This window comes from Elgaria multicarinata, chromosome 3, assembly GCF_023053635.1.
Source record: "Elgaria multicarinata webbii isolate HBS135686 ecotype San Diego chromosome 3, rElgMul1.1.pri, whole genome shotgun sequence".
Taxonomy (NCBI): Eukaryota; Metazoa; Chordata; class Lepidosauria; order Squamata; family Anguidae; genus Elgaria; species Elgaria multicarinata.
Window position 1 is genome coordinate 131,562,673 of NC_086173.1, and position 144,179 is coordinate 131,706,851.

The 144,179-nt window shown below is 42.6% G+C and overlaps 1 protein-coding gene across 1 annotated transcript; it reads left to right on the top strand.

The window, feature by feature from the left end:
* Nucleotides 1-16,149: 16,149 nt before the first annotated feature.
* On the top strand, nucleotides 16,150-83,783 carry RYBP (RING1 and YY1 binding protein). The gene is made up of 5 exons (XM_063121919.1): nucleotides 16,150-16,298; nucleotides 17,496-17,621; nucleotides 69,503-69,679; nucleotides 70,243-70,341; nucleotides 79,548-83,783. Exons 1-5 carry the CDS (start codon nucleotides 16,267-16,269, stop codon nucleotides 79,798-79,800), a joined length of 687 nt encoding a protein of 228 aa, XP_062977989.1. The 5' UTR covers nucleotides 16,150-16,266; the 3' UTR covers nucleotides 79,801-83,783.
* Nucleotides 83,784-144,179: the final 60,396 nt, after the last annotated feature.

Sequence of the window (144,179 nt, forward strand, 5' to 3'; positions counted from 1 at the left end):
TGGCAAATTTACATTGCCTCTCCCATCTGCAGACTGCCGTAATCCAAATAGCATGCTTAGCTTTGTCTTGTATGCTTGGGGGAGTCTGGAAGATTCATAATTTTAAGACAAGGGAGTATACCGTAGGGGTACATGTTAGGCCAAGCCTAAAAGCAAGTAATAAAAAGGCAAGAATTGCCTTCCTCAATCAGACCAAGGGCCACCTAGTCCAATATTCTGCTTCCAACAAGTTCCCCAGAGGTGGGAAACGTGTGACTTTCTAGATGTCATTGGACTATGACTCCTATCAGTCCTAGCCAGCATTGCCAAGTGTGACGGAGGATCAGAATTGCAGTCCAACACAATCTGGAAGGCCACCCATTATCCAGGCATGGGTTGGCCAGAAGTCAATGGAAGCTCACAAGCACATCTGTTGGTGGTGACTTTCCTCTTGCTGGTCTTCAATAGCTGATGCTGCCTTTTAACATAGCATTCTTGTACCTAACTTATCTAATCATTTCTTACAACAGCAGGACGGGTGGATTGTACACATGGGTTGCAAAGGAAGAGGGTGGAACAAAGGGGTTATTGGTCTGTGCAGTGCTCCACCTGGACAATTATGCCTGGGTGTGTGGTAGGTCTGGAAGTGTGTGTGTGTGTGTGTGTGTACGGCAGGTCAGGTATGCCTGGGTGGGTGCTATTTCCATTTTTCTCAATATGGGGTGTTCCCTGGATTTGATCTTGGGACCTCCTTCATGTAAAACATGAATTCCTGCATCTCTTGTACTCCTGGCATTTACGATTGATGGGGGGGAGAGAGAATGGCCCATGATGTGTTTGATTCCTGTCTGCTGCTGTTGCTCTGGGTAGGAAATGGCTCTGTCTGGGATGGCAAAAGCTCTCCTGCTGCCTGAGGCTGGAATGCACACATGCGGTTCTTCCGTGCCAACCCCCACATGCCTCCCCCCCCACTGTCTATTTCCGGTAGTGGGGTCGTCAGGGCTTTCTGAAACATCTGCTGTTGTGCTCCCAGGATGGACAGCAGCTTCAGAAACCTCTGTTCTTCTATTGTGTCAAATGCCACAGTGGGAGAGTGGCCGGCAGGTCTGGAGAACCTGCCTACTCAGCAGCACTTGTCCACTGCCACTCACAGGGGGGAGCTGCTGGCAGTGGGGGGTGGAGTGCATAATTTGCTCCTCCTCCTGCTTTGCTGCCTGAGGCGGAAGCGTAATCCCTGTTCATGGGAGGGCTGTCCGTCTGCTCTCTGGAGTTTTGGGAACTCCCTCTCTTTTATCCTTGCCATGACATATGAAAGGGGTTATGTCCCCATTCTCCCCCCATGTTGGGGCTCAAACTTCCATCTCTTGTTTCCCTGTACCTGTTTGGTGGGCCAGTGGAAGTTGTTGTCTGTGCTTGTATGTGTGTCTGTGGCCCTGGGCTTTGGCTGCTTGGGAAAAGGGTCTTTCCCTCCCACGAGGGTATGTGTACCCTCTGCAGGCCTCTTGCTTATGGAGCTATGTAGGTGCCATGATGTGAAGGCTTTCCTTCCTTCTCATTGTGTGTCATCCATAAGGGGATCCATGAGCCACATAAGGGGATTCAAACCACTGCCTGTAGGGATGCCTTGGGACTTCCAATAGTGGGGTCGTTTCTGTCTCTGCCCCTGGGGTTGCTGGACTGAGGGTAACATGGTGCCATTGTACATGTTGTGATGCAGGGGTGTTTGCAGCAAGATGGAGATACAGGTACAGCCACTTAGGCTGAGAAGAGGTGTAGCATAGTATCTAAGAACCAGAAATTTCCTGATTCAGTTCTCTCCTCAGCCATGAAATCATGAGATGGCTTTTTTAGGTAAGCTACCACTGCTGTAGTGGTTACCGACAATAGCATATAAAGTAAGCCTGTGTGCACCAGTTGCTGGGGAACATGGGTGGGAGGGTGCCGTTGCACCATCTCCTGCTTGTTCATCCCTGGCTGATGGCTGGTTGGCCACTGTGTGAACAGAGTGCTGGACTAGGTGGACCCTTGGTCTGATCCAGCATGGCACTTATGTTCTTATGTGCTTTGACTACTCAAAAAGCATCAATATAAATGCTATTTATTTATATCCCACCCTTCCTCCAAGGAGCTTTGGGTGACTTGTCTGGGTCCTCCCCTTTTTGTCATTTTAACAAGCCTGGGAGTACATTACTATGAAAGAGTGTGACTGATCTGGGATCATCCAGTGAACTTCAGAACTGAGTGGAGATTTGAACCCAGGTCTTCCCAGCTGAAGTCCAACAAACTAACCACTACACCACACCCTCATCATTATTTCACCTTTCTAAAATATTCAGAAGTGGCTAACTAATAAAGAGTACAATTAAAAAAATACAATCATGATCTAGTAGTAGTAGAGAAGCAGCAGTAGCAGCAAGAGCAGTAAACAGTAATTCCACAAAAATCAAAAGCTAACTTTATCACTCACCGAATGGTTGTTTGCTATCTTCCCACTCAGCTTCATGTTATTGTTTACTTAAAGTACTTTTATACTGCCTTTCAGCTTAACAAACTCCCAGGGGGCCTCACATTATTAAAACAGTCAAATAGCAAGTAGAATAAAAACAAAACTTGAAGAAAACAATAGAAGCAGAACAGTGATATTATTATTATTATTATTATTATTATTATTATTATTATTATTATTATTATTATCTCCCCATTCTCAGGCTTTGGGCAAAGGAGAAACAAGTGTGGGAGACAATTGGATAGATCCACTGAAGTTCCCAGGAAGGACACAAAGCTCCATCACACCGGGGGTTAACATGCTCCCTACCTTCGTGTTTTCAAAAGAGGAAGTACCCAAACGAGCACGAGGCCCATTGAGTCCACTGTTATAATGGCGCTGCTTCTCCCGCACACAGCAGGGGAGAACAGCAATTCCGAGTTTTAAAAAAATCAGACTTAATAAGCTCCATCCCACGAGCGTTTTATAGCACGCTCGTTACTGGGCACTCACGGAGTTTGCTCAGGTCCCTGACATGATGTCGTCTGCCTTCTGCGCCCCTTCCTCCCCTTCTGGCCTTCCAGAATGTAAAATGTGGAGTTTTACTGCTGGTCAGCATTTATTTATTATTGTGCAGTTTTATTGTTACGTTGTATTATTCTTTTAATAGTAATACATTGTATGTTCACCGCTTTGATAACCCTGTGGAAAATGGTATATAAATCTGATTAATAAAATAAAATAACAAAATAGAAGATGTGCCTGGCAACTTTGCCACTTACCATTAAAGAACATATGCAGTGATTGTGACCCCGTTGACACACTCTTCTCCAACCCTCCTCACACTCACAACAATAAGGTTTGAATGCTTACCAGATGTAGTGTAGTGGGTTGTGTGTGCTGGCCTTGCACTGGGGAGACTGGGGATCAAATTGCCTGCTATGTCACGCCATGCACGATCTCTCAGCTGAATCTACTTTGCAAGGTTGTTGTGAAGATGAAAATGGGATAACTCGATGTTCAGCTATTCTGAGCTCTTTGGTGAAAAGGGTGGCTGAGGTGGTAAATATGTTAAAAAAATTTTTTTTACTAATTCTTAAATTATAATCCCTCTTCTCTAAAATAAATAGAGGTTAGGTTTAAAAATAAAACGCTGTGATTCCAATCCAGCTAAATGTAAGGCTTATAGGAAGTCTCATAGAAATTATGGAAAAATTTAGTTGTGAAAAGCAAGCAGTGCAATCCTATGCATATTTACTCAGAAGTAAGTCCCACTGTGTTTGATGGAACTTACTTTCAGGCAAGTGTGTATAGGATTATAATCTTAAATTCTGTTGCTGCTATGAGACATACACCCATCCATGTTTACTCTAATGTAAATCCCATTGAATTCAATGATATTTATTTCCTCTCTGGTAAGCATGGGTAGGATTGTGGCTTAGGCTGTAATCCTCTGTGCACTTACTTGACAGTATATCCATCGAACACAGTGGGATTTCTGAATACACATTTATAAAATTGCACTGTTAGTTACAGGTGTTTTTTTTCTGGATTGGGTCTTATAATATAAAAAGCAAATTGGTACCGATCATCTCCTTCCCTCTGTAATTCATATAGTTGGTTACATCCTTTCTATGGCATTTTTATAACTGCATTGTTCATTCATTGTATTCCCATTTTATACCTGGGAAACAGGCTAGGATATACTAGTTGCCCAAGGCCAGCCTGTGAGGCCAGGCTATGAAGGAATTAGCAAGCCAGACCTTTCCTTGCCTGAACTCCCAGTTTCCAGAGCCTGGATTGCTTAAGCAGCATGCTGGTCCAGATTCTGAAGAAAGGATCATGCTAACCCTGAATTCCTAAAAGGAAAGTAAGAACATGAGAAGTGCTATGCTGGATCAGACCGAGGGTCCATCTAGTCCAGCACTCTGTTCACACAGTGGCCAATCAGCTGTCGACCAAGGACTAACAAAGCAGGACATGGTGCAACAGCACCATCCCACCCATGTTCCCCAGCAACTGGTGTACGTAGGCTTACTAACTCGGATACTGGAGGGAGCACACAACCATCAGGGCTAGTAGCCATTGATAGCCAATCTCCTCCAGGAATTTATTTGACTCCCTTTTAAAGCCATCCAAATTGGTGGCCATCACTACATTGTGTGGTAGTGAATTCCATAATTTAACTATGCGCTGTGTGAAGAGTAAGGTTCCTTAATGTAAAATTCACATGCTCCAGAAGGAGAAGCAGAATGATTTTTGTGATTCCTCCCTGCAGGTGAGTATTATTATTAAACTACATTTCTATCCCACTTTCCTGCAATGAGATCAAGACAGTATTCATGATTCTACACTTGTTTCATAGAATCATAGAATAGTAGAATTGGAAGGGGCCTATTAGGCCCCTTCCAACCCCCTGCTCAGTGCAGGAATCCACTCTAAAGCATACCTGACAGATGGTTGTCCAGCTGCCTCTTGAATGCCTCCAGTGTGGGAGAGCCCACAACCTCCCTAGGTAACTGGTTCCATTGTCGTACTGCTCTAACAGGCAGGAAGTTTTTCCTGATGTCCAGCCAGAATCTGGCTTCCTGTAACGTGAGCACATTATTCCGTGTCCTGCACTCTGGGAGGATCGAGAAGAGATCCTGGCCCTCCTCTGTGTAACAACCTTTCAAGTATTTGAAGAGTGCTATCACATCTCCCCTCAATCTCCTCTTCTCCAGGCTAAACATGCCCAGTTGTTTCAGCGTTTCTTCATAGGGCTTTGTTTCCAGACCCCTGATCATCCTGGTTGCCCTCCTCTGAACAGGCTCCAGCTTGTCTGCATCCTTCTTGAAGCGTGGTGCCCAGAGCTGAACGCAACACTCAAGTTGAGGCCTAACCAGGGCAGAATAGAGAGGAACCAGTACCTCACACGATTTGGAAGCTATACTTCTATTAATGCAGTCCAAAATAGCATTTGCTTTTTTTGCAGCCACATCACGCTGTTGGCTCATATTCAGCTTGTGATCTACAACAATTCCAAGATCCTTCTCGTTTGTAGTATTGCTGAGCCAAGTATCCCCCATCTTGTAACTGTGCATATGGTTTCTTTTTCTAGATGTAGAACTTGGCATTGATCCCTATTAAATTTCATTCTATTGTTTTCAGCCCAGCACTCCAGCCTATCAAGATCACTTTGAAGTTTGTTTCTGTCTTCCATGGTATTAGCTATCCTTCCCAATTTTTTGTCATCTGCAAATTTGATAAGCGTTCCCTGCACCTCCTCGTCCAAATCATTAATAAAAATGTTTCTACACAGCCCTGTGGGGTAGGTTAGGCCGAGGGATTGTGATTGACACAAGGTCACGAGCGAACTCGTGGGGATTTGAATCCAGGTCTCCCTGGGTCAAGCCCAGGACACTAACCACAGCACAAGCTGTCCAGTCATAAGGAAAACCCAGTTCCTGGATATATCCTCAAATTTCATTTAAACATTTAGTGTGAATAATCATCTGCCAAATCCCTCATTAGCCAGTTAGAAAGACAATGTTTCTAAGAATGCATACCAGTCTGAGGCAAAGTTGGGGGCAGGGGGAGCACATTACCCACATTCAGCTGATCAAGCAAAGAGGCTCAGGTTAACATTTACAGTTGGCATCAAGCTCTGGGCACAAATACTGGCATTGATTCCTTATATTTCACAGGAGTTAAAATCATCTGTGCAGGCAACCCAGGTGCAGGTAAATAATCCTGGGATCTCAGTTCAGCCCTGTGCTGGTGAGACTCCAGACACAACACAGAAGCAATTAGCTTGGTGTTTGCTTTAAGGAAAGCATGTTTTGAAGGCAAAGGGAAGCCCCCGGCCAGCTGCATTTCCAGAAACATTAGACCTGAGTTGTATCCCACCTATTTAGCAAAAGGAGAAAAGCCGTAGCAACTGTGGTTGTTAGATGAGGGAACATGAAAACTATGTCCATGTATGGCATTGCAAGGGGCTGTGGGGAATCTTAGTGCTCCTTATTCCCACAAGCTGTAAGGGACACCTGAATAGCACGGCCCACATGGATCATGCGCCTGTTCACATGGCAACATTGCTACCTGTAAATGAATTGCAAATGTGTCCAATTTTGCTTTCTTAGTTTGGAAGATTGCTAGAATATAAGTAAGAAAAGCTCTCTCTCTCATGCACGCGCGCGCGCACACACACGCACACACACACACACGGAGATCCAATTTTTCAAAGAGAACTTGGATTCATTGCAAACTATTAAACTCAGAAGGTTAAGAACCTAGCAAATATGCTCTTGCCAAAAGAAATCTGACCAATAAATATATCACCTGCTGTCTCATTTTCTGGGACCAATATGGCAACAACACTCCTAAACTGCTAAAATATGTAAATTATGGTGTGCGTGTGTGTGTGTGTTATATAATATTCCTGTATTTTCTTTGCACCCGACATGCAGACTTCTTCTAAGTAGGAATGCATTCACTAATTCATTTATTTTATTGTATCGATAACCCACCTCATTCCAAGAGGTTAATTGTTGTAATTAACAATATGTTAATGATAAAACCTTCAATTACATTGATTAAATTATTTATTTAAAATTAATTTTAGATTGCCTATCCAGATTAGCCAGTTCCCATGCCCACGGTATATCTGTCTTGTCTGGATTAAGTCTCGGCTTGTTTGCTCTCATTCATCTGAACTTTTCCTATCCCACCATATCCCTGGCTGCCAAATGTCTATGTAAATAAAAAAGATCTCACACTGTTTCCAGAATAAGAGTCTTGTGGCACCTTAAAGATTAACAAATTTATTCTGGCGTAGATTTTGGGGGACTGTAGTCCACTTCATCAGATACATGGAGTGTTACGGAGAGTTTGAGGTTTATTTACAGTACATGTGGTGGTGGGGGTGTAGGGTGGCAGGAAGAAATGTAAATTTATTTATTTATTACATTTATATACCCCCCCCCACAGCCGAAGCTTTCTGGGCGGTTTACAACAGTGAGATGGGAAATTAAATTCAGAAAGCACTTGACAGTAACAATCACACTATTAGCAGCTGTCATTCATAGGCAGTTGTAGCTGATAACAACAAAATCCTAGTACTAGATAAACTTATTAACACATGTAGTGGATAAGAATCTTTTATTCTGATTCAAGCCTTTGGCAGCAGAATTAAACCTATTGGTGAATTCAAACTCAGCAGTCTCTCACTCTAATCGCCCTTTGGCATTTCTTTGCTCCACAATGGCCACTTTAAGGTCAGTGACAGAATGTCCTGGGAGGGCATCTGATGAAGTGGACTATAGTCTACAAAAGTTTATGACAGAATAAATTAGTTAGTCTTTAAGGTGCCACAGGACTCTTTGTTGGTTTTACTGCAAAAGCCCAACACAGCTATCCTCTGGAAATAATTCCAGAATTAGAATTGATGGGCAGCCACTAAGAAAGCCATTCTGAATGCCCTTGCTTGCCTGATTTTGTACAAAAGTGTTAAACGTAAAGAGAGTGTTTTACATTAATCTTATGGACATGATAGAACATAAAGAGGATTGAGGTGGTGTGTTAGATATGGCCCAAGGTGCCATTTAGAGTTTTGTAAGTCATCACCACTGCTCTGGATTGAGCAATAGAGCAATAGATGTTGAAAGCTTTGGCTATTGGATGGTATAGAAATCAAATAAATAAATAAATATTCCTTGTATATAAAAAGAAGCAATTACATAGTACACTGAGACCAACTGTTCTTTGTTTGTTTTTTGTTTGTTTCTTTAAAGCTATGAAAAGTTGAGCAGGGTGATTATTTTAAAAGAAAAAAAGTTAACAAAAGTGTTTATATCAAAACCTGTACACCAATGAGGATTGGACTCAATAACTCCTGTATCAAGTCAATGACATTGGAATGGCACTTTGAGCTGACCAAACAGAACAGCTGCCTGGTCAGCACTGATCATGAGCATCAGTCACCATTTCCAAAAGTAAGATTATAGAAAGCTCTTGCACAGCTTAGAATGAAGTAGACCCCAAAATGCAGATCCTGTGGAAGTGTGATGAAGCAGGACTAGAGATGGTTCACTTCTATGGCATTTTGAAAGCATTTGGTTGCTACTAAGAATTTAATAAGATGCAACAATCCATGTCCCTAATATTGCAACGTCTGTCATCATCATAGGAGAATGAACTTGATCTACATGCCAAGCGTAGTATCGATGTCAGCACATGTTTATTCCATTTGCTAAATATGCATATCTGTTGGAGTGACATGTTAAACAAGATCTTGCCAATGCCCACACCTATCTTCACACACTGACCTTGTTCACAAAAGCACCATTGGCCTACTTACCCAGCTGGGTGTGACTTGTGTCCAAACCTGGGCAGCATGGCTTATTTGAGGGGAAAATAACAGGGCAGTGTGTGAAGATAGGTATGGGCACGGATAACATTGGCAAGATCTTGATTTGGCATCTTAATTAGATCACGGTTTATGTCAGGGTTGTTTAACCCTGAAATAACCCCCACTATCCAAGTTCTGACAACACTACAAGCCACAGCAACCCCCAGCTGGAGCTTGCACGTGCCCTGAGAGTTAATTAACCCATGGTGGGCTGTTGCGCTGTCCGGGTCAATGCAATTACCCTCAGTAGGTAAGGAAAAGCACTTGCATGAACTTTGGCAAAATAGGGAGAAGGGTTTAAAAGGTCAACATAAATCAACAAGAATGGCAGCACTTTAGAGTATTCTGTAGTAACTGAAAACCACTGATGCAGAAGTGTGACCTTTGATAATAATGACATACAATCGCACAGCCATTCCCACCTTATACCAGTCTAAGAGTTGTTCAGTGATCATTGGAGTCAAAGTCAAAATACTTGGTGGATCCTAAGATGCATGTCCAAGCTTCAAGTTAAAAACAACAATACTCATACAGAGTCTGCTAATTCCATATTAAAACAGCATTTCATAAAAGGAATTGCCTTGTGTCGTGTCTGTTCTAACAGCGCATGAAATCCCAATGTGGTGGGCTGGGCTGGCAAGTGTTCAGTGTTTGACATTACATTTACTAAGAAACAAAGAAATCCAAGGAAACTACATAATTCATCTTGTAGGTTCGGGGGAGGAAAGAGAAAACTGTGAATTCTGCTGAAGAAAACATCAACTTTTTGAGGGAATAAATTGTTCTTCTCATAGTCTGCCTGGAATCCAAGTGCTTCTTAGGGATGCTGTATTTGTACAGACTGTCATTTAATATAAAGGAGTCCGTGAATTACATTTTTAGCTAACTTCCACATCAAATGAATAAACAACTTGCCATTTTTATTCATATTCTGCCTAAATCAATTACTGGATGCAAGGTCTCATGAGTGTTTCCTCTATAGGGGGTTGCTTTTCTTCACTGGGTGGTGGGAAAGTCAGGAGACACCCAGTTCGCATGGAACGACAAACCAAGGTTCCTAGTTCATACTGTCTGATCGCTTCCACTGCAAATGGGTTTAACTGTGGGATCCAACTCTGACTTGTCTCTCCCGCAACAAACCAGAGTTCTTGGTTTGCATGCCACGCTAAACAACCCAAAACAACCCAGGCATGTTTAGCTACTCCCACTTACAGCAGGAGCGATTGGGCAGCTTTCCTTGGGTTGTTGTGATATGTGAACTGGGCCCTTACCAGGGTCAGTATTCCCCAAATGACAGAGCTGTGATATCTTTTTATTTACACCTTTTATTTTCACCTCTGCTGAAAATAACGATTAGAATAGCAGCCAAACCAAGACTATCTATTTCTAAAGCAGAATTGGGAATGTGCCTTGAAATCCTAAATGGTAAGCATTGCCTGAGTTTAGTTCAGTATTCAGTTTCCCACAGTGGCTAGTTGGCCACCCAGAAGTCTCTGGAAAAACTCACAAGCACATGGCCATGATCAACAATCCTGTTGAAAGATTGGTTGCAAGTATCTATTGGTCAAAGTGCACTTGTGCTTCTGAATATAGCTTGAATAATTTAGTTCAAATCCTGCACATTTAGCTAACTCGCTATTCATCCTGACTCCAGAATTCATATGAATAAATTTAGAAAAACGTAGATCCTTGGAGGACTCAGCTGTTCCTGCAATTGTCAAAATTGCCCATTAATTCCTAAGTTTCCTGTTTTTTAATCAGTTACTGATCTATAAGGAGACCTCTCCCATTGATTTACTTCTTTGGTGTCTATGGTGAGGGACTCTGTTGAAAGCTGTTTGAAACTCCTATATATACAATGTCCATCAAATCCTCCTTATCTGTTGTTACTGAAGCCTTCCATTTGATCCTTTACTGCAGGGGTGAGGGAAGTTGGCCTTCCAGATGTTGTTGGACTGCAACTCCCATCAGCCCCAGCTAGCATAGCCAGTGGTGAGGGATGATGGGAGTTGCAGTCCAACTTCTGGAGGGCTGCACATTCCTAATTTCTGCTTTAAGGCAAATACTGCATTTATACTTTCCAGGTGTCGCCATTCTCCAAAATTCGACATCTTCAATCTCACCCGCTTCTATTTTGTGTCTATCACCGTCTCCGCCTCTTTTGTGTTTATTTATTTTATATACTGCCCCATAGCCGAAGCTCTCTGGGCGGTTTACAAAAGTTTTTCCCTTCTGCTTCTTCCTCCCACCTCTCTTTGACCTCTCCTGCCCCTGTCTTCTACTCTCCTGCCCCCTCAGCCTGTTTCCCCCTCTGCATGACCTCCACCTCAATATATTGTTTCCTTTTACTCCTTGCTTACCTCCATGATGTCTGTATACATAGGCTCTGGTGGGCCATGTGGTCTACAAGACTTTAACTTGCCTGCAGTACAAGTAAGCAGCTAGGGCAAAGACTGGCTGTAGAGTTTTCTTGAGCAGGTGCAGCAGTGAGGGAAGTACCAGGTGCTGACACTCCTCATTTCTTTTCTACCCATCTTCCTCTGCCTCTCTTCCTCTTTCTGTACTCACTACTATGGAGAAGATAGTATGGTTATGACACACAAGGACTCTGGCAGGCTAGGCAGCTACCAGGATTTTGCTACGAACCAAAGAACATCTTCTTATGTGAGGCTCAGAGGATGGTTTTTGCTTCATGCTCCAAGTCTGATTCTCCTATTTGTGGGTAGAAATAAAAATTTCCACAGATCAGATAGATTAGTATGTGGTTTGGCTCACTTGTTCGAGTCATCTGGCATAGTCTTACTCAGCTTGAATCAAGAAGGTGCTTCTAACATGGGGTAAAAATGTTTACTCTTATTTTGTCCAAGGATAGTGTGTTCTGCTTTTGAGAAACATATTAGATCAAACTGAGTCATTTCAGATTCAGATACAAAACTACAAACCTGCTTTTGAGACAGGTATTGAGCTTGTTAGGCAGCTACTGTCCCATACTTGCTTAATAAATTTATGAGACACGTTTTCCAAAACTGTTCCAAGAGTAGTCAAAGCAATCTAATAGCAGTCCTGGGCATCTTTGTATGGAAAGGAGGGCTATAAATACAATATTTATTTATTTATTTATTTATTTAATTACATTTATATACCGCCCCACAGCCGAAGCTCTCTGGGCGGTTTACAACAATAAAGTGAGCTATATTATTTCTTCCATGCTTTCCTTGTAATAAGGAGGGCAGAGGGAGGTGGGTAGAAGAACAAGACAGTAGGGTTGTCAAATTTGACTTTGGGTCCACCCCTTCTTCTTGATTGGTTTCATTAACTACTGCAAGGGCTTTAGGTGGGAGAGGAAAGGGTTCAAGCTTCTTAAAGAAATCCTTGAAACATAACTTCCTTTATTCCAGCCTTGTAAAGTGGCTCTTAGCTTAGGCTTCTTATGTTTCAACTCTATGCACAACTTTTTGGGAGTAAGCCCCATTGAACTCAGTGATTTACTTCTGAGTAAACACAGAAGTAGGATTGGGCAGCATCACTGTCTTCTTTGAACTCTGTTGCATTTTTGTTTTTGTTTTGCTTTGGGGGAAGTATGGGTTTATAAAAATAATCAAATGATTATCTCTTTCTTGGTGAGCCAAGTAGCAAATTTTCTTTTTCTTTCATAAACATGGGAGGGAGGGAGACACATTTGCCTGCATATGTCTGCTACTGAAATCCACTTAAAGTTTGGCTGTGTATTTGCGGTCCCAGCCACAGCAGAAGCAGACTGAAACCTGGATTAACTACTGGAACCAGAGGCTTAACAAACAAACCATAACCAGAGCCCTGAGGCTTCCACAATGTAGGCCACAACCAATATGCACAGTAGCCATCTCTACTCGCATTATATAATATAATTGAGTCTCACTGGCACAGGAGGCAACAGAAGTGGCTATAGTGTCTAGAACTATCCAGAACCTCTTGAACATGGAATCTGCTAGTTTCTGTTCAGTTTGCTGATGCAGATAAGATATCCTTTCCCAATCTGGTGCTCTCTGGATGTGTTAGACTACAATCCCCATCATCCCAAGACAGCATGACCATGATGGGGACAGAGCACAACCTATCCGGAGGCTGACAGATAGGAGAAGGCTGAGCTTAGAAGTTTGGTGGATCTCTGGATAGCAGGTTTTGATCAATCAAACACTTTTGATTTGACACGTGGGATTACTCCCACTGCCTGCCTCTCCAATTTGTGGTGGAGAGTATTTTCTTATTCACAGAAGATTGTTCATATGTCCTCAGAGTGCTTCATTTGTTTACAGAGGGCCTGTGCAGTTCTTCTAGAGGGGATTTAATAAGACTCATTTTGACATTTGGGAGGGGAAGCATATTTTTCAGTCACTGTGTCTGAGGATTAACTCATATGACTGTCTGCTTGTGGTGGCCATTTTCCCCCTCTGTTTGTGATGACTCCATTTTTGTGGCGAGCGACAGCTCTGAATAGTTTGTTTTCAAAATGTGGATTGAGCAGTGATGTGGCTTCTGCTTGTGGTGATTGATTCAATTTACATATCTGTCATGGACATGTTGAAAAAGAAACCTTCACTAGTAGAGCAATCAGGTGCGACAGCCCTCACTGGTTCTTTTGCTAAAGGGAAAAACAAAGCTAGTTAGTGGGTTAATTTATTTTTATTTTAGGATGTAAAGAGGAAGGGGAGACTTGCGGATTGGGTGAGAGAGTGTAGACATTCCTAATTTGGTGCAAGGCTGTCTGGGAGAGCACTCTCTTCTTCTGGGGATGTGTAGCCCACTAAGAGGACAGGAGACTTGCTGGCGATGCCTCTCTTCCATTGGATAAATCCAGTGGGTATATCACATTCCCCACTTGAATGCACAGGCAGAAAGACAGTATATAATTGCAGTAAAAAATGCATATGAGTGGCCCAGTTGTTGTGGGAAACTGAGTGGAAGCATGCTGTTCCTCTGTGATGCTAGGTTGATGGCACACTTTTTCTTTTGTATGGGTTTCTGTGGGTTAATCAAGAATTTATTTATTTATGTACTTTATTAGCTAAATTTGTGTCATCTTTTTAACAAATGGCTAACATATCCCCCATCTGTAGGTGACAGATGGAAAGGACCCATTCTTTACTGGATGTAGCTATGTTAGCCTTTTGCTACAATACCAACAAAGAGTCTTGTGGCACCTTAAAGATTAATTCATTTATTCTGGCATAAGCTTTTGTACACTATAGTCCATTTCATCAGATGTATGAAGTATTATGGAGAGTTTTACATAAAGTACGTATGGTGGTGGTTGGAGACGGGCAGGGAAGAATGCTAAAAAGTGAGGTCAAAAGGAAAGGAAATGCAAAAAATAATAATACTGACAGTGACAATCACATTATTAACAGTGGTTATACATAGTGCAGTTGTTTCTGATAATACAAACATCCTGGCACTAGGTAAGCCAAATAACACAAGTAGTGTGATAAAAATCCTTTATCCCACTTCAAGCCTCTGGCAATAGAATTAAACCTGTTGATGAATACTAACTCAGCAGTCTCTCACTCTAACCTACTTTTGACATTTCTTTGTTCTACAATGGCCAATTTAAGGACAGTGACAGTGTGTTATTTGGTGTGAAACAACCAAGTGTTCCATGACTATCTTATTGTTTAACTAATCCAGAATAGTTACCTGCTACCATATTCCCAATCATTAATCAAGATAAGAATCCATTTTGCATCCATAAGGATGGACTGAGTATGCACATGTGCTCTTTTTGCTGGAAGTTGAGACAATCATATTTTGAGGCATCCAAAGTGTCTCCCTGATCTCAGCAACAAGGTTTTCTGACCTGTTTGGCCTGAGTAGGATTTATAATTTTGAATGCCGCCACACAACCTTCAGTTTGCATTGTGGTGTAAAGTTGCAGGTTCTGTTCTGGATATGGGAGGTCCTCAAGCATTGCAGTTAGACAGAAAGAATAACTGACACCCATACGCAGGGTGGGCATGTACACTGGAGCTCTGAAAGGGTGGAAATCCAAACGTTTCACTACTTGTAACTGCTTTGATTGTGAGTGTGACAAGAAGTTTAATTACTTCACATGTAGTAATTATTTCACATGTGTGGCGCAATCCTGGGTATGTTTACTTAGAACTGAGTCCCACTGTATTCAATGGGGCTTACTCCTTGAGTGTATTAGTAATGCAACCCAAGTAACCTTGAGTATGTAGCCTCCTGGGGAGGTAACAGGGCAAATGTTGACTCATTTCTCAATTCACTTGATAACTGAATAGACATGCATAGGCTGTTCTTGTGGGTGGTTATTAGGGTCATACATCTCTGAGTGTTGGGACACCCTCCCTGCTTCTTTGTGGGCGGTTGTCTGAGGGACCACGGTCCTCACAAGGCAAGATGGCAGCTAGCTGAGGTGTCACACGCTGGCCCCATTAGGGTAGCCTTTGTTTCCCCACCCCCTCTCCCGCAGTGTTCGAGTAGGGCTGAAGGGGGGCGGCGGCGAGAGGTGGGCCAGTCTATTTCAGTTTGGGTGACTGTCTTCTGACTGAGCCCCATCGCCCGCTTGGTGTTTAAGTGGGCGACTCGAAACATGTCTCTATGTGCGTATAAGAAATCAGCCAGCTGACTGTTCACTGTTCACGAGGGGCAACCTCCACAGGAGTGACAGGTTGATACATCTTCTCCACTTCACGCGAGTGGGTGAACAACTTAGGCGGCACGTCATGTTCCTCCGCGCGCCTCCTCCGTGTGACTAACACACTTCATTCTGCTTTTGTGTTCTCGCACTCAACGCGGAGAGCAGGGAAGGGCGAGGTGCAGGCCCCCGCCCCCGCCTCTCGCGTAGGTGACTGTCGGAGGAGGGCCACATTCTCCACTCGACGCGCGGAAGCAGCGGGCGAGTACGCCGAAGCGGGGTCACATGCTGGCCTTGTGGGTGGCCAGGCGCCGCCCAACGACGACGACGACGACGACACGCTTCTCTCGGCCCTTCGGCAGAGTCTGAGGGGGCCAACGTCCCGCTCGCCTTGCCGTCTGCCCTCGTCGTCGAGGGAGCCATTCCTCCTCCCCGCGCCCCGGTCCGCGCCTGACGGGACTGAGTGTGTTCGTGTGTGGGGGTGCACGTTCCCCTTCCCTCGCCCCAACGGAGCCCAAGGCCGGGCTGCCCGGATTGGCCGGGGAGGGCCGCGAGCTCCGCCCGCTGTAGCCGTGCTTGCCTGGCTGGGAGGGAGGGGAGAGGAGCGGGGCTGCGCTCCCTGCGCTGCCTAGTCTGGAGCGGGAGCCTGGCAGCGGCAGGAGCGGCGGCGGCGGCGGCTGAGGAGCAGCCGGAGCCTGCTGGTCTGAGGAGGAGTCAGCCCCGTAGCCCTTCGCTCCTTGTGCGCAAGGCAAGGGGGGGCCTCCCCGCCTCGAACGATCCATGACCATGGGCGACAAGAAGAGCCCGACCAGGTAAGAGGGCTGACGGAAGGCAAGGAGGAAGGGAAGTAGTGGCGCTTCGTGGAGCAGGCGAGAGAGAGAGAGAGAGAGAGAGCTGTTCCTAAGATGGAGGGAGTGCAGAAAGGGGGAGCAGAAAGGAGTGTGCGCGGGTGCCAGCCAGAGCACCCACCTCGCTTTATGCTCTGGGGAGGCGCTGCGTGTGGGGACTAGGCCCCAGTGGGGGTGATAGTTGTAGTAGTGGTGGTAGAGGAGGGGGCGTTTAAGATGGAGGAAGTGGGTAAGGAGGAGAGCTTGTTTGTCTGCCTGCCTCCCAGCCAGGTACAGAAAACTCCTTGTTTTCAATTGTGTTGGGAGGAACTGTAGTGTCGAGGGGCAGAAAAGCTAGAGCTCCTTGTGTGGTAGGATGTAGGGGGTGGGGGCGGCGGCTCTATTTTGTGCCCAGGGTAGCTCTTAAGATGGAGGGAGTGTATAAAAGCAAAGAGGAAGGCGAAGTGTTTGTGTTTCTCTGGTGCCAGGGCTAATCTGGTGCTAGAACAGCTATGGCGGCTTTTCTCTCTCTCTCTCTCTCTCTCTCTCTCTCACACACACACACACACACACACACACACACTCACACTCTCCTCGTCTTCTCACACTGACTTCTTCCAGACAAAGGGAGATTTAACAAGGTAAAGGAGACAGACAGACAGATGGAGGGGGCGCATGGAGGGACACGCCTACAATCCTTTAAAGTACAATCAAGCACCCCCACCCCCCACGCACAACCAAAAAAGAGGGAGGGTAGCAAGCCCTCTCAGATACCTTCCGCTGTCCTTCTTTTCCCTACCCTTACAGATTTAATGGGTAGTCGTTGTTCTGTGAAAATCGATTGTCTTGGGATTTAACATTGAAGGGAAACGTTCCTCTTTCCTGTCTTACGAACGAAAATGGTGATGGGGAAGGTTGGGCACAAGATAGGATATCTGTGTTGTGAGGATAAAACAAAGTAAAATTTTAGCTATATAGATGTTTTGCCTCCCCTTCCTGCTACCCCATTCCAAAATGTGATTACTTTTTAGGCAGAGCGCAGAAAATAGGCAGGCAAAGCAAAGGGGTGTATAGCGTGAAACAATCTCCCTTCATGATTTTGTTTCTAATGCATGTTTTATTTCTCCTGTTCTTACCTCCTTCTCTTCCTCCCCCCATCCCTTCCTCTATGCACTTTTCAAGGCCAAAAAGGCAAGCCAAACCTGCAGCCGATGAAGGTTTTTGGGACTGTAGTGTCTGCACCTTTAGGAACAGTGCTGAAGCCTTTAAATGCAGCATATGTGATGTCAGGAAAGGCACCTCTACAAGGTACATTGGCACATTAAAATACGAATATTTCTCATCTCCTTTAACTGTACTGATGCTGACTTGTTGATTTGCCATGGTGTTAGGAGCAAGAAATAACTCCCTTTGAAAGAATACTTAAACCTGTGTTTTGACCTTCCAAGTACATATTAAAAGCAAATGTTTTGCAGGTATCTAATAATTACTTGATGCTATTTGCAGTATGCCATCTTTGTAGATAAAAAGAAGTTATTGGGCCTCTCAATGCATTCAGATATGATTAGAAGTTGGATAATTTTCTGTGATATTTTGGTATAGTTTTTTTAAGCTTGGATTTTCTTTTTTATTCTGAAGGTTGATAAACAGAGAACCACAAAACAACAATAGTTTCAAAAATCCTGTTTTCTTGTACTTGTACTTCTAAGAATGCTTCTAAGGATGTTTTGTCTAAAATGAGAGAGCTGTGTAGAAAACCAGTATTTTCCAGAACAATGTGAAGTGTAGACATACTTACAAATACATGCATGTTATGTACAGGCGTGCTGTTACCTAATGAATCCACTAATCTCACAGAAATATAACAGTAATGCAGATATCTGAGGACTTGAGATGTCATACTTTTTTGATTAACATGCAGATTAGTGATGGAAATTCTTTCAAAATGTTGAAACTGGCATGAATGGGTAGATATTTCTTTCAAAGTAGTTAAGTTGGCCCGTTGTTTTAACTATGAATTGGGTGCTTTTATTTTGTATTTCTCCACAGTACTTTTGGAATGTTACAAGGTTTGTTGTGTGCTTTTGTGATATTGGTGAAATACTGGGATTGCTTATGTGAAGACTGCAGAGTGGCAGACAGTACGTTGTTTTATGTGATTGGGAGTAGATGAGAATGTATTCTTTAGTAATTTGGGCAAGAGGGTGAGAGCAAAATATATATACTTTCAACCAGGAAAATCCTTTTGGATCACTAAAACTTTCTGTGACATGAGTGCATTTGTTAGTTTTGAAATGACAGTAGTCCCTTACATAACTTGTGTATCTGTGCAAGTATGTCTATACTTTATGTGATTTTAACTGGGAGGTTTAATCTATGTCATACGCTTTAGTAGCATCACTAAATCCACCTGTGGCTCTTGCTTACAAACCTGTTGATTTTCTTTAGGGACTGTGTGTATTTTTGGAGATACACTTGCAGGATCAGCATTTTGCAGATGCTTTTTAACAGAGATAGGCAGCTTGTGGGCTGGGTGCACTCCCTGTGTCAATTTTAAGTGTCCCTGCTAAGTTTTAATTTACGTTTCACTCATAAGACCCCCCACCAACATTTTCAGGCTGTAAGAAATAGATTCTAAACTTCAATAGTGCATTTCAATTTTGTATGTAACATATATTTAGTATGCAATTGTACATATCTGTAATGTAATACCTGAGATATATAATTGGGACGCTCTTATTGTTAGGCTGGGAAAACTTTATTGTGGGTCTTTTGTGCTCATGGGTGACTGAGCTTCTGAGGCAAAGCATGCTTTTAGCAACTATACTACAACCTGAGAACAGTCTTTTCAAAAGATACAGAAGTTGGGTATGTCCTGTGCATAACTTGGTTGGGATCTCTTCTTGTTACATACCATCTTTCTTTTCTCTTAAGAAAAAAAACCCAACCTGTTCTATATCATTGGGGGGTGAGGAGGGGAAAAAAAAGAACCTCATCCCACTTGATTATGTATTTATCATAAATTGGTACATTACAATTGAAAATGTTCAACTGGGCATAGTTCTACTTTTTTCAAGTGATAGGACTAAAAATTGTTTGGTTACTTTTTCATTATAATTTGGCTACAACAAATTAGGCAGTGCTGGGCTACCAGTCCCATACCTTCCTGTATGAGTGTAGTTTAACCAAAGGCGATATGACATGTACTTAATTCATGCTTTCAATATAAGATGTAACTTTATGCTTCTTTAAGTGCTTTTCAATAATATTTGACCTTTCATAGTAATGATGTATATTATCATATATAAACTGAAAGTTCTAAACCACTGAAATGGCAGTAACTGAACACTGTGAACTTTATGTTGAGTTCTTGGTTGTAGCTTGGGACAGAGTTACTGTATATGATGTATGTTGGTGTCTGAGGGAAACTTTTCGCATTTTTTTCATAAATACTTAATATATGAAAATGCTATGCCTTGTTGCTGGCTATTACTTGGAATATCTGCATCTGATAATGCAATCTATTTGCATATTTATATTACAGAATATACATACATATTGCTAATATCTATTAGGATCCTCTAACTCAGGTGGGCAGAATGTAGTTTGGGATCTAGTGGTAGATCTTCAGGTGATCTGGAATAGATCAGCAAGAGTTTCTGACTCTCAGTTGTTTTCAAGATAGCGACAACAAAAAGCTTTATTTCCCTTCTAATTAGGCTCCTGAAATCCACAAGATTTGTGTGTATATTGGGGGTGGGGAGGGCAAGGGAAGATGTGTGTATGAGAAAGGATCTGTGTGCATGCTGTAGTTCTTGTACTGAAAATTCCTAGGCTGGCCCATTTTGGGGTGACACTTCTGACGTTAGGAGTCACTGCCTTGGCCTCATTTTTTTAGGGATCCTACCTTCTTGTCACTCTACCCCCTACCCCATGCAGCTGTGTCTCCTGACCCTTTGTTTAACACAATGGTGTAAAACGGTAGGGACTGTCATGTGGAAGAGGGAACAAGAATATCTGTTTCCAACAGTCCAGCGGCATGGGCCCAAATCTGGATCCAATCAGGTTTCAATATTTGAACAGGGCAGGGAAGGTAAGTTGTGTGTGTAATGTTACCTACTCTAGAAAATAAGTGATTAGCTTCAGCTTGTTCAGGACATCCAAGTATTTTGTAAGTTCACTGTAAGAAGTGAAAGCATTTCTCATTCTGCATTTTGTTCTGTAGTGTTTTTAACTCTCCTACACCAATTATGAGAATTTGGTGGCGGGAAGGCAGCAGTAGTACTTGTGGTCCTGGTCGTCAGCTCTGTATTGGTTTGCTAGTTTATGATCAGGGATTTGTGCACTTGCTAGTGGGTTTAGGATTGAGTTATGAGGGTTACTATGGACTGGGAATTAGATTGGGCTGCAACTAATTAACCTTTGAGGTGTTTGTGTGCTTTAGAGAAGGGGTGTGTGACTGAAACTGAAAGACTCACTTGGTTTTCTCACTCAAGAAATTCTCTTGTAGTTTCTAAATAAACTTACAATAAAATAGTGATTTATAATTATGATACGATAAAGGAATATAATTCATATGAAGCTGCATCTGGGTATAGGTTATTGAGTGTACCTGATGTACTTAAAGTATATTCACATTTAAGCTGTAAAGGGTGCAATCCAATGCATGTTTTGACAGAAAAAAAGCCCTACAATACCCAGTATGCCCCAGCCAGCATGGCTGGCTGAAGGGATGCTAAGAGTTGTAGGACTTTTTCTTGTCTAAACATGTGTAGCGTTGTGCCCTAAGTGTAGTAGTTTCTGTCTCTAACCTCAAAAGGATCCCTAACTTGTTCTGTGCAGATTGCTGCTGTCCATTGCACACTTTGCACTACAGTGTATTTGGCTTCCTTTATCAAAAATGTAAAGAAAGAAAAGAAAAAGCGAAACAGAAATTTACCAGAGAGAAAAAGATTTTAGCAGGATAGAGGATTGGAAAGCAGTGATATGCTTATCACTTTAGACTTTCACCTTGTTTTCAGGAGTAATAAAGCTTTCAGGGCCTGTAAAAATATTTGAAATTTCTAAGAGCTGCATAAATGTTTGAGGAGCCAATCCTGCAGAGAACTGAGGAAACACTTTGGATTCTGAAACTTCCAGCATGAGTTTTCAAGGCTCTTTAGATTTGTCTTGGTTGCTATTTAATACTGAATAGTTCGTTAAAGAGGAAATTATTTAAAATGCTTTTTAAAAGCAACATTAATGGCATGGCTTACATATAACAATACAGTTTTAACAGTAATTTGTATTGTTCAAATATATGTTTGGCCTTGGGTAGGGGTTATTTTATTCATTTTTCTTTTTCATTTGATGTGTTGCTATGCAATTTGGAAATGTTAGGCTGCAATCCTTTAGCCTCTCAATGAGGCCTACTTCTAAGCAGACATGAGTAAAACTTTTTCTATTATGTGTTCACCATCCAGTAAATTTTATGTTTATTTGGGCAACACTTCTGTTGTTTTTTCTTATTAGTTTTAAAAGTTTTTTGGAAAAATATTTTGGAATTCAGCTCGGTGGTGCTCTTCTGACACCATCAGTGTGAAACTGAATAAGATTCTTACGTTCATAATTAGTTTCATATTGCTGTAAGTACTACTGGAAAAAGACTCTATAATTGTGTTTAACTGAAATTTTTCTTCTCTGAGAAGCAAACTATATGTAACAGCAGTAAATATTTGTTAAATCCAAGTCTGCCCTAAATGCATAAAAAGTAAGGGGTAAGCACCCTGATTCTGTTTGAAAACAAAGGATGGATGAGAGGGAAGGTACAAAACCCTTTTCATGTCTGCAGTTTACTTTTCCATAATTTGTCAGGGATGCTTTAAGGTGGATTCTTACTATTCTATGATTCTATGTTACCCCCAGAACTTTTCTTTTCCAATACCAAGTATGAACCAGGGTGGGATATAGTAATTGGGAAGGGGGAGCTACAGATAAGTGTGCAGAAGGCACAGGGAAGGTTCATTTCCCTTCCTCATGTGCCTCTTCTGCTCTAAAAGTCTGTTTCCCCTTGAGAAACTAAAGAGTATACTGCTGTCACTTAGTTTTCCCCTTGACTAGGGAGCATGTGGGAGGGGAGGGGAGAAAATGCAGAATACGTGGGAGCTTTCCTGGTTTTCACCTTTATTTTATTTATTTATTTATTACTTTTCTATACTGCCCAATAGCCGGAGCTCGTGTCTTTCGGAAAACATAAAGATCCTTTCTCTTCTATCATGTTACATGACTAGAAACATTTTTGCTAGTACTCTTTTGTTTATTTATATATAGGTGTTCATAACTGAAATGAACTTTTGTGTTAGCCACTTAGCAGAAGTTTGTTTGATCTTGGCTAAGCTGATTTAGCTATTTAAAAGTTTGGATGCACATACACTATATATGCTCTGACTATTGCAGTCCTGTGCATATGCAATGATCTGGTTTGCCTGACACAACAAGCAACAGTGGGTTGTCACCCTTATTTGTTTCAGAGTGGCTCGTCCTGATGTCTGAATCTGACATGGTAGCTTAGGTGTGGGTTGTTAACCATGCACAAGCCACCCTGAGAAACCGTAGCTGGGTTCGCATGATCCAAGATTGTTTCCCTGCCTTTGTGTCTATCGCTTGCATGCCTGGCATTTATTTAATTATCTGCATCCAGACTTGCTGTGCTGCGTGGTGGGAGTGGCTTCTAAGTCATCCCGCAAACCCCACTAGAAGCCATCTCTGTTGCGCGATGCACCGAATTCAGACAAAACAGCAACACATGATGCAGTGCAGGTAATGAGGGTAGGGGAGAGGGAAAATAATGCATACTGCATTATTTTCTCCCGCTGATCTTACAAACCCAGCCCATGGCTTGTTCTGGGTGGCTTGTTTTCAGTGTAGCTTGTCATGAAGTGCAAACCTGGCATGATGGCTTGTGGATGGCTTATTTGAGAGATGTCTAACTAAAATGGCTCACGGTACCCTCCACTCCTCACGGTATCCTCACGGTACCCTCCACTCCTCCTCTTCCTCCTCCAGCTTGGTGCTGCATTTGACAGCAACTGCCTTTTTCCTTTGTAAGCTGAGTTAGGATAACTATGCATGTATGCATGGTTGACTTACCTCTGGGTAAGGGCATGTGGCCCAAATTGGGGAACATAGTGATTTGGGAGGAGGGATTTAAGATTTATCACATCTTGTTTCATGCTGCAGTTCTCCCCCCCCCCCCCCCGGGCCAAGTGGGGTTAAAAAGAGAATATTGGCATGAAAATAGGAAGGGAGAATCCCCTTCCTGAATTGCCTTGGCCCCAAATTGGGACTTTGCGTTCTTACTTAAAGTTAAGTCAATCACATCTACATGCATAGCTGTGCTAAGAATGTTGCTGGTCCCCAGATGCAAAGAGCAGCCACGGTGAATTTTTTTTAAGTGTTAAAGAAAGAAAATAAATAAAACCCTTAGCTACTTTGTCCTCAAAAGTAAGGTAGCCCTTGCGTTGACATATATATGCCCACCCCCCCCGGAAGATATGGCATATATAATATGTCAACGCTGCAATACGTATACTCCTGCTGGGAGCAGGTGGGAGAACGAAGGGGAAACAAACCATGGCAAGCTATTGAGTGCCTGATTGTCTGTTGGCAGCAGTGTAGCTTCGCAAGTGATTAACCAAACCACTATGGCTTGTTTTCAGCATGGCTCATTGTGATGTGTGAACTGGCTTAAATATAAGTTATAAGAATGTAGTCTTATTTTGTTGCAGTATGTATATTACTCGATGTGATGTTTTACTGCTTATGCCTATGTTGTTAAGTATAGAGTATAAGAATTTATTAAGGTTTGGAGAGTTTAAGTACTCACTGTATGGTTGTTGCAGATTGGTAAGTATGAACCATAGAGAGGAGAATGAGTGCTGGATGGAAGGAGAGTGCTGATTGGATGTTTGTGTAGAGCGTCTGGATTGGCTGTGAGAAAGGGAGGAGTTGGAGGACTGTGGAGAATGTATAAGCTGCTTCTGAGGAGAGAAGGTATGGAATGCTTTGGGATAGAGATAGGAAGGGTCTGCGTGTTTGTTGTTTTGGTGGATTGGAGTGTGGGAATGAGAACAGTGTAGTTTAGAAAGGGGTAGAATACGTAGGAGTACTTGAAGTTGTATATTGTGAAATATTAAAGTGAAATAACCTATGAAACCATTACACTTTGTGCTCTGAAATCATACGCTTGTCACTGAGAGAAACAAATAAGCTTTGAACCTGCATAATCATCTTGTTAAATAAATAACATTCATTTAAACCTGGTGTGGACATTGGAGTACCTGGGGAAGGGTACAGGTAATCATATGGTGGCAGCGGAAGGGAGAAGGTTGGATCAAGGGTGCTGATCTGTGCTGCTGTGGGGGCCTAAGCAGAAGTAGGTGTGCCACAGGGACAGAGTTGGCATCTCTAGCCCTGATGAGCACCTGAGCTGTGTCCTTTGGAGTCATAAAATAAAGTGATCCAGAAGTAAACCCAGTGGAGGGTGGGTGTCACTCTCACACCCTCACAGAGCTTACGATTTAAATTTCAGTAGTTATGATAGGTCTGACAACAAATAGAGAAGAGGAATGGATGGAATTTTACATCTAAATAGTTTTTAAACTGACTTTTAGCACAGTTTAGCCATCACTGTGCTTAAAGCACAAAGCTCAAGGTATCCAAAAGTGTGACCCATATCTTTCATTTTGTTGTCTAAATAGAGTCAACGTGTTTGGACTCTAAATAGAGTCAACATGTTTGGAGTCATGAATATACAGCTATCTTGTAAACAAAAATCAAGGGGTTATTACTCGCATGGAAAGCAGTTAATTGGACTATAAAACCCATGTGGATTTTTGAAGGAATGATCCTTAAGTAGGCAAGAAATTAATCTTCCAATTGCTGTCATTCCCTGCAAAACACAAGTAATTTTTAAAATTCAGATTAAAAATTAAATGCATTCCCTTGTGGAAGAAATACTTATCAGAATTAACCTCACAACTGAATTTAGATATAAAGAGCATCCCCCTCTACTTTTCTCTTCTGGAATATCTGTATTCAGAACCCTAGGACTCGTCTTTATGTATCTGAGGGCTGTTTTTTCTCTATTCAAATTCCTTAGAAGTGCCAGTATTGGAAGTAGGAGATGTGTGTGCGGGGGGACGGAACCTAATCCTCACAGACCTTGGTAACATCCGAAGTAGTTGCATTGCTGTGCACATTTGGCAAGATATATGTATTCAGACCTGCATAGCCCTTCTGGATATTCTGAAGGGATATTTCTTCCTTTCAGATAGCATTGGAAGCAACCGCAAAATATTTCTAAGACTGTGCCATCTGGTGAGAGAAATGGTAATTTTCTTCCACATTGTCCTTTTCCATGTCTGTGCCTGGTCTGAAATTTGTAGCAAATAAAATTAAGAATTTCAAAGTTGAACAGTCTTTAATGGTGCTTTAAACTATGGACAAGTTCATGCCTTTCCCTGGGGCTTGCTGCTAGGCCCTAAATTAAAACAAATTAAAATCTATTTATCCTTTAAGCAGGCATTCCATCAACTGGCTCTCTACTCTTCTGTATTGTGGTAAAACGGCTTGGAGACAGAAAGTTAGAACCTTTCTTGTGTGTGCCTTCCTTTCACTGATCTGAGTCTCACCCAAGCAGTCTTTCACTTGGGTCCTTTAAAAGAAGTAGAAGCCAGTTATGTGACTTGAAAGAAAATAGTTCTGTGCTATGCATTTTGGCTAGAAAACAGCTAGATCGCTGCATGTGGAGATCTTCTGTAAAGTGCTTTTGTCTTTAGACTAGTCATCGTGTGTCTCTTCCAGAGTGTAATGCTTAAAAACAGTGAAACCCAGTGACCTACTTTTTAAGCTTTCAAATGGTTCTGTAGGTCAGTGGGTCTCTGTTATGGAATGTAGGTCATTTGGAAAGGTGTGTGTGTGTTTCTTCCATAACAAGTAGCTTTTGACCTGCAGAACAATTTCCGCAAGTTACATAGGCAGCTTCTGGGTCTCTCCTCCCCCCTCTCTTACCCTAGATATAGTATAATTTTATCTGCCTGTTCCTGGTATTCCACTTTAATGTACAAAAATAATTTGGATATCAGCTAATTAATTTTTAAAAGGAAGCATATTCTAGAAAAAAGAAGCTTGTATGTCTTTATTTTGCTGGAAGATAGAGAAATATCAATTTGGTGTTTGTTATGCAATATCCTAAGCCAATTTCCATTATATGACCAGGGTGGGTGGATGCATTTTTTGAAGCTATGGACTTAAAACATTCGCAGAAGCCCTCTTCCATAACAACCAAAACAGAAAAATAACAAAACATCAGAGCAGGGCTTAAGAATTGGCCTCACTGGAAAGGACATCCTGAATGGACATCCTTTACACCAGTCTTAAAATCTCTTCACTGGCTGCCAATTAGTTTCTGGGTGAAGTATAAAGTGTTGGTTATCACCTTTAAAGCCCTACATGGTTTGGGTCCAGGCTACCTGCGGGATCGCCTTCTCCCATACAGTCTGCCCCACACATTCAGGTCCTCTGGGAAGAATTTACTCCAGCCAACAAAAACAAGGCTGACAACTATTACCCAGAGGACCTTTTCTTCTGCTGCTCCCAGTTTGTGGAATGGCTTGCTGGGAGAGATTATCCAACTTAACAGTCTTCAAGAATTTAAAAAAGCCATAAAGACTGATCTCTTCCAGCAGGCTTACCCAGTTGAATTTTAAGATGCCTTTTTTTAATGGTGTGCTGCTTTTAATGATGCACTGGTTTTAAACGTTTGAATTAGTTGTATGTATTTTATGGTGTTTTTATTTGTGTTGTACCCCGCCTCGATCCAGAGGGAGAGGCGAGTAACAAATAAATATTATTATTATTATTATTATTATTATTATTATTATTATTATTGCAAGATGCCACAATCAAAAGGTCCTCTCCATGGAATTCATGCATTTGACTTCCAAAGGCAGGCTCCTGGATCATAGTGTACAGGTGGGCACAATCCACGTGTCTACTCAAAAGTAAATCCCAATTAGTTCAGTGGGCCTTACTCCTAGGAAACTGGGTATAAGATTCCAGCTGCAGTTTTAACCATATTTTAACCATATACGCACTTTTCAGATGATGATGATGATTATATTTGTATACCGACCCATAGCTGAAGTTCTCTGGGTGGTTTACATAAGATTAACACACTTAAAAACAATATACATGAAATTTAAAACTACAGGAACATACAACATGCACAGAAACATATATTTAAAACAACTATAAATAGCTTTAAAAACAAATCCAAGATCAGTAAAGCTCATCACGTATTGCTAAATGCTTGTGAAAAGAGAAAAGTTAACCTGGTGCCAAAAAGATATCAATGTTGGTGCCAGGCGGGCCTTGTTGGGGAGATCATTCCAGAATTGGGGGGCCACCACAGAAAAGTCCCTCTCCCTTGTTGCCATCCTCTGAGCTTCCCTTTGAGTAGGCACCAGGAGAAGGACCTTAGATGTTGAACGTAGTGTACAGGTGGGTTCATGTCAGGAAAGGTGTTGCGTCAGTATTGTGGTCACGAGCTGTGTAAGGCTTTATAGGTTAAAACCAGCACCTTGAATCGGGCTTGGAAATGAACAGGCAGCCAATGTTAGCAGGCCAGAGTTGTTCTTATATGTTCGAACCTTCTGGTCCCTGTTATCTATCTGGACGCCACATTTTGCACAAACTGCAGTTTCTGAACTGTCTTCAAAGGCAGCCCCACGTAGAGTGCATTGCAGTAATCTAACTTGGAGGTTACCAGAGCATAGATAACAGAAGCCAGGTTATTCCTGTCCAGTTAGGGGCGTAGCTGGGCCTCCAACTGAAGTTGGTAGAAGGTACTCCATGCCACCGACGCCACCTGAGCCTCAAGTGACAGAGATGGTTCTAGGAGAACCCCAAAGCTATGAACCTGCTCCTTCAGAGGGATTTCAACCCTGTCTGGTCAGCAAAAACACCCACTAACAGCATCTCAGTCTTGTCTGGATTGAGTTTCAGTTTATTAGCCCTCATACAGTCCATTGTCGCAGCCAGGCACTGGTTCAACTCATCCACAGTTTAGTTTCCTGAACAATGGCTATACCTTTCATTCTGAGTTAATGATATCTACATGAGGATAATCTTACTTTGCATTGGAGGCATTACAACAATGTCATTCTTTCTAGTGGCTTAAAAAAGTAAAGAATACATGATCTTACTCCTTTTGGTTGGCTTTGGTGCTTTACTCCGTTTTGAACCTGAAATTATACCCATTTAATCAGTTCAAGAAACACGAGACAAGGAAACAGCATTGGTTAGTCATCATCAAGGAGGAACCCCGTTGAATTTTTGCGATTTCTGTTTGTTTAGTGTGTCTATTTCCAGTGACATTTGCATTTTATGTTCATGGACTAAGCATTTGTTTTCATGTGTTTCTGGACAATATTTAATAAGATTTGTGAAGTCTGCCATTTAACCTATGACTGTAAGAGACACCAGGGCTTGAATGGAAAGACTTGCCCCTGGGAAGCTATTGTGGATTCCCATTCCTCCTCTAAGCTTGGTCTAGCAAGAGGCTCTAGTGTAGTGACATCTGCAGTTTGCATGGCTCTGCCATTAGATCAGGTAACTGGCCCTTGCTGGATATAATCGTGAGGACAGTTTGGAATTCTTATGTGAGCTTGGCTGCTTCTTCGATGTTACTGATTCTATGCTTGAATCAGTTACCTTTAACTGCTTATTGTTGCTACTTCTTGTCTACCTACATTCATCTGTCTACTAATTGTATTTTTCTCAACTGTGCCTATCTCCAGTTCCTTGGTTCAATCAGTTCCCAATTTCTGATAGATCTCTGGATAATGCTTGCTCTGTATCCCAGTTAAACCATGGCCACTGGCTTTGGTTCTCCAGAACATTGACTTAGTCTCTTGTCAGTGGAACCAGGCCTCTTGGCTTCTGATTCCCAACTGAAGGGACCACATATTGCTCCCCTCTCCAGGTGTTTTAATATAATTCTGTTCTCAGATTTTATTTACAAACATGTAAGATGTTTTATTTGTGTTCAGTGTCATGGATTCCCTAAAGATTTATTATCTCTTTTTCTTTTCTTTTTTAAAAAAATATATTTCGCCATACCTGGGGTAAAAATATATATTGAATTTCTACTTGCTGTACTCAAACAATTCATAGCAGCCCTGTCAATCAGATGCTTCAAGCCTGATGTAACTCTTGTTGGCATTCTCCTTTATAGAAGGATAAGTGTTGTTGTATCATTAGCCTGGTGTTGCTTTTTAAATATATACCTAAATTACCTTCTCTATCCACCCCCAGTATTTTAGATTTAGTGTAGAATTGCTTGTAGCAAGCAAAATTGCTGGATTTGGTGAATTAGCTTACTCCATGACAAAAACAACTTTCTCAGATTTCAAAACTTGTAAAGATTAGAAGAACTTGAATAGTCTTTTCAGGGATTGACTGAGACCGAAGTTGACATATCAAAATAAATTTGAACTAGCTGTTTCTATAACATTTGTACTACTATCTTTCTCTCATTTTGGGTAGGACAGGAAGATGATAGTACCTGCAATAGAATTCTTAGATTTTAAATAGTTTTGGAACACCTCTGCAGGCTTTACAATCATGCTAGCTACATGCTAACTGTTGAATACACCTGTTCCTCCTAGTATCTGAGAAAATTCCCATCAACTTTCAGTGTAATTTCAAATGTTGGGTTTGCTAGAGTAAAAGATGTGCAGTGCAATCTATCTAGAAGCATGGGGACTTACGTGAACATAAGTGTGCATAGGATTTGCAGATTAGGCAGAAGTGGAATCATGTAAAAAGATTTTTAGAAATGTCAAAGGACCAACTTCCTTTATCATTTTTTCCGAAACTGCTGTTACCCGATTTTAAGCTTTTGGAGATGCTGCATAGACAGAGTAGTTTGTGTTGCTTCTAAATAGTGCTTACAGTTTGATAAAAAGCATATACCTAATTGCTAAGACTTCGTTTTTAGTATGAACGTGTGTGACTTCTGCACATGGCTATCAAAGGCATGTTTTCTGCTTATGCTTATTTTGGTTGTTTATATTATTGAATAGCAAGTTGTATTGTAGAACTCTTAATTCTGAAAGTGCTTTTAGTGTTGAGCACTTTCTCTCCCTGAGATTTCAATAGAAGAGGCAATACATTGGTGGAAGATGGCCATGTGATGGAGTCAATCAGCCAGCACAGTCATTTGTCTCCTGGGGATACTCAGAGCACATCATTAGCAGAAGAAGGGGGAGGCTTTCCTCTGTAATGTTAATGTAGTATATTCACTTTCTTGCCATTGTAACTCCGTTGGAGGTGGGGAGAGAAACAAGTAAATCTGGTGTTATATTTATTATTTTGAATGTATTGCTGAATTGTACATCAATGGATCTTATATAAGTTGCTGTTATATTCTGTATGTAGAATGAAAGGAAACAAAAAAAAAGTTAACAAGAAAAAAAAGTTATATTTGAAGAAGTTGCTGTGTGGTAGGTAGGTAGCTTATGCACATCTTTTGTTCATTTAGTGATATTCTAGAGATCATATTTGTTGAAATCTTACAGGTTAATAATAATAACAAAACCTTTGAACCAAGAAAAGCATTGCTAGAACACCTTATGAGTTTTGGAGGTTGTCTTGAGAGATGAGACTGGCAAGCTATTTGCCTGGAAGGACTTGTTATACACTGCACAAGTTGGCAAGGTGTTAGCTACAAGACTGGGCTTGACTGTTTTTCAAGTGTATCCACTGTCTTTGAATTTTTGTTACTCAAAATATCTATGTTGAGATACTTGTGTTTTAAAAATCAACTAATTTAGGAGCAAGACAATAAATGTCCGTATTACTTGGAATCAGCTGTCAGCCCTAGAATAATACAGCTAATTATTATATGAAATTCTTTTTTTTTTTTGCATAAGATATAGATTGTTCTTTGATAGCTAACTTATTGAAATGATCATAGACTGAGGATTCAAATTGACCTTGTATTCTGTATTAAATTATCTGCCAAGTGGGATAACTCCTGTCAACTCCCCGAATTTCAAGGAAGAACTGTGAGATACAGTGTGACTGGGTTTGGATGACACAATAGTCAACAGTTGATTAAATAGTCCATGGTAGACTAAATAGTCCACCATTGATTATTGTGTCTTCTGTCAGTAAAAACCATGCCACAGTTGGTTATTTTCAAGAAATAACCAACGCAAATAATCAACGGTGTGCAGAGTTGATTATCTGTGTTGTGTGGTTGATTATTTCCCATGCCTACAGAGTTGAGAGGCAAGAGTGGCCAACAACCCTGCTGTTCTTGCCCAGTGGGGCTCTATAGGCATGGGAAATAATCCCATCCCAAGAAGCACTTGGGGAACTGTTGATCATGCCGTCTCTTGGCGGGGTGCTGAGATCAACGGCTCCCTACGCACTTCTTGGGACGGGCACATGTCCCTGGGTGGGGTGCTGCCAATTGCGACACCCCTTATGTTCCCAGGGATGTGCACGTCCCTTGCTGTACCCCCCCCATGTGATCCATCTGGATATCTGCTCGAGGAGATGGAAGGAGCTCCTTCCATCCCCTTGAGCCAGTATCCAAATGGATAGTGGCGTGGGGGCAGGAAAGTACTGGGGTCAGGGGGACATTAGGAACTCCTGCTGCTGCTTGAGAGCAGCAGGAACGCCTAGCGTCGCCAGTACTCTGCAGCAAATGGAGGGTGGGGTGCAGGAGGACTGTATCCTCTTGCGTCCTGCCCTCCATTTGCGATTTGTTCTTTTTTGGGGGGGGGGCGTTGCTGACCTGATGTTGTTAAGGACAGCCTCAGGGGAGTGTCTCCCTCCGCTGTGCCGGGCTATCCATTTGGAAATGGGGTAGGGGGATCCCCGTTTCCAAATGGATAGCCCGGCACGGCGGTGGGAGATATCTCAAATGGCTAAAGGAACTGGTAGGGTGGCCATAGCAACAAGGAGGTGGTGGGGTGGAGTCAGATCTGTCTGACCTGCTCCTTGTTGCTATGGCCGCCCCGCTGAAAGTAGACGGCAGCGTGGAGTGATCCCATGCCTTGATAGGGGATATTATCACTCTGCCATGCTGCCAAGAAGTCCTTCTCTGCACTCTGTATCTCCCCCCCCCCCCAATTGAATAGTGGTGCTGGTTCCCGCTTTCCATACCAGGATGCCGCAGAGAAAGATGTCTTTCCCCGTGGCATCCAGACATGGAAAGTGGGAACCAGCGCTACTATTCCTTGGCGAAGCTGTGTGTGTGTGAGAACCTGTGTTTATAGCCTACTCCTCTGATTACTATTAGCATGTTGCCCCATCACGGCATGCTAATAGTCATCCGTGGAGTGGACTATGCACATAGGGTTGGCTATTGTGTTGCGCGAATGTGGCCTATATTTAACAATATTATTTATGTAAAGCTTATTTACTCTACTCTACAGTTGAAAAGTTTCCCAGAGCAGTTTATAAATCGATAAAAGAATGTGAGAATCCGTGGCCTCAGGATTACCATATAAAAGACATGACATAAACGCAAACAGGGATGGAGAGGGAGGAGGAAAAAAGCAAACCCAGACACCAGTTCTTATAAGAACCAGCTTGGATGGAAACAGTCCAGGGGCTGATCTACACCAAGCCGGATATAACACTTCTAAAATGGTATGAAAATGGTATATGTAATGTGTCCTGGGCCTGAACAGTTGTCATAACCCTTATAAACCATTATAAGCAGTAGTGTAGATCCTGCCCAGGCAATCTGATGGAATGGCTACTACTAGTTGATAATTGAAGAAGAGCTAAAGGCAGCTGATCTCTCAGCAGAGCCAATGGAATAGCCCTCCTTCTCTCCCTCTGCTCTTACATTCTAAGTGGACAGAATTTTATCTATGAAAAATGTAATTTTTCTAGACTAAGAACTGCATCATCGCTAAGTGTTTGTAGCCTATGTCTCTGTGATACATCGATACATTTTCCTTACCTACTGAATTTATAGTATAAAAACTGTAAACATCTTTACCAGGAGACAGTCATGTTTCCACAAGCTTTTTATTATGTTACGAAGTAATTATTTGCTGCAGAATTTTGTTAGCATATGATCAGTTGTTTCTTATTGGAGCAAAGCATAAACATGTTCATGTTAAACAAACTTGAAATTCTGATCTCCTTAGTGAATAGTGAGAAGTCTATGAAAGATCTCCCTTATTAACTAGCTATTTGTTTAGTATTATAGTTTAAATATAAATGAAATGTTGCTACAATGTCTATCAAAATTGAGATTTTATAGTAAAAACCTAGAAGTGTTTTTTTTGTTTACTTACTATATGTTTACCTTGTCCTTTGATCAAGTTCTCAAGGCAGCTTATAAAACAAAAATATAATATAATAACTTAGAAACTACATCAAAATGAGCAAATGTTTTTAAGAAAATAAAAAATGATTTAAATTTTAAAAATTCTGTTTTAATAATAATGATGATGATGATGTCCATCCTGGTATGCAGATCATGTAAAAGATTTTGATTACCCTTAGATATTCCAACTTGGGGAGATAAGAGGTGGGAGTGCAAAGTTTTACAGAATACTAGTTTATCTTCCAGGTGGAATAAGTATTTAAAAGAGGTGAGTAGATTCAGGCTTATGGGATCTAATTTGTTAATTTACTAGAGCTCAAGATCTACCAACTGGAGCCAGGTCCTGGATATCCCCAAGTTTCTTCAATTTAGCAAAATAATTTAGGGCTGCGGAGGTGTGTGTTGCTATTGTTCAACAGTTGGGTGCTGGAAATCCTTGTTGATCTACTGCAAATCACTGCGAGATCTACTTATAGATTGCAATCAACCTTCTGCTGGCTCTAGACAAATGCACAATAAATGAGCATAGTTTGATGATGACTAATAACAGCAAGAAAATCTTAGTTGACAGGTATTCAGTCATACTCTTGCCTTCCTCCATAAGTAATAGACTAGCGACTCAGTCTTATCTGATGAGAAAATAGCTGCTTGGGAGCAAATGCTGCTTAACCTTTAGCTATTTTGTTGTGAGATGAACTTGCCTGACAGGGGTGTCAATAAGTTTAGCTGTTCTTCTGAGGAATAGCTAGTTTCAGTTATGTCATTTAATAAATAACAGTTTTTCATAATTTTTCTAGGAGTTTTTTAATAAGTTAAACCATGCTCATTTTGGTGCCTCTAAAACTCTTTATTGTTTTATGTAGAAATACATTCAAATAAAGAATGCTAGTTCAGTTCTGGAAATACTCATTTCAAACTGATAAACTTTGTATCCCTACTACGTCATAACTAGCATTCTATTGCAGTAGATTGTATTGTCCTTTGGACCTGGAGTGACAAAGTACATTGCTTTGTGTGTGCTTAATGCTTCAAGATTAGTGCTTTGTAGTGTTTGATTTGGCTTTTGTAAGAAAAAATGGAGAGTCCTACTTAACTCAAAATAATAAAAAATGATGAACCCAAATAGTGCAGACATTTTAAAGTTATTTATTGTGTAAGTTCATATATGGTAATATTTATGGTAATTGCCCTCACAGCTCTGTAAAGTAGCTCACTATTATTTCTGCCTTGCAAATATAAGTTCAGAAGTTGGTCATTCACTTCTTTTATTTGCCTGACTTATCACCATGCTGCTCACACTCTGTACACTCCCTGGAGACACAACTCAGTGCTAATAGTATCTCTCTTTTTCATGGAGTCTCCAGAATGTAGGCTTGTGCTATGGAGGCTATGGACAGAACCCTTGAATGCTGGAGACAGACATGCTCACCTGCAGCATGCATGATCCCTGCTCACCAGTGAAGCTCAATTGGGTCAATTGTGCTCTTTCAAGATCACACTGATCTTTTAAGAATTTTCAGTGTTGTTGTGAGGAAAAAGGCAAAACTATGATAGAACTCTGTATGTCGTGTGGAAGGGAGGGTCAGCCACATCATAGACTCAATGAGCATCACCATTTGACTTATGGATTAGAGGTGTGCACCCCGCCCTGGAATTATCTGGTAACCATGAACATCCGTGGATCATTCAATCTTCCAGAGTGGAGATTGGCCGCTTCCAAACCCACTGAATAATCTCAGAGTGGAGTTGCACCCAATTGGTCCTTCTAAAGTCTCCGTAATTATTCGACTGGTGTGCGTGTGAGTGTGTGGCATGTCTAATTGAAAACCTCACAATAAGGAACATGGGGTGATGGTGTGGGGCAGTTTTGATAATTGATATATTATTGACATCTGTGGCTAACCAATTAGGAATTGCCACAGCACTGTTCATCACTGTGTTCTGTCCTTCTTCGTGGTCTCTGTGCAGTCACACATATGGGCTTCTCACTTGCACGGAGTCTTGTTCGGGAAGTTTCTATAGCTGATAGAGATTTTTGGCGGGAACCCTCCCCCAACGTGTTCTGTTCTCCAATCGTAGTGTTTGGGGGAGGGAACTTTCTCACGGTCCTTGATTCCATGCATTCATTTCTATTCTTGCTCTTGTGGCGTTCATTAGGGTCGGGGAGAGAGAGAGAGAGATTCTTTTATCTTTGCCCACACAGTGCAGAGTGAGATGGTGGGAGTTTGTTTGCAAAGTGAGATTTAGAGGAGGAGAGGGAGTGGGGCGGGGAGGGAGATCTATGAGATCATCAGACGACTCTGTTTCTTTGCAGAGAGAGGGGGGGGGAACTGTTCTACCTGTTCCACCCGCAGTATGTGCCACCCTGTTCTGTTAAAGCTTTGTCCCCCAATGTGCCTGCCCGTCCTGCCTTGCAGGGCTGGGTTGCAGGATTATTATTATTTGCCCTTAACGGTTTGACATACTGTAGCTCTCCTTCGTCAAAGTTGAGCTTTCCCAGCAGCACTTGGCTTCAAAGTTACAAGTGTCTCTTTGTACTTGTATGTTTGTGTGTTTTAGGGTTGCACCGTGCACACAAGCAGTACACAATAAAGCACACTTTGATAACATTCCGCCATGAGGTGTGGGAAACACTGCTGGTTCTGGTTGTGGGGGGGAGAGGGAGTGCAGGGCTGGTTGGTTGGTTGCGCCTTTCTGCTTGGACTCATAGACGTCAGCCGCAGTGTAAAAGTGCTGCTGGGCTGGCATTATCAGTGAGTAAGCTTCAGACCTGAGTCAGGCAGGCTGTTTATTTCTCAGTTAAAATCTTACTCCTCTTGGCTGGCTGGGCTTCCAGTGCAGGGGGAGGGTTGTCATTCATATCCTCCTCTGTGTAGGGAAGCTGTGTTGTTGCCTTCACTCTACTCACTCCAATGTTCCTGACCGACAGTGGGGGAGGGGTGCTTCTTCCTCCTCATCCTGCAAGCCTCCTGTCCTCTCTGAGGTTGGGCAAGCTGTGTGCTGCTGTTGTGGCATTTATTAATATGTTTATTTATTTATTATTGCACTAAGCGCTTTCCTGGTTCTTTGTTTCCCTCTCCCCTCGCAAAAGGTTCCTGAGAGAGGACATTTGAGTTCAGTCTTTTAAAAAATTACCTATGAATCTGCTTTAAAACTGGCATGCCTAAAGCCCTCTTTAAAAGCTGGTATGGTGCCAATTGTCATGTGTTTATCTTTAAAGCTGAGGGAGCTGTAAGCATTTCTGTTACTTCCCATTGACGAGAATGTACCAGTTACCCGAAAACGGAACGGTTCTTCGATAGGTAATTCGAGGAGGCGGAGAGAGGTACCCGCCCCAGAAATCAAGTCGGAGAAACACCTCTATGGAGTTCCGGCTCGAATTTCAAGGCAGAGAAGACCCACTTTGCACACCCCTATTATGGATGCACTACAGAGGTTGTCTGTGGTGCTCGGCCTCCCAAATAAACTTAAAAAGTCCATAGGTTAGAAGGTTGATTATGTTTATTTTCCTGCCATTCTTATCATGTGACTTGCCCAAAGTATGTATTTAACGTGAGTAGCCAATATCACCGTTATTTTTACAGGTGCAGGAATTTGGACTGAGAAAGTGACTTGTTCAGGCTCATGAAGTTGAGACCTTGGAAGAGGACTCGAGGTCATGCAATATGTCCTTGGCTTGAACATGGGTTTCCCTCTTTGTCACGCTAGCTGTCATTTGTATTACTTGATTATCACACATGTTTTTTTAATTTTCTGAAAGAAGTCAAGGTTTTAAATTAGAAACCATCCTTTTAAAAAACATTCTAGCCCTGGGTATCATGGCCAAATAGGGTACAAACTATTAGGTTGCATCCAATTGGTATCACTCTGCTGACAGAATGTTCTTCGATAGAACAGGGAAGGATGCAATTTTTTATTTCCTCTTCCCCTCATGCCACCTCCCACACTGTTTCAAAGGGTCTCTCAACACCCCTGAACAGATTTGGAGGGGTGCGAGACGCTGTGCGGGGAGAGAGGGAGAATAGCTGAAAATCACCTCGTTGTGCTGACAGAAGCCTTTACTGATCAAAGAGCATTCTGTTAGCAGAGTGACACCAATTGGATACAACCCATGAAGTTTATTACCAAGGACCGATCTTAGTGTGAAGGAGCCATAAAATGACCATGAACTATGTAGTACAAAAAGTATAAGAAACGATTATTTGGGAAACAGAGCATCACACACATGCACACTCCAGAATGTAGCCCGAAGTCAAATGGCTGCATCTAGATTTGCTGGGTTTTTATGGCTTTGTCTGATAAGCATATAAGAATTACAGTCTTATGGAGAATAAGGGGGTGTTGGTATGTCAAATGTAGAATACATTAAAGTGATTTTTTTTATTCCAACAAATGTAAAAGTTTAGCAAGAGAAGACACATTTCTTGTTTGGACACTGGAATTTTTCCAAAGTAAATGTGCAAAATAAGCTTTATTATTTTTTTTAATTTCTAAAATACATACTCTGCACCTTCAGTGCTAGTTGCCATTTCTAGATTGGTGTACAAACAAAATAAAAATAAGTATTACAAAAACCAGCAAGTATTTTGCATAGTAAGCTAATCGTTGCTGTAGACTTTTTGTTCTTAATTTAACCACTGGTAGGTTTATTTATTTTGGAATTAACCCTCAGCACTTCTGACTGTCTAGTCTATGCAGACTTCTCAAATCCTTAGAACAATTGTGCTGTGAGATTATGGAATCAGCTGCTGTTGATGTATGATATAACATGATTGTCCAAATTATAGTTTCTTGAACTTTTAAAAGTTGAGTCATAGAACAACTTCCATAAGCAAATAAATATATGCGGGATATCTTCTCAAATATACTGTGTATCAGAAGGGAGGGATGAGCGACTGGAGGATAATGACTATGCTCCTCCCTAAGAGCTGCAAGATTACGGCCCTGTTCAGATAACACTCTAAGCCATGGTTAGGCTGCTAACCCTTTTGCAGTAAATGGTTAGTGAGCATGGTTATGTACCCACCATGGTTAGGAATGGTCCACACAACATGCTTAGTCATGGTCCACATGACATGTTAAGCCATAATGTTTAGGTCAGAATGCATAAACACCATTGGTTAGTGTGTCATCTGAAAAGGGTGTATATTGTAGTGTCATAGAGGTTTAGTTCCTTTTTAAAAAAAGTATATCTGAGACCTTTAAGGTATATATAAATATCACAAGGTTGTAGGTACTTTAGGTAAGGTGGCTGAGGCATAGTGTAGTTCATATTTTTGTGTCTGACTGCTGATGGAGAAAACCATGCACATTTCGCAGCATTACTCTGTTCTTTATTGTTGGGCTGAGAGAGGCTCCTGACAGGTGTGTAATACCTGCCCCTTAAGGGATTGAGATGTGAGCCTTGTAAAGGGGGAGGGGCATAGAAAGGAGAGAGATTGAAGAATGGAATGAAAGTTTGAAATTACTGTTGGTGCAAGAAGGAAAATAGAGGAGAAGCATAGCTAAAAAGTTCAGGAAAAACAGATAGAGCTGCCCTCATCCAGAAAGGTAGAGTGAACCTCCACAAGAGAAGCTGACAGCAACAGACAGAAGGAACTGGGGCAAGCAACTGTTGCTGATCTAACACTATGTAAAACTGTAGTTTAAAATTAGAGTTGTTCTTATTTGGTTTATATAGTTCTTTTCATTATTTCATTAATATTGTCATTTACCAAAAATCCTAGAGCAAATACTTTAAAATATTTAGTTGTTTGCCTCCAGAGTGATTGTAGTCTGCCCCTCCTCATCCTAATTACAGAAATCTGAAACATTATAGTTGCTGCCCAGTCAGCTTATCTTTGTCCCTATTATTCTTGTGAGTCCCTTCTGTTAAGAGAATTGTTAAGAATCAATTCATATAGCATTTTCTGGAAACATAACTTGCCAGTATGAAAAGTTCTGCAATTAGACTGCTATGGTACAGCCTCAGCTAAAGCTATTGGCAGCCCACACTGACAGTAATTCCCTCCTTGTGGCACTTCAGAACCAGTGGCAAGGAAGTCCCACTTGGCACAACATATGAAACCCTCTTTCTACTTTGGACAGGGCAGAAGAGTGTCATGTTATACTGAGCTTTGGGCAGGCAATGGCAGCTCATGCTGCTTTAGTTTGTTCCATAGTTAGATATTATATAAGACTTCCTTCTCTTCCCTCTAAGTTTGAAAAGGAGAGGAGGGGTATTGTGTATTGTACTGGGTTTTGGGAAATACAGGTTACTCCTCCAAAGCCAAACATAATAGGAGAGGACCCACCCACCCCCGCAATTGTCAGTAAACACAAAAAGCTTTGGGAAGAAAAGAGTCTGTGGCAACCACAAACTGTTGCTAGCTAGAAACCCGTGCCAAAATTTCCTCTAAGAAAGTTGGATTTCTTAAAAAGCAAAATAGCTCCCAATAATAAGCCATTAGGTATGAACAGATTTTCTACTTGGTTAAACAAATCATAAAAGTCCACCTGTAGTTTATTTGCAATTCTACAATTTTAATTTGAAAGCTCCATTTATATTGCTTTTTTTTTTTTAGCTTTTGAGCTTTCATGGATATAGTATTCTTTATTCTTTATTTATTACATTTATATCCCACCTTTTTTCCTCCTTAAGGAACCCAAGGCAGCATACATAATCCTCCTCTCCGTTTTCTCTCACAACAACCCTGTGAGGTAAGTTGGGCTGAGAGTCTGCAACTAGCCCAAAGTCACCAGTGAGCGGCGATGGCTGGGTGGGGACTAGAACCCAGATCTCCTGATTCCGAATCCAACACTCTAGCCACTACACCACACTAGTAAGCAACAACTGCAAATCAAAAAGTTTAGTCCAAGTAAATTTTATTTAAGGTAGTCAACATGGCAAATAGTCAGAGCTAGGGCTTTAGCTAGTTGCATGAATAGAATGCTTAATTTCTTTTCAGATATTTATTTATTTTTATTTATTTTATTTATTTATTTATTTATTACATTTCTATACCGCCCAATAGCCAGAGCTCTCTGGATGGTTCACAAAGCAGAGTTATTTAGCAGTTTTCTGTAGGAATATTAATTAATTAATTTATATCCCACTTTTTCCCAAAAATGGTAGCTAACAATAATAAAATAGTGAAAAACAAAATCTTAAAAACGTATAAAGAAGGCATAAAAACAAAACAAACACACAGATAGTAGTCATTAATTAACTCCCCCTTCAGCAACAGACCAGTTTACATGCCTAAGGCCTGCCTGAATAAAAATGTCTTTTCCTGTTGCCAAAAGGACAGCAGAATTGGGGCCAATCTACCCTCCCTTGGCAGAGCATTTAGAGCTTGGGAACAGCCATCAAGAAGACTCTCTCTTGTATCCCCATCAGACATGCCTCTGATTATAGTGGGACTGAGAGAAGGAAGGGCCTTCCCTGAAGATCTTCAAACCTGGGCAGGCTCGTATTGATGAACAAGGTCTTTCAAATAGACTGGTTCCAAGCCATATAGAGCTTTATAGGTCATAACCAGACATCTGAATTGTTCCCAGAAACAGACCAGTAAGCAGTGGAGCTCTTGTAACACAGGAACAGCAAGCTGCTTTTAACCAATTCTGATAGTGTGGCCGCAACATTCTGAACCAGCTGAAGTTTTTGAGCACTTTTCAAAGAGTGTATTACAGTAGCCCAAAAGGAATGTAATGAAGGCATACATCTATAGGAATGGTGCAGTTGGCACACTTGCATTAGCGATGCAAACAAGCAAACTCCTGGCCACTGCTATTCACTCCTGAATCCAGGCATATACCCACAATGTGAGTCTTCAAGGGAAGTGTAATCTCTTCCAGTACAGGTCGAATCCCTACTCCCTGTTCTGTCTTTCAACTCACCAGGAGCACATCTGTCTTCACTGAATTAAGCTTCAATTTGTTCGTCCTCATCCATCCATTAGCAACATCAGACACATATTTAGCACTAGAAAAGCTTCCTTAGACTTAGATGGAAATGAGAGATAGAGTGTCATTAGCATACTGGTGCCAACAAACCCCAAAACTTGAAACAACTTCTACTGGAGTTTCATGTATATGTTAAATAGTATGAGGGAGCAAGGTGGACCCTTGAATGATAAGGCCAGTATGCCAAACAGGAATCGCCCAGCACCACCTTCTGCAATTGCCCCTCCAAGAACTATCGGAGCTATTGTAAAACAGTGCCTCCCAGTTCCATCCCAGACAGACAACTCAGAAGGATACCATGGTTGATTGTATTAAAAGTTGTTGATAGGTCTAGCAGAACCAACAGAGAAACACTCTCCTGGTCCAGTTCCCTGTATAGATTGTCCACCAAGCAGTCTCTGTCCCATAGCCAGGCCTGAAGCCAGATTGAAATAGATCTAAAGAATCCTCATCCAGAAACCCCTGGAGTTGAGAAGACACTACATGCTCCAACACCTTGCTCAAGAATATTTTATTTATTATTTATTAATTACATTTCTATACCGCCCGGTAGCCTGAGCTCTCTGGGCAGTTCACAAAAATTAAAAACATTCAAAGTATAAAACAACAGTATAAAACCATAATATAAAATACAATATAAAAGCTCAACCAGATAAAAACAGCAGCAATGCAAAATTACAAATTTAAAACACCAAGTTAAAATTTACTTATAGACTATTAAAATGCTGGGAGAATAAAAAGGTCCACCTGGCATCTAAAAGCATATAACGTAGGTGTCAAGCGAACCTCCTTAGGGAGCTCATTCCACAGCCGGGGTGCCACAGCAGAGAAGGCCCTCCTCCTGGTAGCCACCTGCCTCACTTCCTTTGGCAGGGGCTCGCGGAGAAGGACCCCTGAAGATGACCTTAGGTTCCGGCAGGTACATACGGGAGGAGGCGTTTCTTCAGATAGCCTGGCCCCAAGCCGTTTAGGGCTTTAAATGTTAATACCAGCACTTTGAATCGGGCCCGGACCTGGACTGGCAGCCATTGAAGCTGGAAAAGGATTGGCGTGATGTGATCTCATCGGCCAGTCCCTGTTAGTAACCGTGCTGCCCTGTTTTATACCAGTTGAAGTTTCCAGACTATTTTCATGATGATTAGAGACTGGACAGAATTATCCAATATAGTGGGATTCAGGGTAGGTTTTTTGAGTAGCAGTCCTGCCACTTTCTCCTTTAGGCAAGATGGAATCATACCTTTCCTCTATCCTTACCGACTCGTATTCGTTCCCCTGCCCAGGTACTTGTATAACCCAGGAAGGACAAGGATCCTGTCCACGTCCTTGGGAATGAAAAAGTATCCATTATAATTAGGCAAGCAGAGCCAAAACTATTACCTAGTGGACCTGTATCATTTGTGGCATCCAAGTTAGCACAGATAAATTGATTTTATCTGAAGAGTGTTACACCGGTTAGTCACAATGGGCTATTAAATGGTTCACATTTTCTTTTCATGGGCTTCCCAGGAAGTTTATAGGTTTACAGCCTTAATTATTCAAAAATCTGAAAGGTTTAAAGACAGTCAATAGAAATGAATAAAATTACTTGAATCTTCCACTTCTCTTGAACTATCAATTATTGCATTGCACCAACACTTAGCTTAATTCCAAAGAAACATTGCTATTTTTAGTCTGCTTAAGTCTGAACCGCCCAGAGATCTTCAGGTGAACTGCCCAGAGAGCTTCGGCTATTGGGCCCGGTATAAAAATGTAATAAATAAATAAATAAATACCTGCTTACTCTTCTTTCTCCCAATATTTCTGGACATGAAATAAATTGACTATTTTTTTCTTGAATAACTTCAAGCTCCACAGTAGAAAATAAACAATATGATATATTTATTTAATGATAATTACAAATTAAATCAAAGAAATGAATGTATAAAAACAAGTCTTCATACAGAGGACAAGATAACCTTCAAGGGAATTCCTGCTGAAAAATATGTTTTTAGTAAGTGCAGTAAATTCAGAAGGGTTGATGCCTGCCTAATTTATAGTGGTTTGGACTTATATAGAGTGGGCTTAAACAGTACTAAATAGTACTAATGGTCTTATTCCAAGCAGTGATGGGTCAATTGTCTGAAATCTTGGCTACTACCAGGAGAGTATCTCCTAATGAGCACAGCAATGGAGTTGGGTGGTAGGGAATCAGCCACTCTTAATTATCATGATTCTGGGTTGTTTAGGGCTTTGTAAACAAGTGCCACAACCTTAAACCTGGCACTGTAGTATATAGGCAGCAGTGTAGTTCCCTTAGCATAGATGTAATGTGCTGGCAGATAAGCCATTCCCTTTACCAACCTAGCTGTGGCGTTCTGTACCAATTGCAGCTTCTGGAACAGTCCTAAGGGCAGCCCCACATAAAACACATTGCAGTAATCAAATTTTCGGGTAACCAGTGCATGGACCACAGTGGTCAAGCTGTCCCTGTCCTATCACCAGTGCTGGTGAACGTCAATCCCAGCTATCGAAGACACTTCTACCTCTACAGTGACAATGCTGGATCAATAAGCACCATTCAGCATACCGATGGCACCTCACTCCAAATCCCTAATGATTATTCCCAATGGCTTCATACAGATATTAAATAGTAGGGATGTGCAAAGTGGGACTATCCTCCAAGGATGTCATCATGAGTCTCTGAAGAACCTTTTCCTAAAGGGGGTTATTTGTGACCAGGCGATAATTGTCAGAACTACCAAGGTCAAGGGTGGACTTTCAGAGGAGTCTTCATATCACTGCTTCTAGCAGGTACAAGGATATCCATACAAGGATATGATTCATACCCAGAATCCACCTGGTAAAACCTTGGCTAGGTTTAATTAGCCAAGATGGGCAAAGGTCAAGAGTGGTTGGGCATGTAAGTATAAATACTTTGCCTACATCTTTATAGTGCAACAACTGAAATGGAACCCATAACATCTGGCTGGCCATAGCATTGGACACTTCATTTGGAACAGCAGTAAGGGCAGTGTCAAGATTGCTATGAAGATGGGCAATTTTGTCCTCAAAATGTCTAGCAAAAGTATTTGAGCAGGCTTCCAAAGGAACTAGGATCTCCGTTAACTGAATTTTTATGTGAACAAGAACTTGAATATACTAATTACGAGGTCCCTCAAACAAACTACTTTAAAATGAGTCAGAATTGTTTTTCCTGTAAGATATACCAACAGATTTAATGCTAAATAATTCATTTTTTTTTTAAAAAAAACTTACTATGGTAATGGAGGTATGAGAAGACAATGTTTACACATTTACTGCCTCTGATACCTCCAGTATCAGAGGCAGTAAACCAATATACACCAGTTGCTGGGGAACATGAGGGGGAGGGTGCCGTTGCACCATGTCCTGTTTGGGGGTCCCTGGCCAACAGTTGGTTGGCCACTGTGTGAACAGAGTCCTGGACTAGATGGAGTCTTGTTCTGATCCAGCATGGCTCTTCTTACGTTCTTATTTTAAATTGGTACAAAAGTTATAGAGGCTTTCGGTTCAAGAAATTCCTCCTTTGTAAATACGTTTTGGCTGAATAAACTTGTTTAATGGTTTCCACAGTAATTACAAAAAATGTTATGTAAATATATGAGATGGACATACATAGTGTTATTTTCCAGCTGATCTGTGAAGAGTAACACTTACTCTAGATGAAGAATCCTGCTTGGCATTCTAACTAACAAAAAAAAAGATATGCTAGTTTGGCTGTTATCCAAGAAAGAGAAAAACTGAATGAATAGAAAACGTGAAATAAATGGGAGCAAAATTTTAAGGTTTCACATGTTTATTACACATGAGCATTGCTATAACAGTGCAATTTTTTGCAAGTATTCATAAGTAAACACAAATTGTCACATTGTGAAGTCATAAAACGTAAAGTGAACTTGGAGATAAACGAGATGTGTAAAATGTATTAAACTGGTTATAAGGAATTGTAAGGGTGGTATAAATACACACGCACGTGTTCTGTAGTTCTTTTCTGAAAATAGACATATGTTCACGTTTTTCATTCGAAGCTGCTGACCTCGTAGCAAGTGGTATATAAAACAAAGTTTTGACCTTTTGATTTCAAATGGGATGAAACAGCTTTCATTCATGTATTTAGCCTCCTTGGGGCCCAGTATTGGGTAAAAGGTGGGAAATAATAATAATAATGCTTAACAAGATTATGTAAGAGACTGAAAAATATTTTAATTATTCATAAGTATTTCTGTGTACTAAACAGCTCAAAGTATTTTGTGCTGAAGCTATTATGTAAAGAAAAACTAATCTGACCAAAAAAGTTCAGTTTCTATGCAACATTAAGATTCAACAGCATTTTAAAATGGCCTTAGAAAACAATTGGGTTGAAAAATGTTCTAGTCTGTCTTCTATAACCAAGGCTAGACAACTCATTGGAGGGAGATCCAAAGTTGTGGCATCATCACTGAACTCAGTTTACATCTGAGTATACATGTTTAGGATTATTCAATACTAACCTTTCTGAAAAACGCCTAGATGCAACCAGTCAGTCAGAGCTGCCTAGTTTTTTGTTTGTTTTTATCAGTCCAGGTGTTGTGTTTTAAAAGTGTTGCTTCTCCAACCCCCCTCCCATCTCTCCTGTGTGTACATGAATATGTGCACATGGTCCTTCTTGTATTTTACCTACCTTTTTCCTCTGTATGCCTGTTCACTTGCTATTTGCATTTCTCTCTGCCCTGTATCTCCACTCAGAAAACAACAACACGGAAGGGATATTTTCATCCAAGTATTTGAAAGCTCGTTGCCTAGAGATGGTGGAGCAAGTTTGTTGTCTCTTGCTCCAGAGGGTAGGACCTGAACTGGGTTTCAACAAGGAGAAAAAGAATTTCAGCTTCCTAAGATTAGGAAGGCCTGTTTGATGGTGGAACAGACTGCCTGGAAGATGATAGAGATTTTAAAGTAGAGCCTGGATGGCCGTCTATCTGGGATTTTATGCACCAGCAGTGGGCTGGACTTTGTGGTACTTCAAATTCTGTGGTTTGTCCAACTGCAGTATGGGCCATACGGAAGGTGCAAGGTTCAATACCTTTCATCTCACAAAGTGGCTCATTTCCATAATGAAAGATGTAAGCACATATAGTACAATTTAAAAAAGAAATCATGCAAAAATTATATAAGAGCAGTTATATAAAATGAACATGTAGAAGGTGATGGGAAAGACCCTGCCTGAGATTTTTGAAACCCATTGCCATTGAGAGTAAAAAACAAAACAAAACAATGCTGTGCTAGTTGGATGAACTTATTTTATTTTAGTCATTATAAATATTTATACCCTGCCTTACTAATTTGTATAGTTTGACTTAGTATAAGACAATTTCCTATGTAAATAATGAGTTGAGCTCTTCTGGGAATATTTGGTAATTTTTGCCATTGCAAAAGGTTATATTAAAGACCCTGTAAGCAGATGGAATATAAGAGGACTTTATTCAGAAACAGCTATTTTAACTTCTTTTCAGCTTGTGAGAAAATAGTGCAACAAATACAGAAAAATGTATACCTGCTTATTGCAAACTTTCAGCTTCAGTAATCACATTCTTTATATTGTATTCATCTATCATGTAACACATAGGAGGGAAAATCTGTGTTTGTTCACATTTTTACTAGAGTTAATGAAACTTAAAAGAGCTGAAAGTTTTGAAAGCCCGAAGCAGTTTCTAAGAAAGCAGCATTTAGTTATGCTCCACTCTGAGGGTCTCCAGATGCCATATTGTATTAGGCTGACAATTCCACACGTGTTGAGAGTCAGGCACACTGCCAAGCACTTAACATTTTTGCCAGCAGGAGAGAAAAAAAATAGGAATCCCAATAATCCATACACCAGCCTCTGTTATACTCCTTGGTCAGTGGAGATGCGGAGCAAGTGAGCTGTGGACAGATTGTGGGTATTAAGTGGGCTGGATAATGAAAGGCTATACTGGCATTGATGTGAGATTCTTTAAATGGAAAATAACTATAACTGATGGTGCCAAGAATGGTTGGCATGACTTACAGTTGGCTCAGTTTCATAGTAGAACTGCGAGTTCTTAGCTAGAACTCCTCAACTTGGTTTCAGACCTCTAGACTGCTGTTGAACTGAAGCTTGCCTTAGTCTTCCCATTAGGTTAATACATGTACTGGGATGAATAAGATCAAAATGTGTTAATATAACTGGAATATGCTGGTAGGTTAATAGCATCTATGAATAAATGTGTAAAGCTCTACTGAAGCTTCCTAATTAGAAAGGGGAGGGGCAGGAAGAGAAAGGGAGAGGTTCCATGTAGCAATAGTCACAGAGCCCACTATTCATCTTTCTAGGAGAGGGGATCCATCCGCTGCTTCTTGTTATGATGGCGACCGTGGGAGAGGCTACCACTCCCCTGCCACCTTCTTGCTGAGGTGACACCGGCAGTGGAAGACGCGACGCGGCCAACAGCGCAGCAACAGGCAGCATCTCTGCCCCCCTTGCCCCTCCCCATGGAATGGCGGTGCCCCGATACAGCAAGCGGGAACCAGTTCCACCATTCAGTGGGGAGGGTGGAGGGGTAGAAAGATGGAGAGTGGGCTCCGTGTTCACCACGGTTGAGTATTAGCATGTCTCATTCAACACAACATGGTAATATTCAAACGTAGAGTGGACCAAGCCCACAGGATTGCCTATTGTGTCGTCCGAACTCGGCCAATATTTCCAAACACAAATATAATGCAGTGCAAAGAGTTCTAGCCTTAACTTTACTTGTAAAATTCCCAGGAGTATGCCCTTGTGGTTCATTTTTAAGAGAGCTATTTAAGATTTCCCCTAAATTATAAACTATAAAGAGCCTAGTGATTAAAAAAAGGAGGCGGCGGCGGCATGGAGTTCATTTACAAGGGGATCATCTAATGAGAACAAACCAGCACAGGAAGACATATCTAAATTAAATTTAGTATCAGCAAAACATGTTTTGAATCTGAAACACCAGGAGAGAACTTCCTCTCCAATGAAACTGAAGTTAATAATTTCTGAACTACTTTTGGCTTCTGAAAAAACGGGTTATTTATTTATTTACAAGATTTAAGTTCCACACTGCATTCAGCAGGATTCCTGATCACTATACATCATTCAGGACTGCCAAATTTGTACAAATTTGTTCCATACGCTGGAGGTATGGAAGCGTCTGTTTGCCATATAGGATCAAATTTTATATTTTGTTTGCGATTGGCCTATTTGGCTAACAAGCAATAAAGATGAACAATAAAAGAAGAAAACAATCAGAATACAAAATTAAAATATTTAAAATCAGATTAGAACAAAACAACGGCTGGTCAATAAAGGGAGGCTTAGGGTGATAATATAGAGATGTATGTAACTCAAATTACAGTGTAAATTAAAACCAATGTAATCTCTCCATTTCAATATAAATGTCTTTGCATTCTAATTCCAAATGAAACATTTCTACCTTCTCTAGTGCCAAATTTCGACATTAAAATTACTTACAATTAAGTAGATTTACCATGCAGCCCTTTTCCAAAGACATCTTCCCCAACAAGGTTCCTAAGTGTGACACTTAAGGGCATGCTTAGCATTGTACTTTTGGGTCACTAAAGTGCAACCAATGGTTGCTTGCTGGAATCAATAAAACAGCTTGGGATTTTTCCTGCAGGTGAGGTGTTTCCCAGAGTTCTGTCCTCCCAGCTGAGGTTTGGTCAAGGGGCAAATGTGCACATTGTCAAAAATGTTCAAGTTATAGTCATGGTGCCAGTCTTAGTTGCAAGAAAATTATAATTAACTACACTGGTAGTGGTGGTGGGAATATATTCTCAGAATGTGTGTGAACGAATTGCCTTTAATTTTGTTTAATTTTGTTGCTCAATAACATTTTAGACTATAGTATAGTCAGTAACTAGAGGCTGCTGGGCCAAATCTGGCCTCTGAAAGATGCCATATTCTCTCCCTCAGATTCCACCCATTGCCAACCTTCATCTGAAACAGAACTTTCCTGACAGGTCAGTTTAGGACAGGCTGTCCTTCAGATATTTTGGAGTATAACTCCCATAAGACGCACCAAGTATGATCAATGGTCAGGGATTAGGAGAATCCAAAACATCTGGAGGGCACCAGGTTGCCAATTCTTTCTTTAGGAGGTGTAGAATGAGGCTCTTAACTCACCATTCCTCACTTCCTTCTCTATATGGCTCTTCAAGTAAGCAGGTTGCTGAGCCGGGTTCTGGTTCTGGTTCTAAATGTGTGCTATTCCATTAAGCACTTGTAGTTGACTGTTATTGTATTTGTTGACTATAAACTCGTTGTACAATGCACAGTAATTAAATAAAGTTTAAAAAAAGAAAAAAAGAATTGCACCTGTGATACTGTCCTTCAAAATGACACACATACTGACCCAGAGTGATGTGGAGAATAAAGCTTCTCCCTCCCCTCAAAATAAAAATAAAAAAAAAAGAGGAAAAGAAAAAGAGGCCAAGATGTGGGATTTCTTTTAAAAATATATATCTTAAGGTTCCCTCTTCACATGTCCTGTTTTAGTTGTCATTACTCTGCTTCTCCTTTTCTTTCCTGTCACTCCTCTTGTGCTGCCACCAGTAGTTAGGCAGCCTCTTACTGCTCAGTTGTGGAGAGCTGGCAGTGTTTATTGGTGGTAGTTTGGGCAGAGCTGCATGTGTTGTAATGACTGTGATGAATGCTGTGGGAGCAAAGAAGAGAAGCTTGGCAGGCCGCTGTCAGAGCCTGTGGTGCACATGTGAAATCCTCCAGCAGCCGCCTGTATTGGAGCAGCTGTGAATTCATGGAGAGAGGCCAGACAGCTTGGAAACAGCCATTCACCACTTAACCTTCAGCAATGGGAGCCCATTTACAGAGGGGATAAATAAGGCAACATGTTCCTCCCTCTCCTCCCGCCCCAACTTTTCCTTCCTGTTTTAAGCCTTTCTTTTTTCCATATCAGTCTGGGATTCTTGAATCCTCTTAAGAAGATCCTGTCATAAGGCTAGAAGAACCTAAGCCAAAGTTTTCTAATTAACAAAAGGGACTTATTTTTCTAGTAGAAATGGCTGGAAGTTTGTGACACATCTTCAGAAGGTGATAAATATATGACAGTTCTGATAACTGTTCCCTTTTAACTTGAAAATTCAAAGCTTGGAAATGAGCTGTCATAGAAAATATTATCTTAGTTGTGGACAGAACTAATTCTTGCTTTGGCATTCCTGTGGTTGAGCCAATGCTCTATTTTGAAATTTAAATAATCAAGTTAGATGTACTCTATGCTCTAGGTGTGGAAGTAGTAGGATTTGGGTATTGAAGGAATCATCATTACAGAAGGTGTTGTATCATTTCCTGATTTTTAGATCATAATGGCACAAATATGGAGTGCTGTTGAACACATCTGTGTAGTTTTTACTTGTAGTAGTGAAGCTTGTGTCATTAACTGGGCTGTTGCAATGGCATGAAATGTTTATTTGCTCAGGGAATTATTAAGTTTGCAGTCCAGCTTCTGTAAAGGAAGCCAAAGTTGACTTGAATTAAAACAGGGACCGTCTGAGGACTGTAAAGTGATCCTAGGTTGTAGGGAAACCGAGGAACATTGAGCCAAGACACAACGAGGCTCAAAGAAGAGTTTGAAGTAGGCAGTAGACAGAAGGAAAGGTATGTGGAGAATGAGACTTGAAATAAAGGGCAAAGCAAATATGGGCTTGCTACACACTTAACAGTGCCCCAACAACTTTTTAAAAAGAAAGAAAAACGGAAAGCTGCTTCACGAGCAGGAAATTTAGAGTTAGCAAGGAACAAGGTGGGTAGTGCTTGCTACATGCATAATTACCTATATTTCTGTCTCCCCATCTTGTTCCCATTTCAAATGTGTTTGTCAGAAACACTTCTTCCTTGTCATCTGTCAGTTCCATACATGGGTTCTGTGCTTTCAGAAAACCTATTTTGGGAAGGTTTTGCAGGGTTCTGGCAGGTACCCCACCCTCCAGTTGCTACTGCCTTCCCACCATTCTTTCTGACCATCACTGTGAGAGCACCAGAGAATATTCTTGGGCTAGATTTCGTGTGGACAATCTGTGGGTCTCATTCCCCCCCCCCCATCCTTAACTACAGTGCCTTTGACACCCTCGTCCCTGCCTATTTTTTCAAACAGCGAGGAAAGAATTATCTGTATCAGGATCGCTGGGAGAGTGGTGGAGAGAGAAGATTCTCCACTCCCTCCTCCAGAGAGCCTCATACAGACTGTTTCCTCGCTGCTGTTAGCAGACAGTGCAACCTGTATTGCAGCAGGTCAGGAGTGGAACAGAACTCCTTGAGAGACTCATTCTTTTACCAATGGCTGGGGTTGTTTCTGTACATGTTTTTCCAATCCCACTGCTAATGTGCATGGTGATGAGGGTTGCTTAGGATCAAGTGCATTGCATATTACTTACCCTTGGTAACCCCATCAGCCTTGGTTTGTAACTCTGATGCATCTCTCAGATGGAACCTTCAGTGCCTGCCTCTCTAAAGGGACCTGATTTCAGAATCGGGGCAGGATCTTTCACCTGGACCTTCACACTTTACTTGATGGCATGGCTCATCTGGACTCCGAATCATTTTCAGAGATCTGTAAACTAACCACCAAGATGTCCTACTCAATCAAGCAGAAGACGTTCTTAAAGTTTGTGGCAAAGTTACAGACTGATGCAGGTTCTCTGTTCACAGTGTTAATGTTTTCATTATCCTTTAAGAACAAGGGTTTATCTGTCTCATCAGTAAAAGTTTATTTAGTGGCAGTTTGTACTAATAATTGTCCAGCTGATAACTGTTTTGTTTTCTACCATCTTACTGTTAAGCATTTTATCAAAGGGCTTTTTAACCCATGTCTACCCCGTTTCCTATCTACATCTTCCTGGAATCCCTGTCTTGCAGTTAACAAGGGCACATTTCAAACTTCTGGATTCTCTCCTGAAAGGTTGTCTTTTTGTTTGCTAGAACATAGACGGGAAGGGTGAATGAGTTATGTGCCACAGTTATGAGTTACTGTTCTTGCTTATACATAGGTACAAATTGATCTTGAGACCAGATATTTCCTTCCTTCCTTCCCCCCTTAACCAGGGCATCATACTCCCAAGTTCCCCACCACCACCACTAACTGGACCTACTTCATCCTGCTGCCTTATCTCTTGCTCTTCACTTAGATGTCACATAGTAGAGATGATGGAATCCACAATGGAACTGGACATTATGCTACACAGGTCCCAAGAGATTAATACCAGTTTCTCTCCGTGTTTGTCCCACTTGACCTCCTCAACTGTCCACCTGAGCTACTAGGTGGCAAAGCTTACGGTCCCAGAAACTGTCTAGGCTTATTGCACCAGAGCTGACCAGCATCTACAACCTTAGTGATGGATCTCTGCAGTACTGCTATATGATCTCAGTCCTCTACTTCTGTTTGTTACTATTGGCTGGATGTCTGGGCCTGGATGGATGCCAGTTTTGCAAGGGTTGTGCTCAACTCTCTTGTCTTTTTAGCACCTGCCCTGCTCCATTAAATGAGCATGCTACTCTCCCTTTATGTGGAACTACACAGATTATGAAGAAGAAAGTCAGTCAGTCACAATCAATCTTCCTGCCTCACCCCAAGTGCTGTTCTGTATCTGTTTCCATTTTGTTTCAGTTGATTTTATAGTCACTCTTGTCAGTTGGAAGTTTAAACTGAGAGGGAAAGAAGGAGTCACACTCACTTGAGTGTGCATTGCATGTGTCAAGGTGGGACACTTGCCAAAACTAGCTATAGGAGCTTGCAGAAATAGGTTTGGTACAAATATTGTATATGTGATAGCTCAGATGACTGCTTGAACTGTGACTCCATTTACAGGTAAGCAACCTGAAGTTTCTGAAAGAACGGCTGTTGTTGAGCCTTCTCAAGTTAGATTCCTTGTATTAGTATATGAACTTCTTCCTAGGGTAAGCAAAATCACACCTGTTCCCTGTCTCATAATTATCATGGTGCTGATGATTGGAAAACTTTGTCAGGGCTCATTACAGAACACAAGCCACATTAAAGTGGTCTCTTAAGTGTTTTAAAAGATGTCTGTTTACATACATTCTGAATTATGTGCTGTTTTAGAGAACAGTTAACTAAGTATTTTAATAGGAATAGCAGAATAAAAAACAGCATAGTAAAAACAGAAAAAAACAGCATAGTAGTTAGGTTTCTGTTTTCATAGCCTTTCAGATTATTGATTTACAGAATTATTAATATAATGATTTAATTGGCATTGGATAATCAGATGATCAATTGTTTTATTGTGGTAAAATTATGCTTGTCTGATTGTATCAGGCAGCAAATTCTGAGAAAATACAAGTTCTAATGTAGGGTGTTCTGGCATACTCTTCTCCCAAGTTCTAAGTTTTCACTCAAAAGTTTGTTTAAATAGGATCCTGTGACAATCTTGTTTAGTTTTTCTAAAGTTTAGTTTTTCTAAAGTTGGCATCATGGTTTAAAAGGATTTTTCTTCATTTTTTAAATTCTAAATTAGGGAATGACAACTTGTGGCTTTCTAGATTTTTGGCCTACAACTCCTATCATCCCTCTCCATTGGGTTAGGGCTGATGGGAGTTGCAGGCCAAAACATTTGGAGGACCACAAGTTGCCACCCCTACTCTAAATAATGTATGGAGTGCTTTAATATAAGAGGAAAAATATTTGTGATATAACTATGAAATATATGAAAGAGGGCATTTCCTGTAATGTTTACATTTCCTTAATGGGACCCAGTTCTAATGTGATATTTGTGACTTCCTAGAAGACCTATTTGTAATAGGATAGATTATTGTACGGATTTTCTCTAAATGGTTAAATTTGTGATAAGTTCCTATATATGCTTACCTGAGAGTAAGTGGCATTGATCATAGCAGGACTTGCTTCTCAATAAACATGTGTAACACACAACACCAGAAGTCTTTTACGTTGTTATGTAGGTGTGTTTTGGTAAACAAATAGGACGCTTCATAACAGTTTGAAAAACAAGATAATTGCAGCTAGTTTAAGACAACAATGTATTTTCATAGATATAATAGGATACTTTACAGTTGAATTGTTATCTTAACTGAAATTAAGCAAGAATGGCCAAGCACAGCAAGAAAACGATGAACACCTTGGAATTCTAGTAGGATGGCCTTGTGCCATTCATTTAGGTAAGACCATTGTTCCTTTATCATATGACACGGGAAGAGAGCCAATGTTGCCAGCTGTGGAAAAAATCAAGATACTTGCACAACTCAGTTATTAGAATGGTTGTGCATACTGTAATGCTTTGTGGGGGAGGGGGCAGAAAAATGTGTTTTGTATCTCTGTGTATAGTCAAGATGAACAGATGACATATATGTCACAGAGAAGTGAAGGGTTGGGATATGTTTCAGCATAGAAGCTCTGCCTCCAATTCAGAGATCTTTGCCCCTTGCTCTGCATGGGATGTCCTTTACTAAACATTTGGTTCAAGCGACTCACTCTGAAGATTGTGTGCTGGATTTTCAGTTCCATGCATACTGTTCCCACCCCAAGAGGTTTTATGTGTGCATATGCTTAGACTCTTCCACCCCATTCTTCTGTGAATGCTTTCAGAATTTCAATATGCATATTGAGGCTGGATCACAGGAAGTAACATACTGTAGGTGTTGACATTTCCTTTTGCCACACTAATACTATTACCTTTGGCCAGTGCTCTTCCTTATTTATTTATTTATTTATTTATTTATTTATTATTACACTTATATACCGCCCCCATAGCCAGGGCTCTCTGGGCGGTTCACAGAAATTCTAAAATTAAGATAAAAACAAGTGTACAAAATTTAAAATTCTAAAACACAGAACATACACACATAAAGCATTAAAAACTGTTAAACTAAACATGTGGGTGATTAAGATGTGCCACCATATGCAAAGAGGAAAGTCTTAACCCGGCGCCGGAAAGATAGCGTTGATGCCAGATGAGCCTCGTCAGGGAGATCATTCCACAGTCTGGGGGCCACCAGTGAAAAGGCCCTGTCCCTCGTTGCCACACTCCTGCCACACTCTGAGCCTCTCTCGGAGTAGGCACCTGGAGGAGGACCTAATCCAACCTTGCATCCAAGTATGTAAGCATTCATGACCCAATTTGCATCTATTGTAGTATCTCATGACAAGACAGAATGGGTGGGTGAGTCTGACAACTCCAGGAGAAGTGTTCTTGTCCTGGCTGAGTGGGCATGTGATTGTTACTCCAAAGCACAATATTATTTAAATCATTCATTTACTGTTTATTTATATCCTGCCACATTCTACAAAAAATATTCAGGGTAGCTAACAATGATAGAATAATATGAATTAAAAATTAATAGTAACAAAATAATTCCAGGTAATAATTCCAGAACATTCCATAATTTACGCACCACTTCTGTGAATGGTCTACCGTGGAGCAGAACCCTTGCAAAGACATAAGCACATGGGGTGATTCATATGGGAAGAGGTCTTTTCTGACATACCCTAGGTCTTCAAGGTTTTGAAGGTCAAAGTCTACATTGTGTTTGAAAACTACAAGCAGTGTCTTTACACTACCCAACTCCCACCAGTACGAGATAATTTAATTAATTAATTTTGGACAGGATTAGGGCATTAAAGCTGAATCCAGACGAAATGGAAGTACATTTTGTAGTTGATTGTTTTGACTGGGAACATAGTGTTCCATCCAGAGACCAGGTTCACAGAGAAGGGGTGCTGATAGATTCAGCTTTGTTTCGAGACAGTGCATCTGTGGCAAAGAAGCAACTTTTACCAGCTGAATGGAGAGTAGTTGGACATCCTTATTTCTTATACATAGCAGTATCGTTTGAAGTCTTTTGAAAACTTGTTGGAAACTTTAGGCTACTAACCTGGACATCTGCAGAAAATAAAACTTGATTGATCTTTTCTCTAGCATGAACAGTAGATTGCTCAAGTTTAATAATGAGATTCTGTCATCCAGGTAAGCATCATATCTGCACATCACTTAGAAATGATAGAATAGCACAGTGATCTTCAAAGGCCTGGTCAGAATTTGCAAGTGAGTCATGTGACCCTTGTGAGTTAGCATAATACAATCAGTGGATACTGGGAGCTAAGGATTTCTTTCCCCAGCCCCTCAAATATAAACACACTACTAGGGTGGTTACAATATGTGTTGCTTTTTATCCACTGTGGTTTAGATTAACTACGTCTTCAGAATCCTGGCTTATCATTTTGTGCAAATATGTAAACTGGAAAACCCAACATTTCTGACTCCAAAATTTTCAGTACAACAGTTCCAACTTCCATGTGCATTTTTAAAAGTTTTGTGCATATTCCTCACTTGAATAACACAAATGTTGCGGGGAAAATATACTCCTTGCTTTCTACAATGTATCTGTAATAAGGTGTATTCTTGCAGTACCATTTGCATTGTGTGTGTTTTAAATAGCTGAAATATGAATCACCTCTTCCAGTTGACTGCATAGTTAAATACTTAAGGGTTATTAAAATTGAGTCCAGTGTGTCTTACAGCAGTACACCCATCTGTATTGAAAGTATGAACAGTTGGCACTACATTTAATACAAAAAGGATAACACTGTGAAATTATCCAAATCCTCCCTCTTTCATGGATCATAAGGCTTTTGACTCCCATGAAATCTCAGGTGCTGCTACTTTCATTCTTGGGATAACATGGTTGTGTTAGAGGTATGAGCAATTATAATTAGCCCTGGGCTTCTGGGAGCCAAAAGAGTGCCTTGGAAACTTGTATCCTTCCTTGGATATGGTGATTCCAGCAGTTCATTTTTGTAGCTTATAATTTGCAAACTGCATCACAAACTTTGGAAAAGTGTGGATTTCAGAGTCTAACTACATTTTGATGTTTAGGTTTGGGGAAGGCACATTTGGTAACTTTTGGTAAATTTCTCATCAAATTGGCAAAAATTAGGTAGGTGGTGAGTTTCTCACCCATCTCTGGTCATAACTGGATTAAATGTTCATGGTGCAAAAGTTAGCCTGTCCACCCTCAATGTTTTCCATCCACGTAACCTTTCTTTCCCTGCTCTCAGGCTCTTACATCTCACTGGATTGTACACCACAGTAAATAAGAAGCTGGAGGTATCACCTCTGTTTCCCATCTTCCAAACCACATTCAACTGGATGGAAATGCATGGGCCACTTCACACAACACACATCTTCCTACAAAGAATTACTTTTGAATATGAAATCTGCCTTGTTTGAGCAGCACTAAGTTCTACCATCTGTATTCTTTTGATACTGTGGAAGAGACTGGTAAAAACTGGTTGGGGGCAGAGCAAACATCAGATGCATTCAGCCTGATGTAGTTAAACTGTTTTGAATGGAGTCAGTTTGCTATTTTAAAGGTTTAGAATCCCATTTGTCGAACTGACAGGTGTTGGTCTATGTTGAATATTTGCCAGTATTTAATTTTAAGAGTTCGTCTCTCTTGATGGCTTGGATCCAACATTGCATGAGTGGAAGTCCACTTGAAAAATGGATTTCCCTGTCCTCTCCTCTCCCACACATGCCCCCCCAACTGTTCCAGAGGGTCCCCCAATCCTCTGGAGTAGATTTGGGGAACTGCAGGGAGGAAAGAAAATCTGTTGCACCAGCGGTTTTCCTTTCACTGGCAGGATGACACTATTGGATCCAACCCAATGTTTTCAAGTTAATGGTATGATTAATTGGGCTCTAAATAATCTGTCTTGATGTTAGTCATATTCTCACTATTTACTGCAGCTTGTAATTGTGCCAGATTTCCATTGACAGGAGGAAGAAGTTGAAAGCTGCAGGCTGGTACACATTTAGTAGTAGAGATCCTGAGAGGTGTGCCTTTTGGTTAACCTGTTAAGTGTAGAGAGGTTTCTTAGATTTCACAAAACAATGTTTTCAGTATTTGAACAACACTGTTGGTGCTCTTTCACTCTGTGGCAAGATATATGCTAATACTTGGAAACTGTGTTTTGGCTGGATTTTTTTTTTAAAAAAAGGTTGCATAAAATGGCAAACGAAGACAAATTTATGACCAGAAAGCTTCATATGCACAGTGGTATTTAAAGTAGTTCAAGTAAAGTATATTTTTTGTGGCACATTACTTCATTATTTTTCAGATGCAAGCAAAACTTAGAAACTCACTTTAAACCTGAGGCTGTATCCCTAGTTGATATTATTATTATTATTATTATTAATAATAATAATAATAAAACATAGTGATGCACAATATTTGGAACAAGCAGCATTAAAATCAGAATATTCTCTTTTTTAAAATGAAAATAGTAAATTAGTTTTGGCTTTAGAAGGGTAAAGATACACAAATACTATAATTATATTATAATTCTCCCAATGTTAAAGAAGTAAAATGTCTGTGGTGGCAACCCACCATCAAGCTGATGGTGAAGGTTTCTTTGGTAATGCCATACATAATCGGATTGTAACCAACTACTTCATATGGACTACAGGGCTTAAGGAAAGCAATCCACATTATTCTAAGCCAATAAACCTTCTGTTTATTTTAATGGAAATGGATCATGCCATTAAATGTTTAGGACCCGAATGACCAAATGAACTTCTCTAAATTTTCATTTGTAGTGCTTTGCCAGCCCAGTATTTTTATGTTTTGTGATTTCATCTCCGATGAAGGTTATTTATAAGTGTAAGGTCACCATTCTGAGTAGTTAAACCCTATTTGATGGTGCTTTGTGTTCTCAGTGGAGTGCTAGAATTGTCCAGATCTGTGTTAAAAGCTCAGTATGTTTAGTGCTTGGGAAGATGAGAAGGTTTCCTTTCTGAGAATAAGATGTTAGATGTGGGGAAGAAACCATCTAATATAATTACAGTTGAACCAGCCCTTTTTCTGAGCTGTAATTTAAGACTGGGTTCAGCCAACGCGATAACCCCAAAATGGGTTAAATAAGCCACAGTGGTGTATTTAACCCATCATGGGTTATTGTGTCATCTGGCTGTCACTGTGGGTTATTTTGGTCACCTACAGAGTTGTGCAGCAAGAGCAGCTCATTTCACTGCTGCTCTGCTCCTCAGGGGTGTTCTCTGTGTAATGGAAACAGCTTACAAAGGCTATTTCAGCAGTGTCTATGGGAGGAAATATACAATTGGGACACCTTAAATCATCTATGCCAGTAATGTCTATGGGGGAAAATGCGCAATTGCGCTTTAGCGCTTTGGTGAATGAGCAAAGAGGTACAGGGGCTCCAAAGTGTGCTGTGAGAGAAATACAAGGAATGGTTGAAAAAATGGTTGCAGGGTTTTGATGGTGTGCCAGGTGCTTCTCTGCAAGAGGCATCTGTGTGAGAGACTTTGTCCCTATCCTGCAAGCTTCGAAGGGCTTATTTGTGTTACCCCCTTTTTGGTGCACCTGGGGGTTGTCTTGATGGTGCATTGGGTGCCTCCCAACTAGGGTAGGCTGTGCATGAAGTTTTAGCCTAATCTTGCAAACTTCCAGCACTTTATTTATTTATTTATTTATTTAATTACATTTATATACCGCCCCACAGCCGAAGCTCTCTGGGCGGTTTACAACATTTAAAAATAGTAAACATTAAAAGTATACAATTTAAAAACACACACACACACACACACACACACACAAAAACAGTATAAAAACAACAGTATCCATTTAAAAACAACAATTGTGGGGTCCATTAAAAACAAACTTAACGTTGTTAAATGCTGTTAAAATGCTGTTAAAAATGCCTGGGAGAAGAGAAAAGTCTTGACCTGGTGCCGAAAAGATAACAATGTTGGCGCCAGGCGAGCCTCATCGGGGAGATCATTCCACAGTCGGGGGGCCACCACTGAAAAGGCCCTCTCCCTTATTGCCATCCTCCGAGCTTCCCTTGGAGTAGGCACTCGGAGGAGGACCTTAGATGTTGAGCGCAGTGTACGGGTAGGTTCATGTCGGGAGAGGCGTTCCATCAGGTATTGTGGTCCCAAGCCATGTAGGGCTTTATAGGTTAAGACCAGCACCTTGAATTGGGCTCGGAAACATATAGGCAGCCAATGCAAGCGGGCCAGAATCGGTGTTACATGCTCAAACCTCCCTGTTCCAGCTATCAATCTGGCCGCCGCATTTTGCACAAGCTGCAGCTTCCGGACCGTCTTCAAAGGCAGCCCCATGTAGAGGGCATTGCAGTAATCTAATTTGGAAGTTACCAGAGTATGGACAACTGAAGCTAGGTTATCCCTGTCCAGATAGGGGCGTAGCTGGGCCACCAACCAAAGTTTGTGTTACTTTAGAGCCACCCCGCCCTTGTTGAGGTTATGCTGGAACCGCTGAATTATACCCCTGTACCCCACACCTCTCCCCTCTCACTAGGATATTGTGGAAGGTTAAAACAGGCTGCTGCAATGTTGTCAATGGGTGAAACAGTGCCACTACTTGGGCAGGAGGCGTGCAGCGGGACAGGGAGCAGAGGGTTGATTACGCCCAGTAGTTTAATAATCTACACATAGTAGTTTATTTGTCCGATCGTGTGGGGGATAACTGTAGCTTATTTTTAAAACAATTTTATTTATTTATTTATTTATTTACAATGTGTAGCTTATTAAGCAATCATGACTTAGAGTGATGTCCTAACCCAACCTAAGAGTTCACAAAAGTAATTTCCCATTATCTGTAGATATGGGCTGACCTCACATAAGGTTTGTGGTTTCTGATGGGCTCTGTCATGTTTGAACCTATCCCCAGATTTCTGCATCCATGTGTACATATTCAGATGTATTCAAAGCTTCATGGATGGACAAGACATTTGGAAAACACTATAGGACTGAAAGAATGAATACGAAAATATCTGGAAGTATGTGGTTTACGCACTATGTCTAAAGCTACTACCCTGTTTCCCCGAAAGTAAGACATCCCCAAAAATAAGACTTACTTCCAGTTTTGCCTCTCGCTGTAATATAAGGCACCCCCCCGAAAATAAGACCTTTTTTTTGTTCAACAATAAATGTGTACCGTATTCTTCTCCATGGAAAAATAAGACATCCCCTGAAAATAACACCTAGCACATCTTTGGGAGCAAAAATTAATATAAGACACTGTCTTATTTTCGGGGAAACACGGTAGAAACAAGCTGTGCACGTTTCCTCATAAGATAAACTGTTGTTTGCTGGAGGATAGTACTAGAATTAATAACATTGCCTTATAAATAAGCTTAAACTATTGTACCTAGTCCAGCTTAAGTCCTGGACAGCCAATCCTGCATGACAGCAGATGCTTTAGATGCACATGAAAAGCCAGATCAAATGTTCACTGTGGTCCAGATGAGCATTGTGAATGGAAATGCTAGTGCAAATAAGCATCTGTATCCCCATTAGCTGCATAATCCTCCTCCTGGCATTGGATTCCAGGACTTGGGGAACTTCATGACTGCTGTTAAGTGGATGAGTGGGATTGGCTTCTGTGAAATTTGTGAGGAAACGTAGCATTGGAGCCTAAGAACCTAACTTAGTCTCTCCATATAATTGGAAAGAGCCGTTGGTTAATTTGAAGAAAAGTTCCTTGAAAATAGCTATTTAATTTGGATTATCTATTTACTTTGGATTACCTTGAGCAGGGGGTTGGACCCGATGGCCTTATAGGCCCCTTCCAACTCTACTATTCTATGATTCTGTGATATAAGCTAATTTAATTTCTAGAACCTAATAATGTGAGAAACCTTAGGGCGCAGTCCTGTGGACTAGACTCTCACTACTCGGAAGCTGCTGAACCCAGAGGTTTTTGTGATGCCTATGCCCTGCTGGGTTAAAGCCAGCAGGGCAGGAGAAGTGCTGAGGATGACCTTTGCTTCCTTGACCTCCGATCTAGTGATGGAGCTTTGGAGAGGGAGAGAAAGGGGAAAGAGGAAGCTCAGGATAAATCATACCCTTGTTTCTCTAGTCATCTACCCTACCCACGCCCGCCCACCAGAATGCCCCCTTTCTCCCTCCCCCTTGTAGAGGCAGCAGGGGCGATTTTTTCTGCGCTGACAAGGCGGCAGGGTCTGGGGTGGATCTCCAACTCACCCTTCCTATTCCTTCCCCCTGGGACACTCACTCAGGGACCATAGGACAGCTGTCTTATTGGGCTTTGTGAACATGTAGCAACATTCTCTCTCTCTCTCTCTCTCTCTCTCTCTCTCTCTCTCTCTCTCTCTCTCTCTCTCTCTCTCACACACACACACACACACACACACACACACACTGACAGAGGAGGAGGATCCTCACATTTCTCCTCCCTCACACCACTGTTGTTGTTTTTCTCATGAAGAGGGAGAAGGAAATGCAGAGTAATGATGAGATGGGACAAGAGCACCCCCAAACTACGGACCCGATCCTTTAGGGGGAGTGCAACCCCATCCAGGACAGGGCAAACATCACCTCGCCGGACAGATGAACCACCCGCTAACAGTACCTCCATCTTGTCTGGATTAAGTTTCAGTTTATTAGCCCTCATCCAGTCCATTACTGTGCCCAGTAATAGGAAGAGCATTAGCTATAACTGAAGCATACCAGGTGGAAAGTAGTTCAACACAGTTCAACACAGGTGGTTTATATCACCTTAAAGACTAGCAAGCTTATTATGATATAAGTTGATGTCATCAGGAGCAATAACAAGCTTGTACCTATAAGGTGCTATTTGGCATGGGGTGGGGCAGTTCCAACTTAAGCAAATGGAAGTTTCCCTCACATGCCAACTAGCAGGTTTGGGATGGTGTTTAGGACCACAGCAGAGGAGGAAAGGATTAAACTTCTCCACTTGCATTACTATCCCATTGAGCTCTTTATTATTCAGTATTTTTATTGGGAAAAAGTTATGTGCAGTATTAAACTAAGTGTTTGTAGTTTGGCCCTGAAAAACAAATGCCCACTTTACAATGCATTTATTTCTCTGTAATCTGGTACCTTGATTACCATAGAAAAAAGGGCTTTGTAGTTTGGAAATGAATTGCAAAGCTATAAGAAATGGGTGTAGATAATTACAAGCTTAGTTCTGGGAATATCTTGTATATTGTGGAGATTGGTTGCAGGGAGTCCCTTTCTGTTGACACAACACAATGTTGGATGACAAGTGGCCACTGTATCAATATTTAGCTGCCATTTCAGAAAAAAACATATTATTATTAAATTGACAGGCTTCACAGCATAACGCCTAGATTATGACAGATTCTATAGGCTAAAGATGGTAATGCACATGTTGTTTTTGTTCTGTTTTCTAAGAAATGTAGCGTTTTATCATATAATTTCACCAATTGGGCTGAAATTTTTGCAATTTGTGACTCGGACCTGTGTATGCATTGTGTTAGAATAGTTTTTGTTCAGTTCATTCATTTGGCAATTTCGTTTCCTTCTTTGCAACTTTGCTAGTAATTTCGGCTAATCTTTATTTAGTTTTCTCGCAAGGGAAACTACTACTGCCAGTGCTGTTTGTCTCATTTTAAAAGCCACTTTTTCAGTAAGGTGCCTTATTAAGACAGTGTGCTGATCTTTAAAGCAAAGTGCCACCACTCATGCCCAGATACAGTAGGTTTCCTTCCCTTTTTCATTTTTGGTGGCATTTCTGCATGTTCTTCATGGTCTCTGTGCATCACACATATGGGCTCTACGCCTGCGCAGAGTCTCGTTCAGAAGTTTCTATAGCTGATAGAGATTTTGGCAGGAACCCTCCTCTAATGCTATACTGCGCATGCACAGGAGGGTTCCTGCCTAACTCCCCACTTCTGTGTAGACCGCCATTGCGGCAACATCATGAAGGAGTTTCGCTTCTCATCAAACAAGCTGTATAGCTGTTTTTCTCTGTTTTTTGGCATTCCTGCATGTTATCGCTTCACATCTAGATTTGCAGATTACATTACTGTCTTTGAAGTGTACTATTTAGATTTTCAACACACTGTGATATTAATTGCACAAAGCAGAGGTAGATGAGATGAGAAGGGTTTCTCTTGAATGTGAAGTGGCTTTTAGCAGGTTTGTTCTGTAGTTTCTTGTACCAGGCAAGTCACCCTTGCAGATAGGTGCACAAGTGTTATTAATCCACAAAAACATTTACTAGACCGTCTGGTCACAGCTGTCTTGCTTTAGAACCTCTGGCCTGGAATGGGAAAACAAACCAGTTTTGAAAAGCTTTTTTTGCCTGGTTACTTTATCAAGTGAACCGCCCAGAGAGCTCCGGCTATTGGGTGGTATAGAAATGTAATAAATAATAAATAAATAGCAGTTTGCAAGCCTGGTATATGTAAATACCCATTTCAGTATTTTTCTCCAGTATGCACAGGTCTGATTTTGCTATTGTACGTTTCTTTTTGGAATTGTATGTTAAAGTGGTTTCCCTCAGTCATATTTTCATACTTAGAAAGCAGATATTGGCTTGGATCCAGACTTTGTTCCTTCCATCCAGAAAGCATCCTCTTAGCAGAGTTCCGCTCGGGATGCTCACACTAGCAGAAGGGATGTGGGAGGCAGATTCCTCCTTTCCCCTCTATACTCTTGCACTCTACTGGGGAAAATCCAATCTACTGGGTTGGGAAACCTACTGGAACTGTGGGGTGGGGAAGCTTCAGGGAGAGAGAGTATTGACAAAAATGGCCTCCCCCCCCCCCCCCCGCCGGCAAAATAAAAGCCGTCTATTAACAATTTGCAGAAGGTTAAGTTAGGATCTAACCTATTGTGCTGGGAATTCTGTAGACTTCAGAAGATAAAACTGTTTTTACTACTAAATCCTTGCTCGGGGATGTGTTCAAATTGTAGTGAAAGTATGGCAGTCTAGGTAACGATAGTGAAAGCAAATCAAGGTCCTATAAAGTTGGAGGAAATGTTTTGCTTAGGAGACTCCAATCTTACTTCCCTAATTATTTTTTTGCATTTCTTATCTTAGCCTTTAAAAAAATCACCCATCTTAAATAAGCACTAAAAGTAGCCAAGGCTCTATGTAGCTCGATAGGATAATCTTAAAATGTGGTGCTTGCTGTAGGAGATGTGTAACTGGTGATGGTGTAGTTTATTTTATTTATTTATATTTATTTATTACATTTATATACCACCCCATAGCCGAAGCTCTCTGGGTGGTTTACAACTTTGGGTTTTTTTTGTTTCAAAGATTATTAAATTATTGTCTAATAGTTTATACTTTATGAACAAGACTGCAAACGAGCAAGCTATACTGTCCAATCAATCCATTGTACAAAGATGAGGGATAATGTGTTTGATCAGAGCAAGTGAGATCTGTACAATTCTTCCGTTTCTTTGACCATAGGGTTTGTCTATATTCAGAGCGGCTGTGCTCTAGCTGGTAAATTATTATGGTTCCTAATACAGTAGCAAATGAAACAGCATCCCAGATGCCTAAAATCAGTGGCAGTAATCTTCTTCTAATCGTTCTTGGTTCTGTCTGTCTTTATTGGTGTGACTTTTAACTATGTTTACTCAAAAAGAAGTTCTGTTGGTTTCAGTGGAATTTACTTATTTATTGAATAAATGTGACTTGCAACAAAATGTTACAGTGTGGAATGATCCCTGTTCAGGATTCCAGTCACTCCATGCCATTCCCACCCCACGGAACACTCTGTTAGCATTCTGGGCATACTACTGAGTACACATTGTCCTCATTGTACTTGTTTGCAGGGGATTCTCCCACCCTGTTAGGGTTGAATTTTTTTTTCTAAAGATTTATTCTTTTGTAGACCTTGAGGGTCTGCCAAGCTGCTGATACCTTTCTCTTGTGTGCAGGTGGAGCCATTTTGGCTACATAAGCAATGGCATTCACAGCCTAAACATCAGAAGTGGAGGGGGAAAGTGGGGCCAAGCTACACTGCAAAATGTTGCAGTAAATCCCTGACATTTGTGAATTACCTGAGCCTGGGGCTGAGGGGGTGGGAGGGAAAACAAAAGTTAACTTCAAACACAGAAATTTCTGCATATTCCTTCAGGTGCCGTTTTTTAGTAAAAAGTTTTGGAACAGTTTACATGCAGGTTAGTTACATGCATGCAACTTCTCTGTGCAACTGAGTAGTTGATTTGGCCTTGGAGGAGGTCTGAGAGAATAATTTAAGAAAATTGACCTATGCTTCAGCCCTAAAGTTATGGGAGATTTTTAATTGGGAACCCATGACCACTTCTTCAGACTACATTGCATTCCTGCTGTAAGCTACTTTCTCTCCACATTTCCCCCCAGGTTGTGATAGGGGTATAACAGTGAACTACACTGCAGGTTTGTTATATATTACTCTCTCAGTCCAACTTGCAATGTTCAGATAAAAATAATGGGGCTGATCACATGTAATGCTTTGCTGGTTATCTATGCACCAAGTCACTGGGTACCACTACAGAGTTACTCTCTCAGCTTCAGTCCAATTTGCATTAGGGGTCTACTACCCCCTGAACAACACTGCAGGGTTGGCTTAAACCGCTCAGCTTGACCGGCAGTATTCTGCAGGGCTGTCATAAGCCACTCTCTCCCAGCCTCAGCCCCTTGCAGCTTGCAGTATGGTGGCAATGAATTATATTTGCTTTGGAATTTGCATTAGGAAGTTATTTTTCAAATGTATCACGCTAAATGAGTATTGAATTAACAAGAGCAGGAACTCTTCCCTTTGCTGTTACCATTTTGAATGTGTGTGTGTGAGTGTGTGTGGATACACACTGGTGCCCAATCCCAGTTGTATTAAAGTCTTGGATTTCTCCATTGATTTCTATGGACAGCTCTCACTTCCCATTCCTGGGGACATTTGAAAATAGCTTCTCAATCTGAACTATCAAGACAACGAGAGGGTTCTCCCTCCTCTTTTTGTATCTTTGTGCTTCTTCCTTCATTCTTTTCCAGTCACTCCATTCCATACTCTTTCCCCCTACCTCCAATTTTCTAGTTTCCCCCTGCTAATTAGTAGTCAGCATAGCCAATGAGCATGCTCAGTCCCATTGAGCTGTTTTGGGAACCCCCTCTCCCCTTTAGTTTTTTTCCTAAAGATTTTGTATACTTCTGCAAACTGTGGTTTTCCTCAGTCTTATTCACAGGTGCTTTCATTTTGGTTATGTAACTGAATTGGAATTAGGATATATTATTTACGGAAAATGAAACATGTACTTCAACAGAATGTTCCCATGGCAGGGATAATTACAATGGCATAGTAGGAAACTCTTTGTGAAGGAAGATGCTAGTTTGCATCTGATAAGAGTTTGGGGAGCACAAAAAAAGAAGACAGACTCATTGTTTAAGCAGGCATTATTTGAAAGGAAGAATAATGATGGAGATATGCAATTGAGTGCACTGAACTAATGAATATCTTTTGGGGATATGTTGCCAGTGGAAACATGTTTCACATGAAAACTAGTCTCCTCCTCTACCTCCCCAGATAGATAGATGTTGAAAGGAAATAGAACACATATGATCACACCAGCTTCTGGTAGTCTTAGAAAGGGCTGGCAGCAACCATATAATAATAGAGATTTTGATGTCATTTCTCAATTACATGTGTTAGACTTAATACATTGCATTAGGTGTAAAGTTGAAGAATCCTCTGGAGAGCATGCGCCATGTCCAGCTATTTCATTTTCTTGAAAAGGTTTATGCCACTTTCTCGATAAGTTTCATTCTCTTAAGATACATTGCCACAATATTCATCTCTGCTCCATCGCCTGCTGAGTTTGTAGATGTTTGTAGGTGATAATGAAATTGAAACAAAATTGGACTCATGGACTAAGGTGCCATGCAAATGGGACCTTTATTCTAAGGCTAATTGCTGAGTGAGAGGTGAGATTGAGGAGAGCAGCCTTGGGCCAGATCCAAAGGCTCAGTGAGTTACAGGTCTGTCTCTCTCCCCCCCCCCCCCAACTAAAGATTGCTAGTTTCTGTATAGCAACTACTACTTAGTACAAGTGAAAGGTTACTTTCAGCTTAAATATGCGATATATTTGCAAAAATGGCTAAAAAAAACCCAAACAAACCTTTCAGATTTGTTGCTTGCTTGTTACCCTTTCAGGTTTATGTGTCAATCTGTTGTAATGATCATGGAGGTTTGGAGGAAATAGTGTTAAGAAATAGTGCCAGTTGGAGGCTGGCAGAGACATGACTGCTAATGATGACACACTGAATGTACCATTTGTTTTAGCTTTGCTCTGATTGACAATCTCTCTGTTGTGATTGTCAGTCTTGTAGGTTTAGGAAAGAAGGATTTATTCTGAATAATTACAGTTGAATGAGACATTACTAACTCTGTTTTCTGTATTTAACAATTTACCAGTGTCCATTTAATGAAACAATATAAGCATCCTGAAAGCTGTCAGCTGGCATAACACTTCAAAGTGTAGACAAGTGTGTGGTTTGTTGGCTTCCAAGGCCTTTGTAGCACATCTTCATATCCAAAACTTTCAAAATGTCACTCTTTCCATAACTGTGATGGCTAGAAATGTGTGGGTTACTTCTAGAAAATGTGAAGGTTAAATTTCTTAAGAAATATTATGTTGTGCCAGGTTCAAGTTTCAGGGCTGCTTCTGCACTTAATGTGCAGGGCTTGGTTCATTATGTTCTGCGAAGTACAGCTCTGAAAATTGGGTTGCTCTCTAAAATAAGTGATGGTTAGAATCCCCAATTTTAAGGAATATTTAGAAAGCACTTTGAACACTTTGAACTGTAATGTTAACATTTGTGTGAATGTACCACCTTAAAATTTTGGACATGACACACTTGCTAGTTAAAACTAAACACTCCGTGGTTTAATGAAATGTTTGTTTTATTAATGCTTTGGCTCCACTCACCCATTTCTTTTAATGAGGTCACTGACAATAAGTATCCCTTTTTTTATTTCTTCTCACCTCATAGGAAACCTAGGATAAATTCTCAGCTTGTTGCACAACAAGTTGCTCAGCAATATGCTACCCCACCACCTCCTAAAAAGGAGAAGAAAGAGAAGGTGGAAAAGCAGGAAGAGAAAAAACCAGACAAAGAAAAAGAAATTAGTCAAAGTGTTATAAAGAAGAGTACCAACAAGAAGACTAAGTATGTTTCTTGACCACCCATTGAAAGCAGCCATTCTTAAACATTTAGACTCTGTATCCCTATGTAAATGGTCTAATCTAATATGTATTCATACTCCCTAGACACATATGCTCCTTTTCTCCCAACCTTGAAATTCCAACCAGTCCCAGATTATCTCAGACTTCCAAATATGCATTTCCAGTTATTCCTAAACTCTTGTCTGTGATTCCTCCATCATTCTCTCCTCCCCTATGCCACCACCATCTCTTGATTCATGTAACGCTGCTTCTTCCATGCTGCTGCCCCAACTTTATTTTTATACCATTTATCTTTTTCCCTGAGAGAGGGGAGGGGAAGCACATCCTTGTCTTGCATAACCATGATTAGAATAAGGACATTTTTCTTTTCTCAGTCTATTTGTGGCTTTTCTGATGGGTGTGAGAGCTGTATTCTTTACATGATGGTTTTGTGTGTGTACGTACCCGTACCCTCTAAGATACTAGTTACCCCAGTTTCAGAATTGATACTCCTATATTTCAAAACCCTTTAGCATTAAGTTTGCTTCTTGCCTCTCTTTCTTTCAGACCAAAGTCAGATGTTGTGAAAGATCCTCCAAGTGAAGCAAACAGCATACAATCTGGGAATACGACAACAAAGACCAGTGATTCAAATCACACTTCAAGGTAACTTCTTAAATTGAAAAATTGCCTGATTTCAGGTGTTCAAAATTCCCCTCCATATTTAGAGTTAGGAAAGTCTTTCCTTCCCTGGTTAGTGGGTTCTGGGATGTAATTTTCCCTGCAGCTCACGACTTCGCTTACCTCCTAGACTCGTTGGTGTTGATGGGATGGAGGTTGATAGGAGGATGGGCCCAGTGTCCCTCTTTAAAAATCTCAACTGTGTTTCTAAATTATCTATTTGAAAGTGTTCGTTTGCCCTTTTCTTTTTCATAGTATAATAAATGAGATTTATTTACTTACTTACACATTTGAATCACTTTTTGGCCAAAATAGGGCTCCCAAGGTGACTCACAATTAAAATGTAAAACCATTTAAACTTATTTTTAAAAACAACAACTTGAAAAGCTATTTTAGCACGTTACCAGCAGCAAAATTAAAAGCAGGAGAGAATCTTGAAAACAGAGTACAGAGCTAATACATTTAAAACTACTAAAAAGCTGAGTGGAACAAAAAGGTTTTAAAGACCACCTAAAGCTGAAAAGGGACCAGCCTAACTTCCTTTGGGAGAGATTTCCAGAGGGGGGTTGGTACCAGAGAGAAGTCCCTATTCCATGTTCCCATCTATCTAGCCTCTTTTGGTAGTGGGATAAGCGAAAGGGCATCCAAAGAAGATCTTAAACTATGGGTAGGGTCATACAGGAGGAAGCAGTCTTTCAGATATTCTGACCCCAAGCTGTCTTGGGCTTCATAGGTAAGCACCAACACCTTGAATCATGCCTGGAAACAGATTGGCAGTCAGTGCATTTAATACAAGACCACTGTAATACAGTTAAGAAAGCAGATGCCAAAAAGCAGCCTGGTTGCTGATTTTGCTCTAGCTGCAGTTTCAAAATACTCTTCAAGGGCAGCCCCATAGAGAGCATGTTACATAATTTAAATAGGAGGTAAGTAAGGCGTGAATCACTGGCCAGATCTGCTTTCTCTAGCAAGGGGTGCAACTGGCATACCAGTCAAAACTGGGCAAAGGCACTCATGGCCACAGTGGCTACCTGACCTGAAGTACGGCTGAGTCCAGAAGCACCTCCAAGCTGCAAACTTGATCCTTCATAAGGGAGTGCCACCCCATTCAGAACAGGCTTGTACTTCCAATCCTAGATCTTTATCCTAGATTAGCTTTTCTATTGACCAACAGTACTTCTGTCATGTCTAGATTGAGCCTCAACTTGTTTACCCACATCCAATCTATCACTGTTTCCAGGAAGCAAATGATTCAGCACTTCCACAGACTCCTTGGCATCAGTTGACAAAGAAGGATAGAGTTGGAGGTGCAAGACAATTTATAATGCTAAATAATAACAACAATAACAACTCAACCTCTCTCTCTCTCTGGATCAAGGGGCAGGGTACAACACAAAAGCAAACACCATAAATTACATATAATTGATTAAAACATATAAAACGAATACATTATTAAAAGCAGCACATTATTAAAAGGCATCTTAAAATTCACTTGAGCTGCCCTTTTTCTGCAGTACTAGCATAATTTGGGATGGTCTGAACCTATCAGTTCAACTATACTAATCTTCCAGATAGCCACTGAATAATCAATTGAGAGCTAAATTATTTGTGCACATTGGGGTCTAATCCATAAGGACCGAGAGGCTGCCAGGAAGGCTACAGCCTGTATGGTGGTTATGATTTTATCACTTTCACAAGATCATCCCTGCTGTAGAGGTTGCAGCATTGTGGGCCCTGCATGCCATTGTGCTTGGAGGGACCTTTCAGCAAAATGGGAAAGAAAGGTGGTTCCCGTAAGACTTTTGTGTGAATACCGGAGTACAAAATACACATGTAAGACATAAAATATTAAGTATGTATGTGTGTATTCTTAGCTCTATATCTCTTTAAAATATAGCCAGGTGGGGCAAGATCCACTTCAGGCAACTGTGGTTGGAAAGCCCTTTTCTAATCCTCCCCTTGCTCTGGACCTTTGGCAAGGAAAACATAATCACTTCCCACTCCACCATAATATATCACTTCATTTTCACTTGCCAGGAATATAAGAAAAATGCTAATGATTTGTTTTCCTTACTTGCTCTTACATGCAGTTGAGGGGAAAGTCCAGGGAAAAGCAGACACTGCCAAACACCAAGAGCAGTATCCAATGCCCCAAGCAGGACCCACCACTAACGCAATAGGAAGCTAGTGGTTCATATAACAACCAAAAATGAGCCAAAAAAATGGGTCAGCTTGCACAAGGGAACTCTGCTGACTTGTACCATTCCAGAAACCAGAATTTCAGCTCATTTCTTGGGTTGCTTTAGGAAGCTCTGGCTTCCTGTTACATCAGTGGTTAGTCCTGCGGGTGCAACAGAATGAATGGAGGTCCAGTAGAAATATTAGATACTGCCCCAAAGAAATAAAATCTGCTTGTATGGCAGCTTCCTTGTTTTGTTTTTCTTTCTGGCAGTACTTGTGTGAACTCTTGTTCTGAAGATACTGTGTAAAATTGTTATTAATCTCATCTAAAGCATTCTTCTTTTCTTATAAAACATGCAGACAGAATACCCTCCACAGAATTGTAGCACCTTAGCCAATTTGAAGCTTTCTTTCAGTTAGTAAACTTGGGTTTTCCAGTCTCTTAATTTGTTGTGGGGAGGTTATGACTGCAGTTGCCCTTTAATGGAAAGCTACTGTACTGGCAATTGAATAGTAATAGGATGAAAATATTTTTAGTCTGTACAGCACTGGATGTTCCTTCAGTTTATAATCCTTTTAAAACAAAGTACCTCATCAAGCACTATAGAGCTTTACCCAGCTTGAAGGGGAGTGGAGTTGTATTCTGCATTCTTGGGGTTTTTAATTTCCTTTCTTGCTTCTACTTCTTTTATGACAAATACTTTTTTAAATTTTGCATGTACTTAAGGTATCACAAACATACAGGTTGTAATTCCCCTACCTCTCATCCTCAGCTATCCCTCTCTGACCCCAACTATCCCTCCCCATTAATTCTGCCTGCTTCAAAACTAACTAGAGATGTTAGAACCTGGGTTTGAACCTTTCAAGCCCTGGCTGGAAAATCTATCTCATCCTTCAGTAGAAGTAGGACATAGGAGATGGAGTTTCTTCAGCCTGCTGCTCCATGAAGTGTAAATGCATCAGAATCAGAAGGGATAAGATAAAGCTGTCTGGCTTTCCTGAAGCATCACATCTTGGCAGAAACTATATGAGATTGTCACTGTGAAAACAAAGATGGAGGGCAAAGGCATCTGAGTAGAACCTGCTCTGGGTATACAGAGCCCATGGGGGGTATTGATAAGATTATATTCCCAATGTAATGCAAATTGAAATAAAAGTTGTAGACTGAAAATTGGAGTTGAGGGGATTAAAAACATTTGGAGAACTCTTGTTTGTAGCAGGACGAGGAAAAGACCAGTGCAGGGGCAACAGAAGTATTTCTCGTTACAACTGCTTCATTGGGTTTTTTGGAAGCTTGGGCCTGGGAGAGCATTTCCTTCAATGGAAGGTAGTAGAATAGAAAGAAAAGAATATATTCAGTTCTGTCACAGTGAAATGGGGTTTAGGTTTCTGTTTCAGCTTGCCTTCTGGTCTAGAGGCACTGCCAGATTGGTCCATAATAAAATGTCTGTCATCCATGATTTAATACTAGGGCTGACCTGGTATGTATTACTGAGATCTGGGTGAATCAGCTGAGAGGAATTGACTTCTTCCAACTCTGTCCACCTGGGTATGCTATGCAATACCAACATAGGCTAGAGTCGGGGATGATGACCCTTTTTGGGTTGGTGGACACATTTGGCAATTTTAGAAACTGTCTTGGGCACCACCACAAAATGGGTGAACTGAAGATGAAAGCATCAGCCTGCAGACACTTGCCAGCTTCATTTCCTAAGAATGTCTCTGAGCCTCACATGTGGCCAAGGGGCATTCATGGTAAAAGATGGGAGCAGCTATAGGCCCTTGCTTTGCTTTGAAGTGATTCCAGCTATCAGCAAAAGAAATAAAAAGTAGGAGGGGTAAGGCATCTTGGCGGGCACCAAGAAAGGTGTCCAAGAGAGGGAGTCATGTCGCCTACCCCTGATGTAAAAGAATCCCTCTCCCTCTCTAGGAGACCCATTCAGTAAAGTACTGGATTTGAGTTTTTGTACCCAAAACAGAGGGCATGTCTACACCGTAGGGTAAGTCTACACCATAGGGTGTAGAGGGAGGGAGGGAGAGGAGGATCTCACAATATGCTGATCGTAAGATCCTCCCCTTGGATTCACACACAGCGCACAATGTCTGGGAAGGAAGCAGGGATGTCGCAGCTGCCATTTATTTTTATTTATTTTGGAAGCAGCAGGGCTGGTCGCACAAGAGCGAGGCCCCGATCCAATGAAAAATTAAGAAAAAAACTTTACCCCCAAAATTGGCCCCCGAACCTCCTCCCTGCCATCCCAAGGGTGGCAATATTGCTGATGGGCATGGAGCCATGCTGCGTGGCTGTGTGCCCGTTTCTGGTGCCGCACTTACTCGCAAGTAAGCAGGCACCAGGCAGGACAGGCGCCCACACCTCCCACTGTCTCAGGACAGTCCTGGGACTGCAGGCAAAATCGGGATAACTGGACAACCAGTTATCCCGTGAAAATGGAGGGGTCATCCCTGGTTGCCCCCAGGATCACCTGTGTGTCATGTGGACGCACAGGGACAACCCCAGGATAAAAGTCTGGTGTAGACATGTCCAGAGACAGATTAGGGCGGCCTTCCTGAACTTTTCCAGATGTTTTTGACTACAACTCCCAGTAGGAGTGAAAACCCAAAACATCTGGTGGGCACCAAGTTGGGGAAGGCTGGATTAGGGATTCTGCTGTGATACCAGCCATCTCACTACCCATCTGTCTCTACCTGAGCTGTTGGAGGTGATTTTGGCTGTGGTATTGGAGTCTCCCAGAATGATTGTCTTGCACGACTTCTTCTTTTTCTTCTTCTTCTTCTTCTTCTTCATCATCATCATCATCATAATAATAATAATAATAATTGCATTTGTATACCTCCCCATAGACTAAGCTCTCTGGGCAGTTCACATAAGATAAAAATACTAAAAACAATATTCAAAGATTAAAAAACCACAAAAACAGGCAAAATACACATATTGAGGCTGCCTTACCAGAGCCAGTTCAAGATTTCATGGTTGCCATGATAATTATGCATTTCGATACGTTACATACTGTACACATTCCACTGGACAGGCTCTGGACCTGGTATTCACAACTGGTCAGAGAATGAACTGGATTCTCTGTGATCCCGTCATCATAGTCAGACAATTCCTGGTAAGGTTTAGAGTGGCAGCTGCCATTCTTCTCTGCAAGGGTGGTGAACCATGAAGTTGGTCCACCCCTGGAGATTTATGTAATCTGATGGATACTTGAATGATCTCGGGGAGTTTCTAGTTGATATGGCTGGCCCTCTTGTTGAAGCGCTGGTCTCACTTTGGAATGATGAGATGTAACAGGCTGTCGACACATGTGTTCCCAAGTGTCCTCTCCCACATTATAGAACTCAGCTGGTTCCCAGGTTTAACAAGTAATTGGGTGAAATGAAACAGACTGGAAGACTGCTAGAACCAAAGTGGCTTAAGTCTTGCAGTGAATATGACCAAACACAAGTGAGAGTGCATTATTGGGCCTACTTTGTGGCAGTGATGGCGGTGAAGCAATATTACTTCTCTACCCTCTTTGCATCTTCAATCAACTATCCAGCAGAGCATTTTCCAGGGGTAAAAGATTTATTACAACTAAAGCCTGGAAGGGATGTACTAAAACTCTCAGAAGACTGCTGTGATATGTAAGGCATTTCGAGGATAAAATTGTTTATATACAGTCTGACCTTGATGCTAAAGTCAGAGCAGTTCCTGTGGAAGCATCCAGAACACTGTTTGGTCCAGTTGTGTGAGATCAGTTTCTGTTGATTTATTTTTATTTATTTATTTAAGGATTTTTATGCCGCCATTCAGCCAAAAAAGGCTCTCACGGCGGCTTACAAAAGTGTTTCTTGACAGTCCCTGCCCACAGGCTTACAATCTAAAAGACATGACACAAAAGGAAAGAGGATTTGGAGGGAGGAGGAGGAGGGGGAAAGGGAAAGCAAATTCAGGCACTACAATCTTAGTTACAAAGTTCAGCAGTTACAGTTGACAGCAGGAGGGAGGGGGCTCTCAGCTGGAGCTGGACCCAGGCAAGATGGAGAGGTGCCTGGCTGCTGCTTCCTCCCTCACTGGTGGCCTCTGCAGAGACAGTTGGTGGCAGGAGGGAGGGGGCTCTCAGCTGGAGCTGGGCCCAGGCACGGTGGAGAGGTGCCTGGCTGCTGCTTCCTCCCTCACTGGTGGCCTCTGAGGATGTTGATGCAGCCTGAGGATGCAGACAAAGTTGTCAGCTGACCACCTGACATTTTGATTCTTTCCTATCTTGGCTAATTACATCTAGCTGGCTGGGATTGATTGGTTGGGTTTAGGAGCTGACTCTTGCCTCCTTAAAGGACAAAGACTTCTTTATTTAAGAAAGCCTTTAACCTGGTGATCTGGTGGGTTGGGTACTGTTTTTAATAATATTTTTTCTATAATTGTTATGGTTTCATTGCATTTTAATGTATTGTTTTAATAAATTTTGATTGGTTCTGTGACTGCATTCACACCTTCGCTCTTGCATCAGTGGGTGCTTGAAGGCTGCCATTGGTGCAGGTGGGGCAAAGGTGCGATTTACGGAGGGCCTGAAAAGGCGCACTTCCAGCCATTGCGTCAATGGCAGCTGTTATTAACACAGGAAGGAGGAAGTGTGCGATTTGGGTGGGGGTGGGCAGCTGCCAAGCACTTCCCAGGGCCTTGCAAGTACTCGGGGGACATCTGCACTCGCAAGAGGAGCGCCCGACTGGGTCCTGGGGGGTGGGCAGATGCAGGGCGTCCGACAGGTTCTCGGATCCAGTCAGGCGCTCGTGACAACCCTATCCACACTCTAGTGACTTCACAGTTGGATTGCTAGAATTTATATATGTGGGGCTACCCTAGGAGATGAATCAGAAGCTTCAATTAGTGCAGAATTTAACTGTCAGAGTCTTAACTGTTATAGCCAGGTTTGCTCACATCGTTCTAATCTTAAAAGAACAGCACTGGTTGCCTATTAACTGCACTGGTTGCCTGTTTAGGCTGCCAGTGCATTTAATAGGCCTAATTCAATGTACAGCTGGCAGCTTATCTGTAAAGCTCACCCAAACACTTAAAGGAACACCTCTTCCCACATCAGCTACCCATGTCTTAAAATGGTCCACTGAGGTCCTACTCAAAGTGCCTTCTTTATCGAAACTGCATTATGTAATCACGCAGCAGAGGTCTTTCTCAGTGGTGGTGCCTTATCTTTGGAATGCCCTCTCTAAAGACGTATGCCTGGCACCTAGTTTTCAGTCTTTTCTGCAGCAGGTTAAGATGCTTTTATTGACCCAGGCATTTTAATTTGTTTAATCGCTTTGTTTGTCTTATAATTTTTCTTTGCTGTATTTTACTCTGTTTGTTTGATGTTTAGTGCTCCATTCTGTTGTATTAGATTTAAAATAATTACCTACATTGCTGGAAACTGATTTAATGAAGGGTGATACAGAAATGTTTTAAATAAAAATAAACACGTCTTCTGATTTCCCCCTTCATCCCAGTGCTTTATTTGCATTAAGAATTGAAAAGGGATGGTAGGAGCTGAAGATTCAAGATTCTTCTCATTGCTGGCAGACTTCACACCTGCCAAATGCTTTTAGGTGCTGTTTACTGTGTACATAACCAGTGCAGGAGAAGATTGGCAGATCTTCCTCATAGCTTTAGCTGTGGTGGTCACAAAGTGAAAAAAGAGTCTGCATCTGACTAACTATGGCATCACCATAAAATAATCCCTTTTTATTTATTTATTTATTTATTTAGAATATTTATATACCGCTCCTCATTGAAAAAATTTCGGAGCGGTGTACAAGGTAAAATGAAAATAAAAACAGAATAAAACAGTGAAAACAAAATTTAAAAAGAAGCAAAACATTTTTATACTGCTACCGGTGCTAGTTGTTTTGAGCCAGCTGTTTTAAGTTTTGAACTCCTTTATCTCCCCATGGAGTGAATGTTTCAGGTGCTTAAAAGTGGCCATGCACGTTTGCTTAAATTCTTCCTTATTTTGTGCCTTCCTGGTTCTTTGGGTATGATAGCAGGGAACTGGCTCGGTCTCCCAGATAGTGAACAAATAAAAGTGACTTGCATCCATCACTGGCCAAACCTGTTCTGGCTAGAGCACCCTCAACAGTTACAGACACAGATTTTGTCTTGAAATAAATCCATTTATTTGCATTTATGTTAGTATTGTGGGCTGAATGCTTTGCAATCACATGTGAGTTCAAGCAGTTCTTTATTGGCTTATTAATTTATGGTAGTATGGCACAAATTGCGAAGAAGATCCTTGTCTATACATTGCATCTTTTTCTATTTATGATACTGTTTCTATATTGGGACAAAACTAATGATATCTACAGTAATTGAGCATATTTCAGAGCTTGCTTTTACTGGCCAGATTCAGAAGAGACTATATGAGCAATTTTCTACATGGGTTGTTTGGGTTGCTTCTCTGTATAAATTCCAGCAGTTGGAAAGGGATGCCAAGTTGCACTGGTGCCTGTGGTGTTTGCAGCAGCAGCAGAGATCCTCTTTGCAAATGACAGCACCACTTACAGATTCTTTTTTTGTGGTTTTGTATTGCAAAGTCACAGCTTTGGGGCACTTGCAAAGATGAAGAATTCCAAGCACGGAATCCTTGTATTCCGGAAGGGACCCTGAGGCTTTCTTGATACCTGTATAACTCTGTCACATTACTGTTCTTTCTGGCTGAGTGGAATAGAGAATAACTTCCTATCTCTCTAGAGCTCCAAAAATTGATTCCCCAGCCACACGTGTTCACTGGGGATTGAACATGCTGCTACTGCAGCTTTTCTAAACTAAGCATTTTAAGAGCGCAAACGGTCAGATGCTGTAGAGCAAGGGGTGTCGCTGGTTTGTTTAATACACAAACGATCAGAGGGTTGGCATCTCTGCTCCCTTTAAAACTGATCCTTGTAAGCTAGCTGAGGAAAATGTCTTAAAGAAGACATCCATTATTTATAATTGGTGATGATGATTTGTTTTTATTTTCAAGGCCCAGACTGAAAAATGTGGACAGAAGTACCGCCCAGCAGCTGGCAGTCACAGTGGGGAATGTCACAGTAATTATCACAGACTTTAAAGAAAAGACTCGCTCTTCCTCTACATCTTCATCCACAGTGACCTCCAGTGCAGGATCAGAACAGCAAAATCAGAGCAGCTCGGGGTCCGAGAGCACAGACAAGGGCTCGTCCCGCTCCTCTACGCCAAAGGGCGATATGTCCGCAGTCAACGATGAATCTTTCTGAGAATTGCACATGGAATTGTGGGAAACTGATGAAATCAGGGTATGAAATTCAAATATTCCACCTGTCCACTAGGCTGTAGTCCTGTTAAAGCTGCCAGTACCACTTCCTTCTTCGCTTCTTCCTCCTGTGCTTCAACATGCTTTTTGGACATCGTTCCCGATGACACCAGAACTGTTTGGGCTGGCTGTGGGCATCTGGCCACGAAGGAATTTCGCACCCTGACAATTACCTTTTGACACTTACGTATTCCATTGTTTTATATGATTTTCCTAACAATCATTTATAATTGGATGTGCTCCTGACTCTACTTTTTTATAAATCTGCTGTGCACAGTTTTTTCCCCCATGAACATTACAACCTTTATTGGGGAGAGAGGGAATGTGATGCAGGTGGGAGGGGAGGGCTATGGGAGGGTTTTTATTTATTGTATTCACAAATGTCATCCCCTCGTTGTTTTTTCAGCATATTCTTTTGAGTTCAGTTCTTCTTCTTCCAGTTATACTGTGTACTATCAGTTTTGATATAAATTATATATAAATATATAAATATATATATATATAAATAAAATATATATATAGGGTTATTTGAAACCAATACATGGAAACGCTGGTGCTTGAAACACTGTGAAGTGAAACAATTTTAAGATCTGGGACAGAGAGTGCTGTTTGTAAAATTCTAAAACTAAACAGGAACCAGTCTTAGATGAACAGTGTTCCTGGAAGTTCAAAATGAAATGGGGCCTGGCTTTCTTGTGCTTTGGCTGAAGAGTTCTGGACAAAGATAGATGTCTATTTTCTTATTTTTTGTTCTTTTTGAAATCCAGAAGGTGCTCCAGATCACTTGCATTCCCAATAGAATATCTGAAAACAATAAATTTCCAGCCCTTTCCTACAACAGTGTACACATTTTAAAAACTACAAGCTACGCTGGTTTCAGAATGCCTAGTATTAATGTATATGGTGGCTGCACATTAACATTGTCTGTTTTGCATAACCAATCCCACTCTCTCTCATGACTTTAACTCTAGCCATTGCCCATATCTGTAGTGGCTTTAGGGGGGATGGGACATTTGAATATCTATGGGGGAATGTCTGCAAGCTTTTATGTTCAAGGCAAAACTGAGGGTGCCCCCCCTTCCCCAGCTACTACAACCAAGCCACTACATGCTTCATGCTTTTATGTGTCATGGCTTGTTCTCAATGCAAATCTTCCATGCCTGACTGCTGTTTTGTTTTTAATTTAATTTATTGTGTATTCTGAGAGAGATCTTTTTCTAAACGGCCCGTGGTCCAATGATGATGCATTTGGGATTATTGGTGTTTAGACATGTCTGGAGAAATTATCTTGCTATGGGAGCTAAGATTGGTAAAATTTCTTACTGGTACGGAAGTCAACAGGATGGCCAGTAACTTCAATTCTTGTTAGAGAGCTATTCTGACAGTAAGCTTCCTTTTAGTTACAGTTGTGCTGCGATTTTACCTAGCTTGTGTGTTATCCTGCTTAAAACACTAGAATGAAGAGATGGAACACTGTTTAAAAAAAACCGAAAACAAAAAAACCCTTCAAGCTCTCATTGTGTGGGCTTTTTTAGGCGACCCAGAGTGCTTTGCTGTAATTTCAGTAACCCTTTTTCCGATATCAAAATGGATACCATGTGGGTGTTTGTTCTCAAAGGGCCACTTGGCAGAACTTGGTGCTAGACAATTACTGTACTAATTTCTTGCTTGAAAAATATAAATTATTTCTGTTGTATGGAGGCAATGAAATTGTTGTATTTTATCAGTTTAAAGTAGCAAACACAAGCTCATTCATATCAGTTTTTAAATTTTAATCTATGCTTAGCTGAATAAAGCAACTCTGCTCAAAGAGGTAGAGTAGCAGAGCAGTGCCTTTGCATCTGCAGTTCAATTCTGAACATGGTGGGTTTCTCATTAAATTGTTCGTATATCTAATTATTCTTTTTTGAAAATCTTATTCTTAAAGTATTTATTGAAAAAGAACAAAGAACCAAAGGAAAACCAGATGATTCTCATAAGCTCTGAAATACAATATTATCTGTAGTTTTAATAGTCCACATCAATCCACATTTTTAACATTGGTATGATATTGTAAAGACATTCCTTTTCCAAGTTTTAGTATTCCTTTAAAGGATCTCAGGGAGGGTAAATTGGTCAGCCATAATTTATTTTTTTGGAGAAAAAAATAATTTTTAAAGAGATGTTTTGAACTTAGTCCCAGATGTGTGTAATTTGCACAGCTTTTTTAAATAAATGAACAAGGCCTGTGTGCATTTGGCCCTTTCCCAGCAAATACCTGATCTATGGGCATATGTAATGGGAGTGCACTTGTATATACAAATGGTGCATCCCCTTCAGTGGCTTGCTGGAATAAAGCCTTGGTGTGGGGAGAAGCAGTCTGCGTATTGAGAAAATTACTTAATATGGTGAAACACAACCAACTGAGCACTGCTGCTGCTCCATTTATTCTAGTATGGCTTTTTGTGGGCTGCCATTTAAATGGCGCACAGCAGCAGGTGTTGGTGGGTTCTGCCCAGTGAAATACGCCCCTTAGGTTAGGTGATAAAAGCTTTAACAGTAATGAACTGCTCATTGGCTTACCAATTCAGTGAAATCCTCTTTGGGTTTTCTTTTTCTTTTCTTTTTCTCCCCCCCCCCCCCGCCTTTTTTTTTTTTTTAATGTGTGCCTCTGTGACATATTAGCTTTTTAGAATAAAGTATGCAAATCTATCTTTGGCACAAGTGGAGTGACTGAATCTGCATTTGGCTGAAATTGTCAGCTAAGCATTCAAACTTTCTTGGGCCGCATTTTTAGCTGTTGCAGTGTGACAAGACAGCATCCCCCCCCCACTTTTTTTTTTTTAAAGCGTGATGTTTAAAAATGGAATTCCCTTCACTTTCTGCATCTCAGTTATCCATAAAGTAGTTGGAAAGCATGTTTTAAAATACTAGTGTAGAAGAAGGGCCAGAAATGCTTGGTAGCCAGTGGCACAGAAAGCAGGTGAGGAAAAAGCACAGTGTTACATTTGCAAGTTTCAATTTCTACACTTTACACACACACACACACACACATATACACAAACACGTGCACACCCATACACGCAACAGCTTGCTTGACTTGCTCAGTTTGAAAGAGTCATGCAAAGGGAACAATAAAAAGAAAAATAGTTTTAAGATGGGCAGTTTTAATTAAAAGCATTTTCTTGTTAAAATTCAGTTTATATTTTAAAATTGGGTAGTAGATATATTCATTGAGAGACACTTCCATTTGCCTTATCAGTACCATTTTCAGTCTACTTTTTTAAACAACAGTTAACATAAATTATTGAAGAATTATTACTTGCTGACTATAATAACCTTTGCTTGTATGTAACCGAAAAAAATGGTTTGAGAGCCAACATTTAGAATATGACAATGGAGCTGAACAGTTTTTAATGCGCAAGCAGTTCTGTTCTTGTGTATGACTTGTAACCTTAATTTACTGTGTAAAGATGGTTACATTATTTCTTTAGCTTTGTTTGTTTGGAGACAAATAGAGAATGCTTGTTTAAGTATGTCGAGACATAATTTTATCTTGTGGATTTTTATGTTAATGTATTATACGAGCTATATTTTTCATTTGCCCAGAAAGACAGCTTGTATAACGCTTTTGGAAGTTTTCTGCTCTGTAAAGTCTTTAGAGCTGACAGTCCTGTTAGGTTTGTTTTTAATCTTCATGCTAAAAGTGTCAATGGTGGTTTTGTGAACTGGTCAGAAAAATTCACAGGTCTTAAATGTTTTTGGGAAATTTATATTGGACACTGCTCTTTGTCTAGCAAATAAAAGATGTTAATATATTCCTGTTACCGGCATGTGCACGACTGTTATTAGAAGCCACTTTATCATTTTCCTGCTTTAAATAGAAATGTCTATTTATGAATTCTGCTTGTAGTTTTTTCACAAATAAAATAGTAACATTTAATTAAACTGGAATTTTTATTCTTTGGTGTTGAGGAAGTCAGATTGCAGTGCAGTATTTTTCTAGGTAGTATTTGCGTTTATATTACAAAATTAATGTTACGATCATGTGTATGAAAATTAGTCCGCTAATTTACTGATGCTCTGATTCTGTGGATTCCTGCATTGAGCAGGGGGTTGGACAGGATGGCCTTATAGGTCCCTTCCAACTCTACTATTCTATGATACTCCAAATAAGGAAGTTTATATGGCCAGCTGATCTCACTATGTTTCCTTCAATTAATATGAGTAATGCACCAAGAATTCTGAAACAAATACACTTTCTTATTTATTGGTTAAGGAGTGCTGAGTTTTAAGGCAAATCAGTTTATATTTTAAAATTTTATTAAGTGGTATATAAGTATTTAAACTAAACTGTGTTTATTAAAAGTCTATAATGAAACTTTCCGTTATAAAAAAGTGAGGGCAAGAATTTGTATAGAATTGTATTTTCCCCATATGCGATGTGCTGGATATGAAATATGAAATTATTAAGAGTGTTATAATATTCAATTTCAGACTGATTGCTATGAGGAGAATGGGCAACTTCCGCTCTTGTACAGGACAAGCCCAAGTAGGGTAGCTATCTAATTTATCATAGGATTTGTAAAACACTTGGTACTAGAATCCCAAAGACAGGGGCAGTTAGTTATTGGTCATTTGAAAAATTTCAAGGTAGCAACATGATAAATTGACAATGTTCTCTGAAATATTGAGCTATGACCATGTTTCTCAATCATATTCTACTGGCCTTTTCAGTGCTACGTTAGGTCAAACACTAGTGACTATAAGCGCAAAGCTTACAAATTGTCTAGACTGCTGTGGCAACTGCTTCCTACCAGTCAAAGGTGCCCACTCAGCCTTTCTGTTGAAAGCAGAGATTGTGTCTCCTTTCTTCAGCAGCAGAATTCTACCATCCTCTCAAATGTGAAATTGCTGATCTAACAAAAATATGGAACATGTCCCAAAGATTGGCCAGTGTAGCAGAGGACTGGAAAGTGGGCAGTCTAAATGTGTTCTGGGGGGAGGATCTGGGAAATTGGTGTAATGTCTGTTCCAGGTAAATTGCTGGAAAGCATTATCAAGGATAAAATTATCAAGCATATAGAAGAACGAGTCCTGTTGAGAAAAATCAACATGGATTCTGCAAAGGTTAGTCCTGTGTCACTAATCTTAGAGTACTTTTGAGAGTGTCAATAAGCAGACATATCCTCCACTAGAACTCCTTTAGCTTGGTTTTCATTCAATAGTCAACTGGCCATCTAGCTGTTTTCCTGCTTCTGATGTATTTAAACACGTTCTTATTGTTGGTCTCAGGACACAATCCTATGGCGATTCAGAGGCTAATGAGCGTCCTTTGCAGAGCGGGAGGAACAGCAGAAGCGATCTTCATCTCCGTTCTGTACTTTGCCTAGAAGGGCTTTTTCACCTGTCTAGCTGAGGCATGTCTGAGTGGGCAGGGAGGAGTCTGGAGAGACCTCAAGTTAAGTTATTATCCTGGCTTCCCCAGTCCCCTCCCCGCACCACTTTTAGCCCTCTCCGAGGTTGCAAAGGTGACCTCGGAGAGCCAGCTTGCACGGTTCTCTCCGCATTGGCTGCGAAGGGGAGGAGGCAGAGAGTGCAGGTTCCTGGATCTGTGATTGGAGTGCTGTTTCCAGCGTGGGATCCAAATTATCCTATACCGCCCCCACCCCCGGGCTCTGTCTAGGGTGCTTAAAATTGCTCCCTCCGTGTTATAGTGATATGCTACTCAAATTCCCTTTCCGCCTTTCCTTTGTGCAAGGTTTTGTTCCTTTTCATTCTCATTTAGGCAAGATTTCCAGATTCTGAAGGAAGCCTTTTCTCTAATCGCGTCCTTGACACTGCTTGTTAACTATGCTGGTGAATTCTTGGACTTTTTGCTCCCTTTCCTGAGCTGTAGCATACGTTCTAGCTGAGCTTCTATTCTTGCGGTTTTGAGTAATCTCCAAGTGTTCTGGAGAGATTTGACCCTTTTGACTTCCCTTTCAATTACCTTTTTTACCAGTTCATTCCTTTTAGAGAGGTTTCCTCTTTTGAAGACTAAATACCTGTTCTGAAGAGGTATATGTATACGCATATGTTGCCTGCCTGCCTGCCTGCCTGGAAGTGAAAATTCTCCTGAGAAATGTTTAACACAATGATCTGCTCAGTGTTGCCTTGGAATGGAAAATCCTGATCGTTCTGCGTGCGCCATGCTTGTTGGTCTTTATTTCCTCCGGCATGCAGGTGAGTCAGAAATGTCTGAAGCATGTAATGCTGACAGATTTCACTTAAGTACTATGAAATTCCCTGTGTAATACACATTTGTGCGCTGCACAGCTGGTAGCTTTTAAGAAGCATTAATTGGCCACAGCTACTAGAGCTGGCTGGAATTTAGACACTGGAAAGAGTACAAACTAGTGGAATCCAAGTCTATGCTGTGAAAATACAATACATCTTGGTAGCCCAGAGAAGCACACACTGTAGTGCTAGTTGTATCTGTATTGAAGAATGGGATAAATGAATCAAAACAGTAATTTGCCTAGCGGCGCGTTGCTGTAGTACTGTGTTCCTCACATTGTCTACTGAGAGAAATGCTGATGTATGGTCAACTATGTTTAATTCCTTTAGGTGCATACAGTTGGAGTCCATGTAAACGTGGCTAAAATGCCACTTCTTTTTTTGTAACTGCGTGATACAAAATATGTTCCCCACTACCACCACCCAGTGGTGTTGACATTTGTGACCTGGGGCATGGGTAGACGGGGTGATATCCTGGGGATCACCCTGGGATCATCCCTGTGTGTCCACATGACTCACAGGGGGATCCTGGGGGCAGGGAGGGATGATAAAGGGCACCACTTTTATCCCAACTTTCCCCGCAGTCTTGGGATGATAGGTGTGGGCCACTATCCTGGTTTCGTCCTGGCTCCTCGCGAGTAACCACGAGGAGCTGAGCATGGGGCACAGAGCTCCTGAGGAGCTCTGTGCCCATTGGAAGTGTAGTAGTGGAGTGGGAAGGTGGTGAGATTTTTTTTTTTTTAAAAAAAACTTTTCGCTGGAGCACTCAAGCACTCCTCTTTTTTAAAAAAAATCCAAAATGGCGGGCACAATGTCCTCTTCCTCCCGGGATGTCGCGTGCCACGTGTAGACTGAGGAGGAGGATCTTGCGATCACCATATCACGAAATCCTCCCTCTCTGGTCCCTAGGTCTAGACCTAGGGTGATGGCAGATGTATGTTACCAAATATTCCACTGATTCAGATAAGGAATATTTGCCTAGTATCTGTGAAGGAAAAGAGTTGTCATTTTGACAGGGATATAATGGCCCTAGGGACATAAGTAGCTTTATGGGAACAAGGAAGAGGCCCCAAAAGAGAGAAGATGGAATAGAACGAGGTAGGAGGGGAAAGGACAGAAGAGACATGGCCCTGGTGTGAGAAGGGAACTCTAAAGAAACCTTATAATGCAAATGGTGCAAGAGGAAAAGGGAATACAACGGAAAAGGAAATACAACTTAGGTCCTCTGGGAAGAATTTACTACAGTCAGCCAAAACTAGGCTAACAACTGTTACCCAGAGGACCTTCTCTTCTGCTGCTATAATACAATATTAGTTTTATATGTTTTAATCAGTTTTATATATTTTATTGGTATTTGTATCTAATGTTGTTCCCCGCCTCAATCCAGGGGGAGAGGTGAGTAATAAATAAATAAATAATAATTTAAGTTGGCGAAGAGACCCAATGACTAAAGGAAATAAGACAAAGCAAGGATTTGAGGGGTTGTGCATACATAAAGCAAGGGGAGGGGAGGAGACCAGACTGGGTCAGAAGCTTACACTGCATGTAGGGACAGGATAGCAGTGAAGGAAATAGAAACGTAAAGGACAGCTAGGGAGCTGGGGCCTCTGGGCTAGTGGGGCAAGGTTGCATGGGGTTCTTCGAATCTAGAATTTACAATGGCTCTGCTTCAATAGCATTGTGACCTCACAATAGCATTGTGACTTGTCAATGAGAGCCAAGAAGGGTATGGGTGTTTCTATCTATGTATCTGTAATAATAAAAGAGGAAGTGTGTCTGTCCATCTATCAACACCATAGTGCCAAGTTCATGAAACGTAGAAGTTTGAAAACTGGCATGCATGCTACTTGGACCTTAGGGCTGTGTACCTTGAGGTTATTATTATTATTATTATTTTTAAATGCATTACTTAATTTTAATGTATCAGTGATGCCTGTAGTAACACTTTCAGCCACTAGGGGCAGATTTTCCTCAACCAGCACATAGCTTTGCAGACCATACAGTTTAAAGCCAGGGGAGATTAGCAAGCCAAGGGACACAGTTACATGCCTGCTGTCTTTCCACCCACTGTGGGCCAGGACCTCCCTCAGGGGAATGGAGTGGAAAGATATTTCCCTCAAGGAGCTATAGGGCTGCATCATGGCAGGGCCCAAGCCTAGGGGTTCCAGCAGGCATGGCTTCACTCAATCAACTCTGATAGCTGATTGCTTTCAGCCTTTACTGTGTCAACATAAGGGCCATTACCACCTGTGCTAAGTCTGGTCCATTCTCTCTCTCTCTCTCTCTCTCTCTCTCTCTCTGATTATAGCACTGGAGTGCAAAAGATGACTTCATTTTTTCTTACCTACCACATTTATCATTTTCCTCTACTTGGTTCTATCAACAAGTTGAATAATTTAAGAAGAATGGCATTACATAGTTTTTCTGTACATCTTTCATTTTCAACTGGCATTGTTTCCTGTAAAGAGGTATGTTGCTTCTGCCATAATTTCATTCCTAAAAGCATTCAGCTTCATACAAGCTCAATGCGCCTACTTTCATGAGGCACTGTGGCACTCAAGGCAGCTGTTCTTCCTTTCTAAAAAGCACGAACAACTATGGGTCTATGACGATGGAGAGCATACAAATCCCTATTTGTTTCAATGGTGCTTGCACAAAACAAATTCCTACAGGACTGGATTCTAATAAAGTTTGTAATGCAAGAACTGATCACTTGCCTGAATCCCTATCCATAACTAAAATGAAGTCCATGTTTACATAACTGCATATGGTCATCTCAAGAGCATAGGAAGCTGCCTTATGCCAAGTCAGGCAATTGGACCATGCCATCCAGTATTGTCTACACCAGGGATGGGCAGAAGAAGGTAGATTGAGCTCTATTGGTTAATCTCAGAGATGGGTAGTGGATCCTCAAGGATTTCTGACTCCCAGCTCATCCTTACTAATCTATTGGAAGTCGCTCTGGGAGCTGTTTCGGCTGAAGGAGTGTGTGTGTGTGTGTGTGTGTGTGTGTGTGTGTGTGTGTGTGTGTAAAAAACCTTTAAATACTGGCAACAAAATGACTCTCCCCAGCATCCTAAAGTCTTGCACAATTACTAAGTGCCCCTATTCTGGTCAGTCTTATAACCAGGATAAGAAACTGCATCCTCAACTACTCCTGATATTTCAAGGGGTCCCTTTGATTCATTGTTCCCAAAGACTTTCTTAAAAGGGACAAGGAAAGGCAGCAGTGAAAACTGACAAGCTGTCTCCTTTAATAAGGGGAAAAAACACATTTTTAATCTCACCCAATAACAAAAGGCAGGGTGGGACATCAGGCTATCATGTGTATTGAAAAGTTCAATGCAAACTGGAGGCCTAAGAATGTCATTTGTGAGGGAGCTATAGCTCTGAAGGAGTGATGTGAGGCCTACATCCCTTGTCGCCATCTTCAGCTATGATAGTGGTGCTACTGCTTTTTCATTTCTGCTTTGCATGCTCTGTTGAGGGCGTCTTCTGATGTTCCCTCAATGGCATGAATGCTACTACAGCAATGATTTTCTCCGCTGAAGATATGTTGGATGCCTGAACCAATATAGCAGGGGTGTTGAACTTCAGGTCCGTGGGCCAAATCTGGCCCACATGGGGTCCCAATCTGGCCCTCCAGGGTTCCCCACATAGCTAAGTTTCCTTCCTCTGGCTCTCTCACCTGACCATCAATCGTTTTGTGGTTTCTTGGCTTTTGTACAGTTCTCCCTCCCCCCTCTCCATTTCTGAGGTTGAAATGGTTCTCCTAAAGCTTAGTTAGTGGTAGTAATAGCCTAAACTAGGCTGGTGTTCACTGTCTCTTTCGCCTGCTCCTTTCGCCTTTGTCCCTGCCCACTTCTGGAATGTGGCCCCCGAGAGCGTCTCTGAAATTGAATTTGGCCCTTAGCCTGAAAGAGGTTCGATTCCACTGCAATACAGGAAAGAGAACGAACCTGGCTATTTGCCACATAAGGTTCATCTCATTCCACTGAGTATGTAACTTGTGAGTTGCATCCTTAACCCCCTTTGGAAGAGAGGCTTCCTAATTCATTTGCAATTTTTACCCTTTATTCCCATGGACCTCCTGAAAAATCCCATTGACTGTCATTTATAAAGCATCACTTTGGGAGGTGCAGAGGTTAGATGAGGCCGCTTCTCTGTTCATTTGACTCCTAGTGAGTATGAAAGGATTCAGAAACAGGCTAGAAAAAATGTAGGAGCCACAGATCCATACCTAGTAGCAGCACAATCCTACAAATGTCGACTCAGAAGTAAGCCCCGTTGCCATCAGTAGGGCTTTTTTCAGGTAGGTGTGTGTAGGATTGCAGCCTAAATCATCCATTCCATTGGAAATCTTGGGGTGAGTGGTGGCGATTGGTGGTCCTCCCATTAGCCAAGCTCTGAAAGTTGTTGCATATGCTCACAGCTGTGTGTGTAGGAGGACCCGGTGGTGATGGCTGTTTACGAAGCCTGGAACACTGTTTGTGCCAACTCTTGTTGCAATATTTCTTTCATCAAGCCCATCTCAGGAGAGTCAATCATGTTCTAGCATGGAGTGCTGCTCTATTGAAGCATTGTTGAAACTGAAAAGGTCACATGATTTGGAAGTTTACTCGACAGCTGTTCGTGTTCCTGATCTCAGAAAGAGACCATACAAGGCCTTTAAATGTTGTTAAATTACTTTGGCAAAAGATATCTCCACAATGGAATGGCAGTTGCCACTTGTGTTGTACCCCGCCTCAATACAGAGGGAGAGGTGGGTAACAAATATTTATTGTTGTTGTTGTTGTTGTTGTTATTATTATTCTGTATTGGACTGTGTGGCCACAGTATAGCCTGCCTTCAGTGGTGTAGCTGGGCCTGGACTTTGGGGCCAAAGCCCAGGGCCCTGCAGCCCAGCCCCCCACAAATGACCCACCCACAGACAGCAGCAACTGATGAGGGCAACAGAAGCGAATTCCATTTTATTCCTATAATCATTATAGTGCTATGATTTAAGTGAATTTACAATGTGAAACTCCACATGCTCAAAGTCCCCCCCTTCTTTTCAGCATTGGCAAATCAGCAATGTGGGGCAGTTGTAAAGCAAGGAATGGTGGCAGGGAGGATAGAACAGAAATTTTAGTTGTATGCAGCCCAGCTGAAACAATGTAAAATGGTTGTCTAAAGGGGGGACCTCATAAGTCCAGTAAGTTCAATGTCTAAAATTACCTAGCTGAATTTGACTGGTCTAAGTGCACTTAACTTTGTGTTGGACTGTGGCCAGTTCTTATATTACCCACATACAATTTCCCCTTTCCTCTAAAGACCAGATCATAGTTTATAAGGGATTAACGTCATTTTGTCCTCTCAACCCTTGAGAGGTAGGTGGAGCTGATTTATATTGAATTGCCCAAGGTCACATATTGAGCTTTGTGGGTGGATTTGGACCCATTCTCACTTCTTCCAGTACTCCTATCCCTTTTTGCTTTGTTCTCCTTTTGAATTCCGTTTAGATCCGAGTTGGGGCTAGAACAATTTTCCAGACGTTATTCCTAATACGTGAACTGAAGCCTCATTTGTGGTTTTCTGCTCTTTCTTCATGTTAGGGATGGGTGAATGCACACTATTCAAGATCGCCAGGATTCTCTGTATATTGTTTCACTGCTTCTCTTGTGGCTGATTCCTATTTGCATTTGAAATTGCTGCCTGCTCTGTGCGAATGGTAAATCAAGCGGCGATCGACTGGGGAAATTGCACAAATGTCCCGAAATTTGTGCAAATTTCCTCCATAAACTAAAGTGGGACTGATTCAGTCTAAGGAGTAAATGTGGACAAATTTGCGCAAATGAAACTGGGAATCAGGACCAAAACAAACGCAAGCACACATTCAACAATTTGTTAATATTTTTGGCGACCATGTGGTCATGCTTGTGTTCAGAGCTTTGAATAGAGCATGCGAGCATGTTTTGTGAGAAAAAACGAAATGCCCATACATCCTTACTTCACATATGTATTATATAGATAGAGCTAGTTATGTTTGTTAATTCCATGCATTTAGAGTCCTAAGTAAAATCTGTTAATCCAATGCACAATTCGGATGCTTCACTTTTCTGGAGGATGTAAAATCTGTATTGGGGGGGGGACTCTTATATGGGGTGCAGAATAAAGCCTGAAATGTATGCATATCTTTGTTTTTATTTGAGAAATTGGGTTTACTTGGTCCATAGTTCAGATTTTTTAGATCTGTGAAGTGCAAAATATTGCTACAGCTGCCTCACCATTCCTTTGTTAGGCTGACTATATTGTTTCATCAATGAGAACTAATGTCAAGGACATTGTCTCTTGATAGCTGAGAAACCCTCTCAAGTGCTTGGAATGAGAGACCATCAGAACTTTGAGAGGATAACACTCATCCAGCTGAAAGGATGGAGCAGAGAGGTGGCAAAAAGCAGTTGTTTGGCTATAAAGAGGGGGGGAGGGGGGGAGAGAGAGCTATGTTTATAGCCGGTTACCTGGAATTGTGGGGGTGGGGGAGATGCAACATGTTGGAGGCAAGAGTATGTGCTTCAAATTGTACTCTACTTGTATATTGGTTAATAAAGAGCCTTAAGTCTCCAGTGTGCTCTTATCCAAAAGAAATGAAACCTGGTAGTGCTGTTCATGAAATTTCTCAAAGCTTGGAAGTTGGGAGTGCGTAACTAAATGAACAAAAATTGATTAAATAATATGATTCAAACAGACAACAGCAGAGAGCAAAGGGAACAGTGTCAGAAGGGCTTGAAGGATAACTTCAATGGGAATAAACCTTCAAGCAGAATAGACAGGTGAGAAACCAAACCATTCTGCTACTTTTCAGACTAAAGCACAGCTGTGTCATATACAAGACCTGGTGCCTTTATCCTAAGATGACTGCAGCTGTTATGGTGGGATGGAAGTTCAGCTACCATGAAGGGAACATTTGAAACAAAATCCCCATGACAGACTGAATATGTGCTCTAGTCTAAATTCAGCTGGTATTCACATTCGGAATAATAGCATGATAACAGGGATTGTACCAATTTATTTATTTATTACATTTATATACTGCCCCATAGCCGAAGCTCTCTGGGCAGTTTACAAAAGTTTAGACTTCTCTCTTTCTTAGCCCTTTACATCCATTTGAAGGCCAGTTTTTCATTTGTAGTAGAATAGTGAAGAACTCCAGTTCTAGTTATTTCTTCTGCTGCTCCTGCCTTTGCTACTAGTTCCTAATGATGTATAGTGCCCATCTTCTAAACCTGGCTTAATTTTGTCATTAAGCATACATGTCCTCACCACTGGAGGTCTCTAACTCTACACCACTTTTGAACTAACCAGAAGAGTTGTAAGTTGACCCATCACTTTGGCCATTACAATTGCGATGGGTCAGTTTGCAACCTTGTTATTATTACACCATATTGTGTGCTATTTATTTAATTTATGTCCTACCTTTCTGCCTGTAATGTTGCTCAATGAAGCTATCAACAATAAAATACAGATTAAAAACAAAGCCTTAATGGAAGAAATATTGATGGAGCATTGCCACGCTTGTATACGGGCATTGTGGTGCCTACCAGATGATTCAAGTAGCATTCCTTGTTTTTGTTTCTCATTTATTCCCTGAAAGCTCACATATTACACTGGGTTTGCCAGTAGCAGGCATGGGCCGGGGATCCAAAGTGTGAAATAAGGATGGGATTTAGAAATAACTGCTGTGCTGCACTTGCCAATCTGAAAGGGCGTTTCATAGTAACAGAGATGTCAAGTGTGATGGGTGCCTGACATACATGCTGTGACAATAATGTAATTTGCAGACACTGGAGTACAATAGCAAGGAGGGTGGGGAATTACTGATGTGAAACATTTGTGATAGCAAATGATCCTGAAATTGTGACATTTAAGGAAAGGAGAAGAAAGGCAAGTGCACCATAGACGGAGAGATGATAATTGGGAAAGTTGTATAGTATGCTACTTTCTGAATGTTTTAATCTGGCTGTGTGCACAGTATAGGTGTTATACTTTATTATACTTGGATATGGGCAGGATCTTTACATTGAGCACTAATATACCATAGCTGTGCCACTTGGACAGTCTTGTCAATGGAAAAAGCCCCATGCACCTAGGATTGCAGTTAAGCCTCTCTCAATTTTTCTTACCTAGAACAAAAATACTACATTTAGTTGCCAATATTACAATCCAGATATGTAGATCTTCAAAAGGGAGAGAGAAGTAAAAAAAAAGATACTATTTTCATTAGCAGAAATAGCAAGACATTTGTTTTGAACCATTTCTTGCAGTTCCAGAAAGATTCAAGAATTCCAAATGGGTTATGTGTGAGTAAACAGGTTTTAAAGCTGTCTGGGGCCTCTCCCCCCCACCCCCCACAAGTGATACTTAAATACACTGCTTGTATCTGTAAATCAAGAGAAAATGTTTCATTTTCAGTTTGTGCTGACTTTTTGAGCTATTTATTTTCCACCATTTGTTGGAGTGGGGAGGGGTGATAAAAACCCCTGCACCCTAAAGTTGTGCAAAGGGGTGAGAATTTTGGAGAAATTCCTCAGGGTGCAGTGTTTCAGTGGTTACCTTGCTGTAAGAAGGTATCTGAAGGGTTCGTAGGTGCTCTTTCTTTTATCACTCGCCACCCCTTTTCTATCCTCACAGCTTCTCTGGCTGCTTCAGCTTCTTTAGAGGGAGGACTTAGCCCTTTCTCCCTCCCTTGGGGCTTTCCAGTGTGGCTGCCTGCTCAGTGCCTGAAAGCTGAGAGAGGCATTTGGTTGTTATTCAAAGGGCTTTTAACAACAAGAAGGAAAATAATAAAATAACAAAATAACAATAATTCCTCGTTCAACTTTCAGGCACTCAGCATGTAGCTGCGTCCTGGCTAAGTCCCCTAGGGGGCTTTCCAAGTAGCTCAAGAATGTGAGGGCAGAACAGGAGAAAATGGTAAAAAAAAAAAGCGCACATAGGAACCCCTTGGCCCTCTCCTTACAGCAAGGTAAACACTGAAGCTCTGCACCCAGAGACATTTCCCCAAAATTCTCAACTTCCCAGCGAAAGAGACAGAAAAACAATTTCCCCTTTTGCTGGGAAACAAAGAGGTTGTGAAAGGGCAGGTGGGGTTTCAGCACAGCGCTAGTTTAAAATGGACATTAAGTTAAAAATGGTTCTCTGCTGCATTCTGCCTGTCATTGAACAACACGAAGAGCAAGGCCCTAATTCAGTCTCACCAGGAAACGACAGAAATCCAGGCACTGGTTGGAGAAAATGATAATGAAGAATAGATGGTAAGTAGCCTACAAAACTACAGCAGGCAATCAGCCTCTCGGATAATGTATTTTGTGTGCATTGCTTTGCCAGAAAGATGGAGAGAAACTTCACTGAGCCTCTCACCCCACCCCACGCCACCCATGTTCAGGCCACAAAAGAAAACAGGAAATCATCTTAACCAGCAAAAGCAAGATTTCTTGGGCTGGAGGGCTTCGTCGGTGGTGCATTTAGCACCCCCCTTTGGTGCTAGATAAGCGTTAAGCAATAACAGTATTCTTCATTGCCGTCTCAACCTTCCCACTCTGCTTGACACTCGCTGTTATTATATGAAAAACATGTTTGTGTGACTCCTCTCTAACAGTGCAAACTCCCGAGGAAATCTGGCTGAGTTCCGCAGCATTTACTTCCAAGATAAGTGTGTGTAGGGGGGCTGTCTATATGTGGGGAAAGCCCCAGGGTGGCTCCGCAGTGGCGCTGTGTTGTTTATATGGTGCAGAAGCCACTGTGGAGCCATCCCAGGGCTTTCCCCTGAAGCTCTGAAATAAAAAAGTTGGGGACTTAGCCTGACTTTTTTGTCCAGAGTGTGGTGAGGACGGTGCATCCCCATATGTCGCTGCGCTCCGGGGTCATGGTGGAGGCGTAGCCAGGAAATGGCAGCCCCTGATTGGCCACCGTCCGCCTGGGCAGGGGGGTGGGCCAGCAGGCCAGTGAGCAGAATGGCGCCAGAACGCCCCTGTGCTGCCTCTGAAGTGGGGAGAAGAGTCTCCCTTTTGGAAAGTTCCAGGGAGGGGCAGGCAGCAGCGTGCTGAGGAAAGCAGGCCAGGATGGAGGCACTGAGGTGGTACTGCCAGTCGGCTGTGTCAGTGTGGGCGGCTGGTGCTCGCTTGCTTCATCCCTACATGCAAAGAGAACGTGAGGCACATTTGGAAGAAGGAGCCAGATGACCAGGGAGGAAGATAGCGGTTCCCCCCCCACACCCTGTGATGATCAGTATAGTCCCAGCGCTCACTCCTGCAAGTGGGGATAACATGGTGCAACCCCGCAAGAGAGGCTTGCGGCACCAATGCACCATCGTCAAGACAGCCCCTAGGATTGCAGCTTAAATCATCCAATAAGTCAGTTCTCAATTTCTGTTACACACTGTCCTATCTTCTCTTCTATCTTGGGGGATTCTACTCTGACTGCAATATTGCTTTCCCTCCTGCCTGCACTTGGATGCCTCTAGCCCAGCACCAGCAGGGTCAAGTGAGGAAGGCAAACCCGCCTGATGATGCGCCCAACACTGCCTCTCTTGTCCCATTGGCTCGATCTACCCAGCCTCTGAGTGCTCCAAGGCTGGCAAGGCTTGGCAATCTATGATAAAGTAGACCATCCTAGTGACAGAAACAGAAGGAGGAGGAGCCTCAGGGTCAGTCCTATCTAGTCCAGCATCATGTTGCCCATAGTGACAAACTACTGGCAGAGGTCGTGGCAGAGATTAGCATGCAGAAGGCCCCAGGTTCAAGCCCCGGCATCTCCAGAACAACAGGAAAGACTTTTGCATGAAACCCTGCAGAGCTTCTAGTCCGTGTCGACAATACTAGGCTAGATGGAACACTGGTCTGACTCATTATAAGGTAGCTTCCTATGTTCTATCCTAACCACAAGCCAATTTCCTCTCCCACTGTTGTTCCTCAGCAACTGGTATTTTGTGCCTAAGCCTGGAGGTGGCCTCTAGCCATTATGACTAGTGGCTATTTATTTATTACATTTTTATACTGCCCGATAGCTGAGGCTCTCTGGAAAGTTTCCAATTAAAACCATAACATACAAGTCAAGATTTAAAACTTTTTTAAAAAATCTAAAAATAAATCATAAAAACTCAGAATAAGTTATAGTCCAGGGAAAGACGGTCTAAAAAGATAGGTGTTACATTTTCCACCTCCTGAACTGCATGAGGGAGTTTTTTTCAAGAGGGTGGTTCCACTTCAGAGAAAGCCTATTGATAGCCTTATTCTCCGTGATTTATCTAATCTGCTTCTAAAGGAAGAGAAAAAGAAAATTGGAAAGGCACAAACTTCAGGAAAAAGAAGGAAAGAAATCTCCAGACGCACTGAGAAATGGGTATTTAAGGCCCAAAGTATTTCAAAAAGTTCTTCTTTCTCTGGGGCATATCATGGCTTGTTTTCATTGTGATATTTACTTGTTGTTTCAACATATTTCTTGTTATCCTCCATGAATTTTTTTAATCCCCTTTCAAAGCCATCCGAGTTGGTGGCTATCACCACATCGTCTGACAGTGCAACCCATCGTTTTTCTACACAACCATCTCAGCCTGCAACAATTGTGGCATCAATTCCATGCTGACTTATGGCTGTGCCAACTCAACAAAAGGCTCTCTGGACGCTCTGCCAACGTGTGCAGGAGTCAACTTGGAATGTGGCTTTCGGTCTCTCCCCAAGCATTTGTTCTGTTTGGTTTTGTAACATTAGTACACCAATGACAAAAGGAAACCGGCTCATGCATGTGTCAACAGATTCTCACAATAGCCTTCTGCACAGCTGTAGATCAGCATGAGGCTGGCTCGTTCTAACAAGATGCTCACAGTTTTGAAGAATGCCACATTTTTGTTGTTGTCGTGCTGCTACAGTCTAACGTTGCAGTCTCATACACATTTACCTGGGAGTAAGATACATTCAATGCAACAGGACTTACCTCTGAGTTGACCTCACATAGTATTGTGCTGCATATTTCAGGATGACACAAGAACAACTTTCTTCCCTTCCTGAGTTACAAAATGTCACAGACATGGGGAATTCAGTGTACTGACATAGCTAAACAATAGTCCATGAAGATTAATGGTGTGACTCAGACGAAGCACCAATAAACCAGAAGAGAAAGGAAAGCCGATTCCTTAGTGAAATGGAATTCAATTCTATGTAGATCGGTTTTCAAGTAATGTGCCCCTCAGCATGTTACAAAACAAATGACAGAGAGACTAGTGGAATGCAGCTAGTGAGGAGGCCAGCTCAGCATCACGAGCCACCAAGTAGGAGTTCTCACACAGATTTAGCACATCTGGTAAGTCAGGACCAAGAATTTGTACATCTAGACCTGCATTTTTATTTTACTTCCATTCATTTTAGGTTCTTCCTTGCTGCCGCCCCCTCCCCCCCCTCCCATCAGTATGATGAAAAATAGAGAAAATGGTCCAAACCACAAAAACCTGCTCATTCTCAGATGCTGTTGGATTTAACATTTTATGGAAATAAGGAATAAAAGCAGTTGCATTTTGGCAAGTTGGTAATTAAGGGTATTGTCTTTAAAGTTAATTGAGAAAGTTTAAGATCGACTGCTTTCAAAATGCTCCTTATATTCCCATTTCAAAAGTATCTTTTTTTTTCAAATTCTGCCACTTCAAATCCTGAAGTTTGAATTTGCACGTTTAGTTTCATCTCTTAATTATGATCTCTATCTCAGTCTTCCTCATCATAGTCCTGTTGTGCATGTAAGTCACCGCGGTGGCCATTTTATGATTTTATTTATTTATTTCATTTCTATACCGCCCAATAGCCAAAGCTCTCTGGGCAGTTCACAAAAATTAAAACCACGAAGAGCATAATAAAACAACCAACAATTTAAAAACACAAATACAAAATACAATATAAAAAGCATGACCAGGATAAAACCACACAGCAAAAATTGATATAGGTTAAAATATGAGATTAAAACAGAGTTTAAATTTAAGTTAAATTAGGTGTTAAAATACTGAGAAAATAAAAAGGTCTTCAGCTGGTGACGAAAGGAAAACAATGTAGGCACCAAGTGAACCTCTCTGGAGAGCTCATGCCACAGCAGAGAAAGCCCTCCTCCTAGTAGAGAGTGTGTGACTAGTACAGTGCATCTCTGAATGTGCTTACCACTCCCCACTGCACTCCAAGAGGTTCAAAGCTGTAGATTTGGAGTAAATATAAAAGGGAGTTGCTCTCGAGCAGCTCCCCTTTATCACTGGTAATAATGTTAAAGAATTTCCCTGAGGATCTAAAGAGTAGATTAAGTAAAGTTTTATTAGAGAAAAATAAAATGAAATTAAGGGAATGGTTAAGAGGGATGAATACAAGAGAGGAGTTGGAAGAGGTTTTAAAAGACAAAAAATAACTTGGCTAAATTACTGGCAATTGGAACAATGGACTAAAAATTGGGTAAGAGAAAATGGAGATTGTAGAGAGTTGTCGAAGTTTGAGGAACTAATTGTCAAAAAAGAAATTGATAAGGGAGAAAATACAGTAACAAAAGGGTTAATGAAATATATAGAATATTGCTTGAGATAGGGTTGATGGATAGCTCAGGAAAATTGGTTTGGGAGACAGATTTGAAGGTACAAATAGGACAGCAGAGTTGGGAAGGACTATGGAGACAAAGAGTCTTGAGAAATATGTCAGTGAGAATAAAAGAGAATTATTATAAAATTATATGGAGGTGGTACCTAACCCCGGTTAGAATAAACAAGATAAATAAACAGCATTCAGCAAATTGTTGGAGAGGTTGTGGGGAAAAAGGAACGTACTTACATATGTGGTGGGAATGCAAATTTGTGCAAAAGTTGTGGAAGATGGTGTTTTCTGAGATTGAAGAAATTGTTGGAATGAAGATAGAAGAAACACCAAGAGTTGCATTACTCTCACTATATGAAGATTTTAAATGTAGAAAAGAAATCAAGGAATTGATAACGAATTTGCTGACTGCAGCAAGGTTGATTATGTTATGGATAAAGCATTATATGTTAATAATTATATATTCAAGTAATCTGTTATGTATTGGTATGTTAATTGTTATGTTGGAAAATAAAAATTAAAAACAAAACAACAACAACAACAACAACAACAACAACACAAAGCTGTAGATGCATAAACCCTCTCATAGATAGAGCACTGGATTTTTCATTAGGAGGGGAGAATTTAAAATCCAGCTCTGTCATTTAGACTAGGGGTGGGCAGAAAGGAGATCTTCAGATGTTTTTGACTTAAACTTCCAGCATTCCTCTCCATTGACCATGCTGAGACGGGAGACAACAACTCTGAACAACAAGCCTTTTCAAAGCCCTTCCTGTCCAGGAGGGGCTAATAGCTATCCTACCTGGGTTGTGCCAGTCGAAAGCCTGAGAACAACACCTCACTGTGAGATGGGAGACTCATTCCCCGTCCATCAGACTAGCTTGTGTCCCTTACCTGAACAGGTGTGTCGATGACTTACCTGACCAAAACATTGTCTGTATAGGCAGACCCCACTCAGCATCAGATGTGTAAATCCCAACTGAGTGTTCTGGGCTTCAAGCATTCATTGATATAGATTGTAGTCCCTGAAGCACCTCTCAAGCCAATTAATACAAAGTGGCACCACAAAATATATATTTATTAAAGAATAACAACATTTTGAAATAATAAAACAAGGAAAACACATTACTGCATACAATGCAATTAGGATGATTAGAAGCAGTTATTGAGATCTTAGTTACGTATTTGGCAGGCATAGTTGACAGCTCATGTTTGATAAGCTTCTCATTCTCCCATGATCTCTCTGATCAACCATTATGAGAGAGGAAGATATTTTTTCCCCTCTCTCATAATGCACAGAACTCGGGGTCAACCCATGAAGCAGGTTGGTGGGAGTTTCAGGACAGGTAAAGGGAAGTACTTCTTCACAGAGCGCATAAACTATAGAATTCACTACCGCAAGAAGTAGTGTTGGCCACCAATTTGGATGGCTTTAAAAGGGGGTTGGATAAATTCCTAGAGAAGAAGGCTATCAATGGCTACTAGCCTTGATGGCTATGTGCTGCCTCCAGTATCAGAGGCAGTTAGCCTGAATACACCCATTGCTGGGGATCAAGGGTGGGAGAGTGCTGTTGTACCCATTTTCTGCTTGTGTCGACAACTGGTTGGCCACTGTGTGAACAGAGTGCTGGACCAGATGGAGCCTCAGTCTGATCCAGCATGGCTCTTTTTATGCCAAGATCTTTTGTATGTCAAGATCTTACCACTCACCACATTCTACCTAGCAATAGCTCTAGTTCATGAATCTTAAACACACATTTATGCACCTTGACTTTTTGGATTCAGTCATACCTCTTATGATCTCAAGAGGACCTCCCCATAACACAGCCAGGCTTACAGCTAACTTCAGAAGCACCCTTGTGAAGGTCCATCTCATGAGGTCATGAACTTTTTACTTCCAAAAATTATCTAGCCCACCTGTGGCAAGCTTTTTTGTTCCAGTTCCAAGAACACATTTTGCACTTAAAGCTAGCTTATAACATACATAGCTAGTCACTCTATACATACAGCTAGCATACATAATAGTTATGAATAGCACTCCTAAGAAATCCAATGAATTCTTAACAATACACCTTATATCCATATTTTGTGACAATTTCCAGGAAGCTGCCGTTCTGGTAGCTCACCTCACTGGTTAGCTCACTTCGCAGATGCACATGGTATAGAAGGTCCCTGCTTCTAGTTCAAGTAGTGCCTGCACAGGATGCCCAGTTATGGCAAATTTGCCCCTAAGTTAAGAATGGAGCTGTCCAATACACTATCCATGAGATAGCATTGGTAGGCACATGTAGCTCTCAATCTCCAGTCTCCACTGGTCATTGGGGATAGCAAGCACCCTGCAATAAAGGGAGTCTGAGATTGAGGGGAATACCAGGGAACAGGAACTGGGAGAGAGAAATGAAAGTGTGGTTAGTCAAGTGACTCCGAGTTTGATCCATGGCTCTTATTTTATTTTTTAAAATGGTTTCCATCTCTACAGAACCAAACTTATATAGAGCAGCCTTCTCCAGCCTGGGGCCCTCCAGATGTTTTGGACTGTCACTCCCAGCATGGCCATTGGCCATGTTGGCTGATGGAAGAAGACATCCAAAACTTCTGGAGGGCACCAGGTTGAGGAAAGCTGGAATAAAGGGAAAGGATGGATGCAATGTGGATTGACCTGGTGGATAGACTTCTGTATTTTCCCACAGTGTGGCAAATATTATGGGGCACTCAGCATTAGTACCCCATCCTACAAATGTTACATGGAAATTGACTTCCTACTGAAGAGGTTTCACTGTCAAGTGTTCCTTTGGGCCTGGAAGGAAGGCAGCATTTTTTAAAGCCATGAAGACTGACAGGCCCTTTCAGATGTGCGTTTTGCCTGGTGTAAGTGCCAGCCCTGCCAGAAGCTTATCCTGCAGAAGCTTATCATCTGAAACAGTTTCCTGGAGAGTAGAAATTCCACAGTGGCCTTGAGTCAGTATGGGAGCACCACCCATTAACCTCTCTTTTCAGTAGGCTCTTGGGGGTGGCGTTCTAGTCACTCTGGCAATATGTCCTAGACAAACACAAAAAGACAGAACTTGCAGGGCTGCTTGCAAAGGAAGATCAACCCACTTGACATGACAAAGGCTAGTTTTTAAAAAGAGCAAAAATTCCTCTTAGGCTACAACCCTATGCAGTGTTCCCTGGAAGTAAGTCCCCTTGAACACTGTGGGTCTTGATTTTGAGTAAACATGCCGTAAGACTGTGCTAGGAAGACCCTGGTTAAATTCTTACCTCACTGGATAGCCTATATACAGTCATCCCATAACCTAGGTTCTCCAGGCGACACACAACTCAACAATTTCAACAGTATAAAACAATTTAGAAGCATAAATCCCATAAAATACAACAGATACTACACTGAAAGATAAAACAGCCGTGACCAAACAGAGAATAACATCATAACAGCCACAATCAAATAAGCTAATCATATGAAGAGCCAGAAGAACCTTACAGGGAAAAATCACATCCCAACAATTACAGGATTTTTTAAAAAGAGTTGCACGTGCTTTAAGCGCTTTGAACCCGTTGGGAGCAAGCCAGCCAAAGTTAGCAATGACTAAGTCCCATTGAAAGCAAGGAGACTTAATAGGTGAAATATTACATGTAAATAAATTTAGTCACAATTAACTTGTTCCAATGTTTTTGGTGGGACTTCTCTCTTTAGCTCGATTTGGGCCAATATAAAAGTGAAGCATTATTTATGGTACTACCACTCCTGTTCCCCGTTAGCTTTTCCTCTCTTCCCGCCATCCCTTCATTTATGCACACAGCCTCACCATGAATGGGAACATGTGGGGACCAAATGCAACAGGCCTCCATTGCTGCAATAATAAAAGCTCTCTTGAATGTTCTTCATGGGCCTTGAGTAGCCTGGGTAACGGCAAGGGTGGAAGCTGAGAAAAGTGGTAAGCATCTGAGTTGAATTATTGCGGCTGATAGCAATCAGGCGAAAGCTCCAGCTGGAGTGCTCTGCATCATTCATTCGGTTATTTATTTATTTAGATTGGCTTGATTTATGGCAGTCCAATTGCCTGGGTGGTGGCTGGTGCGATCGCTCACTTCTGCTTTCTGATTTACATCTTGCGTTGGAATGAAGCTGGGGAGGGCCGAAGCTGAAAGGAGGCAATATTGAAAAGGCCGTGCAGATCAAGGACTGCAGGCAATGTGCTTGTCAGAGGCTCTGTTCCTGCAGTCTGGGTAGACTCTTGAAAATTAGAGTGAGCCCCACAGGAACTTATCCATACAACTCCAATGACTGGTTAAGAATCTGCCCCTCACATCCTTGTGGGGAACAGGAGGTCCTCCAGATGTTGTTGGACTGCAACTCCCACATCTCTTACCATTGGCTATGCTAGATAAGGCCGATGACTGTTGCAGTCTAACAACATCTGGAAGGCCACACATTTCCCATCCCTCCAAATGGTTTCAAGTTGTGAACCACAGGCAAGTAAACTACAATCCTACTCATCATATTCTCTCTCTCTCTCTCATGAACACACACACGCACACACCATTACCATTTTAGTATCTGCGGTAACAAGAGGCCATAAACATCTTCCTGTTCTTCCTCTATATGTAATTATTTTTCATTTCCTTATCTGCCTTGCACCGTGTCTGTTCTGTACCTCCCTGTACCTTTTGAAATATCTTCGGAACATGGGCTGACCTCCAGCTGTGTCAACCCATGGTAAAGTGATTGTAAGAAGCTGTCAGTGTAAAAGGTACCCTAGATTTGCCTTTTGGCACGCCATTGTAATGTTATAAAAGCAAGCAGTAGAGATACTAAAAAATCAAAAAATTGCAGTGCTATGTCAGCAGCCAAATCTGGGTTGATGTTTGCACATTCAAACAGATTCACGAAATACCCCCAGTGATATAGTAGTAAATCTTGAAGTGCAGACGCTCGTCATGGCAGTTCACATAGTCCCGCTCTCAAGGAGAAGACAAAACTTCAGGCAGCTATGTTGATCTGTATCAACAAACCAATTCTAGCAGTTTTCGCATGCACCAGAAGCAGGTCTTCTTTAAAGGTCTTAATTGCCCATTCGGAAGCAAGCCATCCCAAAGTACTTTGCAAAGCTCACAACTAAGGATAACTCACAGCTATGCCTCGGTTCTCAGGTCTCTGTAACAACCCACAGTTACGTTGTGGGAGTGAATGTGCATGCTGGTTCGTGCCTGCCCACTGAGATGAACAACCCAGGGATGTTCAGTTTAACCATGGCTTGCAATTCTGAGTTGTCTATCACCCCAACAGCCCAGAGTTCTGGGTTTGGACGCCACAATAAATAACCCAGGGACTCAGCAACGCCACAAGAAGAGGAGTCAGGCAGGTTACAGTGCAAAACTGGCAAGCTGACACCTTGCGTCTTCTTCCAGGCTAAGCTTAATAATCACAGCTGGTTTTCTTCCCAAAGCATTTTGGTTCTATTGACTATTTGGGGGCTTCATTTCAAGCTTTCATTCAGTCCTCCATTCACTTCCCAGATTCTCTTTTGCAGACACGCCAAATTCAACACATGCCAAATACAACCCTCTGAACTCTGCAAAATATATGTATGTATGTGTGTGTAATATGCAACCACATAGAATGCAGTAGCATAAAAACCAGCTATGAGGGCAAGTTTCTTCTACAGCATTTCATATATGCTTTTGAGTGACAGGGGGATGGGACCAGATGTGATAATGGAGGTCTGTAATTGGATCCTCCATTTTTATTTTTATTTTTTAAAAAACCCACACACTCGGATTTTGATCCCACCAGTATTGGAAGGGTGCATTTTTAACCCTTCCCCCATATGATTTTCCTGAACTAAATCACCCCTTCCCTGGAAGTTACTTATAGCTCCCCTGGTGATATAGATAGATAGATAGATAGATAGATAGATAGATAGATAGATAGATAGATAGGTGATAGATAGATATAGATAGATAGATAGATAGATAGATAGATAGATAGATAGATAGGTGATAGATAGATATAGATAGTGTCTGTGTTTCCTGAAAGCAATGCTAACAGCAGCTTTGGTAGGCAAAGGAAGGACGGGTGATTTATTGTGGGGAATGTGATTCAGGGGAAAAGGAGTAAATACCCCATGCTCAGCACCACTGTTCTGATCAAAATCATCTTTTAAATAGAATCTCCCCCCCTCTTTTTTTCCAGTGGGATCTCCTATATCTCTTCCCCCCCCACCCGCCGCCCTTAAAAGGGCAAACAAGGGGATAAGGAAGCCTTAGCTCTGAGGAGGTCTGAAACCAGCTCTTTCTTGAATGAGCTAGAATCCAAGTCCGATCTCTTCCCTTTACTACTACTGAGCCTTTGGCCACCTCCTTGCTTTGGCTGTAGTTAGTTCCATGTAAACTAACACAACAAGTTTATTTCTTCATTGTTAGTCATGCTTGCAAAAGCATTGTGCTAGATTTAAAAAGAAAGAAAAAGATGGTTACCAGAGATCTTTATGTGAGCTTATCCTGCAGTCAAAGTATACAAGATAGATTGTGCAAGGAATTCACTGCAAACTGGTTCATATTAAAACTTACCAGAGCTGAAAAACACACATACCATTTGGCTATACTATTTACCAGTTTTCCATATGGTTGCATCATGCATGCTTATTTCTAGGCATTCATGCATGTGGAACGCTGGAGTATGTAATCAATGTGTGAGACGGTAAAGGCCTTTTGTGAGTATGCAGCTAATGATCCTTACTTAACACGATGGCATGTCACAATGCATAGGCATTTGTGGCTTTGAGGAGAGCCTGAGGAAATATTTGCAAGCGAGGCACAGTAAGTGGCAAAACATACGTAGTTCAGCCAAGAGATGTGACTGAATGCCCCATCTTCACTGGCTTGCTGTATGTTTCTGTGTCCAATTCCAGGTTCTCATTTTGACCTATAAAGCCTTCCATGGCTCAGGACCATAAAACCTGACAGAGTGCCTCTCCTGGTATGAATTTACCTGCACACTACTATCAACATCGGAGGCCCTCTTCTGAGGGAGGATCCAAGGATGGTACTGTGGCGTTACACCCCACAAGTCAGTTCCCAAATGTATGTCTGAAGTTCGTAAGTCTGTGGTTTTTAGAATGTTGGACTGAGTGGGTGGAGTTAGAATGTCTGGGGAGGGGGAGGAGTATATATAAGGGAATGACTGAGGGGATTGAGGTAGACTTTTTAGGTACTTTTAGAGTCTTTAGCGCTGTCTCTGTGTTCGCTCTTGGTGTTTAGAGTACTTGGGTCGGGAGAATTTGAGATTCAGTGTAGAGAGTGGTGTCTTTGGAGTGTGGTGTGCACATAGTTGATGCATATTAAACAATACTGATAATAAAGAAAGCTCAAGAGTGATTGTGTGAGAGAAAGGAAAGCGTGTATGTGAATGGGTGAAAGGATTGGATGAAAAGTTCCAAAAAGGTTTTTAAATGTTTTATTTTGAAACAAAGCTTGTGAACTTTTAAAATAAATTTTAATTATTTTGTTTTTAACTACCACAAAAATCCCACGTGTCTGTTTGGAATTTATCATTTGAAATTTACACATTTAGCACCCACTCTGACAATAATTCACCCCAGCACATATACTTCACAGCACATTATTTTATTATTGAAATCCTTCTCCATTTAACCCCTTTCTCCACATAGTTTGGAGAAGGGCGGTGTTTGTCCCTCGCCTCAGGCGTATCAAGTGGTGGTGCTTGGCTTGAGCAGGGAGTAGCTGTGGCCAGGCCTGGTGTTCAGAACTGGTGCTGTGGCAGGTACCAATGGAGAGGGCCTTCTTGGTGGTGGCTCCCCAACTGTGGAAAGGTCTCCTCAGTGCCAACATTGTCTGGTGCCAACATTGTCATCTTTTTGGCACCAGGTTAAAACTTTCCTCTACTCCCAGGCATTTGACAGCACATGACTGGCTTTTTAATGTTAATTGTTTTATTAGGTCCTTGTAGTTTATTTTTCATTGTTTTTAGCTATTTTAAATGGTGTAACATTTTTGTATGTGAAAGGTTTTATATTATGTCTTATCCTGCTGTAATTTAGGGTTTTAATTTTTGTGAACAGCTTAAAAAGCTTTGGCTATTGGACGGTACGGAAATATATTCTATGAATGAATGACTCTGTGGCTGGCCTATTGGGCAGTGTCCTTTCCAAATAAATCTATGGAGCCCCAAACAGCTCACTACTAGTGCAAGCTTGCTTTCTCTCAGCCATTCTCTCCCCCCGCCCCCAAATGAATGGAGATCTCACTTTGTAATAAGTGGAATTAAGGACCTCCCTAAGAAGGTGGGAGAGAGAACTGGGAATCCACTAATTAGTGAGTGTGGTGGGTTATTATGACCATCTTTTCTTAACCCTAATTATTTCTGTAATTTTCTTCAAAGGAACCCAGCTAGGCCTCAGGTGCTGAGTAATGCAGAAGGTTATTACTGCTATTACAATATCTGGCAGAGCAGTAACTCTTTCTTTCTCTGGTGCTGTGAGTGTGTCACAATTAACCTTAACAACTGAGTTTGCTGGTTTTGCAGCACAGCCGATACGGTGCGGAAATGTCATCTCATTAACAGCTGGGTTGGGGACTGTCTCTTCTTTCGTACATAAAATGAGAGGACGTTACAGCAGGGCACAGCCGTCATCCTACCCGTAATTAGAGGATCCCCTGCTGTTTGCTATGATGCTTGTTGGTTTAAGGCAGGCTATTAATGTTCCTTAATCACTGCAGTATTTTTAGCAGCTTTTAAAGCAAGGGCAGTATAAAAATGGCCCCAAAATTTGGGTGAACTATTCTGCAATGAAGGAAGGAGCACAGGAAAATTTAAGGGAAACTGTGCCTAAGATGAAACTCTTTGGTTTATGGACACTTTTCTTTTTCTTTAATTTTCCCCCACATTTTGGGTTTGTGTGTGTAGGGGTAACTGTTCAAGAGGTATATTCAAAGTTCAGGTAGATATCCCAGTCCAACATTCATACATATTTACCCCTCCTCCTCCTCCTCATAGGTAGCACCAGAAGAGGGGCAAGGGGATATGCACCACCACCTGACAAGTAGCTTGCCCCCTGTGACAGAGTGTGGAGGGAAGTCTTAGGAACTTTCCACCCCAAACTGTCACCAGCCTATCTGTAGGTGGGATAACTTGGCTGCAGGAATCCATGCTCTGGTAACCTCCCGATTGTATTACTGTAATGCATTGTATGTGGGACTTCCTTTGAAGACCGTCTGGTTACATCAGCTGGTGCAGAATATGGTAGTGAGAATTTTCACTGGGGATCAGGAGATATGAACCTATTATATCTTCTGATTAGTTTCTCTGAGTCTAGTTCAAAATGTTGGTTTTGGCCTATAAAGCTTGACACAGCTTGAGACCTTAGTAGCTGATGGAATGCTGCCTCCTGTATGTCCCTACCTGTGTCTTATGGTCCTCTGTGGAGGCCCTCTTCCAAGTGCCCCCACAATCTGAAGTTCAGAGGGCAGCCATGAGAAAGAGGGCCCTTTTGGTGGTGCCCCCCCTTGTGGAATACTCTCCCCAGAGAAGTTCACCAGGCAACCACATTGTTCTCTCTTCAGCCCCAGACAAAGACTTTTATTTTCCCAGGTCTTTTAAGATCCTATGACATCATTGGCAGTTTTAGGTGTTGTATAAGTCGGCTGGTTTTAGTTCTGCAACATGTATTGTTGTTTTAGTGTGTTGGCATTTGTATTGCTGTAGATTTATAGATCTACTGTTGGGCTTTTAAACTTGTATTGTTCTGTTTCTAATTATTTATATGATGCCTAGGGAACTTGTTTTATAGTACCTAATAATTACTACTAATATTTTGTTTATTTATTTCAGAGATTTATTACTCACCTATAGCTAATAGCTCTCAGGTATACGATAAACATACAAATAAAGTCCATATAAATGAATACATATATATCCAAATACAAACAGCAAAATACGTTAATCAATTAAAAGTAGAAGAGGCTAAAACAACAGTCATCACAACAAGAAGATCTAAAAGCATCACTGAAATAAAAAGCAATAGTATTCAGAGGATTAAAAGTACTGAGAGAATAAAATGGTGCCGAAAAGATGACAAATTATTGGAGCATGGCATGAAGGCAAAGGGTCACTCCTGTAGTTGTTCCTCAGGAATCAGAACTCAGTTGCATATTGTCTCTGAACGTGGAAGCTGCCTGTAGCCATCATGACTAGTAGCCACTGATAAGGGGATCATCCATTGTTTTGTCCTCTTCAAAGCCAGTTAAAGTCCAATCCTAGGCACATCTAGGGGGAATCCGCACATAGTTCTCAGGGCGCTTCCATCCGCCCCCAGTGCACCCTGAAAACGAGCGTGTAACTTGCCTGTAAAAGAGCCGGGGAAGAAGCGTCCTTGCCAGCGCCGCAGGCACCAGCCAACTCCCTCCTCGCCGGCTGGGACGGAGAGCTCGGCAGAAGAAGGCGGGATGCCTTCCAGGTTCTTGTGATGACCCTGGGTTCTAATTTTATGAAAGAGGAACAAAACTCACTCTCTCTCTCTCTCTCTCTCTCTCTCTCCTTTCTACACACCATGCATAATTTCATAACACTTGATAATACCCCCCTTTCTTGGATTTGTTTTCAACCTAAAAAGCCTCCCAGATGTCAGCTGTTCCTCAAAGGGAAGGTACTGCAGCCCCCAGATAATTTGATCGACGCTTTTCTGCTCCTTTATCAGCTCTACAATATCCCTTTTGAGATATGCCAACAGGAACTGCCTATTGCACATCCCAGAAATGCACATCTGCCCAGAGAACATTGGTTATTGGGTGGATTAAAAATCTAATCTAATAATAAAATACATGTGTAGGCTCACTGCATGATTTAAAATTCTGACAGTGCAAGATTTGAAATCACACAGGGAGCCAATATGCGTTCAAACTTCAGCCCCAATGAGTTGATGGCCATGGGGCAGGGCTATTGGGAATGCAATGGTGGGGCTGACTTCAATCCACTCGATTAGAATTGTATAGACCATAACACCTGAAGAGGGCTTACATCTCCAGCAGTTTATAGCCAGGTAGTACCACCTGAAGAGGGCTTATATCTCCAGCAGTTTTAACCAGACAATAACACCTGAAGAGAGTTTACATATCCAGCATTTTTAGACAGGTGGTAACACCCAAAGAGGACTTACATCTCCATAACACCTGAAGAGGGCTTACATTACCAGTAGTTTTTAGCCAGGCTCTGTATGCTCAATTTAAAATGAGGGTACAAAAATGTGTAGCATGGGAACCAGCTAACATGTCCTTTTAAAAACCTTTGTTATGGCTAGCAGGACCCAAGTAGTGCAAAGTGTAGCAAACTTCCGCTCTCAAGGGTGTGAAATATTTTTCTTTTTTTTTTTGGATCCCGCCTTTCATCTATGGAATTCGAGGCAGCATACATGAGGTCCCCAGGTGGTCTTCCATCTGGGTGCTGATGAGACCCAGCTCTACTGAGGCATCAGAAACGTTGGCTGCATCACAACCCTTCAGAACTTGCCTTAGAGACAGGAAATTAGCTCAGCAACATTGCCCAGAGGTTAATACAAATGCTCAGTGATGGCACTGTACTATGTATTTTATGTTGCATGACTATTTTATGTTGCATGCTTATAGCATACATTGTATGCTAATTGCTTTACTTTCTCTTAAATAATTGCTTGTTTGCAGTTTTAATTACTTTCAGATCTCTGGTTTTAATTAAACAATACAAAATGAACAAAGTATTATGAACCATAATCCCCCCCACACACACACTGCATGCATGTTTTGTTGTACTTAATACACTCACAAGTTAACCTCATTAAATTACTCCACCACATTTCAAGTATGAGCATTATGTTGGGAATGATATGTAAAATTTCCCGGGTGAGTAGGTTCAGACCTAAGGTTCTGAAAAAGACAAAAACTAGACTACAAACACACACACACAGAGGCACTCATCCTTTCTTCTTCCCTAAACTCTACCATTTCTTGTTCTGTTATCTCTCTTCTTCCCTTGCCGCTTCCCCACTAATTTCCTTTTATATCTTGCAATTCTCTCTCTGAGCTTTTCTACACGAGGCTGTTAATTGGCTGTTCTACTCTTGCTTTTTTCACAGAACTGAGTTCCAAGCATTACATGTTTCCTTTCCTGCTTTTCTGCTATGTAACCTCTAGGGGTCACTGTGGTATAACAGAATAACACAAATAAACAAGAGGAAATCCCACTTTTGCTTTCACAATTAAATGCTGCATTTTCCCTGCTCTAAACTCGCTGAAAGGTTTGGTTCTTCTTCGTGGTCTCTATGCATCACACATATGGGCTTTGCGCCTGCGCAGAGACCAGACCGGAACCTACTATAGCTGAGTGGAACGTTTTTGGCGGGAACCCCTCCCCCACGCTACCGCGCATGTCCAACAGGGTTCCCGCCCTTACCTCAGTTCTTCGTCGTCCGCCATTGTGCATAGACATAGAACCAACCTGCTTAGCGTTTTCTCTATTAAAAACCTTTTTTTCTTCATTCTTCTTCTTACCTTCGCTCCTCACTTTAACTTGCCTTTCTCAGCCTCTATTCTATCTAAAAAAATAAATAAATTTGTAGTTAGATTTTTCCTCAGCGACTTCGGTCGCGTGAGGCCTTTATGGCAATCAAAGCACCATTTAGAAAGTGCGTCAAGTGTGGAGCAAAGCTTCCTCCGTCGGACGGACATTCTTTGTGTATTATTTGTTTGGGAGAGGGGCATGTGGTAGAGACCTGCCACCATTGTATGTCCTTTACCAAACAGACCAGAAAGAACCGGGCAGACCGACTCCGTTCGATACTCTGGGAAAAGGCTCTTAAGGCCACGGAGGCCCCTTCGATGGAAAGAGCTGCGGTTCACAAGTCCGTTGCCCATAAAACGGCAGTTACAAAGACTGTTACGGGAAAACCGCCAGACCGCAGCACTGAAGTGCAGGCCAGAGCAAATAGGGCTGAGATACCCCTCACGCCTGGTCGGTCTTTATCGAGTTCGATGGCTAAAGAGGTTTCTAAGAAAGCCAGAACTCTGTTACCTTCTTCTGAAATGGAGAAGAAAAAGAAGAAGAAGAAAAAGAGGGACGCGGAGAAATCCACCATAGCGTCACCTCGACAGCGGGAATCGGCCAGGAGCCATTCCACCCCTCCTGCCGCGCCGACTACTTCGATACCGAGGTCACCTTCGGTATCGAGATCGATGTCGGTACCGACGGCCACGGTACCGACATGCCCTCCAAGTTTGTCCGAGGGTGAAATTCGAGATTCCGTGTCGGTAGCCTCCGCTCGGCAACCTATGAGGCCGCAAGAACTGGTACAGCCTTCTCCAAGACGGACCTCAAGAAGCGATTGGGACAGAGTATCGCAGTATTCTGATTCCCAGCCTAGATACAGCACTTATGACTGGGAAAGATACCGTCCTCAACAATATTTTCAAGGGGATCAAGGATACTACCAGCAGGAAGGTTATTATGCACAACCTCCTCCAACAACAAGAGTCTGCCAGTTGCCTCTGTCTTCTCCTTCGGCTCAGTTAATGTCGACGGTATCGACGCCTCGACACCGTGTACAGCACGCAATACCATCTGCTGTATCCGCTACTGTGCTGCCGCAAGACGAACAACATGATTTGCAAGTCGTGACGTTATCATCACCAGAGGATAACTATCCTTCTGATTCTGAATCTCAACATTCAGTTGCCCCAGCTGCTCCTTCACCAGACGATGCAATCGAAGATGCCGATCCGTCCTCGCCTTCGGACGATATGGTACGTTTTTCGGACCATATGCTTAGGATGTCCAAAGCATTGGGACTTGACATACAGGAAACAGATGAATCGGTAGTCGACCCAATCTATGATGTGTTTCAGTCGACAACGAACCAACGTTTGGCCATTCCTGTTCCTCAAGCCTTGAAACAAACGGCTCAACTGTCATGGAAAACCCCTGCAGTGACACAGGCAACATCAAAGAGATTGGAGACACTCTATAAAGTTAAGGAAGAGGATGCACAATTTTTGCTTCAGCATCCTAAGCCGAATTCCATTGTAGTGGAATCGGCACAGGGACAGTCACAAAAGACTCATTCCGCACCTGTCGACAGGGAGGGGAGAAAATTGGACCAAACTGGCAGAAGAGTTTACTCGTCCTCATCCTTGGGCATCAGAGCGTCGGCGTATGAGGCAACTATGGCGAGATACCAGATTTTCCTTTGGGAAAAGATGGGTTCCCTATGCAAGCATCTTCCTGAGGATAAAAAGGAGCTCGCAAGAGTCTTTCAAAACGAAGCGACGGCCATAGCAAGGCAGCAATTGTCTACCGCTCGACACCAGGTGGATTGCCACTCAAAATCAATGATGGGGGCCATTTCTTTGAGGAGGCACGCTTGGCTCAGATCAGCCAATCTTACTCAGGAAACAAAGTGGAGGATAGAAAGTATGCCTTTCGATGGCGAAGGTCTATTTAATACAAAGACCGACGAGACGCTGGACTCTATCTACAAGGCGAGAACAACAGCCAAAAAGATGGGGTTTACTGCTCCTCCTCCGCAGACTCAATACCGGCAGAAAAGATGGACAAGGCCCCCGATGCAGCAACAGCATCGACCACAATATCAGCCTCAACCTCGGCAGCAGCAACAACAGCTGCAGAGGAAGAGGCCTTACCAAAGCCGATTCCAGCTGGACAAGAGGCAACCTGACTTCAGTAAGAAGCAGCGTGTTTGACTCTTCGGCCCCAGATCCACTCCCTTTTGCGAACCGCCTAGCACCCCATTACCATCAATGGGAGTCAATAACAACAGACTCCTGGGTGCTCACTATCATCAACTCGGGCTATGCCATCGAGCTCGATGCCCTTCCTCCTTTTTCCGGCGTGAAAGTAACGACTCCATCCCTTCCTCTGCTGCTCGAGGTACAGACCTTACTATCGAAGGGAGCCATCTCTCCCGTACCTGCAGAGGAAATCAACCAGGGATTTTTCTCCCGATACTTCACGGTCCCGAAGAAAGATGGAGGTCTTCGACCGATCATGGACTTAAGACAATTGAACAAGTTCATCACCCCGAGGAAGTTCCGTATGATAACGGTTACTTCAATTCTGCAACTTCTACAGAAAGGAGTTTGGTTCGCAGTGGTGGATCTGAAGGATGCGTACTTCCATATCTCCATCAGGAAGTCGCATCAAGCTTACCTTCGGTTTTCGATCGGTACATCCCAGTACCAATTCACCGTTCTTCCGTTTGGGTTGGCCACGGCACCGAGGGTCTTCACGAAGGTCATGGCGGTGGTGTGCGCCCACCTAAGGCAGAAAGGCATTTACGTTTATCCATACCTGGACGATTGGCTCCTCGTAGCGGACAACTGCGAAGCGCTCCAGTTAGACATATTAACCACCCTCAACCTGTTGGACTCGTTGGGGCTGTGGGTCAACCACGAAAAGTCCATTTTGACTCCACAGCAGAGACTGGATTTCATAGGGGTAACCCTATCCTCTCGAGACAGGAGGGCATACTTACCGTCAACCAGGGCGAACACCTTACAGCAGTTAGCCATTGATACCGAGAGCCGCCGAAAAGTTTCGGCATGGACAGTCCAGAGACTATTGGGCCTGATGGCAGCTACTACGGCAGTCATCAGATTTGCAAGACTCAGAATGAGGATACTGCAAGCCTGGTTTTTGAGGACTTTCGATCTCCGGCACGATGCTCGACGAACTTACCTTTCGATACCGAAACAAGTGAGGGCATCTCTGAAATGGTGGTTCTCGATGTCGACTCTTCTCGAGGGCGTTCCATTCCAGCAGCAGGCGCCCTCGGTAACGATCACAACGGATGCATCCCTAGAAGGATGGGGAGCTCATTGCAACTCCCTTACCGCTCAAGGTCGCTGGCCTCTATACCAGAGAGAACATCACATCAACCATCTCGAACTCCTGGCAGTAGAAAATGCAGTAAAAGCATTTGCACAGATGATCGAGGGCAAGAATGTCTTGATCGCGACGGACAATACCACCGTAGTGGCATACATCAACGGGCAGGGTGGAACAAGATCACACCCTCTGAACCGTTCTGCACTCAGGGTATGGAACTGGTGCATAAAGAGAAGGACTTACCTGACTGCGATCCATGTAGCCGGCAAGGAGAACGTCTTTGCGGACTCTCTCAGCAGGTCCTTCCATGTCGACCACGAGTGGGAGCTCGATGTCGAAGTGCGAGAAAGTCTTTTTCGGTACTGGGGCCGTCCTGTTGTCGATGTCTTCGCTACCGAAGACAACGCAATTTGCGCCAAGTATTGCAGCAGGGCAGGAAGAGGAAAGCGCTCTCTAGGAGACGCCTTTACCAGGACTTGGAGAGGAAATCTCCTGTACATGTTTCCTCCCTTCCCACTGTTGACAAGGGTGTTAGCCAAGATCCAAATAGACAACTCCAACTGCATCCTCATCACACCGTGGTGGCCTCGACAGACGTGGTTCTCTCATGCCCTTCGGTTATCGAGAGGGGATTACATCAGGCTCCCGTCGACACCGAAGCTACTGTCCCGACACCAAGGCAAGGTTCGACACGCAGATCTGTCGACCCTCAAGATGACTGCATGGAGAATACCAACCATTCCTCTGCTAGAACTGGAGTTTTAACTGTGGACCATATTATGTTGGCAGCACTAAAGCCTTCCACGAGGAAGGCTTATGCAGCAAAGTGGCAAAGATTTCAGAACTTTGCATCGGAAAACGACCAAACACCAGAGTCTTGCCATTTATTATTAATCCTCAATTATTTATTGACACTTTTCCAGCAGGGACTTAAGCTCGCATCTATCAGGGTTCACCTTGCTGCGATTACATCTTTTCATCGGGGTGTGGATGGTTTTACACCTTTTACCCATCCAACAACCAAGAAATTTCTGAAAGGTTTGAAGAACACGATACCGACTGTGAAGAGTATCGTGCCGCCATGGAGCCTGTCAGTTGTGCTGCAAGTACTGACACGCAAACCTTTCGAGCCCATGGCTTCGACAGACCTTAGGCTTCTTACTTTAAAGACTGTCTTTTTAGTAGCCATCACATCGGCAAGACGAGCAAGTGAGCTTAAAGCTCTTAGAATAGATGTCCCGTACACTATTTTTCATAAGGATAAGGTTGTGCTACGCACAGATCCAGCCTTCCTGCCTAAGGTAGTGTCAACTTTTCATCTGTCCCAGCATATTACTTTGCCTGCTTTCTTTCCCAATCCGACTACACCTCTTGAGTCTTCCTTGCACACTCTCGATGTAAGAAGGGCTCTTGCTTTTTATAAAGACAGGACAGAGACATTTAGAAAAACAAAGCAATTGTTTATTTGTTATGGTGAGCCTTCTAAGGGACTCCCTGTCTCTTGCCAGCGGTTGTCACGCTGGATAGTGGAGACGATTGAATTGGCCTACTCTATCTCTAAATTAGAGTTAGTGAAACCTGTGACAGCTCATTCCACCAGAGCTGTTTCAACTTCGGTGGCCTTCACCAGAGGTGTCCCACTGGCAGAAGTCTGTAGAGCCGCAACGTGGTCCACTCCATCCACGTTTGTCAAGCACTACAGTTTGGACACCCGTGCGAGGCAGGACTGCTCATTTGGGAGGACAGTGCTCTCGGAGATCTTCAGATGATGCACCAACCCACCTCCAAAGGTATGTCAGCTTGCTACTCGCCCATATGTGTGATGCATAGAGACCACGAAGAAGAAATGCAGGTTGCTTACCTGTAACTGTAGTTCTTCGAGTGGTCATCTATGCATTCACACAACCCACCCACCATCCCCACTTGGTGGTGTGAGATTTATAAATGACACTGTTATACTGTGGAATGTACTTTATTTATTTACACTCATGTTTATGGGGGGCACAATGTCGGACTCCTGTAAACTGAGGTAAGGGCGGGAACCCCATTGGACATGCGCGGTAGCGTGGGGGAGGGGTTCCCGCCAAAAACGTTCCACTCAGCTATAGTAGGTTCCGGTCTGGTCTCTGCGCAGGCGCAAAGCCCATATGTGTGAATGCATAGATGACCACTCGAAGAACTACAGTTACAGGTAAGCAACCTGCATTTATGCACAGTAGCTAAACTGGAGGGGCAGGACATTGACTAAAGTTTTTATCTGGTTGAGCTTTTATATTGTATTTTATATTATGGTTTTATACTATTGTTTTATACTTTGAATGTTTTTAATTTTTGTGAGCCGCCCAGAGAGCTCCGGCTATTGCGCGGTATAGAAATGTAATAAATAAATAAATAAATAACCAATAAAACAACCATGAGTAGGAAGGAATTTTACATAAATGCCTCATGTAAAAAAAACCTCTATCCCCTCTTTTGTTTCAATATTGTCACTAGCAATATTGTCCCAAAGGTGGTTTCCCATTCCCTACTCGGGACCTCACACAATTTTCTTCCCATTGGTATTTGGCTCCTTTTCTCTTCTTCCCCTGCTATCTCTGGAATACTCCAAATGTCCTGAACAAGCTTCCTGTGCTTCACAACCAGTTCCTTGGTTGCTTGCTTCTTCTGCCTTCTTTAACCCAGCATTGTCCTTTCTTGTTAACTATGTGAGAAGTTCTTTATTTCATTCCTATCCTACTCTTCTTCCAAGGAGCCCACTTCCATTTTATCCTCACAACTATTCTGTGGGTGAGTTAGGGTTGAGAGATAGCATCAGGCCTGAAGACACCTGGTGAATTTCATAGCTGAGTGGGGGATTTGAACTTAGTCCATGTTTCCACTCTGACACTCTAATCCCTACACCACACCACAGTAGCTCCCTCTGGCTGCACATCTAGTGTGTCTTAGCACATTAAGTTAGGGTGACCATATGAAAAGGAGGACAGGGCTCCCATATCTTTAACAGTTGCATAGAAAAGGGAATTTCAGCAGGTGTCTTTTGTATATATGGAGAACCTGGTGAAATTCTCTCTTCATCACAACAGTTAAAAGTGCAGGAGCTATACTAGAGTGACCAGATTTAAAAGAGGGCAGGGCACCTGCAGCTTTAACTGTTGTGATGAAGAGGAAATGTCACCAGGTTCCCCATATATACAAATGACACCTGCTGAAATTCCCTTTTCAATACAACTGTTAAAGATACAGGAGCCCTCTCCTCCTTTCCATATGGTCACCCTACATGAAGTCCCTCCCCCATTCTCATCACAAAGGGGAGTTTCCATGCCAATAGTTGTTAACTCCAGGAACTTCCTGCTTTAGAGTGAAAACTCTAAGCCTGGCTTCATGAGACACTGATTGGTTGCCTTGGGTCACTATGTGTGGTCTCAACATGGTCTGTTTAAATGCAGACAAGTGGTCATTTTAGTTGACCTGGTTGCTGTGACTTATCCTTGTCCTTTTCCCTCCATGGTGGTGTATTGTTCTCCAGCCAAATTCTACCAAAGAATTGTTGTAAATTCTCAGGTAAAACATAAGAATCAACCACAATGAGCGCAGAAGTTTGCAAACCGGGAACTACCTAAAATGTTTTCCCCGGGGATCTTTTGACTTAAAGCTTCTTTTAAGTTTTGTGTGCAGATTCCTGGTCATATGTAGCTGAATGTAAATTGGCACAAATATTCAAAGATTTGAAAATATTTTGCTTCCCCACTGAATTAGTTGTTGATGCCATCCCATTCCTCCTCCTTCTTCTTCTTCTTCTTCTTCTTCTTCTTCTTCTTCTTCTTCTTCTTCTTATTATTATTATTATTATTATTATTATTATTATTATTATTAATTTCTTACCCGTCTCTCCCTCTGGATCGAGGCAGGGAACAACATTAAATACAACAATACAATACATAAAACTAGTTAAAAGAGCATATAAAACCAATACAATAACAAAATAACAACCACAACATCTTAAAATTCTTAGGTTTTATGAGTTTTAAACCGAGGCAGCTTTCTTTCTTCCTTTTAACAACAACAACACCCTGGTAGGAGTTTGGAATAGCATCATGCATATGCTGGTGTTTGCTGGTTTTGCTGTCCCACCTACCAGTAGGATCTTCATGGATAAATCTGTTGGGGGCCACACATCAGTGGTGAGTAGGGCTGAAGCCAAGAGTGTGCAGCACCAGAGCCAACAGTGGGTTGGTCACCTCTTCTCTCACTCTGTGTGTGTGCCACCTCCTTTTCTCTCTCTTTCTGCCACTCCCTTTTCTCTCTCAGAATCATAGAAAAGCAGAGTTGGAAGGGGCCTACAAGGCCATCGAGTCCAACCCCCTGCTCAATGCAGGAATCCACCCTAAAGCATCCCTGACAGATGGTTGTCCAGCTGCCTCTTGAAGGCCTCTAGTGTGGGAGAGGCCACAACCTCACCAGGCAACTGATTCCATTGTCGTACTGCTCTAACAGTCAGGAAGTTTTTCCTGATGTCAAGCTGGAATCTGGCTTCCTTTAACTTGAGCCCATTAAAGGAGGTTCGAGAAGAGATCCTGGCCCTCCTCTGTGTGACAACCTTTTAAGTATTTGAAGAGTGCTATCATGTCTCCCCTCAATCTTCTCTTCTCCAGGCTAAACATGCCCAGTTCGTTCAGTCTCTCTTCATAGGGCTTTGTTTCCAGACCCCTGATCATCCTGGTTGCCCTCCTCTGAACACGCTCCAGCTTGTCTGCGTCCTTCTTGAATTGTGGAGCCCAGAACTGGACACAATACTCTAGATGAGGCCTAACCAGGGCCGAATAGAGAGGAACCAGTACCTCACATGATTTGGAAGCTATACTTCTATTAATGCAGCCTAAAATAGCATTTGCCTTTCTTGCAGCCATATCGCACTGTTGGCTCATATTCAGCTTGCGATCTACAACAATTCCAAGATCCTTCTCGTTCGTAGTATTGCTCACCCAAGTATCCCCCATCTTGTAACTGTGCCTTTGGTTTCTATTTCCTAAATGTAGAACTTGGCATTGATCCCTATTAAATTTCATCCTGTTGTTTTCAGCCCAGCACTCCAGCCTATCAAGATCACTTTGAAGTTTGTTTCTGTCTTCCAGGGTATTAGCTAACCCACCCAGTTTGGTGTCATCTGCAAATTTGATCAGCGTTCCCTGCATCTCCTCGTCCAAATCATGAATAAAAATGTTGAAGAGCACTGGGCCCAGGACTGAGCCCTGCAGCACCCCACTCGTTGCCTCTCCTCCCATCCCTTCCCATCTAGCAGGCTATGAAGGGGTATAAGTTAAAGCTACCTAGATTTTGATTAAATATAAGGAAAAACTTCCTGGTGGTAAGATTCGTACAATGGTGGAACAGTCTACTTATAGAGATTGTAGGTTCTGCATCCCTGGAGGTTTTTAAGAAGAGGCTGGACATCCACCTCTCATGGATGGGTTAATTGGTTTTCCTGCACATTGCAGATGGTTGGACTAGATGATCCTTATGGTCCCTTCCAACTACGTAATTCTATGAACTTGTGGCCTTCCACAAATTTGGGGTCTCAACTCACATCCCCTAACATTGGCTATGCTGGCTCGGGCTGATGGGAATTGTAGGCTAAAACAACTGATAAGCCACAAGTTGTCCCCACCCACCTCGCCATGTAGGGGAAAATGTCATGTATAAAGTGGTTCCCTATCAATAGGGATGTATGGATTTTGTTAAATCTATTCCATATGTGTCAGGCATCTTTTGTTCCTCTCTGTCATCCACTCATTGATGGGATCAGGTTTTTTTAACCAGAATTCCATTCTACTTGTGCTACTTTGCATTACCTAATGTGCATTACTGCTAATGTGAATTAATGCAAATGCCCCCCAAAAGATGTGAAAAAATGGTCCACAAGGACATGGAAGCCGTGTGATTTGTGTGTGGGGTGGAGGGTGAGAACGGTCTCCTGCAGAATCTGCAGATGAGAGTCATTATAATCCAAACTCATTTAAATCCCTTGTGGATTTCACAGACATCCCTTCTATTAGAGATGGTTACATTCTCCAAGGAGGGATTCTTTTGATGTCTGACTGCTTCAGGGCAAATCTGTGTGCCAGATTTGAATCAGTGTTAAGATTATATACCAGGGCGTCGCCAATGCAGCACCCACAGGTGCAGAGGCCAGGCTGAGGCGCCTGCCAAGCTATTTCCCACTCTACAAGTGAGTGATTCCTCCGTTCAATTGTATTGGGGGCGGGGGAGTCCTCCCTGCTGAAAAATGGCTTGGGGGAAAGTCACCCCCTACAACCCCTTGGAGGCCAGAGGGTCCTTGGTGGGATGACCTTCTCTGCTCTTCCAGCTGATTTTGAGTACAGGGGTGGGTTTCTTTTCCGTATTCAAGCCAGTGGTGAAATAAGTTCATTAACTTAATTGCTGCATCCACTTGCACTGGAATGGGGAGATGGAGAGTGAGAAAGAAATGGGGAAAGAGGAACCAGATAGAGAAAAGAAAGGAAGGAAAGAATGAAAGAAGAGACAAAGAGACAGAAGGAGAGAGAGAGAGAGAGAGAGAGAAGCCAGAGTTAGTAGCACACACACAGGGTACACAATAATGCACACATGCACAAACACAGATGAGGGGAGGGCACTCCCACCCTCACCTCCGATTTGTGGTGGTGCCCAAAGCACTTTTTCAAAATTCCAAATATGCCCCCGGGCCCAAAAAGTTTGAATATCTCTGCAGTAAGGCATGGCTATGGAGGAATTGTGCCAAAGGTGTCACAGAAAAGGTGGGGTTTTGTGGCGGGATTTCATGGCGGAGAGTTGTCATAGCACAGGTGATCCGGGAGGCATTTCCAGTCATTAGCAACAGCAAAGCAGAACAGATGGAGATGTCCGAGGCAACAAGCAGTGGGGATCACAATAAAATACTGAAGTCTTCCATTTGAATATATTAACCTGAATGCAGTTTCTTCACATGAATCAAAGACAAGTAAGATAAACTTACAATTTTATAAGCCAAAGCTGCCATTTACACTTCGAAGAAAAGCCCATCTTTACTACGTCCTTTTCCAATTCTCTATTGCCGTGAAACACCAGAATGTAAAATGGCCTAAAAAGAAACTTGTGCTCTTAAACATCACAGTCCCACTTCTTAAATTTCACCATTACTGATTATAATTGGCTCCTGAATCGACTGATTAGGGGAGGCTCAGCGTGGGCTTAGTGGACAGAAGGTCCCAGATTCAATCCTGGCACGCTCCAGCTAGATGGATCCCTGTCAGCAGGCCTGGAAAAAGAACCCACACGGGGGGACCTGGGGAGTTGTCGACCTGTCAGAGTCGACAGCACTGGGCTAGGAGGGCCAATGGTTTAGCTCATTAGAAGTCTGCTTTTTGCTTGGAGGGGCCATATAATAGCTCAGGGGCAGAGCCCATTCTTTTTCATTTAAAAGTTCAGTCCCTGGCATATTCACTTAAAAGGCTCCAGTAGCAGGTGATGATGGCCAGGTAGAATACACGATATTGGGCTAGAAACAGTGACCCTGTTCAGACGACACACTAAGCCATGGTGGTTAAGCATTATGACTTAGCATATCGTATGAACTATGACTTAGGCCCTTTCTACACCTAAGGGTGTAGAGGGAGTGGGGCTGATCCTGGACTTACCTGCTTCCGGGATCGTCCCTGGGTGTCGAAATGGAAGAGCGACACCCGCACTCCTTTTTTTAAAGAACAAAACGAAACAGGAGCTGGACCACACTTATGCTCCAGCACAACAGTAAGCCTGGATCTCGCTCCCCACCCCACCCCACCCCCGATGGCCCTGCACTCCCTCCGTCCTGGCTCCATCCCTCTGATGACCTCCACTACTTGTGGGGAGGAAGGAAGAAGCCCACACTGCCTGTGGTCCTCGGGATCGTCCTGGGACTGCGGGTAAAACCAGGATAACTGACGTCTCAGTTATCTCGGGGAAATGGAGGGATCATCCCTTCCTGCTCCTGGGATCACCTGTGCATCATTTGGATGCATGGGGTTGATCCAGGGATGATCCTGGGGGAAAAGGCTGGCGTAGAAAGGGCCTTAGCATGTTGTGTGAACCGTTCCTAACCATGGTGGCTATGTACATAACCATGGTTTAAACAAACTCACTAACCATTTGCTGCAAAAGGTTTAGCAGCCTAATGATGGCTTAGCTTGTTGTCTCAACAGGCCCAGTCTATCCAAGGCAGCCTCTTTTCTTGCTATGATTAAAACATCAGCCCTTGTAATCAAGATGCAGTTATTTCAGAGAATGTTAGCCCTGGTTGGTTGTCCCAAACAGTCGAGTGTCCAGGGTTAGGTAAGGTTGGGCCCCTGCGAAGGGCCTATAGCCCAGAAAGGGCCCACTGACAAGAGCCGCATGGAGTTTCTTCTCCTCCTCAACGTTGCAACCTGTTTATTCACCTCCTTCTCGCTCTGGTCCACGCAAGCCTGGTGGTGGTGAGGAGAAGAAGTAGATGCCATTGCCTTCTTGCTCCCTGGCTCTCTGCCTGTGAAGGAAGCAAACTGTTGCAATGAGGAGCGAGAGCAGCTGATGACAATGGTGGTGAGAAGGTAGACTCACTGAGGGATGTTTTGCCCATGGGCCCTCGAAAGCCTGGATCTGGCACAGATGCTGAGATGGCAAGCGGTGTCCACACCGCAAGGGTGTTCCAGCCAGGGCTGCCTGTTCATCCCATGCTCCCACAAAGAGCCTCCTCTCCCGCCAACGCCTCAGGTCCTGTACAGAGCCTCAGCCCAGCCGTACTAGCTTGCTCACCAGCATCTCAGACATGCACAGGTTCTTGTAGGGGACACCCTAACTTCTCACCTGCCCCAGGCCCCATTAACTCTGCCATGATGGTTTGCTTTCTTCCTCAATTCATTCACAAATTAATCTCTCTCCCCTCTCCCTCTCCCTCTCCCTCTCCCCCCTCCCTCCCTCCCTCTCTCTCTCTCTCTCTCTCTCTCTCTCTCTCTCTCTCTCTCTCTCTCTCTGTGTGTGTGTGTGTGTGTGTGTGTGTGTGTGTGTGTGTGTTACAGAGTAACACACAGCTGTTTCCGTGATTTCATATCCTGGGATACGAGAAAGATGCAAATGAATAAGCCCTGGAACTTGCTAGTAATGAAGCTTTATTTGTTTGGCCATGAGCCATATGAAAACTAAAATACCAGCACAAAATAAAAATCAAAGAACAGTCCTCACAAAACCACAGGTCAAGTCAGGTCAAGAACCTTGATTAGATAAGCAAGATACGGTCAGAATATACCCAGTTAATCATTAAAGACAATCTATCACACATGACTTCCTTCCAACTAATTTCCAACTCTTGTTTTACCCCTGGAAAATACAGGCCAAACTTCAGAAATTATCCGGAGGTACAGCTGATCATCATGCACTCTGATGTCTGGAAAGGAGGAAGAAAGTTTTCAAGGCACATGTACAATTTATGAATTGAGTTTGGCAGGGAGTGAAACCTCTTTTAGCTCAAGGGCAGAATTCCATTTCAGAGAAGATCTTGGTGGGCCGCATTCCAGTGGTGGGTGGAGCAGAAAAGGCGTGGGCAGAGGCAAAGTGTGGGGGCAAAAAAACCCAAAAAACATTGGCATACTTTTGCTTAAAGCTCTTACTGCCAGTAACTAAACCTTAGGAGAGGCGTTTCCACTTTTTAGAATAAGGCAGGAGGGGGGACTGCACGAAAGCCAGAAAATGACCAAGGGATTGGTGGTTGGGGGAAGGGGCGTGGCTATCTGGGGAATCCTCCAGAGCTACACTGGGACCCCAGGTGAGCCAGATTGGCCCCTGCACCGGACATTCTGCACCTCCAGTGTATGGGATATCATGGTGTCAACACTGCTTCCTACCCTGTGCAGAAGCCAGCAGAGCAATTCCATGTACTGACCAGGGCAGTGGTGGTACACAGGCCATGGCTAAATTGTATATTGGCACAACCCAGGTAAGGCTAAGAACAAAGTCTAACAACCTAACGTTGTGACCTGGAGGACTATGGTGAAGCTAGTGCAATACAGATTCAAATGCATCACATGCAGATGGATCCAGATAGCAAAAGCAGTGAGGCAAACCACAGGCTACAAAGTCTTTGCACTTTGCTGCATTGATATCGTTTGGTGGACATTGGTCCCATTTGACAGCTGAGGAACAGCAATAAGTGATGATCTCACGGTGGGTCAGTGAACCCACGTTCAGTCAGTGAATTCTTAAGCAGATAACAAACAGATAATAATAATTAAAAAAAAATGATTCTAAGTATATGCGAAGAGTTCACTGCATTCCCCTCACCCCTCTTGCTCCCACACAAAACATGCTTAGAGAGCGATAAGTTAACATATCTCCCCCCAAACACCTCTCTTTGTAGAAATTATAAGTGGTCAACAGGGCCAGCCTTAAGACATGTAGCACCCCGGGTGAGGAGTGTCTTTGGTGTGTGTCCCGGTCACATTTGCTGGGTGACCCCTCAGCTTGTTGCCCTGGGCGACCGCCCACCTCATCCACCTCTAAGGCCAGCCCTGACTGTCAGTGGTACAGCTGGGTAATTTTAAGCCTAGACTTGATGCTCTTTTGCTTCTCCCCTTCATTTAGATGGCCCCATGTATTCCTTTGGTTATGAAGCATACGTCATTTCTCTTCCCACCTTTCAGCTGCCATTCCATTCTTCTCCACTGCTTCTACATTCCTTATATTTTAGAATATTTGGACATTCTGATTTAAAACAAGCAAAGAAAGGGACAGTTCAGGCTACACGCTTAGCCATGGTTAGGCCACTATGGTTAGGAATGGTTCACACAATTCGCTAACTCAATATTTAGCTCAGAAAAGCCCAAGGTCTTTGCAGTCAGGAAGAGGGCTGAAAATGTGCTGTTTCTTAATACCCAACAAAGGGTCAAAATAGGAAATGACCAATGAGATGAAAATAGAGATGTACAGATTTTATCACTTCCATTCTGTCTGTGTTTCACATATTATCAGGCATCTTTCATTCCGTCATTAGCTCATTGATGGAATTGGTGTGTGTGAGAGCTCCACTGGTGAGTGTTTTATTGCACACTCATTACTGGGCACTCACAGATTTTTTGCAGGTCCCTCTCATGACGTTGTCTGCCTCCCGCATGTCTTCCACCCCTTCTTGCCTTCCTTGTGCAACAAAAAAATTCTCCACAAAGTCCAATATATTTTAAAACCGGAAGTTGATGCTCTCTCCTGCTGTGTGTAGGAGAAGCAGTGCGATCAGAACTGCATGGGCCTCATGCTCATTGTGTACTTCCTCTTTTGAAAGAGGAAGTAACTGAGCAATGAAAACAAGGGTGGAGAAGCGACGGTAGGGAGCGTGTTCCCCCCCCCCCCCGCGTAATGGAGCTCTGGGTTAAAACCAGAATTTCATTATGCTTCTGCTAATTTGAATTAGCACACATGCAGTTTAACACTAACATGAATTAGCAGAAAACCCCAACCAAAACTGAAAAACGAATCCACAAGTCCACAGAATCTGCATGACTTGCAAAAACCTGTTCCACTGTGGAATCTGTAGATCAGATTTATAGATATCCAAACTCATTTGAATCCACTGTGGATTGCTCTGACATCCCTAGATGTAAAGCGTGCTCTCTCTCTCTCCCCCCCTCCACACACATACCCATGCTTACACTCCCTATATTTATTTTATAGTAATAGGCTAGTCTCCAGTTTTCATTCCCAAGAAACTAGTGGCATTTCATTTAATCAGGACATAGTTGGCAAAAACAAAAAATCATTGGCATCTCTATACTGAGTTGGGTATACTCTGACAAGGAGTGCTTGGGAAGTTGTGTTTGAGAAAATGAACAAAGTAGAAAGGTTGCGGGGAAGGGGCCTGAAACCTTTGCTATTACGTTGATTCATCAGCCACAGTCAACACCTGTTTTTATGAAAGAGTAATTATTTTAAATGATGGGAAACCTTTCATTCCTCTTTCTAAGGTCTAGCTAAGGCACCCCTTCTAGGACCTCATGGGGAATGATAGTGTCAGTCACACCGGATGTGCATCATGTATCCGTTAATAGCGGAGCAATTGAACCATAGTCTCCGTGCTGCAGACAGTGATGTCAGAAACGTAGCAAAGCACAGTTTGGAGCAAAGCCTACAAATGTTGTGAGGAGGAAAGGGAGGAATGTCTGTAGTCGGTTTGCTAATGAAGATTAATGTGGGAGCTGATAAGGACGATTCCATGCCAATTGCTGTTGTGCAGCGAAATCCCTGCTGCTGTAAAATAGCCAGCAAATAGATGTGTGTGTGTGTGTTTCTAGACTGTAAGCATACACAAACACGCGTACACACACACATACACACACACGGAGAGCTGTACGAAGAATGCAGCCAGGTCTCTGCCATCAGAGGATTACAATCTAGAAATTGTCAGAAGGGAGAAAACATAGGAAGGGGAAGGGAATGCAAGCAGGGATAAACAGGAGACGTAATAGGTCATAATTTCAGTTACATGTACTTAGGCTCACTTACAGTAGGGCAGTTTCCCCAAGTCTGGTGTCCCCTGGATGTTTGGGACTACAACTTTCAGAATCCCTGTCCATTACCCATGTTGGCTAAGGTTAGTGGGAGTTGAAGTCCAAAACATCCGGAGAGGACCAGGTTGGGGGAGGCTACAATAGGCTATTTAGACTTGGGAGGGGGGTGGGTTTCTGCCAAAGGCTTACTGCTTGTACACCATTAATACAACCATGGGAAAAGGTCATATTGTTGGGTTTGGGTGCTTTTTCCATTTGTATATGACTGATATGCAAGCATTAGTTTCCCCCCACCCCCGCCTCGCAATATTATCTTCTTGGAGCTATTGAGAGTTAATTCCTCTTGAGAGAGAATATATCAGCTCACCCAGGATGTTTAGAGAGGGTATCTGATAGAGCACCAATGCAGTACTGTGCCCACCTGGGTATTTGGTACAGCACCAGCATAGACTTGAGGATTGGGGAGAGGGCTTTTTGCCATAATCTAACAAAGATCCATCTCCCTCCCTAGACTTTCTGTCCAGGTGTGTGCTAATCTGGAATGTCTTTACCTGGGGTTGGGCTTAGGGGATTCAGGGTTCTAGTCAGGGATTCTATTGACATACTTCACACTCTACTGCCCTACAGGCTTCCCTGGCTGAGCTGACAGAAGTGGTTGCAGACTTGGTGTTAAGGACATGCAGGCTGTTGGTCCTGGGTGACTTTAATTTCCACACTGTGGCTATGATTTCTGGGGCAGTCAGGGAGAGGGAGAGGACTGTTTGGGTTCCTTGAAAGAGGGAAAGAGATGGGATATAAATGTCATAATAAATACAAAATTAATAAATATAGAAAACCTTGTGCCAAGAAAGTGGTTTAGGTCATCATCCAGGCCTGGATTTCACTGATAATAAATGGCTGTGGGCATGTATGTGTGCATTCATTTAGAACATTTGTATCGCACCTTCCTTCTGTCATGGAACTCAACATGGCATACATTGGACTGGTTGTGTGTGTCTCTAGCTGTCTCCCCTCCAGAAAGTGCTTAGGTACAGACTATGCCCCATATTGTCCTGAACCCATATTGCTGTACAAGTTGTACAAGATCTGGAAAACATTTATTGCTTTTGAGCGTAATTTCATAGCAGATACTGCAGAAATCACCAGGGAGCTGGAAACAGATGAGATTATCTGTTTGGCAGCAGCGCCTGGTGACAAATGAGTGTGGATGAGAATCGGGGCATGTGGCAAAAGGAACACTCTCTGTTGAGTTGAGATTGAAGCAGATGCAATTTGACAGTGCCTAGGTGTGATGCGCATAGGTGCTTCACTGTATCCTTAACACACACTCCCTCGACGCAAAGAGTACACAGACTGCACCTCCCTACAGACCATAAATCCTTTTCCTGAATCAACTGTGTTCAGCGTGAGAAACGGCAGCAATTTACTGATGGCAGCCGTGAATGACTGCACCCCTGCAGGTAGTTAAATGCAGTTAGCCAATAAAGATATCAAGGCCCCAGGGGAACATGGGAAGCTGCTACACGGCAGGTCAGATTGCTCATCCGCTTAGCTCAATATTGCCTCCTGTGACTGGCAGTGGCTCTCCGGGGTCTCGAGCACAGAGGCCCATCCGACTTCCTTGCTACCCAACGGGAGATGCCAGGGATTGAACCGGAGACTTTCTCCATGCAGTCTTGTGCTCTGGCATGGACCACTGGGACCAGTAGCCATGGGCAATGGAGGCTGTTGGATCTGATGTTGGTGGGGCTGTGAACCTATCCTAGGTTTTAGAAGGAGCTATCCATGGTGCCAGTTCTATTTTGGGGTAGATTTTAGTACTTTGGACAGCTCCTTCAGAGTTCTGACTGGTTTGTACTAAAACCCAGAGAAAGGATTCATAGCCCCACTGAAATTGGCGCTACAACCTCCACAAAGCTGTCTCTTAGCGAAGCACATCAGCCATTATTTATCTTCTCACTGAACATCACTTGATGCATTTCTGAGAAACCCCAGGATGCCCTGAAATTCAGTCTGCAAAGTGGTGGTTTGCCAAAAGAAGAGGAATCAATCCCTGAATCTCCTAGTTATCCCTGAATCTGTTAGGCAACAGCAGCCCATAGCCGGATCAGCAACTGACAGGACCTACTCCTCGGTAACGTTTTGCAGCAGAGGACAATGGCTCCAGTGAGTGAGTTTCCATATTGTCTATGCCAATGGGTGGGCTGTCTTTCCTGGCCTTTGGAGAAGGAAGAGGATTCCTCCAGCAACAAATATCCTAAAGGAGGGTGTAGATTCAGCTCTGATTCCACCACAGCTGCAGTCTTGCATTGGGCTACGTACTTATTTGCATTCATTTCAAGATAACCTGAATTTAATGCACATCTGATTTATGCTGCTTGCACAATGCACAGCTGGGAAGTGGTGTCGCCCCTTTATTGTCATGCTCAAAATCAACCTGGATTAAAGATGCTCACATCTGTATCAATTTCCACCCGTACACCAATGACCTTCAGTGCAGTGTGCCATGAACACCTGATAAAGCAGAGCTTTCTCTGCCTCACCCCCACCTTCCTCCTCTTCATACCTTTTTAAACATTTGAAATCTTCTCTTACTATTGCGTCTCAGCATCAGAAAGGTTGTGTGTGCCAGAATGCTTTGTTTCTTTCTCTCCCTCTCTTTTTAATTTCCATCAACAAGTTGGCCCAATAAAAGCAATCACTTTGGCTGTGCTGTCTATTCCTGTACACACTAAACCAGCTCATGGGGAACAAAATCTGTTTATTTTTCTTTGTAGCCAGTTTTTATGCTGCCCACGGAGATTCCTGGAATGTTTTGGAGAACAATGGGCCATTTTTAGATCTTGCCCATTTACAGCATCACATTCAAGAATTACTACCACTATTATTTCCAAGGAAACCAGGGCTGATGTTCGGCACCTTTTATGTGCCTTCTCATGTCCTGAGGATTATCACGTGATTCCCTTTGCCTATTTTTAGTTTCTGAAAGATATGGGCAGGATAGAGGTGTTGCACGAAATGGCTACAAAACAGGCACATTATGTTATGGGTCCAGATTCGGCTTCCATCGATAAAAGCCATTTGAAAACAGCCAAAGTCTCAGCAATTTCTTAGGAATAATGTATAAGCCCATGGGATGCAGCAAGGTATACATTTTGTGGTTTTGCATTTTCCGATCATTCCGTAAAGCACGGGAAAGCAGTGCTGAACATATTTGCATTTTACAATGCAGTCCATCCATCATCCATTTGTGGGCCTGTTCTCAGTATCTGCTAGGAGTAATAAAAGTCTTACACATATTTTAGAGGAGGATTTCTACCACCCACACTCCCCAGCCCCACAAGTCTTAAGAGAGGCATTTCAACCTTTTGGAATGGGGAAAGAGCCACACAAAATCCAGGAAACCACCAAACGATTGGTGATCAGGAAAAGGGGTGGGGTCATTTGGGCAACCCTGGAGGGCCTTATTATTAGGACACCAGGTGGGCCAGATTTGGCCCCTCAGCTTAAGGTTCTGCACCCCTGCCTTCAACCCTGCAAGCAGAAGGCTGGAGCGTCATGACTTGCTGCAGCTTCTGGATGCACATGCACTCCATGTTTGGAGATGCTCTATGTTTAGGGGACAGGCATGAGACACCCATAGAGTAAGAGTGAACTCCAAGCTGCTGAACCAAAGAGTTCCTCCATAACTCCTGCATGTGGAGAATGGCTGAATGGGGCTAGGGGTAAGAGAGACGTCATTGTGCTGTGATCCCACATGTTTGCAATATGTCTATGAATGGCAGAGCCAGATAGGTGGAAGCATTTTATGGTCTGGCCAGAATGATGTGTCTAAAGGCCTCCCCCCTCTACCCCCTGGTCCTCAGTTAGGCACATTGTACTGAACACACTGCAATGTTCCTGGCCATAACTTCAAATGTGCGGCCTTTTACATCTCTTCTATAATAATACATATAGCCTATAGTCTTGTTCATATTACATTTTCCATGTGAAATGTACATAGTGTTAGACCTGGAGTCTCCAACTAATATGACTTTGCACCCCTCTCTTGGTGTTTGCCAGGTTTCCTGTCCCTTCTGATTTTTATTTTATTTGTCAAGATTTTAAAAGTTAATTATTTTTAATTGGTAAGCTGGCATGCTGCAAAGCGAAGTGCTCCCTCCCCCACCCCCGGCACCATCTTTATTTGTGTTCAAACCAGCATTTTTGTGTTTTGGAGCTCAAACTCCACGTCTACCTTTTCTTTTTAGTCCCACTAGTTTGCTTTCTGGGAAATGAGTGTCCTGTGACTGGTCATGGCCACCATGGCAGCCATCTTGTAAATGAACACAAACACCCCTACCATGGTAGCTATTTTGTGAGAGCGCCCATGACACTCACTCAAAATTCCAGATGTGCCCACTCACCTAAAAAGGTTGGGGAACCCTGTGTTATACCATCCTTAACTTCTGTTAAGACAGCATGTTAAAAAAAAGAGTGTCAGTGTGGTATAGTGATAGGACTGAGGAGACCCAGGTTCAAATCCTCACTTTGGTCAGTCACACTCTCTCAGCCTAAACTGCTTCCTAGGGTTGTGAGAATACAAAACAGGGAGATTATATACGTGGTGTTTTTTTTAATTCCTTGAGGGAAAGATGGGAATGGCCCTGTTCAGATGACACTTTGGGCAATGTGGTTATGCTTAGTGCTGCTGCCACATGACCACGGAACCATGTCCTGCTGCATGGTTTGCTTAACCACACCCTAACCACATACCTCTCTCTGCTGTTCCTAGTAGTCCTCTGACTGGTCTGTTCCACATCCCAGCATCCTTTGCAGCATGCACAGCCCTGGACAGCCATTTCCTGGCTGTGGCTGACAGCAATGTTGAGGCTATGGTGCCTGCGGGCGCCCACCACAAGACCCACCGTGGCTCCCAGCAGTCATTGTAAGAGCTGTGTGCTCTGCCCCCACCTCAAGATCCATCCATCCTGGTGGCCCCATTATAGGCTTACAGGTGTGCCATGTGTGGGGACTTTGGGCGAAAATGTAAAATGGCGGCTGGCACATTCAGAGCTGCTATGCAGATCTTGGCAGTGGGAATCCCGATGGCCAGACAGAGTGGCCTGGCCAATTTCCACCGTTCTTTGGTTGCATTGATTTAACCATGGAGGGCTTACAGATGACACAATAAGCCATGGTTAGGGCCACTGACCTTGCTGCTGCATGTGGTTAGTGAAGGTGGTTAAACTGTGGTTATGTAGCAATCATGGTTAGGAAAAACGTCCTATACAAGACATGTTAAGCCTTCATGGTTAGCTGAAAATGCTTAACCGCAGGGGCAATATAAACAAACAAGTCCTCTGATTATCTCTGATGGAATGCCAGCAGTTGTAAACTTGCTCGTGCATTGGCAGGGAGCAGATCATTTCCCCAAGTTCCTTTTCTAGAAGCATATTTATGTTCAATGAAGAAAGAAAAATACAGTCGGTGGATTAAATCCAGTGTTGCATGAGTGCACTACCCCATCTTCTCCTTCTCCCTGCAGCTCCCCATGTGCCCCTCAAATGTGCTCTGGAGTGTCCCGAAACCTCCAGAGTAGATTTTGGCCGGGGCGGGGGTTTCAGGGGGGAGGGAAATCTCTTCTGCCAGCTGTTTCCATCCCACTGCCAGAAGGACACCATTGGATTCAAGCCAAAGTTTTATCTATTGATTAGACTTATTTATGAATGGGTGCTCAGGGCGATGTACAAATTAGACACAACAGCAACAAAAATAAAGTGCAATGAGACACTAATGCATCCAAATCATCCGCTCGAAACAGGAATGGAATGTTATTCCCAGAAGCCCAGTGCTGTTTGTTGAGGTACACAGGGCCATAGTTTGTCAGGCAATTATTTTCCCAGACTCCTCGAAAACACGTCAGTCTTACTTGCAGCCATGCTGTTCTATAATTCGTCATTAATGACCTGCTCCAAACAAGCCTTTCCTTGCCCTGCCATCTGTGCAGTCCTGGAGGCTCTGCCCTTCATTAATTTCCTATCAGGTGGGTTTCCCCAGCTCTGTTCGCTTCCTGCTCTGTCTGAGTCTATGGCGGTTTAGCTCACTTGCCTGCCGGTCCCACTGAGTCCGTCACCATGTGCTCTTGCCAGCGGGAGGAGAAATAAGCTTTCTAAGGCTCAGCCAGATGGCTCCAGCAAGCAAACGGTGCCAGAAGCTTCAGGCCGGTGAAGCAAAGGAAAGTTGTTTATTGACCCCTTTCATCAGGACGTCAGCAAAGAATGCAATTCACTTTGGAGGCTTCCACACTTAATGAGTCACACTTAAGGAGTCAAGCTGAGTGCGGCTGCATGTTATTTCATGCGTCCACAAGTCTGATGTGCAAATGCAGAACTCTGATTTGTCACTTCTATAGATTCCCCCCCCACACACACACATGTTTAAAGTACTTGTATTTTTGTTTAATTAACTTTGCTGCATCTGGCATTATGAGCATCACAGGTTTCTTTCTTTTTCTATACTGCCTATCTAAAAAAAATTCCAGGATGGTTTACAAATCTGCCATCCTACGATCCCTGAGAGGCCAACCCGGCAGCCATAGGGTATTTTGGAACTCCCTCCTCCAAGGGGTGAACAGAGAGGCTTGAGCTTGGAGGAGGAAATCCAGTCCTGCAACTCCCCTTCCAGCCGCTGCAGATGTTTCCCCAGCTCTTGCCTCTCCAACATCAGAGCTCTGACAGTAGGGCAAAAATGGGGCGTTCCATGGGTGTGTAGATTCCTGACATGCGCATCAAAAATTGGGCCAGGAGCATATACCCAGCCCTGGAGTCCGTGTATGTCAATTCCATCCCATTACAGCCAAAGCGGGGCGTGGAGGAGGGAATAATGAAATCCCAGTGTGGTGTAGTGGCTAAAGTGCTGGACTGGGAGTCAGGAGTGGGAGTCCCCACTCAGCCATGGAAGCCCACTGGGTGGCTTTGGGCCAGTCCCAGGCTCTCAGCCCAACCTACCTCACAGGGTTGTTGTTGTTGTTGTGAGGATAAAATGGAGAGGAGTGATGAATATGTACACCACCTTGGGTTCCCTGGAGGGGAAAAGGCAGCATATAAATGAAATAAATAAATAAATGTGAGGGAACCAAAAAGATGTGGGGAGAAAAATGCCCCTCCTCCCTCCTTCCCTTCCACCTTCCCAGGATAAGTCCCTGGTATTTTTACACTGCAGCTTTGGGGAAAAGCCCTACAGGGGCTGCGATTGGCATCTTTGTTGTATAACTGATGCAGTGCCGTTTTTCAGCCACCATGAAGGCATATAGACAGCCCCCTGCTTGGACGATATTTGCATCCCAACTCAATAAGCAGTACAGACCATTCCATCGGATTCCAGACTTGTGGAGCTACAGCCAAAAAGTCCCTGTCCTTCATTGCTTTCTGTTCAACTTCTCACAGTGTTGGCACTCAAAGAAAAGACTCTACAGAAGATCAAACAGGTGGGCCACACGGACAGTCCTGACGTACCTAGTAGGTTCCAATCTTTCTAGGCCTGTATGGCTATAAACCTATATGCACTAACCTGGGAGTATGTCTCATTGAACTCAATGGGACTTACTTCTGAGAAGATATAAATAGGATTGCCTTGTAAAAATAACTACTAGCACTTTAAATGGGCTCTCAGAAGTAGGGAGGCACCCAGTGAAGCTCTTTTAAAATTTGTGATCTTTCTTTCTTTCATTCATTTTAGCCTAGATTATCCTTGCTAGGCTGCTTTGTACTGATGCTTCATTAAGTTGAAAGCTGCTTTGTGAGTCTTGCAACAAACTGAAAGGGGAATATAAATTAGATGAATAAAATAAATACAGGCTTATTAAGCACACAACTGTGGGTGGGGATGGGTTGGTCTGATGCAGAATAAGGGCTCCTTCCTGGAGAATTTTGGATATTTGGGCAAATAATTTCTGTTGGCCGCAATCTAGTGGCGCTCAGTCTTCTGGACTCCATCAGCAAGTATGTCAGGGCTTTGTTTGTCATGGTCTATGCCAGGTCAGCCAACTGAGCTGGCATTACTCTTCCAGCTGGAGTTGTATCCGCTGCTTTCTTCGAAACCACATGTTGATGTATTGCCTTGTTGGAACAGGTTCACAGAACAGAGCACATCCCAGTTTCTAAACATATTCCAGCCCAGACTTGCCCAACCTGGTGCTCTCCAGATGTGTTGGAATACAGTCCTCATCATTCTCAGCCCACAGTGCCAATGTCCATGCTGGCTGGGGGTGATAGGAATTGTAGTCCAATAGATCTGGAGGATGGGCAACGCTGCCCTAGGCTTTTCCATGTAAAGGCATTTATGATTCCTTCTTGTGCGATGCATACGTTGCTAGTGTGGATTAAAAAGACAGCTATTTTTAAATATACTGTATATTCTTGCCAACAGGCATTTTATATTTACATCGCAGATACAGGACAGGTACTTTTAATTTCATTTTAAATTACAGCTTAGATGTGCACAAATACAAAGACACCATATGAAGGGAGGTGGATTTATAGAAATACTAACCGAATAAAACAGAACAGTCTTGGGGAGAGAGGAAAAATAGATATAGATATAGTTTTATAAATAAACCAACATCAGAAGCAATGAATGCACCTGGGTCTTAATTTTAAGTGTTTACCAGGTACCCTTTTAATCGGCTCACTTATGCCACACCGCATCGAGAGAAGCAGCAATACAGCAGTCCTAGAAAGAATCAAACCAATCCCTTATTTTATGTACTTCTCTGTTGTCACTCTAACATCTGTGCCACACTCCTGGAAGAGCGTACAACTGTGTTCCTGAGAGTCTCTATGATTAACCCCAGATGGCATTTTTTCCCACCACATAGTGGTACCAATAAAGATGTCAGGATAGAAATTCTTCTTGGAAGAGGAAGTGTATAACTGCCATGTAGCTGAGCAGGGGTGAGCAGGGACTGGGCACCACTGCCTTTTGGAGAGCAGGCATGATGAAATCACACACACACACACACACACACACACACACACACACACACATATATATATATATATATATATATATATATATATAACATTTTTATACCGCCCAACATCCAAAGCTCTCTGGGCAGTTCACAAAATTTAAAACGATAATAAAACAACCAACAGTCTAAAAACACAAATACAAAATACAGGATAAAACCAAGCAGCAGAAATTGATATAAGATTAAAATACAGAATTAGAACAGTAAAATTTAAATTTAAGAAAATTATGTGTTAAAATACTGAGAGAATAAAAAGGTCTTCAGCTGGCAATGAAAGGAGTACAGTGTAGGCGCCAGGCGGACCTCTCTGGGGAGCTCATTCCACAGCCGGGGTGCCACAGCGGAGAAAGCCCTGCTCCTAGTAGCCACCTCGCTCACTTCCTTTGGCAGGGGCTCATGAAGAAGGGCCCCTGTGAATGATCTTAAGGTCCAGGCAGACCCGGTGCTGCCATAGAAGCAACTCAGGCCTCTATGGCGGCCTAGAGTGCCAAGCAAATGTAAGGAGATCTACCTTCTGCTCATCTCTGCCTTAGAGTGAATGAGTAGTGAACCAAAGCTTAGGGCATGTCCCAGATCAGTTGGGTATCAATTTGGGGTGTGGGTGTGTGGGTGTGTGGGTGTGCTACGAAGAGTCAAAAACAGTTGCTTGACCTTACTGTGATGTCAGCTTCTCCCACTTACTTCATTCCAGGTCCTGTTGTCCCTTCCTTTCTATTCCCTTCACAGCATACCTGCAGTCCTTGCCACAGCAGGTGGGAGTAGTGGAGGCTGCTCTCCTAGAGCGGCTTCCAGGTGTGCTGTTCCAAAGCCGCCCCCCCCCGGCTGCTACCAAACACCAGCATCCTGGCTCCTTCGAAGCCAGGACGCTGGGGTTGGAGGCGGAGGGTTCAGTATAGTGCGCCAGGAAGCCACTTCCGGGCGTGCCGCTTCAAAGCCTCCGCCCCGCCCCCCAACCCCAGCATCCTGGCTTCAAAGCCGGGAGCGGGAGGGAGTGGGCGGTGAGTGGGCGAGTGAGGGGGGAGCCGGAACGGTGAGCGAGCGGGGTGGCAGGTGGCGGGTGGGTGAGCAGTGAGTGGGCGGGCGGGGGGGGCGGGGGGAGCGGGGGGAGCGAGCGGGGGAGCGAGTGGGGGGTGGGCGAGCGGTGAGTAAGCAGCAGGCGAGCGGGCAGGGGGAGCAGTGAGTGAATGAGCGAGGGGGTGGGCGAGCTAGCGGGCGAGAGGTGAGCGAGCGGTGAGCGGGCAGGAGCGGTGAGTGAGTGAGTGAGCGAGTGGGTGGACAAGCAAGGGGTGGTGGTGAGTGAGTGGGTGGGCGGTGGGGCGGTGAGTGAGCAGGCGGGCGTGAGGGGGTGCGGGGCGGAGGCTTCAGAACACACCTGCCTAGGGCGCAATATAGTCTGGCGCCGGCCCTGAGTCCGGGCAGGTTCAAATGGCACTATTCATAAACCAGTGGGGGAAAACCTCATCTTCCCAGGGCACTCTATCACAGATATTAAAAAATGGCCATTGTGGAGCAAAGGAACTTCAAAGGGAGTTGAGAGCAAGAGACTGCTGAGTTAAGGTTTAATTCTATCACCGGAGGTTTGAATCGGGATAAAGGATTTGTATCACATACATGTATTAATTTGCTTACCTACTGCCAGGATCTTTCTTATCAGCAACAACTGCAATATAAATGACTGCTACTGATAATGTGATTGTCACCATTTCTGCATTGAATTTCCTTCTCAGTTCTCCCCTTACTTCCACACGCCTCCCGCTCATTCCGCTTGTTTTTCCGTCACAAAACAGACCCCTTTTAATACATCTTTTTAAAAATGTAATGTGCTGCCATTTCCTGCTGTGTGCAGGAAAAGTGGCATGATATAAACGCCCCCTGAATGGGCCATGTGTTGCTGCTTCCTTTTTCTCTCCCCATGTCAAGAGACTGTCGGTATTGTGGGACAGCAGCAGGAGGCCATAACGATGGTTGGGAAATGCGAAAATCTACCCACACGGGAAAATCGCAATTGCTTGCTGTAGCTTCTCCGGCCGCGCGTTTGTCCCTCATTACTCCCTCTTTCGAAAGAGGAAGTGAACAAAATGCATGTGCCCCATTCAGTGGGCCATTTTGATCACACCGCTTCTCCTGCACACAGCAGGAGATAGCGGCAACTTCCATCTTTAAAAATAAGTCGGACTTACTGGGGTGTTTTTTTGTCACATAAAGAAGGCTAGAAGGAGCGGGAGGCACACAGGAGGCAGAGGACATTGTGGAAGGGACCCGTGAAAATCTGTGACTGCCCAGTAATGAGAGTGCAATAAATTGCTCGTCTGATGGAGCTCTTCTTTTCCTGGCCTCAGGGCAAGGAAATGCTGATAGCCCTATAGGAAGCTTCCCATCACATTATTCACCATTTCTCCCCAACCCCTTAAAATTGCTCCATGCAGTGAGAGATGAGATTTCTCTCCTTGGTTTCTATCAGCCTCCTTCATACTCTCCCACCCAGTGGAGGCTGGTGGCTCCGATGTCATTAGCATGGTGATTCACTGCCCCACTGACATCAGAGCCACCAGCCTCCACTACTCCCACCTGCTGTGGCAAGGACTGCAGGTATGCTGTGAAGGGAATAGAAAGGAAGGGACAACAGGACCTGGAATGGAGTAAGTGGGAGAAGCTGACATCACAGTGAGGTCAAGCAACTGTTTTTGACTCTTCGTAGCACACCCACACACCCACACCCCAAATTGATACCCAACTGATCTGGGACATGCCCTAAGCTTTGGTTCACTACTCATTTACTCTAAGGCAGAGATGAGCAGAAGGTAGATCTCCTTACATTTTGGACCTCAACTCCCAGAAGCTCCTGAGAGCATAGTGAATAATAGGAATTCTGGGAGTTGAAGTCTAAAACATCTGGAGCGCTATGGTCTGCCCACCCCTGCTCTAAGGAATGTTTTCTATTTGTTGTATAGCCTTATGAGGGTGTGGCTATGTGGGCTGACATGATGAGCGTCTGTACTTCAAAATTTAACACTTCATCCCTAAACCGGAGCTTCAATTGCTCTGCTGCCCATGCTGATCTTGCTGATCATTTGGGATTAGCAGACACCAGCACTGGGATTGGACAGTCCCTCTGTGGATTTAGCCAAACAACTAGCAGGAAACAATAGCAAAATAGATGATGATGATGATGGTTTCTTCTATTTATTTATTTATTAATTTATTTATTACATTTTTATACCGCCCAATAGCCGAAGCTCTCTGGGCGGTTCACAACAACTCATAAAAATACAAAAATACACCATAATTATAAAAAAATAGTCTAAAAAATTAATGTAGAAAAATTAAAACAATGTGACGAGCTAAAAACAATTTAAATAAACACTTCCCCCCCTAATAGACCTGTTTTAAAACAGCAGACATAGATGCCTCATCATATACCATTAAATGCCTGGGAGTAGAGGGTGGTCTTTACCTGGTGCCGAAAAGATGACAGTGTCAAGTGGGTCTCAGAAGGGAGCTCCACAGTCAAGGGGCCACCACTGAGAAGGCCTGCTCCTTTGCTGCCACCTTCCAAGCTTCCCTTGGAGGTGGCACTCGGATGGGGTGGGTGGTGGGCAGATATGGATCACAGCTTGTGGATAGGAAGGGCCAGCCTCTGTTGCTTTATGCAACTTTGTTTTACATGGCTTTTTGGTAAGCAAAGAACAGTGTACAAATGGGCTCTGAGCCACTTGGAAGTAAAACTCTAACACCACATGTGAGGGAAGCATCATGTAATATTCATTCAAAGACCACAGATCCTCATATCAACAGTCCACCAATTGGTTTCCACTGGACAAATTTCAGGGCATCAAGGATTTGATGCTAAGGCAGCTTCTTCTATGGGTTGGCTGCAGTGCATAGAGAGAGATGATTGGCAGCTGCTTTTATATGATGACATTTATATTATGCTGTGCTTCCCTTCAGAAGGAAGTGGCTTCCCCGCCCAGGAGGGCCTCCCCTGTCCCAGTGGTCTCCTCATCCAGGCACAGATCACATTCACACACCTGTCTACTTTCAGCAGTGTCTCAGCTTTGGGTGCTTCTGCAAATTGTCTTAGGGATCTGCCATTCCATGCTTTTTAATGGGCCTGGGCTGCCATGATATTCACTGGCCACTCATCCTGTGCACTTAACAGCAGCTTGATCTGAAAGAAAATGCATGTTGTTGTGACAATGTTCACCTGCTGATGTCTGCAGGTCAAGCTACAAACAACAACAACAACAACAACAGCAACAGCAACAGCAACAGCACTCTAGTTATCTTTTGGTTGGCATAATAAAGCTATTACAAAAACATAGACCTGAAAGACAAGGGAGCAAATCAGCCAGTCTGCTTTTGTTTGATCACTTGACAACCCTCCCCCTGGGACCAATCAAAGCAGTGCAAAGCACCAGAGCCTTTTCTTGGATGAAAAAATAAACATGTTGCTGGAATTTAACTGCGGAGTTTCAAACTCCACCTCACCCATAGCGTGACCTTGAATAAGTCCTTATTAGTGATTTGCTAAGTCCATTCTGTTGGAATCATATTTGTGCACTAATTATGAGCTGCTGCTTCAAACATCGGGGGAGACACCTTTTTTTAAAAAAAAAGAGAGTTCTAAATTGGCTTATGTTTTGGTGCATGCATGTTCTTGCAATGCTGCTGGAGAATTGTGGAGAACTGTAATATTGTGCATTGGCTAAGCTTTTGTTGGTTCTGCGTCACAAGTCCAGAGGTCCCTCAGTAAGGTGCTGTCTTGGTGGGTGGTCATCTTTGTGGCTGCAGTTGCATTTAACCTTTTTATTTCCCTGAAATGCAGTGCATGTGCTGGCCATCCCCACAAAAAGCATGATCGTGCTTCTTTACCACAATGCACCAAGGGTTCAGCGTTTGCTCAACCGTGCTGCGTGATGGTGCTGAGCCTGGCTGCCACAAAGTGGATGGAGGAGGACGTGATTTCAGCAGCTCTGGTAGCATTTTAGCAGCAACATTCTCAGCTGCCATCTATAGAAGAGGCTCCCATTCCAATGGCGAACACTGGAATGGGTGCCTCTTCCATCTGATGCCAGAAAGTTACAATGTGAGTTCATGGTGGAAGCGGGAATATAGTGGGTTAGGGCACTGGTACTTGGATTGGGGTTTTTTTCTTAGCAATGGGGATAATATGGCTGTATGAAAAAGGCCCCAAGTTCAATCCCCGACATCTCCAGGTAAGGCTGGATAAAGTCCTGCCTGAAAACCTGAAGAGATGCTGCCAGTCAGTGTCAACAACAATAGGTGGACCAATGGTTTGGCTCAGCATAAGGCAGCTTCCTATGTTCCTACGACTGCTGATGGCACAAATGCAAAAGAAGGACATTAGTGCAAAATATGTCTTTTTGTTAATATTTACAAGTGGAGCAAGAGAGCTTTCAGTGCAAGGATCCCCAACTTCTACTAAAAGCAAGTATTCCGAGGCAGTGGACACTGATATGTCAAGTCCCTTCTTTGTGAACCATCAGCACCGCACATCATGATGGAAAATTTCAGACAAGTCTAGAATCAAGCTAATTAGGGGGTAAGACCTGCCTTATGCCCAGTCCACCTTGCTCAGTGCTGCTGTTCCTGAATTTCACTGCTGATTGGTTTTGCATAATATTGTTATTATTCCTGAGTTCTTTCAGGTTTGCCAGGGTATACATTTTAAAATTTCAAAAGGGATTGGCCATCGGGTAATGTCTTTTCCTCTTAAATGTAGACAATTCTTTCTTCTTTCTGCAAAAAGGCAAAGCCCAGTGGCCTCTTGTGATGTAGGAAAGGTTTCCAGGCACCTTCACCTGGCTAGCTGCCACTTTGAAACTTTTTAAAATAATAAAAATGAAGACTGTTCAGAAATAAAGCAAAAGCAACATCTGGTAACCATACATAACACCTGCAAAAGATCTCTAGCTCACCCAAGATACTTTTGGTCATCTATTATTCTGCTTATTTACCCAACGTGCTGCAGAAGCTTTGTTTGCTAAGGCCCCTTGAATAAATGTGGTTCTGTTTCCACAAACTCAGGTAAATGACATTAGGTACTTTTGCAGAGGATGTTCAGCAGCAAGTGCCTTACTTCTGTATTGTTTATACAAATATACACTCATTCTCTGTCTGGGTGCTTCCAGGTGGAAGGCTCCTAGCGCTAGCAATCAGAAGTCCAGCTGTTCCATCTTTTTCTTAATACATATTTTCTGTATTAAGAAAAAAGACAGAAGAAGTTGTAAGAAAACACAGGAGTGTCACAAGCAGAAGACATCATTGTTTGGAAACCTGTAAACTTCTGTGAATGAGGGAAGGCGATGGTACCATAGAAGTCTCACCCAGAAGCTCTTTCTCCTTGGAGTGTGTTCTTACAAGGGCAGTTGTGTTCAATGATAACATTTGAGGCTATTCCAGACTTCTGTTCTTGGGCTAGAGACACTAAGGATGCAATCCTGTGGGATGCACCCTGGCTCAGAGGCTTTAGAATATCATATTCAGCTAGCCGGGCGATTTTGCCCATCTACCAGAGGCTTCAGGGAGAAGGAAGGAAGGAAGGAGGCTGGAAATGGCTAGGGATACATGATATTCCCATGTCCCCAGTCTCCTCCCCTCCCCACTTTCCTCTCTTACAAGCTCGCAACAGCAGGGGGAGGAGAAACAGAGCATGGTTTTCTGGGTCCAAGCTTGGAGCCCTGCCTATGAGCTCAGACCAAGGAAACTGAACAACCCCATGTCCCTCAGCCACTCTCTAGGGGACATAGGATGGCCTCCTACATCACAATCAAGGGCAGGGGTGTGAAGAAGGCAGATCACCAGATAAAGACCAAAACATCTGGGGATCTAGGATCAACCTTCTGTCCAACCATGCTGTGGAGAGTGGGTTGTTGTTGTTGTTGTTGTTGTTGTTGTTGTTATTCTCTGTTTCCTTGCTCGTGGCGGGTTTTTTAGACAAACATGACCGGCTTTGCCAGGTCATGCTGTCTTTTGCTGAGTCAGGAATTTCCTGACAATTTATTTATTTAT

Coding starts and splice junctions, on each gene's coding strand:
- RYBP (XM_063121919.1), top strand. CDS start 16,267: ATGACCATGGGCGACAAGAAGAGCCCGACCAG. Junction 69,680..70,242: donor AGTACCAACAAGAAGACTAA/GTATGTTTCTTG, acceptor TCTTTCTTTCAG/ACCAAAGTCAGATGTTGTGA. Junction 70,342..79,547: donor GATTCAAATCACACTTCAAG/GTAACTTCTTAA, acceptor TTTATTTTCAAG/GCCCAGACTGAAAAATGTGG.